Source organism: Garra rufa, chromosome 3 (assembly GCF_049309525.1).
Source record: "Garra rufa chromosome 3, GarRuf1.0, whole genome shotgun sequence".
In the NCBI taxonomy this organism is placed as follows: domain Eukaryota; kingdom Metazoa; phylum Chordata; class Actinopteri; order Cypriniformes; family Cyprinidae; genus Garra; species Garra rufa.
In genome coordinates, this window is record NC_133363.1 from 15,975,092 (window position 1) to 16,111,868 (window position 136,777).

Below are 136,777 nucleotides of genomic sequence, written 5' to 3' on the forward strand. Positions count from 1 at the left end.
AAGGCATCAATCTGGCCTCCTGATCTTCTATGGTCATGAGTTCCCCACCTTAATTTTAAATTTGACATCATTTATTGAGGAGGTAGCGCATTCTGCCGGCTATATTGAGCCTGTGAGGATGCGCTACCTCTTTGAAAAACTACTTTGCTGCTTCAGGTAGTTTCAGTCAGGCCAGCAGGAGGTGAAACCCCTTTCTCAATTATGAATTTAACCTCATTTATAGTGGTGGTAGAGCATTCTGCTGGCTATATTGAGCCTGTCAGGATGCGTTACCTCTTTGATAAACTAGTTTGCTGCTTGAGGTAGTTTCAGTCCGGCAAGCAGGGAGTGAAATCCCCTTCCTTAATTATAAACTTGACCTCATTTATAGAGGGGGTAGCGCATCCTCTCTATAAGATCAGCTTTGTTAAAGGAACCGTATGTAGGATTGTGGCCAAAACTGGTACTGCAATCACTTTCAAAATACTGTAGAACGATGTATCCCCTCCCCCTCCCCCCTGACTCGAGGTTGCCAGCTAAGCTGCAGGATCCAGCAGGAACGTAGGCTGCTACAAGGAGCTTCTAATGGCAAGTGACGAGTCCTACACAGTACATTTTTTTTCTTCTGTTAATTATGTTTATGCTTCACAAGAGATGTTTTGCGAAGTAATTATGTATCGCAAAAATTTACTAATGGCGATTAGCCAAATATTTCGTAAAGATGTACTGTAATACCACATTTCAGTCGGAACATAGATTGTTTTCATACCCTGCTAGTGGTGCGATATAAAGCTTTTTATGAACGCATTTAGCACGGGCGACCATGGAAAATCCACTGTTTACGGAAGCAAAGTTAGCCAAACATAGATGAATCTTACCTGTCCAGGAGAAAATTAGCAACGTTGGCATCTGTCTTCAAATTCTTCTCCGTTTTCAGTCGTCTCCATCTTTCAAAAGCATCTCCTATACAAATCCTTGTTTTATTTCAGACTTTGTCACGACGTATTTCGAATTCATAATGAGGTCTTTTAGGTTTCATAATGTTATACATGTTTTATCCGACACGTTCTTAGCTGCAGCTGTAACTAGAGCAGAGCTGGCCACTATTCTTATAAGACATACATATTCTGTAGGATCAGTCATAAAGGAATTTTTAATGGGATCTAATTGGATGCTTGTTAATGTCTTTAGTGAAAACTTTTATCTGAAGGTGCACTTTTCCACTGTTATTGTTTTGCTAACAAAAAGTAGGCTACTTTCAGTTTACTGTTGACATCACCCTGATGTAGACGTTGTTCATTGTATGTTGTTTATCAAAGAATCCTAAAGGATTCTGATAAGAAACTTGTTCTGGATTGTTATTGGAATAGGAATTGTCTTATAGGATTTTCTTATGGGAAAATACATAAATATTCTGTAGGATAATTTCTACAGGATTTTAATGGGATCCTGTTTTATTTTAAAGCATCTAAAAAAAGAATCCTAACACTATTCCTATCAAATTCTATAGGAACGGTTCCAAAATATGATAGAAATTCTAACTGAAATCCTGTAGAGCAGGGGTTTTCAAACCTGTCCTGGAGCCTCCCCTGCCCTGCACATTTTGTATGTCTCCCTTATTAGGCACACCCAATTCAGGTCTTGCAGTCTCTACTAATGAGCTGATGATTTGAATCAGGTGTATTAGATGAGAGAGACACGCAAAATGTGCAGGGCAGGGGAGGCTCCAGGACAGGTTTGAAAACCCCTGCTGTAGAGGATTCCTATTCGAATGTACATCGAGGTGAGTTAAAGTAAACTGCAAGACACTAAACTATTAGTTAGTGTTATAAAAAATAAAGAAGTGTAAGGTTAGGATTCTTCAAAATTCTTGAAAGATGCTTTAAAATAAAACCCATTAAAATCCTGTAGAAATTATGCTACAGGATTATTATGTCTTGTATAAGAAAATCCTATAAGACAATTCCTAATGGAATCCTTTAGGAACGGTTCCAAAATATGATAGAAATTCTAACTGGAATCCTGTAGAGAATTCCTATTGGAATCCTATAGGATTTTTTGACAAGGGTTACTATAGTATTACTACAATATAACCGTAGTAAAACCATGGTATCAGAACCATGTTTTTTTTTTTTTTTAAACGCACCAAAAAACCACAGCTACTACAGTCATGGTTAACTACAGTTTTACTATAGTTTTACTACAATTTAACTGTAGTAAAACCATGGTATCAGAACCATGGTTTTTTAAAACAAAAAAACCGCACCAAAAAAACACGGTTACTATGGTCATGGTAAACCACAGTTTTACTATAGTAAAACCATGGTTAATTTTCGTAAGGGATTTGCTTTGACAGTTTTAGTGTTTCTTTGTGTCTAGTGTTTGTGTGTGTGTGTGTGTGTGTGTGTGTGTGTGTGTGTGTGTGTGTGTGTGTGTGTGTGTGTGTGCCAGGACTCCATTATGGGAAATGGACTGCTGGGTGAAGTGGCAAGAGTCTGGAGTAGAATGCCCTCTAGCGTAGATCAGGGGCACTTCATTGTCTTGGAACTAAGGGGCAACACATTTTCTGCACTCTCCTTTACACAGGTGACACACTAGACTCAGCGATTGCTGCATTACAGACACACTTTAACCCTAAAATCAATGTTGTAGTGGAAAGACACACATTTCGCAAACGTACTCAAGCCCCCAGTGAATCAGTCCTACATTACATTGCAGCTTTAAGAGACTTGGTTTCTATGGAGTTATTTTTGTCTCTTTATTATTCAAACAAACATACTGTGTTTAAGAGTAAAACTAATTATTTTGTAATTAAAAAATCAAAGTTTGCAAAAAAAGTCTTCTTAAATCTCAAAAAAAAAAAAATTGATAAAATTATTTGCAGTGCGTGTAATTTTTTTTTACAATCTTTATTTTTCTTTCTGCACTTCAAACACTTTTCATCGCAAAACCACATGTTGCTCTCTTTTCTGCTGTCTTTTTTTCTTGAAAAGTTTTGCTTGCGAGTAAAGCTGTATCTCAGTGGGTGGTCTCTACCAAGCGTGCCGTAGGTGTCCTGAAAAGTGAAGCCAAAAGTTTTCGATCGCCCCCCGGTGGCTGGCTGCAGTATAGGTCATAAACCCCGCCCTCTCCATGTAATCTAATGGGACGTGAGCCAAACTAAATAATCGAATTACACGGCAAATAATTTTTCCATCGTGTGAGGTAGTTTTTATAATGCTGATTCATGCTCAGGTGTTCGTTTTTCTAATAAGTTTGCTTTTAAGTAGTTATTTGATGCTATAAAAACGGGGTGTGGTGTCATGATTGTGATCGTGCGATTGGGTCTGCGGGAGTTTGGGCGGGACTTTGACACCGCGGCTCCGCCTCACGACACTACTGCGCATGCTCTGGCACCAAACGAACCCCTACTGCGCATGCTCTGGCTCCAAATGACGTAACTTCCCCCAAGATGGTAGCGGCCATATTGAGCTGTTTTGGCTTCACTTTTCTATAGTGGAAAGAAGCGGAAACGCGTTGTCCATCTTTTTTACAGTCTATGGTCTCTACCTACAAGGATAAAAAGCCTTTTTCTATTGGTCACTCTCGATTGAAGTGACCGGTTGACCACGCCCACTACGTTTCCCCGCCACTGCCGCCGCCAGTCTGACTGAGGAGCGAGCGAGCGAGGTTCTATATCAGCCATGGCGAACAACAAAAGGTTGTTTACTGGGTAAGATAAGTACCCTGTTGAAAAAAAAACAGTGTATGCTGGTTAGGTATGTTTTGGTGCTGGGATGCTGGTTTTAGCTGGTTCATGCTGGTTTTTTTGCTGGTTAATGCTGGTCCTTAGCTGGTTTATGCTGGTCCTTAGCTGGTTTATGCTGGCCCTTTACTGGTTTATGCTGGTCCTTAGCTGGTCATGTTGCTGGTCAAGGCAGCAAAGGACCAGCATAAACCAGCTAAAACCAGCATCCCAGCATCAAAACATACCTAACCAGCATATGCTGTTTTTTTTCAACCATGGAATTTTTTTTTTCCATGGTTACGACTAAAGTATTGCAGACTGTACGCAAATCTTGAGCACTCTATGGAAGCGCTCGATTGTAAATAAATTTGATCTTATGATCATCTCTCAAATATGTGTACGTGTGATTCATATAATGAATGTACACAGAAAATGCAAATGATGTTGTACTTCAGCTCTCTGCCTTGTCAAGTCAAGTCAAGTCACCTTTATTTATATAGCGCTTTTAACAATACAGATTGTGTCAAAGCAACTGCACAGTATTTAAACAGCACCATAGTGTGTAAGTAACGCATTATTGTAAATAATCAATTTTCAGTTAAAGGCAGTTCATCAATGAATTCAGTGATATCATCGTCAGTTCAGTTCAAATAGTAGTGTTGGGTCGAGTCCACGTAAGTCGAGTCCGAGTCGAGTCCGAGTCTTTAACCAGTCGAGTCCGAGTCAAGTCCGAGTCCAAAATGGGGCGAGTCGGACTCAAGTCCGAGTCCAAATGGGTCGAGTCCGAGTCGAGTCCGACCGAGTCCAACTAAAAACGTACTCGGTTACTAACGTAACCTCGGTTCTCTCAGAGAGGGAACGAGTACTGCGTAAGCGTTAAGCTTACGCTTGGGGAAAATCCTTTCCGCGAGAGATATTGAAGCCAAAAAATTATCCTTAATTTTGTATTAATGTAAAACGCGTTGCCGCAGTGAGCAGACATAGGCGAGGCGTATTGCTTGCCTATTGGCTGCTCTGCAGCAACTGCAGCACCTATCGAGCGAGGCTTGGCGCGAAACCAGCTCCAATGAGAGCCTTTCGCGCCTAATACGTCATCTCCCGCCGAAAGTGGCGTGATCCAAGCCTATAAATATCGCTCGAAGGTAGCTACACTCTGGTTTTTTCATCATAAAAGCGCCCAGAGCACGCGCTTGCACGGCAAGGTACGCAGTACTCGTTCCCTCTCTGAGAGAACCGAGGTTACGTTAGTAACCGAGTACGTTCTCTTACGAGAGGTCTCTCGTACTGCGTAAGCGTTAAGCTTACGCTTGGGGACCCCATGTAAAACGCCGTGCATGCCAAGATCTGATGCCATAGACCCGAGGGCGAATAGCCCGGGGTTCATATAGTGTTTGAACGTGCTTGAACATATAAGGGGATTAGGACCCTAGAAACACTGGCTCCTGGTATATCCGGGCAGGTAAACGACCTGGATAAACTTGGAACATGGGTCTAGATATCTGTTAATATCTAGACCGATAGCAACTTGGCCTGTAGGGCGGGAACCTCCAAGTTGTAGAATCTTATGAATGTAGACGGAGAGGCCCAGCCTGCCGCCGTACAAATGTCTTGCAGGTTAATTCCACTCGACCAAGCCCACGACGAGGCCACGCCCCTCGTGGAATGTGCTCTGACACCCAGCGGGCATCGCATGCCCTTGGACTCGTACGCCAGTGCAATAGCATCCACTATCCATCTGGATAAAGTCTGTTTTGACGCAGCCATTCCTTTAGAATGCCCGTAAAACGAGACGAACAGCTGTTCTGTCTGTCTAAAAGCAGACGTGCGAGACACATAGACTCTTAGCGCTCTCACTGGACATAAGAGTCTCGCGTCAGCCTCTTCATTCCCAACCGGCAGAGCAGACAGTGCGATGACCTGTGCTCTAAACGGTGTGTTAATAGACTTTGGCACATATCCATGCTTGGGTTTGAGTATAACTTTAGAGTCGTTAGGTCCAAACTCCATGCATGTCGCGCCCACGGAGAGCGCGTGCAAATCTCCTACGCGCTTCACTGAAGCGAGCGCTAGGAGGAATATAGCCTTAAGAGACAGATATTTTAATTCAGCCGCCTGTAGTGGTTCGAATGGTCCGCCCTTCATAGCGTCCAGCACCACAGAAAGGTCCCAAGTTGGGACTGAAGGCGGTCTGGGTGGATTTAATCTCTTAGCTCCCCTAAGGAAGCGTATGATTAAATCATTCCTCCCTATTGACTGACCTAGCGTTGTCATCGAGAACGCTGCTATGGCCGCCACATAAACTTTGAGCGTGGACGGGGACCTGCCCTTGTCCAGCAGCTCTTGTAGGAAGGAAAGTACATCTGTCACTCCACAGTCTGTGGGTGAGGATCCGCGGGCTGTGCACCAGTCCGCAAATATCGACCACTTCGAGGCATAGAGCCGTCTAGTAGATGGCGCCCTAGCCTGTGTGATCGTTGATATCACTCCTGTGGGGAGTTCATCATATATTCCCTGGTGACCCATACATGAAGGGACCACAGCTCGGGGTGAGGGTGCCAAATCGCGCCGCCCGCCTGCGAGAGGAGGTCTCTCCTCACAGGTATTGGCCACGGTGCGATGCTCGTCATCTGCATCAGCGCTGGGAACCAAGGCTGGTTCCCCCAAAACGGCGCTATTAGCAGTATTGCACACCCTTCCTCCTTCACCCTCTCTATCACCTGAGGTAGGAGAGAGACTGGGGGAAAAGCATAAAGAGGACGGCGGGGCCGCGCATGGGCTAGCGCGTCCTTGGCTTTGGAAAAGAATTCTAGACAATGAGCGTTGTCCTGAGATGCAAATAGATCTATCTCCGCTCTGCCGAATGTTTTCCATAATAGTTGCACCGTCTGAGGGTGCAGCGACCATTCGCCCGCCGGAACATTGTTCCTGGACAGTCTGTCTGGTCCTACATTTAGGGTCCCCCGCACGTGCGCTGCCCTCAGCGAGCACAGGTTGCGATGAGCCCATACCAGAAGGCGTTCTGCAAGTGCATGTAGTTTTCTGGACCTGAGACCGCCCTGGCGATTTATGTAAGCCACTACCGATATGTTGTCGGAGCGGACTAATACATGACTTCCCTTCAATAAGGGAAGAAAATATGTCAGCGCATTCTCCACTGCCATCATTTCGAGGCAGTTGATATGCAGCGATTTCTCGCGTTCTGACCACTGGCCGAACGACGGTCTGCCGTCTAGCAGCGCTCCCCATCCCGAGGTGGACGCATCCGTGGACACTACTTTCACCTTCGAGGGTCTCTCTAGAGTGACACCTGTTTGGTACCAGCCGGCTGTTCTCCACGGCATCAGGGCTGTAACGCATCTCTGATTGATCGTGAGACGGAGTCGACCGGACGCCCACGCTCGGCGCGGCACTCGCGCTCTCAGCCAGAACTGCAGTGGGCGCATGCAGAGCATCCCTAACTGTAGAACCGATGATGCTGAGGCCATAAGACCTAACACTCTTTGAAAGGTCTTGAGCGGGGCAGACTTGCTGCGGCAGAGCGCGCTCACTGCGCTCTGAACGTTCAGCGCGCGCACTGACGAAAGCTTCGTCAGCTGTCATTGCCAGCGAGTCCACTTCTATGCCCAGGAAGGAGATATTCTGGCTGGGGTTCAGCGAGCTTTTCTCCCAATTGACTTTCAAACCCAAGTTCTCGAGGTGATCGAGTAACATGGTCGTGTGTTCCCTGAGCATTGAGTGAGATTGCGCTAAAATCAGCCAATCGTCCAAATAATTCAGTATTCGCACGCCTTTCTGTCTGAGCGGGGCGAGCGCTGCGTCCATGCACTTTGTAAATGTACGGGGTGCTAGGGACAAACCGAATGGCAGGACTGTGTACTGATAAGCTTGGCCCTCGAAGGCGAATCTCAAAAATCGCCTGTGACGCGACGCTATCTGTATTTGAAAATACGCGTCTTTCAGATCCACTGACACAAACCAGTCTCCTCGGCACACTTGTGCGAGGATTTTCTTGGTTGTGAGCATTCTGAACTTTCGCTTCACTAGCGCTTTGTTCAGTTGCCTTAGATCTAGTGGTCACTTCGGCTCGTAGCAGGTGTGCTGCATCTGCCTTTATCGTGGTCTCGACGCGCGCCGTGTAACGGCGAGGGCGTCGTCGAAACTGGAGCGAATAGCCTCTCTTTATAATGTCCAGCACCCATTTTGAGACCCCTGGGAGTTTTTCCCATGCATCTATCATGTAATGCGAGGGGTGGGTGCGAAGCGCGCTCCGATCTGTTACTAACGGAGCCGCTTCGGTGTCTGTGACATGCAAGGCTCGGGGTACGCTGACCGCGGGGACTGCTTTCTCTGTGTGTATATGTGGTTGCGTGATAACGGCACATTTAACACACTCGATGCAGCTTTAAGCCGCGTATACTGGGCGTCGTCCGGTTTACAGAAACCGTAAGACCTGCCTGATGTAATATGTGTGGGCACTCTGGGGTGGGCACATATACCACATGCGAAGTCGGTGAAACTGTAGCGAATAGCCTCCTTTAATAATGTCCAGCACCCATTGTGAAACCCCTGGGAGCTTTTCCCATGCGTTTACCTGTAACGCAAGGGGGTAGGTGCGAAGCGCGCTCCGATCTGTCAATAACGGAGTCGCTTCGGTGCGTTGTGACGCACGAGTGACTGTGACATTCGAGGCTCGGGGTACACTGACCGCGGGGACTGCTATCTTTGTGTGTATATGTGGTTGCGTAGTAACGGGCACATTCAACACACTCAGCGCAGCCTTTAGCCGTGTAAACGGGGCGTCGTCCGGTTCGTTTTTACAGAAACCGTAAGACCTGCCTGATGTGATATGTGTGGGCACTCTGGGGTGGGCACATTTATCACATGTGAAGCGCAGCCGATTCGGGTCGACTTTATGTGCGCGGGTTTTGTATGACAGGATGTGGTCATGTGTATGTGCATGCGAGCTACACACAAAACACCTTCGGCTATGGCCGGAACACCCGAAAATACACTCCTTTGAGGATTTAATTGGGTAGCCGTGAGAACAGCTCTTGAGTGCAGACAAGCAGGCTGCAGCGCCGGCTTGATGACTGCGGATAACGCTGGAACAGCCACATTTCTTGGAGCTGAGCGAGCGAATACTTTCGGTGGGAGTCTGGCAGCCGCGGGACTCGCGCACCGGCGTTCAACACTCCAAACAGCGTTCGCCTGCATAGAGCGAACGCACTCCTGGTTTCGTTTTTACAGAAACCGGTTGACGTGCATAATGAGGTGTCTGTGAGCACTGTGAAGCGGGCACATTTAACACTCCAAAACAACGTTCGCCTGCATAGAGCGGGATGCACTGTTGGTTTCGTTTTAACAGAAACCGGTTGACGTGCATAATGAGGTGTCTGTGAGCACTGTGAAGCGGGCACATTTAACATCCCAAAGCATAGTTAATGCACTGTTGGTTTCGTTTTTACAGAAACCAACAGTGCATAATGTGGTGTCTGTGGGCACTGTGAAGCGGGCACATTTACCACGTGTGACGCGCAATCGATCCGAGTCGATTTTATGTGCGCTGTGTTTGTGTGTAGAGATGAGCACTGGTTAGTGGGCATATTCATACGACACATGAAACACCATCGGCCGTGGCCGGGACACCAGATAATACACTTTATTGGGGGTTTATCTGTGTAGCCGTGGGAACGACTTTTGTGTGCAGGCAAACGGGCGACGGAGCCGGTTTGTTGGCTGCAGAAAACACTGGAACAGTCACATTTCCTGGAACTGGACGAGCGAATAACTTTGGTGGGGGTCCGGCAACCGCGGGACTCGTACACTGTCGTTTTCCCAGATGTGCTAGGACGATTTCGGAGGCTCAGGTTTCAACTCAATCCTGGGCCGCGGGCCGCGTCTGGCGGGGCGGCGGCCAGACGAGAAAAACGTCAGAAAGCGTTAACCACGGGTGCCTCTCAGCAACGGTGAGAGACCATGTTACGCAGCGCTGACGCGGCTAGGCGGCGGCGAGAGCGCGGCGAAGCAGGTTTGACGTCTGACGGCAAGCTTTAGAGGGGAGGGCCGACTTAGCACGCCGTCCAGCGGAGGGCAGACATAAGTGGGCTGCTATCGCCTCTTCTGAGCAGCATGCGCGTTCCCGCTTTGGCGGGAAACGGAAATCCTCTTCCTCCTTCATGGCCCCCCTCGTCAGCGGCGTCGATGGAAGCGGTGGCATACAGCGGCCGCTTTACGTCCGGAACAGAGGCTGACGAGGTCGATGAAGCAGGCGGGCGAACCGGCGAGCTTTGTCATCTGGAGGAAGGGTCCGGGGCCCGCTGGGCACAGCGCTTTTTACGGCGCGACACCGCGCGGGCGGGGGGAGCAGTCTCAGTGAAGAAGGCAAGGCAAGTCCTCAGAGTCGCCATTGGCATCTGCACGAGCCGTATGAAAGCATCTTTAAAAAGACACTTTGCTCTCTTAGAGAAACAGTGTGTATCGCAGCGGCGACACACACTGTAGATTATAAAGGATTATAAAGGATATAGGCGCCGGAAAGCGCAGCAGGAAGGCACGGAAGGCGGCGTGGCCAGCAGTTCCAATGGCTCGTCCCGCTGAGATGCTTGCAGTCGACGGCGGCTTCTTCTCCGGCTCCAGCGATGCGTGAGCTTCGCTTGAAGGATGAAAAAATCAGAGTGTAGCTACCTTCGAGCGATATTTATAGGCTTGGATCACGCCACTTTCGGCGGGAGATGACGTATTAGGCGCGAAAGGCTCTCATTGGAGCTGGTTTCGCGCCAAGCCTCGCTCGATAGGTGCTGCAGTTGCTGCAGAGCAGCCAATAGGCAAGCAATACGCCTCGCCTATGTCTGCTCACTGCGGCAACGCGTTTTACATTAATACAAAATTAAGGATAATTTTTTGGCTTCAATATCTCTCGCGGAAAGGATTTTCCCCAAGCGTAAGCTTAACGCTTACGCAGTACGAGAGACCTCTCGTAAGAGAACTACTGTTTGTCAGTATCTTAACCTTGTTTTAATTTGTACAACTACAATAAGGCAATGACAATTTAAATGTAACAAAAGGAAACCTCTGTTGCATATTGCCATTTTGATTTTTTTATTTCACACCATCTCATTAGTGTCTTGCTCAGCAAACTTAAAGTCATGTAACAGAAGTTATGACTGACTTGATATTATGACATATTTCAGAGTGAAACAGCTTTTAGAATGTGGGAAGGACAATGTGGGAATTATAAGGGAAGGACAGGACTGTACCTACGAGTAAAAGAATGAATCTGTGATAAAGGGAGGGGTAGGTGAAGAGATGGACAGCTAGTGACATATTTTTCTTAGATGAAAATGAGGCTGTGAGGGTTAATGACATGGAAGTCATGGAATAAAAGAATAAAATTCTGACTTTATTTTCTCAATTTCGAGATTATATCTCACAATTCTGATAAGAAAATACATTCTCCCTTTTCCTCTCAGCTAAAGTCATGAGTTTATTTTTTCCCTCAGAACTGACAAACTTGCTATTGCTGCGTTAAATTGAGTTCTAAAGTCTTAAATACAACATATAAACGACATAAAAAAATTCTGAATTCTGAGATAAAATAGGTAAATGTAAAATGTTATAGGTTTAAATAGTATTTTTTTACTGACATAACTGTAACGTCTACTCCAAATTGGTCTATTGACAACGGGCCATTGAATTATTAGAAAATAATGCACACCCAAGTAAGTAAGTAAAACATTCTCAAGCTTACTGAAGGAAAATAAACAGTCTAATAATTAATTACAAGCAAAAGCATAAATAAATATAATAATCAAAATACAAATGAAATAGTTTTATATGTTTTTCAGATTGATCTATATAGTAAAGTATACCACAGAAATAGTGTACTACAAACATTTAATGAAGTAATAAATGTAAAAAATAAAACTATCTACAGTCTTCACCGTATATAATAAATATAGATGATTCTTATTAAAATTGCTAAACTGCTTCAATCAAGAGCAGTGAGTGATTTTCTCTTTTTATTTTGTTGTTTGATTATGATGCAGTCTGTGGCAGGTTTACACTGCTGTCGCTTTAAGACCGGACGCACAGATCATATATTTTGACACATCTGTATTTCTAACTCAACACAAAACCGATAGCATTTACATGAATGCTCTCCAAGACGATGCATTTTGACATTACCTTTCGTGTAAGTGTGTAGCAATAGAGAAAGAGTTTAATTCAGCATTGTGCGCTGACTGAGAGGCAGGCTTTCAAGTACCGGCAAGACTTTAAAACACATGCCAATAATACTGAATGTCACTTTCGTAATAATGCATCGAGTCAGTAAAATTTCCATCAACTGTCCCTGGACTCGGCAATAATTCCCGAGTCCGAAAAGCTCGAGTCCGAGTCAAGTCCGAGTCAAAATGCATCCGAGTCCGTGACAAGTCCGAGTCCGCTAAAAATTGTACTCGAGACCGGACTCGAGTCCGAGTACAAGTCCGAGTACCCCAACTCTATCAAATAGTATACGATATCGCTGGAAATGACTCCTTATCATTAACATATAAAAGATCACCAGTCATCCTCCAAATCCTTTAATTTAGAACAGCTCACATTTCCTTTCGATTTAACCACATGCACACTCTAAGGTCAAATCTTGTGCATATGCACACTTTACAAATGAGGCCCTATGTGTGTACATTTGGGGGGTTACAGTTTTTTATGATTGCTTACATATTAAAAAAAAAAAAAAAAACAGTGAAACCTGACACCCAAGGAGCAAAACCTCAGCCCAGATCTACACAACTCTAGCACATTCTTAGCCTCACACTTTTTGCAAAACGCTACACACATTGTTTTGCGAGACACTAAACACACTTCTCTACATTAGACACAGAAATTTAACATGATATCACTTATTTGCCATTTTAAGGCACTGCTTTCCAAAATACTACACACATGAGCCAATTGATCAAACAGGGCCATCAGGTGTGCAGACACTTAGGTGCTTAACTGTAAACACAACAATCAAGGTGTAAGCACTATAAAAAGGCAACAGGTGAATTTCTGTTTTCAACAAAACTGAAAGGCAGTGTTGCAGTAAGAGGAATAGGAATAGGGAGAAACATCTTTTGCCACAAAGCTATTTTGAATGTCCCGGGCCAACGCTGTGGGAACATCACTATATATGCTGCAAACATGCAGAATGGCCTCCTCCACTGGCATGCCAAAATAGGTCCTTACAATACAGAGCACATAGTCATTTTTAGACAGACTAATTATTGGACAGACTAGGTATTGGACTAATGCAACCAGAAACTTGTTCCATTATTACAGTACCTCCCACAACACTCTCCCTTCTTTTCCTTTTTCCCTTACGCATGGCAGTGGAAGGTTTATGATCTCTGACCCTATGTTATACCCCTCATTCAAGCAATGGAGGAGGCCTGTGTGACCTAATAGAAGCCGAGTCTGGGCAAGGATGGAGTCGCCATTCGAGAATATAATTCCCTTGCCGTCTTGCGAGGGAGGACATTGGCTGTAATGTGGACAAAGTGCCCATATTCAGCTACAAGAAGAGGTGATGCTAAGGTGTTTTTCCCCCATAAACGTTTATGTACTATATTGTATTTAGAATATGCTCTGATTTTCAGTGCAAAATGCAGCCTAATTGCAATGATGTACTGAAGGATTTTACAACGTGGTGAGAAATAAATACTTTCATCAAGGTGCAATACTTGTCTCATGTGTTGTGTTTGGTCAATATATTCACGTTCTTTAACAATATCTCAAAAAAGAGAGAGAGAAAAAAATCAAACCCAGACTGTATTATGGCGTTATTTTTTAGTCAAAAGTTATGAGCGTGTAAGACATGCTCACGAGCACATTATGTTATTTCACACGCGCAAAAATGAACCTTCAGCTGGCATGATAAAAGTACTCGCGCACAAATTCAACAACCGAGAGGTGTACAGGCAGCTGCGCGCGAGCGCCTGGCATACTCTCATTGGTTAACTCTGCTTGTACAGTGGAATCCTGCTCGCGCGCAGCGGGCTTCTGCTCGCGGAGTGCTGTTTTGCTCGCGCAGTGGTTTTCTCCTCGCTCAGCTGATTTCTGCTCCCTCGAGTCTAGATGACTTTTGACAATTTGGGGACGGGAAACCAAGGAGGGCACTGACTGTTATGATTGGTCACTTTCATCATAATCACACCCACAGGGACATCCTTGTACCTTGATTGACAGCTCTCATTACAGGAAGCACGGAGTTGGGTTAAGTTACCACCGAAGAAGAGTGGGAATGAATTAGAATGAGTTTTCTAATATACATAAACTGTCTCTCCACGTATAAAATGCTGCGCAGATCATAGTTAAATCAATTACCATATTTTTGAGCAATAAGTAACGTAACTAGCTAGCCTATTCGTTCTGTAGCTAACGCCTTAGCCAACACTTGTGATGCTGATCGCCCGACGCTCATTTTAAAACTTTTAATCTTTAAAAACTGCATCTTAGACAACTAACATTAGGCTAACTGAATCATAACATAATTGTTTTCACATGTCATATTGACGCTGATTTAATGCATTTGATTTTGCAGGCTAACCTTGTCCCTTATTGTGTTTTTTTACTGCGTTCAAGCCAGCCGCACTTTTTTCCTTGCGCGTGTAATCGTGCACTTACGGTACGGGTACTGAGAGCAGGCAAAATGCATGTAAAGAAGCTGTCAAACCGGCGTTTCCTATATACTTTATATTCGTATGTTTATAAATACTTTACATTAGTCCATAAACGTTTGTATTGTATATTAATTATTCTAAATAATTTATTAATGTAAAAAAAAATACTATTAATGTGTTTTATTCCGTTTTTTTATTTTGATGTTTGTGTGTATGTGTGTGTGTGTGTGTAGGCTCTCTCTATGATCAATAGCTCATAAATCCTATTGATTCGACAGCTGACAAACTCCCTCCAATTTACATAATTTCTATTCATTCATAAATCCTTCTTTATTGTACTTTGCTGTTAAGATAAAACTCTTTAGCTGGTCCCTAATTAAAGAGTAAAAGTGTCATGTGACTCTCACACTCACCTTGATGTGTGAAAACCACTACACACGTCACAGCTGTCACAAGATTATATTACTTCCTTTTGTCAGTGTTATTTCATCTTTGTAATTCTACACATGTATGGTGTATAGATGTTGTAACGAGCACAGTGATATTATTGTGAATATCTGAGTTTGGATGGAATTCTACAATATTATAATAAAATAAAACTGAAGTAGTGACAGATGTTCTGTATTATAACAGAGTACCAAATTTTCAAAAACAAAGATCAGATCCTCTCAGCATGAAACAACTGAAACATTGTTGATCTCAGATGAACAGATAAAATAAAAAGATAAATTTACAGGTGATTATAATACTCAAACAGTTTGGTGCATCAGAGTTTTTTCTCTTTAATTTGACCATGCGACTCAAGCATCCAAGACTAACAATGACATTATATGCCTGTACAACTCCTATATTATCATAGTATGCTCAACTTTCTTTGTCTTGTTCCTCAGAAAAACACTTCTATATAGATATAGATTAACAGTACATTATGGGTTAAACTATTATTGATTTGTGTGCTCTGGTGTTTTGCAATTTGTAGGTTTTAAAATTTGAGAAAACAGTGATGAAGGAGTCCTGTTATGCATCACATACAATAACATTTCCTTGGTAATGATACAACAATTTCACATATACTTCATTTGCACCTGATTTGTTTCAGAAACAAAGGGATGATGTTTCTTTTACACCACCTGTCAAAAATACACAAATTCAATTAAATAAAGTAAGAATATAAATGAAAATTATAAATAAAGTCAGACCAATTTCACTCTAGCATGTTAATTTATTAGTAGTAAATTAATTGTATATTTTACAAATCCACAAGTCCTACCTTTACTTGATAACAAGGCACAAGAACTATTTTGATTTCTTCACTGATTCATTCGCTAATGGCAGTAACTGAAAGGTTTTTACATCCTTTGGAATCGAATGTACAATGCGACCAGAAAAAAAGATTTTAATAAATTGAACGGACACTAGTTTGCCATAACTGAAGTCATCTAGTAGATTAAAAAGCAAGTTTAAAACATATTTTTATATATTCTTGTTTGAGGTTCTATGGACGTTTTCCATTCTGTCTTAAAGAGTTGTTTTTGCACACACGTTATGAGATTACAAATGGTTAAATCAAAGCGTGTGTATTTGAAAAAAAAAAAAGTTATTTTACTTCATAAATCATCTCCTCCATACTGGAAGTATGTCACAATATTTTCCACAACACATCACATCCTACATTTAGGTTAAAAGTGTATTTTTAAGAAATGACAGTTTATCAGTATACCATCACTCGTATTGATTTCAGCCTGTTTAAGACATTAGAGATGTTTTCTGGAATGTTCTGGAATTCATCTGATTGTCCTCTCTCACAGTATATCACTTTAAGGTATGGTCTATCTCATGTACATGCGCATAAACACTCTCACGCAAACACAAACCTCTCACCTTGCACTGTGACACTCAAAGCCCACATTAACCTTAAAGGGCTCTGTGTTTAAGACTCCACAAAAATCTAGCCTAAGATCGCTCACGTTGAGAAAAGCAACAGTTCAAATATTCCAATATAGAAAAATATATATATATAAAAATACATGGCAACAATGGAGAATGATAAAGCAACCATTTCTAAAAGTGCACATCAAATAAGACCATTGTCAATGACACCTCTCCATATCCACAGAATCCTTCCACAGGTCAGCTGAAGAGATAAGCCAGAGTGAAGGCAGTGTAGAGAAACATCTTACAGTGAATAGATTTTTCAGTCTTACATTTACTTCCACTGCAGTTTAAAAAGGGCTCACACACAAGAGGCGGTACTCAACATCTGAAGACCGCCAATAAAATACAGTGTCTACCTGCTGTACGCTTGGTGCCATGACGCTAAGGAATTTCAGAACAAAGGAGCCAGTTTGTTTTTATTCTGGTGGATGATAAAAAGTACCATTTCAGGTGGTGCAAATTAATTAAATGACTGTACAATTCTCTCCCTGACTTTTACAGTCACTTTGGGTCAGATCAGATGAATGGGGCTCCAAAGGACTTGAGGCACCACTGCACGCTGTTGCTAGGTGGTCTGTCAATGGGGGATAGGACTTTCAGCTGTTCTGTGCTGAGCTCATTGTATGCAAGCCGGTATTCACGATTAAAGGCCTCTGTGGAGGAAAAATGAAGCAGAGAAAGTCAAAAAGTGAATCTCACAAGGAAATCTTAGGGTCCTACTTCCCCCCTAAATCATAATGCAGAAGATACATTATTATCTCTAATGAAACTCACACTGTTCAGACATGGTTTTTAATGATAAGCATCCCAAATTAAATTTAGCACAACAACTAATTAGTTATAATTACTTGCATTTCTATATGTATTTTCTAAAAAATATTTTTATCATTTCTATTTCTTTTTCGTACTACAATAATGAGAATTGCATTTTTGTCCATGCAATAAAAACAAATAACATCTCATCACCTTAGAAATATAAGGTTCTATCTGACATTTTTGTCAAAATTGAGTTGTTCACATATTCTTATTCTTTGACAACTTATTTACATTATTTGATGTTTCTTTTGTAAGCTGTGTACATTTTGGGCCTTTTTTTAGAAAACAAAAATGGTTCTATCTACAGAAGTCTATGGAATGCAAAATCTTTGAAGCTCAATATCTCGAAAGTGCTCAGAATGCAGATAGAACCTTATAATTCTAAGGTGACGATCTCAGTGCAAACAATCGTAATGGTCCTAAACATACACTTCATGTTATGTATGCTTTTTTTTGTTAACTTTTGATATGCTCTTGACAGGTTTTGTTAGATCCATCCTATAGGCACTTAATTCATGTTAACAGCAGTAATGAATGCACTTTCATGTAAAATTGGAGAACAGCATTCACTTACCAACATCAATGTTCTCCTTTCCTAGGGCAACAAGTGACAGAAACAAAATTTCCCTATAGATACTCCTGGACATGAAGAGAAGAGTCAAATGTTACATTTTGGAATGGAAATGAATATGACAATATCTTGGCAGACTAAATACAAGTTTAAACTTGTAAATTAAAGTCATATAATTAAATAAATTACTGGCATTATTATTTATATAACATTGTATAATATTTAGCATGTACAAATAATTAATTATAGAAATGCACAAGATTCCAGCTCTTTAACTACTCTTACAATGAAATGATGGCAGTGCTTTTATGCAAATACAATGTAAAGTGGGCAATATGACCACATCTTGCAAGTGCAATCTGCTTAAGTCCTCTGATTAGGTAATTGACAATATCGGTTAAAAAAAAAGATAAATGTTAAACCTAGAAAGCTGATTATTGTATTTAAAATAATCCAGTTATCATACATTTATATTTCAGCATTTTTGATACAACGCAGTTAGTTCAAGAAAACATTACTTGCATTACGGATAAGATGTGTCTATTTTCCAATTACTGCTATAAGAGCTGATTGCAACGTGTCAAAAGACTCCCATCTCATTTTCTTCTCCATCTTCAAAATCGTCCTACATCGCTGTTTTACTTTTTTTAAAAAGAGTGTTTGATCTTCTTTGCACGTCTACTTTGTAAACACTGGGTCGGTACTTCTGCAGCGATGTAGGAAAAGAAAAAAATGAGATGGGAGTTTTTCAAAATACCTACGTCTTGAACAGGAATACACGGAGAGCTAGACAAGATGAGCATTTGAGGTAAAGTACATATATTGTTAATTTGTTTAAAAATTGACTGATCGTTTTGCTAGATAAGACCCATCTTCCTCAGCTGGGATAGTTCAGAGTCCTTTGAAGCTGCATTTAAACTGCATTTTGGAAGTTCAAACTCGCAGGCATCATAGAAGTCCACTATATGGAGAGAAATCCTAAAATGTTTTCCTCAAAAAAACAATTTCTTATGACTGAAGAAAGAAAGACATGACCATCTTGGATGACAAGGGGGTGAGTAAATTATCTGTAAAATTTTGCTCTGGAAGTGAACTTCTCATTCAATCATCTTCAAACATCTTTCTCTTGATTAAACATCTTGATTTGATGTTGCTTTTATTTCGGAAAGTAATGTTGCATGTTAAAATGGGTATTCATTTTTGTCCTCTAGATGAAATAAACCTGCATTCTGTATACATTTGGAAACGGTAGTAATATCTCTATTTTTTTTTTTTAAATGTCAAGCTTCTTTCAATTTGATCTACAGTCTAATAAATAATAATTAAAAATAAATAATGGTACTTATTTAACTGCACCTATTTCCAAAAATTGTTTGATTAGTCTAGGTTATATAACAAATAAAAACCTTAAACGTGGTGCTTGTTAATAATATCATCAAAAAGTTATTATTTAAAATGAAAAAACCTATAAGCCTCTGGATCTGAATGAAAAATAACCTACCATTTTCGCATCAAACAAATCAAAAATAAATAAATAAATGAAAAGAATAATAATCAAATAAAAAACAATCCCATCTTTTAGACCAGCCTAGTCTTATAGTCTTATATACAAGATGTAGCATTCATGTCCAACCTCTGGCGTTTAACTTCAGGGCGTTTCTTGATCTCTCTGAGGAGCATGTTGATAGGGCCGTAAACATCATTCGTCTGAATGCTGCGTACAATGGTGTTCAGCAGAGTCCGAGTCTCCTGGTGGTCAGTGGGGGCTAAAGTGCCCTTTTTTTGCACTGCACGACAATGACACTCATATTTAGTGTCATACATGAAGTAGTCTATTGGAAATCAATTCTTTAGGTTTCTCTACACTATTTATTAAGTTTATAAAGATGTGCATTTTAATTTTCATAAAAACCTTGACGATGAACATTAATGTGTTGATGTTAATACTGAAAAAATAAATAATATCAAAGTGCCCCTGTGGTACTCACAGAAAGTCCTCCAAAGCTGATAGAGGGGCTCAGTGGGCTCCTGGTGTAAGTTGACATTGTCCCACAGCAGGTGCACATACACCTGCTTACTGTCCTGAGACAGAGATGCCTGTGGCAACTATGGGAGAAAAAACAGAGAGGGGAGCATTATCATGCCAGTTCAGTTCGACCAGCATTAAGCAAACAATTGAAATTACAGTACACACAGTGTGAGGTACAAAATAAATAGACAAATATGATGTATATTTTTATATAGAGCTGAAGGTAAAAGACATTTAAAAAGACTAATTCTAAACTAGTCAGCAAGAGCAATAACAGTGTGACTAATGTCAAGTACCTGTACTCCATTGTTGCAGTGTTCAGATGTGAGAATGAGGCCAGGGAGAATGCTGGGCAGGTCTAAACGGCGAAAATACCATACCAGGTTCCAGAAGATGATGGGGTGTTGACTGAGGAACTTATGAGTATAAATTACCTAAAAGATAATGGATATGGATGAATTACAGACCATACATACATAAAGCCAAGCACACAATACAAGGCAACAGGCTGATGCCCTGTTCACATTTGTAGACTTGATTTCTTGTAATTTGCCTTATTGATACACATTTAACACAAATAGAGGGTTTACAGTGTGAGCTCTTTGAATCAGACTTAACATGGGAAAGGGCAACAGGGAAATATTTGATAAATATAACATCACATATATTTACTGAAAGGTTGTAGTAAAATCAAGCTTGAATACCTGATCTCCCTCATTCTCTAAGAGCGATTCCAACTCTTTGCGAAGGACCAGTGGACTGAGATACGGCACAGAAACTGGTTTTGGGTTCGGCCACTTTTGACTCAAAGTGTCCTGGACCGTTAAAATACATAATGAATCAAATGTGAGCAATAGGTTTAATTCATAAAGCACACCGAATATTAAAACATGACGTTTCTCACTCACCGCCACCTCTTGTAGGCTGTTTGGCAGGCTGGTAGTAGATATGCCATGATTGGGTCTTTGGATCGAATCCAAACTCTGAAGTGGGCCTCCCACACTGTTGCTCCGAGTTAAAGTGTTGCGTTTCTCGGCTTGTTTCTCCATGAGACCCAGGGGGTCTGAATGTACTGGCTCGGGTACAAGGCTATGGTGCAAATTCAGAAATCATAATGTGATCTGAGATTTATGACACAACCATCATCAGTTAGCCAAAAACAGTTCCATTTGAACTACTAATTTGAAAAGAATAAATTCCAAATTCCTGCAACAAAACATTAAAACCTCTAATATTAGTCTTCTACTGAATTCAAAAATCAATTCTTCAATATTTACTTATAGACCACCCAAAAAAAAAAAAACACACACGTTATGCTACATTTCCAGAATGTGTTCACATACATCTTTGGGGTTCCAGGTTGAGTGACAGGCACTTCGACTGGACCCTTGCTGTCCTCAGGAGATTCTGGGGAGCTCATGAGGTCTGGAGGGTCACTAGAACATCCCACTTTCACTTCAGAGGAGCCAGAGGTGGTCGGATGTGTGCTGGAGCTGTTGATACTGTCTCCTGATGTGCTTGTCTTCAAGTAGAAGCTGTAAACCAAGAATACACAATAATAGTTTATCATTCTTATAATTATTACTCTCTATTAATCGAAATAACATCTGTCATTAAGCAAAACTGTCAAAGACATAAATCTAAAATGAAACTTTATTACAAAACTTGAAGTCCAGTAAAATGTTGTATATGTGGTTCAAAACACTGAACAAGACGTCTGTGTGACCTATGTGAAATTTGCCAACAAGCAGAGTTTAGTTTATTTTCTTAGTTGTGCATGCAAAGTGTCATTATAAAACTAATGGAGCAGCATTAGTTCTGGCAGGTCACGTTAGTCAAGCTCGCATGAGCTGATGCTCAGATGATCGACGTCTACCTATAGGAATATGACGCCAATCATAATTCCCTTTATAAGGTCCTTTCAATCATTATTCAGCAGCTATCGCTTTGCTCAGGAGCTAATCAACCAGCTCCTCCTATTGTCCACTAAGGACTTGGCTTGGACTTTCTTGTTGTGTCAGACCCCTGAATTTTGTTATATAAAATAATAACTTAAAATATTAATACTATTTGCTACATTAATCATTAATGTTGGTTCTGTTCTGTTTACCCTATAGGGGGGTTATTTATGCTCTCCCCGCTCTTATCCATGCTAGGCTGCATGGATGGGCAGGGAGTGTTTGCCCAGAACCCCCAACCTAAAATGTATGCTTATTGTAAGTTATTTGACAATAGTGGTCCTGACAGAAATATTAAAATATCAAAATATTTTCTCCACGGTAAAAGCAAGCAAATTGCACTGTATAATTAAAGCAAATAAAATGCACTTGCAGTGTGCATTTCAGCATCAAGTGGTTTAGTAACTCACCCTGGTGTTGAGCGCAGGTCGTGGAACTCAACATGGAGTAGAGGGAGAAAAGTGATTTGACAGAAAGGACAGGTGCAGTTGAGATTAGAGTCGTCAGCCGTCCAACCTGCCATAATCTCCTCGTCATACACCAGAGCTTCACAAGACCGACACTGAGAGCAGCTGGACATTAGAACCTGCCCAAAAGAAACAAAGTTCAACTGTACTACTTCATTCTGAAGAGATACTGTATTTAAGCATCAGCAGAGGGCGCTGCTCTCACCTCTAAAGCACAATTCTGGTAAATGCTGGAGGTGCTGGCATGATGAGAACTATGTTCAGACCTCTCTGAGTCTGCACCTCTCATTGAGCGACCTGGAGTCAAAGCTGTATTAAAGAAATGGCAAAAGAGAAATTTTCAAACAAAAGAATACTATGTACAAACGGTTAACCTTGCAATAACACCACATTATCTTCACATCTGAAACAAAATGACTGATGATATAAATCTTCTTTATGAAGCCTCATGCTGATAAATGTGTTTTGAAGTGGACATTCAACATGATGTATGAGTCTTACGTGTCGACAGCTGTGCACGACTGGTATCGCTGCTTCCACTGCTGCTGCCCAGGCTGGTGTTGCTGTGTGTGAGCCCGTTTGAGGCCAGGCTGGGCATCAGGCCTCTAGGTAAAGTGTTCTCTGTTGCTCCCTCTGCAAACAGCAACTGCTCTTCTAGTCTAGCTGGGAAACTATCTCTGGGCTGTGAGCTATCCTCCTGAATCACAGACAATCAAAATACAGGCCAGACTTAACATATGTCCAACATTTACAATGAGGAAATACTGGAATCCTTAGAGCTTAGCTCTAGTACTAAACACACAGAGTTTTGATACTGATGATACTTTACGAGATGAACTAGTGTAGTTAATTTTCTTAAACCAAATTGAGGGCAAGAGGATGCCAAGATGCATGCAAATTTAATAATAATAATAATAAAATCAGGGTATAAACTGGCCTTTTACTTCTAAAACTAATGTAAAATCCTGGATTATACGTGTGCCTCAGGAAGCATTTTAATATGTGGGGAAAAAATGAAATGACCCCTTTAATAGCTACTGCCCTCAACAAACAGGTATGTAGGTATTGATATATGTTAGGCTACTTTCTGTCTATCCCTGGCTTTCATTCATAACAATGAACACACTCAGAATGTATTGTTAACACAATCACAATCAAGGGTTCAACAAAAATGTTAGTAAAGTCGAAGCTGTTTTTTTGACCTAATTACTCCTGAGTGACTAGTATAACTCTTCGGTTGATCTCTGATAACGAAGATACTCAAGAAAACCTCTCTGGATGTCCTAATATCTATATTTTTTACAGTCTCTCACCTCATCATCTGAGTAGGAGTAGGCTGAGGCCACTGCATCCCACATTTTGCTGGCCACATTGGCTGCCTGCTTCATGCCTGACTTAAGCATATCTACTTTAGGCCCTAACAGCAGAGAGTCCATCTTGATGCCTGATATGGAGTTGATGACAGATCCAAGTGAACTGCTCTGTGATGACTTTACAAGTGCGGTCAGCGATGATGACCTTTGACCTGCAGAGCCTGGGGTCTTGGGGGACTTGACTGCAAATGTCTTAGAGCGTGTAACAGCAGGGCTACGCTTTGGAGTCTCCATTAAACTAGTAACTTTGACTGGTCCGATCGGAAGGCTCGATCTTCTTTCCAAAGACTGCTTTCTTTCCAAAGGAGAATCTGGACAGTTAACCGATTCGTGGGTTGTTCCCTGTTGAAATTCCATGCTGGAAGCTTTACCATTTAGAGGGCTCTTGAGGCTCATGTACATCTCAATCTCATCTGCAAGATTCCTTGAAACCATAGGTGGAAAGGGCCGTGTGGACTCCTGGCTTTGAATGGAGGTTGCATCCTCAGTTTCCGACGCAAGGAGTGAAAGAGGATCCGCCCCCACCTCAACATCCTCCCTCTCCACAGCTTTAGAGGAGGAGGAGCCACTGCTTATGGTTCGCTCAACAACTTCGCACCCCTGGGGCGTGTCTACTGAATCTGTCTGCCGTCTACTTTTTTCTACTTTCTTTTCTGCAGAACTGAATGTTTTGTGTTCTTTCTGTTTATCTTCATGTTCTTCATGGAGGGCAGGGCTCAGTGTAGCCTCCATCTTACATTCTTTGAAGGGAGTGGTAGTTGTAAATGGAGGAGGGGTCAGACTGCCAGAAAACACGGATGCAAGGATTTTTGCATCTGCACCCATGTGATCAGCGCTGAGCTCCAGACTGTCCTTCTTTTGTAGCATGCCAGCTTTGCTCTCTGCACTGAAACTGCAGCTGCGCTCCACAAAGGCTTTCACCCTCTGCTGCTGTCCAGCCTGTGACACCTGCAAAACTGGGATTACAAAATCATCCACCACAGGCAGGGTCACATCTTCACTCTTCTTATGGGGAATGAAGAGTTTAGCCGTGCAAACACCTGCTGAAAGAGAACAAAAGCAATATTACTTACTACATGAAACACTATATAAATACTAGATTTTGCATGTCCAGAAGGAAAAAAAAAACAGTGCAAGGCAACAAAAATAAGTAAGTTTAGGTTTTAGGTTTCTGTTCTGCGGAAATAAAATGCTGCAAGAAGAATTTGTACCTAGTCTTTTTGTTAATAATAAATTTCCAGTGACTGACCAGTTTCTCCCCTGTCTGCAGTGCTGTCAAAGTGGACAGGGATCTCAGCAGACAGTTTAACAATGCTGGCTACAGAAGGTGCTATCTCAGCAGGGCTAGGGGGCTCCGTCACAGCTACAACACTGTCCACAGAACTAGCAATATCATCTCCTTTAAAGATACAGAAGAAGGACACTGTCTTAGATAAATAATCCCGGCAGCAGTATATAATAGACAAAAAACACATTTATGTATGTGATTAAAGGTTAAATTTTGTACTATGTTAATGCATTTATTCTTTTTGACATAACTGTTTAATTCTGTTTAAGACTCAGCAAGAATAAAATATCACCCACAAAACAATTGCTGATTTATTTATTTATTGCAAATTTGTATTAACTTCAGTGCATTTTCTGTACATTTAAAAGCAGTCCAATGCAGTACCATTTGCTTTGCTACTGCTAGTGTGGTTGGTGGATAGAGGTGGAGAGGTTATAGGTCCATCAGTAAGGTCCTGGGGCAGCTCGTCCTTAGATCCATAACCCTGATCAGACTGACCAGCTTATGAAATCATAAATACAAAACATATTCAGTCAACATTACAAAACATAAAAATCTAAGTAAAATTATAAATAATGTCACATCTACAGTACCTGTACTATAGCGACTGTCAATAGCGTCCTCAACTATAAGGCTGTGAGGGAAGAGAATGCTTTTCTCTACAATAGGCTCATTTGAGCTGTCTATACTGCCATGACTCAGTCTGTCTCCATCAGCACCAGCTGCTGTACCTGCTGAAAGCTCTATATGAAAAACACACATTTCAAAACGTCATTTCATAATTTTAAGAACTGAAGGTCAAATTAAAAATAAGTAACTTTTTTTTTTAAGTTATTGAATCTTTCTATCAGACATCTCTAAATAAATCCGGTTTTACATTTATAATACCTGTTTTGTATTTTTCATTTGTACGTTGTATCTGCTAAATGCAAATTTACAGCCTGCTAGAGATTCTAATGTGCTCAAAGCCAGTATTTGCCAGACCACGGATGCACAAGTCTGCCAAAACACCTACTTGCCTGTGGCACAATTAAATGTATATTGCATATTCAATGTACAGTCGTGGCCAAAAGTTTTGAGAATTACACAAATATTGGAAATTGGAAAAGTTGCTGCTTAAGTTTTTATAATAGCAATTTGCATATACTCCAGAATGAAGAGTGATCAGATGAATTGCGCGTGCAAGAAACGCGTGCAGCCATCATTGCTTTGCATAAAAATGGCTTCACAGGCAAGGATATTGTGGCTACTAAGATTGCACCTAAATCAACAATTTATAGGATCATCAAGAACTTCAAGGAAAGAGGTTCAATTCTTGTTAAGAAGGCTTCAGGGCGTCCAAGAAAGTCCAGCAAGCGCCAGGATCGTCTACAAAAGAGGATTCAGCTGCATGATCGGAGTGCCACCAGTGCAGAGCTTGCTCAGGAATGGCAGCAGGCAGGTGTGAGCGCATCTGCACGCACAGTGAGGCCAAGACTTTTGGAAGATGGCCTGGTGTCAAGAAGGGCAGCAAAGAAGCCACTTCTCTCCAAAAAAAAAAAAACATCAGGGACAGATTGATCTTCTGCAAAAAGTATGGCGAATGGACTGCTGAGTACTGGGGCAAAGTCATATTCTCCGATGAAGCCTCTTTCCGATTGTTTGGGGCATCTGGAAAAAGGCTTGTCCGGAGAAGAAAAGGTGAGCGCTACCATCAGTCCTGTGTCATGCCAACAGTAAAGCATCCTGAGACCATTCATGTGTGGGGTTGCTTCTCATCCAAGGGAGTGGGCTCACTCACAATTTTGCCCAAAAACACAGCCATGAATAAAGAATGGTACCAAAACACCCTCCAACAGCAACTTCTTCCAACAATCCAACAACAGTTTGGTGAAGAACAATGCATTTTCCAGCACGATGGAGCACCGTGCCATAAGGCAAAAGTGATAACTAAGTGACTCGGGGACCAAAACGTTGAAATTCTCTTAATCCCATTGAGAACTTGTGGTCAATCCTCAAGAGGCGGGTGGACAAACAAAAACCCACTAATTCTGACAAACTCCAAGAAGTGATTATGAAAGAATGGGTTGCTATCAGTCAGGATTTGGCCCAGAAGTTGATTGAGAGCATGCCCAGTCGAATTGCAGAGGTCCTGAAAAAGAAGGGCCAACACTGCAAATACTGACTCTTTGCATAAATGTCATGTAATTGTCGATAAAAGCCTTTGAAACTATATTTCAGTACATCACAGAAACAACTGAAACAAAGATCTAAAAGCAGTTTAGCAGCAAACTTTGTGAAAACTAATATTTGTGTCATTCTCAAAACTTTTGGCCACGACTGTACGTAAGCAAACAATTTGTATTTCCATAGGAACTTTTTTAATTGAATGACATTTCAACATTTTGGCTGCTTTACAGTACAGCTTGTTGCAATTTTTAAAATTCTGAACAAGAATGAATCTGGACAAATTTCTAGTATCTTAATTCCATTTTAGTCCAGGATAAATTATAGTGTCCAGAGCTGGGTATTAACTGATTACATGTAATCTGGATTACATAATCAGATTACAAAATCATAATCATTATCATAATCAATGACCCCTATAAGTACCCCTGAGATTTCAAAATAAATATTTTTATAATTTAGTATTAAGTATGTCAAGGTTCTCTGACATTGGTTAATGGTCATATGGCATGCAGGTAAACATAAAATATTTCTTCTTTTTTCATAAGTGAATTATTTTGATTGCTATTTTAAAATGATTTCTTTTCATTTTTATGATTTAATTACTTGTTAGCCTTTCATTAAATTCACAAACCCCCTGCAGTTCCTTTATGAACCCCAGTTTGGAAAACCTTGATTTAATACAATGTTTAATGCACTCCATGTTGTTAATTACAATGAAAGGAATATATTTTCTCACTCTTTGTATTTTTACATTATTATGGTACAAGATTATCCTGTTTTCGTTATCGATGTGATAAACGATCAAAAGTAATCTGATTATATTACCTAAAATGTGTATTGTAATGGATTACGTTACTGACTACAATTTTTGTCATGCAATTTGGAATCAGTAACAGATTACAATTTGTAAGTAGTCTGCCCAGCTCTGGTAGTGTCTTGCATGTTTTTACTAGACTGCTTGCAACAGCAAATATAAAATGTGTAACAAGACCAAATTAAAATCTGTTTTGGTTTCATGAAAGAGTGGTTATAGTGCAGTAGATTCAGTTAAACTGCTGGTCTGCCATTTATGAACATTAGACCTAAAATGAATATTAATCTAGTTACTTACCATTCCTCTCAGAAGAATTTGTGATGCATATTTTCATATGCTGGAAGGAAAACTCTACTGTTAGAAATGGCAAATGCGGAGGTGGGGATATAGCGTCCGTGGCAGGAAAAATCCCCCCAACCACCAAACTGCACCCTGTCTCTAACCATACCTAAATACCTAAGTAAAGGGCCAATATATATAAAACATTTCAAAGGTATGAGCATAGGAAGGAAGGAACTCAAACCTGTGGTTATCAGAGAAGGTCCTCCTTTGAGAGCTGTCCCACGCAACGCCTTTTTAAACTGCACCACTCCTCGCACCAGGTTCCGCATTTTGGTCCACATAAAAAGTCCACTACGGTTACGACTTGGCCAAGGACTTTCAAGGACAGCCTAGACAAAGCACAGCCATTTCCAGGTCAGGAGTAACCATGACAACTTGTTTTATAATGGTAACATATTGACATTTGTAATGCTCCTGAATTTGTAATTCAATGGACATCAAATCAACTTCATTTTTATAGTGCTTTGAACAACAGATGATGTTTAAAAAAAGCCTCACAGTATTAAACAAAAGTAACAGAATCAGTGATGGTTCAGTTCAGTTCAATAAGTGTTCAAAGTTCATTCATTATAAAACAAGCTTAATAAGCAGCTCTACTGAAGACAGAAGTGTTGTTAATGAGCTCAAGTTGCAAATGATGTTGCAAAACTCATCAGTATTAAACAAATTCAATCTAGCTATAAAGTATAAGACAGTAGTAGTGACTGCTACTAAACTCTTAAGCAGAATAATCCGATCTGTCAATGAACAGCTTTGTTTTAAATACACCTTTGAAGTTTGTGGTCTGCAGATAAATTAAATGATCTTTTAATAAATATGTGACTATGATTGGCTATACTAATAAAAACTTAATAAATTTGAACTGTACTTAAAAAATATGTGAATTAATTTGACATGGATAATAAGATAAGAGAATAAGATACAAGGCCATATTTCTGCAACACTTTAGAGTATTCATACCAAAGCTGGTGTATGTTATGACAACCATAGTCTCAGCCTCAGACGTCACGCCCACGGAACGTTGGCTAAACGTCTGATGCATATGGTACACTTAACTGGAAACACTTCAGGAATGTCGAAGTCGTCATCTGATTAGTTGAATTTGACCGGATTTCCGGGAGACGTGAGTGTCACGTTTGCTTTCGGTCCTCCGGGAAACAAAGCGCAGACTGATTTACTCGCCGTTTTGCTAAAAGGTGCTTACGCAGATGCGATTGTTGTTATACACTTTTGCAACGTTCGCGAACAAATTACTGACGTACTGCTTGTTCTCCCTCTTCTTATTTAACTGGTTATTTCAATGACTGACTTGTTGGACGCCAGTCTGTTGTTGAGGCATTTCCATGCACCGAAACGTGACGCTGAACGAAACAAACTGTGATTGGCTGTTTGACATGTCGGTCAAACGGCCTTATGGACGGGCCTTGGCCAATTAAAGCTGCCATGAATTCCAGACCTTCAGCCGTCAGTCTGAAGGTCTGGCTACGCGAGACTATGACAAACATGACCCGAGGATACATGCTCATGACTTTCGAACAGTGAATTTTGCTCTTAAACACCAAAAATCATGAGACGACTTAGTTTCATTGCAGCATTTGAATTAAATGGAATCCAATTTTTCAATGATCCAAAATCATGTCAGCCATTTTGGGTACCTTCAGAAGGGCATGGTGGCGATGACACATACCGAGTTGCATAGTAATACACCAATGGATTCATTAAATATGCCATTTTAAGACAAAATTCAAAATAATGGTTGACATAGGACATGGAATCCAATTTTTCAAACTTCCAAAATCATGTCAGCCATTTTGGGAGTCTCAGAATATGCCATTTTAAGACAATTCAAAATGATGCCCAAAAAGGTCGACTTCTGATACTGTCAACTCAATATGTTGCACTAAATCTAAAGAGACTTCAAGTATAGCGATTTTGGCACAACAAATTTTTTTTTATATATATATCCTGACCACTAGGTAGTGCTGTTCCGAAATTGTGCCCATACCAAGACCATGCTGCTCTGCAATATCAATATATAAAGGTACAGTGTAGGGCTGCACGATTAACCTTTATCGCATCGATATTGAGGTTTTAACTCCCGCGATAACCTAACCTCAGGAGGCTGAGGTTTTTTCCCCGCCTCTGACATTTGAATGACAAACCTATTAGCCAATCAAAATGGTCGAATCTTGCGTTCCTGGCTTGCTGGCCAATCAGAAATGGCAATGGAAACAAGGTTGTATGCAATGCACCGGCTTTCTGTCAGCAGCAAAGCAGCTAATTCATAGTTTTACATTACATCATATCTGTCCCAAATCTTTGTAAATGTATTAAAAGTTAAGATAAAAATTATACAAAACGAAATTCGTTTAAGAAAGGATTTCCCACAAATAAAAACGTACGAAATTGTCAAAAAAGTGTGTCTGACCCTCCCCAATTCTCCCGGCGTATTGCCGTCCAATTCATACCACGTCCTTTATGACATTTAAAGTTACACAAACTTCTTTCGTAATAAACAAATTAAACTTAAACAAAACACAAACAAATAATATTTAAACAATGTAAAACAGAAAAAAAATCTTAAATGGCTACAACAATATATATCGCTCTTTCTCTTTTCGCTTGATCTGTTGATTAAACTAATCTTTGCTGCTTTTTTGATCATTCTTTAAGTAAACATTTGCCCGTTTGGTGATTAAATAAACTGTTTTAGACTTCCCCTTGAACTACACGCGACGCGTCCTGTGTGTGTGTGTGTGTGTGTGTGTGTGTGTGTGTGTGTGTGAGATACCTGCGAGTTGTCCGCGCAACGCAGCGCTGCACTTTTTCCCGGTTTCATTAAGGGTGGGTAAAAAATGGATTCTCCAATGCATTGCAATCCTCTTTTCAACGAGCTTGTGTTTTTTCCCCGCATATGGGACGTGTGTGTGCTAGAGACGCAGCGGGCTTCAATGCACAGAATTTTCACTATGCGACACGTGTGCATTGCTTGACAGTGTGTGCTTCCACCCGCAGTGTTTTACTTTAGATATGCCTTCATTTCTGCCGTTTGTAATGCAGTACTATTAGATGCACAAAACTCGCGCACTGACAGACTTTTACTTTCTCTTTGTTCGTCCTAAAAAGCTCGATTGCGGATGCGGTTAAATGCACTTTTTCGAATACTTTTATACAAAAACACAGCCAGTTATGTTTTCAGAGCAGGACAAAACATCTGATATATCGAAACAGACCGGTGCATTCATTGAAGCCTGTTAAAGCAGCCACTGTCATATGATACTGTCTATGGTTTTAAAAAGTAGCCTGCTTATATAAAAAAATTAAGTAAATTCTGCACGAAATTAATTTAATATAAAATCTAATTAAATTGAATCTTAATTTTAATATAAACAAAAAGTATCGAAACTGCAATTTTACATATTGTTAAAATGTAAAGATTCCCACCCCTTTACAATGAGCCCATTTGTAACATCAACTAAGATTTATGAAAGCTGTAGAATAGAAGTGTTGTTCCTTGTTAGAGTGTGTTAATTTCAACATTTACTGATATATTGTTAAATTTTGAAGTTTATTTTGTTAACATTAATGAACTATGAAATAACTTTAATGATCAATATATAATTAATATTTTTATTAATTTACAAAGTATGGTTTAATACTTTTTAAAAACTAGCACTATTTTAGTTGCCTTTCAGTATCCATTTTCAAAAACTATTGGTTAATTAATCGGTATCGGCCAGTGTGGTCCAACCTAGCTATCGGTATCGGTAAAAACCAATATTGGTCGACCTCTAGTTTATTTAACCCTCTGTTTCGTAAAAGTAACAACATATTTTATTCAGAATTTTAGTTTTATGCACTTAAAAGTATCGAACGCAAAAACCGAAAATCGCATCGCAATCGCAATATTTGTCAGAAAAACCGCAATTAGGTTTTTTCTCAAAATCGTACAGCCCTAGTACAGTGCATTGCTCTCTTGTGTAGTGCTATTGTGTATGTTATGTAAGGGAGTGTTCATCACCTTGTTGTAGTATCCGTAAGTAATAGCATTGGGTTCAACACCAGCCTTTTTCATCTCCATTAAGACACGCACAGCCATGACAGGCATCCCCCACAAACCACACAACTGCATCACCACACGGTAACACACCTGTTAAACACACAGATTGTGCTGTAGGGTCACACCAAGGTCACCAAGGTCATGAATTATACATATTATACATGTTATTTCTTGAATGAAGTGTGCAAGGAAAGAACTCAACTAATCACAGATATTATTTAATTTACTTCTCATTTGCTTAATTACAAATATTTTTGTTTCCTATATTTTATAGTGTAAGAGTAAAGTGAATTGGGACTAACTATAAATAAGAAATCTAAATCCATTGATAATATATTGTCAATATTAACTGAATAACTGCTGCAATAATAATAATAATAAATATGTAAAAAAAAACTTTATAGAAATATTTTTTGTAAAATATTTTAAATACACACCTCATCGAGCACTTCCACCTCAGAGCTTCTCATCTTGAGCAGAACATTAAAGGCCTGCTGCATGGTTCGGGGCTTGGATTGGGCTGTACGCATGTCGGCAGGAAGACAGATGAACCACAGACTGTAGCAGTGACTAAACAGACACTTTGCCCACTGGGGTGGATTGGAATAGAAACGCTTCGCCAGCTTGTAGGCCATTTTGATTTCCTGTGTGGAACAAAAAAGTAATGTTAAGGTTCAGAGACAACAAAGGGGTAATGAAGGGCATTCTCTGTTCAACTGCTTTCAGGTCCAAAAAACAATTGTGTCTGTATTATTAGATCAAACCTATGTACCCAGTTAGTGGAATTTTATTTTTCTTAAAATTTTCTAATACAAAAAATAAAAATCACTGTAGTCAATTTCAGTCCATTAAAAAAATAAAAATAAATTAATAAATAGGTAAATAAAATAAAAAATAGAAAAACAACACTTTTTTTTTAAATTGGAACTCAACAACTAGTCACCATTCACTCTTAATGTAGTGAACAGAACAGCCTGTACATTCTATAAAGAAGTTCCATTTGTATTTCTGTCAGGACTCAGGTTTGATCTCTCCTTGTGTTTTCTTTTCTTTTTGCATTTTTTTCTGTCTCTTATATGCTGTTATTGCTCACCTGTCTCTTGATTTCTCTGCAATATTTGCTATATAATCTGCTATACTTCCTTTCCCTCTGTTCTCTGCCAGTGTGTCCTAGATACTGGGCTTCCAGTATATAATTTACTAATTGTGTCAAGTTTATGAACTCAGTTTGTTTTGTTTAGCTTTTTGCAGAGACCAAATAATATGTTAAAACTCTTTTTTGCAGCTTTTGCACAATCTGTATAACTTAAGCACTACATAATAAAAAAATAAATAAAATTATATATATAACTCACTAGGGTATCTACAAAGAGCACTCAACCACAGAAACAGTTGTGTTTGGGGAAGTAATTCCATAACTAGTTAAGATCAGTAGATCTTTGTTTACATTTTAACTGCTGCATGCAGAGCACAGTCAGTACGAGCAAAGTGCTTCTCGACTCAGCGCGTTTCAGTGACTGATGTTATGAATAGCACAAAGCATGCCTGGAAGAAAAAACTCTGCTTACACAGAGACACTAATCTGGTGGCCAATTCATCTACTATAGACCCTACACTACCACTCAAACATTTGGGATCGGTTTAATGTCTCTGAATGTTTTTTGCTCATCAAGACTGCATTTTTTAGTGTCCAGTCTTGAGCGTCAATGATTATTTTAAAATGCTGATTTGCTGCTCAAGAAACACTGCATTATTAGCAATTTATTTATGGATTATTAATTGGATTATTAGCAATTTTTCCAATCTTTTGAATGGTAGTACATCACATTTTTAACAAAATTAACTGAGAAAAAAAAAACAGATCTGCATATGTTTACTTAGTTTAATTTTTTTTTTTCCCTATTGATTAATTGAGCACTATAAACACATGTATGTTTTACTAATATAGGAAGCCGGAGGGCGCAATTGTGCAGAAAATCGAAATATTCCTCAGAGAAGTAAAATAACTTGTGAGGATCCAGGAAATCACTGAAAAGCATCCAGCTAACACTATTACATATAAATGCTTTAATTTATCAAACATAAAGACAATAAACACACAACTATGACAATGTATGATTTACCCGTGTTCTTCAAGCAATCTATGCGACATAGCATTTATTACAGTATAGAATAAAATATTTTCTGCCTCATTTTTTGGTAAGAATCCACATCAGATCACAAAAGGAAGTTATTTCAAACACTTGACTGTATTTTGTTGGACAACAGGTTTATACTTCTCATTACACTGAAGTGCATGACCTTACTGTTGAAGAGCGCTGACAGTGTTTTACATGATATGTATTTGGCCAATCAATTTACACACTGCCACTGGTAGTTCCTACTGTGCTGGATACTTACATAAAAACTAGGGATGATGCAGGACTAATCCAACAAATGCTAATCAATTAGTGAGGTTGACAAGTTTATAAGAACTTGTTATAATATAATATGTTATAATATAACTAGTTATAAGAACTAGTTGTAATATTTTTTTAGCAGCTGTACTTTTAAAGGTTTTAATTTAGTCATTATGTCACATTTTTTAAAGACTCATTTGTAAATATAATGTGAATCTGTAATGCACAGTATTATCTGAAAACATCTGGGAATGACAGCATACCAGAATTTCTAGTAATCTGGTATAAAAAAAATTCCTTTAAGAGATTCTTCACCTGTTTGGTTCTCTTGGCCAACAGAGCAGGGCTGCTGGACACACTGGCCCCTGCAGCTCTTGTACTCAGCGCTGGTCTCAGCTCTTGTGGATGATCGAACAGCTCCAACCGTAAACTAGGGAAATTCTTATAACTGTAAAGAAAACAGATGACTCATAATTAGAGAAGCACAGAATTAAATACCATAAAACCCCAAAATCAGTCGAGTCTAATGGTCACGTCTAGCCAATACAGTACAAACATAAACACAATACAACAGACATTATACCTGCATTATTCCCTCTAAATTTTTTAACTTTTATTTACCTATTTCCTACCATTACAAACAGGGGCGGAGTGGGGCACTAAAATCCACCGGGAAAATTCTGACCGCACCGGCCCCATCCCCCCCAATTAGCCCAACATTTCCCAAATTATCTTAAATAGTACTAAATACTTTTTAGTATATTAAGTATAAAATTAGTGTGTGAAAACAGAGTATTATTTAAGTGCATTATGGAAGTGCACATTTTTCCATTTGGGGTAGTTGCTGTTACACTGTCTTTGGTTTTATGTTGATTACATTACTCGACCACCACTGCAGCACCTTCACTGCCATTTTGCATTTTTATAGAAATAAAAATAATTTACTGCAGTTGGAAAATGTAAGCTACAATTCTAAACTGAAAGCATCTGACAACAGGGTTACCAGGTCTGTATGACATAACTAGCCCAATGGCCAGTCAAGAACAACCTAAAATAGCGCACTGACCATTTCCCAAATATCAAAACTTATATACTTAATTTCCATATCTAAAATACACATTTTACAGTTGTGCACATTGATCATAAACACAGCTCAAAGGCTTCCTACCAGTAGCCTTCACAAAACCTAATATCCAGCATCGTTTTATCATAGGTAGAACGCAAAATATTTAAATACAGGCATTTTATTGAAATTTAATTTCTGCAATATTTAAAACCTTTAAATAACTGGGGGAATGCAACCCATGGCAACAGTTTAAAAGTAGACCAATTCCGTGAGGAAAAAATGCGGACTTGGCAACCCTGAATCCAACACGAGCTGCTGGAGTTAATGTCATTGCACACATCAGTACGAAATTTTCGTCCGAGATTTTTGTACGTTAAAAAAATAAATACAGGTGAGGTTATGTTAATCGAGTTTAGACACTGCCTCTGAAACTTTCGTCCGTCATAAAAAAATCGGATCATATTTGATTTTCTGCGTTTTTTCGCATCCATAATAAGCATTTTGATAGGAAAGGATGGCGAATATGAGAAAACTAAAAAAAAAAAAAAATGCATGCGTAAATCGAACTCAGTGTGCAATGACCTTTAGATTTAACTGATCATGGGTCGAAGTAAGGAGAGATGACTAAAAAATAGACCAGGCTGGAGGATTCGCTGCTCAATCTTGTGCTCACTGACAAATATTTATAATGTGCTGCTCCCTTTACACAGAGTGCGCGTTATCGCAAAATCGAAAGTAAAAGTAAACAGCGCGAGCACTGCATATTGAAAGTGCGAAAATTATTTACAATATTACAATGTTTGCGGGTGAGGCCAATAAAAAAAATATGGTGCTCAACTAAATATCGTACAAATTTTGTGATTGGTTATGTAGTGTGGGGCTCGGGTGGGCCAAGCTTCTGATTGAGTGGGCCAGGCCCACCCTGGTCCCCCCGTGGAACCGGGCCTGATTCGCGGAGAATTTAGTAACATCAATGATTCTAATAAGCTCAGGCCGGTCGCGTTCGCCTCGCACCCGCCCAATTTGTGATCCGCTGTGTAAATCCGCTGTCCCGATTGCCACTCCGCCCCTGATTACAATCATGTCAGCTAGCTGGGAGGGACTTTTCATGTATCCACTGGTCAAAGGTTTCTATTTACAAGGTTTACAAGGTTTCTATTTGCATGTTTTTGCAGTGTTAAGCCATGTAGCCAATCACAGACATTTCTGTTGATTTTTTTGAATGCAATAGCCAGTCAGAGGTCTTTCAAAAGTGTTTAGACAGAATCCACTCACCACTCAAAATGGCAGATTTTTGGTCAGTGCTAAGTTAGCATTCATTCAAATGATCTCGTTAAAACAAAAATGTAAACGCAACGTAAATAGATTAATTGTGCAGTATAGAGCTTCACAGATTACAACAGAACATTGTAAACTAAGATTGTGCTGAACTAAGATGAACTTTATAGTGATCTCAAGGGGAGTGCTCTTTGCGTGCTTTCTAGGCTAGATTTATTTCAGAATTTGAAATAAATGGTAACCATTTGTCCAATACCGCCACTTGCCTTTGCATAGTGTTTAATACTTCAGTTAACTGAGTGAAAGTGGTGCAAGTCCTAGGTGGCGTGATTGAAGGGAGGCGGGAACTAGTAAGCATATTCAAGAAACCGTGTGTACTAAATGAGGTAAAGGTAAGTTATATTCAAGCAATTTTAAGACAAAAAAGTTGTTTGTATTTTCATAGGAAAAAAATCACCTAAATGTCATTTTGATTATTAAATATAAGTTTAAAGGGATAAAAATTGTGACTGCATGGAGACTTTAAAAATTATTCTATAGTTCATGATCTTTTCGAGCATTATAACTAGACAAATCTTTACTGACCTTTGCTCTCATACACAATAAATATAGGAAAGCTTTGTACAAATATTAAAGGTAAAACTAAGTGAATAGGATCATTGTTGTGTGCATATAAGATACACTGAATGAAAGTATTTAGTCCACATGCAAAGTGGAGTAGAAAATAACTTTAATGACTATTTTTATTAGATAGATGATATGATGTGAGTAGTTGGGATGTTGTTGTATATCTGGGTTTTGCTGCTTGATATGTTTAGTGGGTGAAGGGACTTTGATATTTATAGGCATTTTTATTTACTTATAAAATTTATAAGATACTTACATATATTTACTTTTCCTTGCAACCTTACCATTTTAATGTTCAGTTTTTGTATTTAAATTCTGTAGATATTTCAACTCAAACCTGAAATATGTTTTCTTTCCTCACCTATAATAGCATCTCAACACAAAATACAACCTGAAAACAGCCTTGGGCTACAGAATGGTCTTCAATATTGTAAGAGACTTGGAAAAAAAAAACAGGTTGTAGGCTATATGGGGTATATTTTCGGGAGGGTGGGACTGGATGAATGACAAACAGAGAAGCAGAGAATAGAGAGAGAGAGAGGCCTATTATAGTGCAAACAGTGCCAGTTGTAAACAAAGTGCTCAGCCAGTCTCAAGGTTGGACTGTGAGTAACAGACAGGCACTCAAATAAGCTAACAAGAGCATGGAAATAGATTATTCTGGCCTTGTGCTAATAGATAAAGACGCTTTAGATATGAGTAGGGTTAGGGAGGGGTAGGGGCAAGAAAATGGCAGTCAGATAAAACGGGTGTGAACAGTAAAGTTCAATAAACAAGGTCGCTTTGAAAATGAATCATCACAGAGCTGCAAATTAAAGGTATTATTACAGTTATTTTAGTTTGTTTCAAGTGATTTATCTTCTACTCCTAATTCACTAGATTTACTAGTTCCTTAACAGGGCACAACTCCCCAGGTCTGAGATCTCAGTTGATGCAAATTTCAATGGTTAGTTCAAGTCTCCATTTGGAGAATGTTTATCTTTTTCTGAGTAATTAAAAAAAGTTTGCAAGGCGATAATATAGTCAGGTGCCCATAATTTGGAGTGCATTCCGTACACTCAGCACTGTGCATGTTTTTTTAAGTGAGGAATGCATTTTTTACATAAAGACTTATCTTTGGGCTTTTGATGGTTTGTATTGATCATCCCTGAATTGTCTGATTATGCATTTGACATAATGCATGCTTTACCTGATCAATAAACTCTGGATTTTCATTTATTTTCAAATTATCCATGGCATCATTATGACTAGCAAATTATTAAGAGTCTGGTGTTACTACAATTGTCTGACCAGGATAAGCACATTACTTAGGCTTGCTAATGAGAGAAGCTGTAGGCACATCTTATGAGACTGTCAGTCACTTGACTTTTTACACATCTTAGCAAGTTGTACAATCATAACTAAGCACGGCTATCATTCGTTTATGAGCAAGCAACAGGCCAAACCAAAAAAAAATAAATAATATTTTCGTAAACCCTGCAACTGCTGACTATGAATAATATGACTTGTGATACAGCATTGAATCATAAATCATACTGGGTTTGTTCATTTAAAATTGATCTTTAGTTGGCACAGATAACGTTGTGGGAAGCGCATTTAGCAAAACATAGCGCCGTCATGCTTTGAGCACCCCGAGTTTGAGTCCTGCCTTGCAGACATTTCCCGATTCTGCCCCCACTCTCTCTCTCTCTCTCTCTCTCTCTCCCACCTCGCTTCCTGTCTACACTATCCTATCACAATAGAGGCAAAAATAAATCTTACATTTTTTTTGACTGAATTTGTTTGTCAAATGAATTTTTTTTGTCAAATGAAATGTTCCCAATTTGCAGGGGTTTTAAAATTGCTAAAATTAACATAAAATGCACACCAAAAGGGAAAAACACAGATCCGTGAAGTACAAGTATATACATGTGTGTATACCTATATTTGGGTGGGGGGTCAGGGCCGTCTTCCGGGGGTGGTTCTGGAGGCATGACGAAGACTGTGTGCTCGCTCTTTTGTGACTCATCCAGTTCCATCAGCCTGGTGTCCTCAGATGACTCACCTTCAACCTGTGCAATGCAGCTACAGTCTTAATGGATGAACCTTCCGTAATTGTGTTTGATAAAATAGTATGTGCCAATTTACAGAGCTCACATGCTGACCAATATGGTCAACAGAATTTTTTTATTTATTTTTCTTGCTTTCCCTTTTAACAAAGCACTCTGGCTTGTAATATCAGCTTGCAGACAGTTCCTGGAACTTTCCATTACTCTCTCCACATTATGCCCATGCTAAGAGTTTTCAGATAAACGATATGCCAATGCACCCAACAGCAGATGGCAGAGTAAATTATTTACTCCACTAAACCAACTGCTCTGCTTATGAGGAGTAACAACCATCTGTTCCTATGTCTCCCTTAACTGCAGGTCTAAGACTAATGTACTTTATCATAGTACCACTGCAAAACAGATCTGAGGTCAGTAAAACGGGCTATGTTTTAGTATCTGCTCCATCTGCTGCAACCCACCCCCCCAGTTTTGTGTTATGATTTACTTTGCCTTGCATTGGGTGTAACACTAATATGACATCAAGCATGACACAGAAACACCTAACTAAAAGGAGTGGCTCACCTTTGTACCCTTTTCTGTTCCTTTGTCAGAAGGAAAAAGCTGAAAGAGAGACGTGGGAAACAAATTCAATACTAGGAAATACTGCATCCTCTGTTCTTTCCATTGGGAGATAAGCTTCCCATTAGTGCTACAGAAACTAAATTACTTCAACAAATGTTTCGTAGCTTTTTTTTTTCATTTTAAAAAGAAAATGTGAGCCGTGCTTCCCTCTGAAAAATTCACTGTATGATAGTGGATGTTCAGATTGATTGCCAAGTTTATTATTATGGGGTATTTTAAGAGGTTGTCAGCACTTTACTGTGTTGTTGCTAGAGTAGATAGGACATTGCTATATGGCTGTTTTGAATCATGGTTGCTCAGGTTCTTCCTTCAGTGTAAATCTTTGGTATTTCTTAGGCCAAAAATTGCAGCATAAGCAAGTATGAGCAATAGCATGCATCACTAATAATGAAGAATATTTCATTGTGTTCCATTAGAATAGGCTTCTGCGTCACCCGTCGTAAAACCTCTGCCAAATGGCTGTGTGGATAATTCCACTGTGGCGACCCCTAATGGGAGCAGCTGAAGGAAAAAGAGAGTACGTGCTTTGTTTTTTTAACTTACTTTTCCAACGCAGTCATCAAAGAAAGCCAGGCTGGTGTCCTTGTCGCTAACAAAAGTACATTCTTCAATGAAGCGGATGAAGATCTGAGTCTTGGTGAGCTGAGAGTAGAACTTCTGATGTGCACGATCTCTGCTCTTTAAGAATCCTAAAGAAAAGACATAAGCATTACTCAGTGGCAAATTAGCACAAGTAGCTCATTACTTTGGCAATAATTACACTTTATACAGAAATTTATAGAGACATGCCGTGCTATGAATTTTAGTCTATGCTTGTTAGCTTTGAGGCCAGCTGTATGCAAGTGTAGTCCTAAAAGCTTATAAACACATTTTAAATGTACAGTTCTTCTATTAAGTTAACTAATGGAGCAAAGAGACTGGACAAAATGGATGCAAGATGAGACATCCATTAAACACTCTCTAGACTAGAAATTGGAAGTAGCAAATCTGGTTCTTTTCCGTGATATAAACTAAAGGATACTTGCTATTGCAAAAAGGGGAGAAGCTCTTTAGTAAGCAATGGGACATTCTACAGTCTTGTAGACCTTGCACACAAAAACCAAGATCACATATCACTACACAGGGCCACTATTCTGCTAGAAGAGTTACCTTGCAAGTCATAGAGTGAGTCTGCAGCAGTAGCTTTCTCAGAAGGTGCTTGTGTGATGGGTTTGAGGTAGGTTCGGTAGCCCTTCAGTATGGAGGCCATAAAGCGCAGGAACGCCTCTTGAATCTCCATCTCCAGCTCTGTCTTTTTCTTATGCCAGGTGAAGTCCGCCTCGATAGGGGTCATCTCCACTGCCAAGCCTTCTAGTGCTGCACGCCGAACTGTTTTGAAAAAAATCCTTATATAAAATAGGTCTCATATACCCATAGTCACACCTTTTTTATTGCAAAAAATTTTAGAGATGCTGTACAATTTAAAGAAGCTGTAAAGGTGAAAAGAGATCTTACCAGTGGCAAGCTGGTGGTGAAGATTTCCTAAAGAGTTGATGAGACCTTTGCAGGGCTTCTTTGGGAGATTCTTCCAGTTGCTATTTCTTTTTTCATCAGACCTAAAACAAACACATTGCAAATATAAGTAATAGTCCATGCCTTAAAGAAATAACAAATAGAAATAAATTCACAAATGTTAAATATAAGAGTGCTCACAAGTATATAGTGTTGGTGTCCAAGTCCACACAGACCACATCAGGTGGTGGATCGTAGAGGTCAAAATATCTAGAGTCAACACCCACAATAAAGGGACATGGCGCGTTGAGAACCCCCGCCAGAGACAGAGGGCAAAGAGGGATATAAGGACACTGCCACTGGAATGGGAAGATCATCTAGAGGGAGATCATAATGATGATGGTGTCCTATTTATTAATATAACAAATTCTCAAACAGTTTTTATTCCCTTCTGAACAATTGGTTAAGATAAGAACTTTTACATTACTTTCAATTACCCTACTTTCAATTTACATTCGCAAACATTTCGTGCTAGACACAATTTGCAATGTGCAATTTCAATCTTGATTATAGAAGATGCAGCAGTCTTTCACAATCTGGCATACTTTATTAAGACTATACAGCATCAGTCCACCACTCTAATCATTGTATCTGATTTTAAATCTTTAGTACATTTTGTATGAACGAATAAGAATCTGTTTGCTGTAAAACACTATACAAAGTCGTAAACTCCACACCTTTGGACAACCCTTTTTTTCCCCAAACACTTACCGCCACAACGGCCTCAGCCACCCCAGTCAGTACAGCCGGTCTGAGGGAGTGCAACAGGATCTTACTTTCCAGCAGGACAAAGTGTAGCAATGTTGCACAATTTTCTGGGCCCAGATTCATCAGCAGTGTGCTGTAGTCTGCTCCACTGAAGAGCAGATAAGAGAAAGAGAGTAAATGTCTACATAATCAAAATATCAGAACACTCTATAAGGTTTAGATTGTCATTCTTCTGAAATGTAAGCATTTCTTAGCATTAATCAATCTATTATTATATATTCATTTATTATTTACTTCTCTTTTCTCTTCAGAGGGTTTAAAAACAGAAAAGTGTATTGGCTGTTCATCAGCTAGAGACAAAAAAAGTCAGTATAGTTGTGGTGTGGACTTATTCTCATGAAATCAGGGGTGGGCCGTCAGGCCCATGAAGAAATGAACGTGAAGTGTTACCAGTGTAATTTCTGTGTTTGGAATTAGCTCCTTTTAAACAGTCATCAAGCAATGTAATTTCTTGCCTCATAGATTTATGTAACACGAGTTATAAGGTACAAATTATGTACTATATAGAGCTTAAAAGGTGCCTATTATAGCACCTTCAGCTTAATATTAAAAATACAGTGTGATGTAATATGCAAAACTTCCAAAAAGTAAAACCAGTAACTACAGAGTGGAACTTGTGATCGAATTAAGAGAAGATGTCGATATGACAGGTCATGTATTTTTTTTTTGTCCATACAAACTGTTTGGTTATCAGCATTCTACTGTATGTTACATAGAAGAAGAAAGAATCATGAAAGTTTGGAACAACATGAGAGTGAGTAAATAATGAAGGAATTTTCATTGTTGGGTGAACTATCCACTTAACGGTGATCCTTCTCTGATCTTTTGCTCATAAAACAACTACCACTCCAATTTAAAGAAAAAGATGGAAACTTTGTCAAGGGGAGGAAAAATCCGAGATCCTTGACAAGCAAGCATTTCCTATGGAAAAAATGGTTGGTAAAAATGACCTGCTATTCTTGTCTGACCTAAAACTGCAGCTCTGCTGGCTAGAATTAGATCAAATGAGATTCTAAAATATAATTGAAAAAATGCACATATACATGTATTGTACATAAGTAAATGGGTATTACTCACTACTTCTGGATTCATGAAAAGCTATACAGTGGCTACAAAACATATATAATATAATTAAGTATATTACATAATTGGCAAGCAAAAACAACGCCAATTGCTAAATATTTTTTAAGCTAATTAAGTTCAGTCTACTTAAATATGTAAAACTGAAATGTATTTGTGCTTGGACTACATGAATATTTAGTGCATTAGTTTAAACTGCATGGGTGAATTTGAATTAAGAAAAGTTTATTGTGTTTAAACAGTTGACTTAAGAAATCTGTATAAAATCTGTATAAATGTATATATATTACACTTTTAAAAATAACAGTGTGATCTGTGACACTGCTTTGGCAAAGCATCTGTCAATCAAACTAAAATCTGTCAGTTAAAACCCAAAGTCTCACTAAATCTTGTTAGAAGCACTTAAGTTTCACTAACATTTGACAACCAGAAACTGTCCAAACAAAAAGGAATATAAAATTATATGGCACTAGTTTCATGTTTAATTACCTAAAACAACAGTATCTTGACCTATGTCCATACCTTAATCAAACAGAAATCATTTACCTTAGTGGTAAAGGTGTGCAAACAGGTTGGGCCAGGATTAAGGTGTCATGTGCCGACAGCTTATTGGGGAAAAAAAAGAATAATAATAACATTAAATATATAACTCATATAACTTTATGCAACTCTATAAAAGAACATACACAGATGAGCCAAAATACTATGACCACCTCCCTAATATGCTGCTGGTCCTCTGTATGACTGCCAATACAGCGACAACTCGTTGAGGCATGGACTCTACAAGACTCTTGAAGGTCTACTATGGTATCTGGCACCAAGACGTTAGCAGCAGATCCTTCAAATCCTGTAGGTTTGAGAGGCAGAGGCAACACGAATCGAACGTGCTGGTCCAGCACATCTACAGATACTCAGTTTGACTGAGATCTGGGGAATTCGAAGGCCAGGGCAACACCTTAAACTCTGCATTATGTTTCTTTAAACCATTCCTGGCAGTGTGCATTATTCTGCTGAAAGAGGCCATTTCCACCAGGAACACAATTATCATGGAGGGTGCAGTTGTCATGAAACATTGTGAAGGGCATCACTTTTTTCCATCGCACTCCACCATCTTGTCATTGTCCCACAGTGCATCCTGGTGCCATAACTTCCCTAAACAGTACCAGAAGCGAACTTCTTCCGCTTCTCGAATGTCTAGTTCCTGCATGCCCGTTGTAGGTGCTTTCGATGGTGGACAGGGGTCATCATAGTCTCTAAGACAGACGCTAAGATTGGTTGCAGCCCACAGATTTTCCTGCACATCTCTCCTGCATCCAACGCATTCATTACGAGAACTGATTGTCTGCTTATCATCTAATCAAACCAGACCTTAATATTTAATTGTTTAATGATCAACAATATTTACTTCACCTGTGAATGGTCATAATGTTTTGGCTCGTCAGTGTATGGTTACATGTATAAAATGTACAATGTTAGAATCCAGAATATCTATAAAAAAAAAAAAAACTATTCTCCTCACCTGGACCAGTATTCTTGGTCTCTGAGGAGAAGGGAAGGAGACATTGTGCATGAAGTGGGATATGTGTCTAAAAAAGCAAAAGAAATCAATCATATTAACCCAACTTGTAGACTGATATCACAATCAAACATAAAAATATAAATACAAATATAAAAATAACCTTTTTTGTCAAACACATGGCTAGGTGATTTACTTCTATTTCAAATATACTTTTAACAGTCTATAGCCACTTTTCCACCGAAATTACCCAAAACAATTTGTCCCAGGAACTTTTTTCCCCAAGAAAATTTTTTCCCCCAGATTTGTTAATGTCTGCGTTTCCATCGCGGTCTAAAGTACCGTGAAGATTAGGCAAACAGTCTGCTGACATAGGACTGCACGCGACTTTCGGGAGTGTGAACTCCTAGGAACGCACCAACACAAGTCTGGTAATCTACAAATGTAACAGCGTACTTGATAACATCAGTCAGTTCCTCTTGGCTACTGCTATTTTCCTCACTGTATTTAAAATAAGACAAAATATGATTTCAAACACCACTGCCTCTTAATATATATATAACCAATATACATAAATTTCTATATAATATATAAAGTTATGAAAACCAGCTGTAACAATTATGACTTGGAACAAATAATAGATTTACTCAAAACTAATTTTATCTCATGTTTAACCACTACAGAGACATCAGAGCAAGCGGTAAATGTCAGAAGGTCTAGACGAAGTGAGGTGCTCTCGGTGGGATACATGAGCACTGAGAATTCACCTGGAACTTACTCTGAACTCGGCAAAGCTCATTTGCAAATAGGCTTTTTCTTTATAAATAAAACGCAAATTTGAGTTTTAAACAACTACATTCTCACCTGAAATACTCTTAAAACTACATTTCATGAAACAAAAAACAAAAGCGGTAATATTTTGAATATTTTGTGAATAAATGGTGATTGAAATACCATCGCCCAAGTCCCACCCACTAAATTTCTTACTGCAGGGGCAAATTTCTACCCGGAACTTTATTTAGATCCTTGTTCCTGTGTTGGAAACACACCGAGTACCGCCCAAAAGTCCCTAGTTCCTGGGGAAAGTTCCTGCGGTGGAAACAGGCTTTATGTAGAGCTTTCCAAATCAGCCACTTATGAGGTTGCATGATGATTACTATGCAGCCTTGGAAGGGAGCTGCCTATGTAGATAGTTCATTACGTTTTGGAACAGATTCATATTGTGCAAAATTCTGTTATAAAAATAGAGACAACATTACTGCAATAAAAAGCATTGTTAAAAAAAAACGTAGTTGAAGTAAGAATCTGTTTGTACTTCTCAATGGGCAGAGGGTTGACTCCATTGGCCGACAGCTTGTAAAGGAACATGAGGAACTTCCTGAAAGACTCAAAGAAAGGCCAGCGGGATAGCAGGCAGATGCACTTGTTGGTGTTGACTGTGCGGTTGGGTATGACCTTCTTGTCCACAGTGGAAACCAGACCTAGCTGGATCTTTTGTTTCTCGCTGAGACCGTCCACGGGATGTGGCTCATAGAACTGTATTCCAGCTCCATACACCTGCAGAAAGGGAAAAAAATAGGACTTTTTTTTTAGAGTGAAACGCACAGTTTTTATACAAATTCTTTGCAACTCGAGCTTATACCATCAATTAAACCTGAACAGATTCAGTTAGAATTATTTATCTTTCAGTTAACTAAGATGACTCCACAATTAAAAGAATAAAATACCCAACTTTTACAATTTCACACCACACATATAGCTGAATGACAGTAAGATAATAGTGACATCAAGAGATTTTAGTTTACCTTTTCTCCATTAGAGTTGGTGAGGACAAATGTGGAGAAAACAGGTAAAGGGTAGCGTGTGTTAGGAGCCCAGCACTCAATCTTGGCCCCCATAGGGAGGCAAAAGAGAGGTACAGACTCAGAGAGGGGAAATGATTCATAGTCCTCCTCAGGATAGCGAAAGATCAGACCTGCCAATAGAAAGATTTGTTAGAACCACTGTGAATGTGTGCCATGTTTCTATGATTAGATATCATTGGTGTCCTGTCTTACGGTTCAGCATTTAAATAATGCTATTTGAAAAAAAACAACAACACATCTTCTTGAAAGTGATGGGACAGGAAGTTTTTTTTTTAGTGATTAACACAATGTCATGTGACAGGAAGTGATACAACATGGAGATAAAAAAAAACTAACTGTCTGCTGACAGAGATTGAACTATGATAAACTAGTATGAAAGGTCATGACCACCATACTAAAACATCAAAGCATTCAGCCTTTAAACTAACCCATCAAACAGACATTATTTATGAGCACAGCAATGTGCTGAACATATAAACAGAGAACATATAATCAGACACTGTTTTACAGAGCCCAGGGACTTTTTAGGGATTTCTGCATTAGCAAGACATGTTAACAGACTGCTCTTTAAAAATAAAACCACTGCACAAACATCAATCAGTTTGCAGAGTTAGTGATTATTTTCAGGAAATCTCAGCAGAGAGGAAATGCTATTTACTGTGAAATAAGTGCTGAAATAAGCTGTTTACAGTGAAATAGGTGCTGACATTTACAAGTCTCTGAGAACACTGTTAAAAAGTTTCTAACCGACAAAATCAATCACAAGAGATCAGAAAAATGAATAAAAAGCAAAATAACGGATGGAAAGAAAGATGGATAGACAGAATAGGAAACTGGTGGCAGAGACTTACCAGCTTTATAAGCAATGGAGTTGGAGGCAGACACTGACTTCTTGTAGCACAAAAACACACTCGATCCCCACTGAGCGTGGAAAAGAAAAATAAGAAGAAACAAATGAAATTAATTACTGAATTATATCTTGTTCGTAAAAAAGGCTTTAACAGCGAATAGCACACCATCACTACTAAACATCACTATTATGAAATACTTCTTATTAGTAGTAGTAGGGCTGTTAAGTGATTTACCCCCGGTTTCACAGACAAGGCTTTAGCCTAGTCCCAGACTAAACTGCAAGTCTGAGCTGTTTCAACTGAAAGAAACTTGCACTAACTGATCCTAAAAATATCTGTGCCTTTGTTTTATTTCAAGATGCACACCAATAATGTTTTATTCTAACTCACATTTATAAAAATTACTTCAATTTCTTAATTGAACTATGACTTAATCCTGGCTTAGTCTAAGCCCTGTATGTGAAACCAGGCCTTTATGTTTTAATCTAATTAATTACATGATCGCAAAGTAACTGCACATAAATTCTGGTCATTATTTTGTTAGATGATAAAAGCAATAATTCAATTTAACATCAAATTTTTTTTACACAAAAACTCTCAAATCTTTTTTTTTCAGAAGTTGCATCTAAAGTGGCATTTAAGTATATTTACACAGACCGTTTAATGCTATTAAATTAGAATTGCATAAATGATCATAATAAATGGGTATTATTTAATCTATAAAGCAGCTTTAAAACCAGCTTTAAAAAAATAATAAATAAAGTCAACTGGTTGTTGTTTTAAATTAAATATTAGGCCATTTTGAGCGTTTTTCATGTTAAGTGTTTTAGAATGTTCCAGTGTTCTGGTTTTTATCTTCATGCCAGTCATGTGACTGACAGCTATAGATTGTATAACAGTGTTTCTTTTTACATTATTTTGACTTCCATGCTGAACTCACCAAGCCACAGTTAAGGTTCTTGTCCACTTTGCAGAAAGTGTGAGGAGGAGTCTCGCCCTTGTTTGTGATGATGACGCAGATGTCAGTCACAGCCAGTGAGTTCTGGGGCTGGACGGGGGGTGCACGGCGGTATGTAATGAATATGCGCTGGGATGTGGCAGAACTGTTGTTGACATTTGCACAGCGGCCAAACGGTGTGGCTTCGATGACCTCACAACCCTGAATGAGACGCTCTTTACCCTCATATAGGACCCTACAACAAAGAACAAACACTGATCAGCAACTAAACCAGCAGAAGGAGACAGAAAATGAAAAAGTATCCATTAAGTACTTTTTCCCCTAGGCTCTTCTTATGATGGTATTACATTACATTAGCAAGTCAGCAAGGTCTGTGGAAATGTGTCCAATCACGGTACAACAGGATTTGTATCCAAGGCAGTGAAAAGGAAATGTGGGAGACAGTTTAGCTCAATGTAAGTGCATTGCACAATGTTTGTATGTAAATAAAAACCTAAATTAAAACTATTCATCACCTAAAGTTATTATGGCTCTTTACTAGACTTGGATTAAGTCCCGTATGCTGCCTTTATTTGACAAAAAAAAAAAAAAAAAGCAAAAAAAAAAAGTAATACTGCCAACAGCAATACTGTGAAGTATAAGAACAATAAATGACAATACAAATATTTTACATGTAAAACAACTTAAAAAGCGAGACAATGTGACAGCAAAACTGAATTTTTAGTAGCCATTACTCCAGTTTTAGTCACATTCATTCATTCATATCATTGATTCTTGAGATAAGAGACAAAACAAGTCCCACACAAACAAGCCCTCTTTATGTTAAAAATGAAGGAATTCATCAAAATAAAAATACTTAAAATGTTGCTTTTAAAGAAAATGTGTATTCATTGCTTTTTAAATAATTTATTTAGTATTTTTTTATAAACATGCTATATACTTGAAATACATGTTATTTGACCTATCCTCATCACAAGGTCACTGTGTTTAGGAATGCAGAAAAAAATGATGCCATCTGTAAAATATCAAAAAATACAAAAAGTAAATAATAATAAAAAAAAATAATAATAATACAACACTATTAAAGTTGTGTCTTTTCTCTGCATCAACTCCATCAGGATTTTTTTTATCATTCTTTATAAATCAGGCCAGCGGCATCTCTAACTCTGAGGAGCTCTTACCTATTTCCTGCTAACTGCGGAGCTTAAAAGTAAGACACATAGTACTAGAAGTTTTATATTTCTTCATAGTTTTTACAAACAATGTTGACGTCTTTGCAAACTCCATCATTCCAGTGTAATAGCCTTTGTAAATAGCTGTGGAATAAATCTTAGCATTTTTGTTGTTTATTAATGCAGGTACAGCTGAGGGGGAAAAAAACTGCTCCACTGTACTACACGTGGTAAATGTGGAAACGTGTCAGGTTTTATCTCTGTTGTTTCATGATTTTATTTACATACATATTTGGCCTGATGTACGTGTCTTATTATTTTTACTATTATTATTTATTTTAATTGTTATTATTTACTAGTACTTATGTGTATTTAAATGTCTGAAACCTAAAATAAGCGTTATGTGGTTAAAAGCACTGCATAGTTGTGATTGTATGACAAGTGCAGAGCTCGTCCGTCTCTGGCTCAGCGCCAGCCATCGCGCCAAAGCGCAGTTTGAATTTGTCAGTTGCGTGACGTCACCGAACGTTCTAAATCCCATATGTGGGACCGTACTCCCAGGGGCACAGAAATTAGAATCCCATATGTGGGACCGTACTGCTCAAAGGGTTAACCAGAGCTGCACAGGTTGTTGCTGGGATCCTCTTCCACTTCTTCAAAATGACATCACAAAGCTGCTGGATGTTAGACACATGGTGCTTCTTCACCTTCCATCTGAGGATGCCCCACAGGTACTCAATAGGGTTCAGGTCTGGAGACATACTTGGCCACTCCATCACCTTCACCTCTGTAAGGCAGCTTGGTGGTGTGTTTGGGAAAACTCCTGTTGGAAAAACTGCCATTCGGCCCAGTTTCTGAAGGGAAGGCATCATGTTCTGCTTCAGAATGTACAGTACATGTTGTACCAGCAAAACTCACTCTCAACAGAGAGTAAGGGTAAGCAGAATCAAATTTTCATTTTTGGGTGAACTATCCCTTTAAAAGTGTTATATAGCCTACTGTATACAGTGGTACAAGAGGAATACCAAATCATTGTTTTAAGTGTGAAAACATAGCAGAAGTAACACAGACATTCAAAAACTGTGGACTTGTGACGAGGCTACTGAAATAATCAGGCCTTCACTTGTAAGCAAGCAAGAGAAATACAATGCAAGTGTCTTAGAGCTGGCAAAAGCTATGAAAAGAGTGACTGTTTATCTCACAGAGTATGATGCAGCCTTCAGAAGTGACACTGTCACCACTGGAACTACTTACTGTAACCAAAGCACAATAAACTCATTTAACCTCTTCCAAGGCACATATGTACAAAAAATAGACTTAGAGGAATCCATATTCTGGTCTCAAGAGAAGTCAATCATTTCAGATCCAAAAGCATCCAAAATGTTATGGTGTTGCTAGAGGGGAAGTGCCTGGTTCCCACAGTGATGTTTAGTGGTAGTAAAGCTCTTATATTGTGATGTATGAGAGCTGAAGGTGTGAGGGAATTGTGCTTTATCAACGCTGTCATGAATTCATACACCACTGTGTGATGTAATACAAAAACTTGAAACAGAAGATGCTACCCTCTCCTCATTCCCTGACCATTTTTTCAACATGACAATAATGATATGCATTTTTCTAATGTGAAAATCCTTCAGTGGACATGTATTTCACCTAATCTTAACATTCTTGAGCACTTATGGGGGATTCTGTAGAGACGAGCTGAGCAACACTACCCATTAAAGACCAAGGCATTTAAGGAAGTCGTCCTCCAGAAGTTAAACAGGACAGATGTGACAATTTGTCATAAACAGTCATTGCTCAATGCCAAGAAGGGTCAGAGCAGTATATTTAATGTTCTGGAGAACATAAGTACTAGAATATTATACATTTGCGTAAATCTAGGGTGTACTCATTTCTGCAATTCTTTCACTTAAACAAAATTGGCTATTTTTTTTATTTTACAGAAAGTATTGGCAATTTTTTTTTATTATTATTTTTTATTAAGTATATCTATAAAACATTTTAATTTTGCCATCTTTCCATGAATTATATTAGTGATCATTAATAAAATACATCTTTTATATTTATACAGAGGGCCTGTGCTCATTTATGCTGTACACTGTATATATTTCTTTCAAAAATGAACAGAAACCTTTATCTAACAGTGTGACAAAAACTGATGGATTTGACTAAAAAAAGGTTCAGCCGAGGTTAAAGCAACTGATTGACAAGACAACAAATTAAGACAACGAACTAATTTTTAGACTAACATTTAATTTAATACAACAGTCCTTTAAGTGGACGTCATATTCTGGGTCTCCAGTAGCTCACAAAATAAAAAGAAGCTTATGTTTAGTCTAATGGTAATCATTATTATGTGATGCCCTGTAGCAGGAACATAAATGTTTCTAATAGAAATCCAAAGGATTTGTAGCCCGTCTTTACGCTGTATTATTCACATACATTTTATTTGTGCTTGACTTGCATGACTTAAGCAGTGTTTATGTTATGTTCGCTCTCTATGAAGTCCATTACATCAGGGTTTGCTATTGCTGTGATCTCATGTGAGTGAGAAAATAAATAAATAAATAATAACATATATGTTGAGTTATATTTAGGGGACAGTAAATATAAACTGCTATACAAGCTGCACATTGACTAGTCTAAAATACATCCAAGTTTCATTTCTATAGTATTGTCCCTTGAGAAGATATACTAAATTGTTGCTGAAGCATATTTGAAGTCTAAACAACTAGATTCTTGCCTAAAAACTCTTAAAATTACATTCTGTGACTCAACAACAGTAGTACTTCTAAAATTATAGTGGGCTTGGGTGTCTGTCATCACATTCGCTGTGAGAAATGCTGCAAGCAGAGTAATTCAAATGGTGAAAAGGTTCCCATAACGATATTGGGGAATGTCTCGCATGGTTGGAAAGACCTTTCAGCCAATCAGATTTGAGGACAAAAACAAACTGTTGTATATATTTTAATTAATGACAAAAAAAACTAAAGTAATGAGTCCTTTTTATCATGTGACTGTATTCCTTAAAAAGATATGGTAACACCATTGTAGCACCATAGTCCTATATAATAGGTGGTGTGCCTTTCAGACACCCAATTATGCAGATAAACTCTCTCTCTCACTGGACTCCAGAGAGCCCAAATGGGATGTGTAGTAGAGCTTTAAAAGCTTTACACACACTAAGTGCCATCAAATGCCTTACCAGCAAGTACATTGCATCAGCTTGATATTTAATATTGTGGCATTGTGAGTGAAGACAAAATGTGGATGTTATGTCAGGCCTTTAAAGGTTTATTTTAAATCACAATGAACATATATTAAAAAGGGAAATAATAGTAAATACTAGTGAAATAAGGGTGTGGTGTCCTTGCTGTGATTTTGGCAATAGGGGAGGGTTAGGAAAGGCATAGAGAAGTTTGTACCAGGCAGGGATCCAGATGGTGGTGACGCAGTGACGGTCTTGAGATGAACTATAAAACTCATAGTCAGCTGATGCTGAATGGAGACCACAAATAGATTTTGAATGACATGCATATATGCAAGGTGCAATTTGTTACAACCAGAGGGTGGATATTTGAATCAGAATGTCAGTAATTTTTTTATAAAGAAATGTAGACAATTTAAATATATTAAAAATCAAATTAAAAGAATTGTTTAAACTGAATTATCTACATTTTTAACAATTAACTATTCATATTAACTATACTGTACTATACTGTGAATTCAGGTCAAGTGTACCATCAGGTAAAGTGTACTGTGTGTACTGTATACAGGTTTTACAAAAAGTGTCCCACTTTAACCGGGTTTACCCTAAATAATATATAGGCACCATGATGATTAAAAAAAGCTGTCAAATATTTTGAACACATTTCTGTGGAGTTCAATTCAGCAGGCCAAAGCCTACTAAATGAATGGATGAATTAATAAATAATGGGGGGGGGGGGGTAATAAATGACTTGATAAACAAATACAATTATTTTGGATTAAATTTAGTCATAAACTACTTTTGGTATTATTATTTTTTTCCTTTATTACTTTTTAAGCTTTACTTTTATTGTTTTTAATTTTAGTTTCTTCTTTCATCGTTTATTTATTTGTGTATTTATTATTTAGGCCTTAATTTTTAGATTAAAGGTGTGGTCTACTGGCTTTTTTTGAAGGCTTGCTTGTGTTTATCAGATGCACTGTACATGCTCATGCTTCGTTTAAAAAAAATCTTTCCTCCCTCAAAAATCTGCAATGGGCTCAGATTAATTAGCTGGCCCAGTGTGTTTTGATTCGCTAACCGCCTAGTGCACGTTGTCTAGAAATGTCACGCCTCTTACCATAATGCATAGTTGCATTCGCTCCCGGTGTACTGTAAACAATGGCATCAGTATTGCCTTATTAATTTTAGCCCGAGTCAGACCCAGAGAACATTAAAGAGGATCGAGCAGAACCTATGCAAGCATGACTCTTTTCTTATAGTTGTCTCATATTTTTTAGTCTGTTTTTTGTAAATGCTACTGCTGTTTATGTTGTCTTTTGATATATGTTTTTATCCATACTACAGCATAAAATTAACAATAGAAACTATTAATGGAAAACACATCAACAAAGAATAAAACATACTTACAGGTTGTGGCCCAGAAACGATAGCTTCTGCTTTTATAGTTTGAACTGCTCTATCTTTGAGGACAAGCTTTTGGGCGAATCCAGCATTGAACTTGTGTAGATTGAGGATGCTGTCCTCTGTAAAAGGTCCAGCACAGAGAGCTATATTTGGACTATAATTTTCAGGAACCCCACCCTCTCTGTTGTGTGTTCCAGAGGGCAGGGTTTATGTAAATTTCAGGGTTTGTGATGTCACTAACCCAGGAAGTAGCTCGTCCCCTACCATCCGTTTGTTGTAGGCCTTAAAAAGCGAATTCTGTAAAAGACCATTTTCTCCCTTTGCATTGAACTTTGAGCAATGTAACTTTGCAGATGTTTATGCTGTGTGATTTTGGCCACGAGTTGGCCGTATAAGACAAATTTTAAAAATCCTAGAAGATTCCTGTAATCCTAGGCTAAAATCCATAATCTTTGATCGTTAGTTTGACATGTTCACTGACAGCCGATTAATGGCTGTTGCGATCAAGACGAAATTCTGGCAATGTCATAAACACCGGTTGTGCCGCGGTTTTCATGTGGGTGTGTATTGCTGCTTAAACTATTCTTCTTAAATACGCCGCTATTGCCGCCGTTTATATACTTTTTATATAATAACCAACATTTCAGCCCTGCGTGTAATACAGCTTGCAGCCACTGAATGTTTATAGGTTGATAATGTAAAACTACGGACACGTTATCTTGCGCGCACCCGTTTTTAACACGCCTTGACTGTCGTAAAGTCTGACATTAATAACAACTGAGATCCCACAGTGTGACATGATAAGCATGTTCGTAAAGTCTGATAAGTACAATCCTAAAGGACTTTTAAAAAAGAAAATCACACAGTGTGCGCCCGGCTTAATACCAGTAGTGATGGGATATTTGCTAAAAAAAAAAAAAAAAAGAAAATTAGACATTGCCTGTGTGATAGAAATTGGACATAAAAAAAAGAAAAAAAAGACTGTGACAAGTAGCACTGTCCAAATTTCTACTGGATGTTGCAGATCAACCTAAAAGTTCTTGAAACTTGAAGGTTTTGCTTTTTACAAAAAAAGAAATTTGTCATGTTGGTGGTCATGGGCAACATTTAACTCTTGAGTTGGGGGGGTTAAGTGTCAGTTTTTATAATCACCTTTTCACTTTTTGTCATTCATTTTAAAAAAGCATTACATAGAGCTGTATAACTATAAAAAGAATTTTTTAACCAGATTGAAAAGTCTTAATTCAGACAGATCATGCTGACATTCCCAAAACGAGAATTAGTGTTATGGCATCCACAGTAAACAAAGTTGTAAAATCTGTGACTCATCATGTTTGACTTCTGGTTGCATAATAAATATCTGTTCCAGGGTACAGCTACACAGAGGAATATCCATTCACCCTACAAACTCACCCGATGTCAATGAGTGGGGGTTTCCCACGAGCCCTCTTGTAACACAGGAAGAGTTCTGGGCTCTTGAGGCTGCCATGGTTGAGATTGGCCGGCTGGCCACTGTAGGTACTCTCAATGCATGTGAAACCTTCAGGCACGGTCTCTCCTGCAGACTTGTTGATGATGGCAAGGTCTGTGATGGATGCCTTGGGCCCACTGGACTTGGCTTCAGACAGATCCTGCTCTAGTGGTGTGGATTTGTCAGTCAGGCCAGCCACTACAAAGTAGTCTGTTACACGGTGACCCTTATCCTCAATCATGGCTGGACGGACCTGTTTGGAAAGAAGGAACTATTAAAGCATGTATTAAATATATAAGTCATACAGATAAAACTAATAAAATATAAGATTTTTACTCTTCTTCTATACACATTCATACTAAAGTGTACTATCAACTATGGTCATAATGACCAAATGGTGCAGAATGGGGACCACTGACAGCTGAAAAGGCCAGGAAGAGAATCTTGAAGTGAACTACAAAAATGAATGTGCATACTAAGTTTTTTTTTTACATGATTTGGATATGTTCACTTTGATGAGAAAACTTCTGGTGCAAACTTCTGGTGGTTCAGTTTTTGCAATACTGCCACCAAAGGCATTGAAAAACTGAAAACACTGAGCTGAAGAAGGACACGGAATGTACCAAAGTGCCTCCACAAGCATTAATCAATAGATTACCCCCATTGTAAAGTAATGCTCTCGTATTTTTAGAAACCGAACCAGCCAACAGGAGAACATGAGGATTAATGTGGTTCTGTTCTAATTTTGTCTTGCCATTAGGGCTAGGTGACATGGCAAAAAAAAAAATAAAAAAAAAATAAAAAAAAAATAAAAGAAGTGAAACACCTATCTCATTGCTTTTACCTCCCATTCTACTGCCCATGTCACATCTTTGTTAACACAACACAAAAAGCAATGTGGTACAACACTCAGAACAAACATTGCATTTAAATCACCAAAAAAAAAAAAAAAATCAGTGTTGTTTATAATGAAAATGTTTTTATTTTGTAACCATTTAAAAATGTAAATATGAGTGTGTGAAATTCTTACCCCGAAAAGATAAGATACTACACAATTTTAAAAGTTTAGCAAGCACTGCTCTAGGGGTTTACCAAATCTATCATCTCTAATCCAAGAGCAACTTTAGGCCACCTCACTAATGAGATGTCACTTGGTTACCTGCCATGTAGCAGTAGCTTACTGGGCATTAATTACAATTTTAGCCTACCCTGATCTTCCTTAGGTTAAATACATTGCTTCATGATACAACTATTATAGAACAATATTATAAAGCTCCTATTTTGCTCCTATCCTATATATATATATATATATATATATATATATATATATATATATATATATATATATATATATATATATATACACACAATTTTGTGACAAACATGTAAGTTTCATGTAAGCATTTAACATTTATCCCAAGAACTGTGGAACAGCGGCTAGTTGAATATCAAAGACAGCTTATCATTTTAAACATTGTGGTTTAAAAAACTTTTCAGGGACATTAAGAAGCGGAGCAGAATTCATTTTGGCAAATGTACGCGTTAAGACAGTTTCAGCCTGATACGCTGACATGCACCTGCTCATACAGCACCTGACTAAACTTGAGGCCAGACCATATAATATTTGACTAAACAACATAAAATGCACTTCAGCCCACAGTGTTACATTAAAACTTCACAAAACAAGTTTTAAAACCCCCTTTTATCTCATTCCTAAAAACTGTAATTCAATGCTGTGTAAATTGTAAATTCACAAGTTTCTCAGAGACTCAGACCAGTTGGTCAGGTGAAGGCAGCTTTGTTAGATTTAGTAGTAAATACTCAGAAGAAAAACCTGTTGCTCTACCATATAAATCTACGCATTTCTGTTCACTCAGACTCTTAAGGTGATGAATGAAAATAAATCATCCATTCAAGACTGAAATGAGGTTTACATATCAACAGTCACTGCTAATACATTTCAAAATCATATGCACTTGTTTAAACACTTGTTTTATTCTGAAATTCAGCTAGAGAGTTCATCATCTGAACTGTAACAGCCAACTACCACTGTACGCTGAGGTAAAGGTAAGCAAAATGTTTTTTGTTTTTTTTACATTTAATGTTGAATGTGCACACCAGACCAACAGATAAGGTCAAGACATTCTCTAAAGAGCAAATACGTTTTTGTTATGTATAAGTGAGTAAATAAATAAATAAATAAACTAACTAACTAACTTGTGAAACCTTACTTCGGTTTATGATACAAGCAAAAAATAATATTGTAACAATAATACATAACAAAATGTCCCAGCTTTTTTCTGGCTGGGATGTTCACATTGGCAGGTGAAAAATCTGAAGCTTGTTCACCCTTATTTGTTTCACACTGCCTAATCTTTTCTTCCCTTTCATATGCAGTAGATAGCCAAGCCCCCTTTGGTCTCTAAGAAAAACAAAGGTCATATTTCCTGGTAATGACACCAGCCACAACTTGATTCAAGAACTTTTGTACAAATCCAATAGCCTCCAAGCAAATGACAGAGGTAAAAAAATAGACTTCATTTCAAATCCAGTACTACTTTACAGTTTCTGGCATACAATCTTTTGTTTGTTTAGCTCCACCTCTAAGTCTAGCTCCCTCTTAAAAATCTTACATTTAAACAAGATTTATCAAGTAATGTCAGCAACTCCGGTGTTAAAAAGCCTGAACAGAATCTTTTCAATAAAGACAAAACTAATAAAACTTCTGTCATCAACAGTGTTCCTGCGGTGCATACCAAATTTCTTACGGTACCAACGTATGGAAGATACTACCATTTAAAAAATGCAATGGCACCGCAGGTATTTTTAAGCTTTAGTATTACCGTAGTACCAGTATATCATGCAACCCTACCACAGTGTCCTCCACTAATATTGGCACCCTTGGTAAATATAAGCACAGGTGGCTGTGAAAATAAATCTGCATCATATATCCTTTTGATCTTTCATTCAAAAAATTTACAAAATTCTAACCTTTCATTGAAGTAAAACAACTGAAAAAGTGGGGAGAAATTCTTATTATGAAATAAATTTTCTCTAGTTGACGTTGGCCACAATTATTGGCAACTAATTATTGCAACTCCTTTTCCAAAAATTTTTTTCCTATTTCCTAAAAGAGTTTTTCCTATAATGCCTGATGAGTTCAGAGAACACTTGACAAGAGATCAGAGACCATTCCTTTATAGAGAATCTCTCCAGATCCTTCAGATTCTCAGCTTCATATTGGTGTTTCTTCAGGTCAGGGAACTGGGACGGCCATGGCAGAAACGTCATTTTGCATCATTGTCCTGATGGAAGATCCAACTACGGCCAAGATTTTTAACAGAGGCAGTCAGGTTTTAATTTTTTATCTGTTGGTATTTCATAGAATCCATGATGCCGTGTATCTAAACAAGATGTTCAGGACCTCCAGCAGAAAACTAGTCCCACAACATTAAAGATTCAGCAGTATATTTAACCATGGGCATGGGGTACTTGTTGTTATCCCTGTTTGCACCAAATCCATCTGGTGGGCTTGCTGCCAAAAAGATCTTTTTTTTTTTTTTGTTTCATGTGACCATAGAAGCCAGCCCTGTTTGAAGTAGCAGTTGCAATTTCATAACGTGAGTTTACCCCCACTTTCAATTGTTTTACTTCAATGAAATGTTAGAATTTTGGAAAAAATTTAAATTAAAGATCAAAAAGAAAAATTATGCAGATTTATTTTCACCAACGCCTTTGCTCATATTTACCAAGGGTGCCAATATGGAGGGCACTGTATCAACCCTGTTACAGGTCCCTGTGATCACCCCCACAGTAACTCCTCCCAGCACAAAAGGACCGAACGCTTTGTGCTGAAGAGCCGCTTCTCTGGCTGCAGGACAGAGGCGGAGGGGTGGACAGAAGCCTGGTAGCTTTGTGTCATGCACAGCCTTTCACTTGCCTGAGAATTCACTTGCCAAGAATAGGCCCCAGAATAAAACAGCTCGATTCAGAATGGCTAGGCCTAAAGGGAATGGTACAAAAAACAACGCACAATGCACCAGCACTACAACCATTAGCAGCAGTAATGAGGATGTGTCATAGACTGAATGTACAAACTTGTCTGAAAAGAAAACAAAAGAAATCACAAGACACAGAGACATTTGGAAAAGTGCTGCAATAAATTAAGTGTCCTATGAAACTGAGATGAGCCAAAAAGCATTATAATAATAATAATAATAATAATAATAATAATAATAATAATAAATACACAAATATAAAAAACATAAAAAACAAACATTTACAATATTTGTTATTGCTCATGGTTTGTAAAATATTACTATGTAATGTTCAAAAAGAAAGAAAGAAAGAAAGAAAGATCTTTAAACACATTACACACAGATAACACTGTAAATTTCAGTACCGCAGGGTAAAATAAATGTAGTTATTAGCATGGTGCTTGAACCCCTAAATATCACACATAGCATATAATCAGTTATAATCACAATTGCCTCAATTATTTAAATTGTTTGATATTTATTCTTGTGACAGAAATACATAAATGAAGAAGAAACCCAAAATACTAAATGTCATGGTTTTATATTTAATAATCCACTATTTTGTAGTGAGGAGTCAAAATGTCAATTTTCACCTGAGATTTGACCTGCGTGGCAATCATTTTCCAAAATGTCATTTGTGTGGAAATATGAAGTCGGTAAATGGCCGTTAACAGAGGCCTGGGATACGGACGGACGCAAAGAGAAAAATACTGTAGCAGGCAGAGTGGCAGAGCAAACTCACTGCTCATGATGCATGAAATATTTCTGCAAAAAAAGTCCTAAATATTGATTTGAGGGTCTATATGAATGTGTTTCTGAGGGGAACTGGCTTAGATGGTATTTTCTTTTCATCATCACTTCCTAATGCTTAGTAAAGCAGTGTTTAAGCGCAGTGTTGTTTTGTTTACAGTGGTAACCAAGGAAACGCTATATTGCCGCTGTGGTATTTTTGCTGAAGGTTATCATACCAACCCTTGCCTATTCTTAACAAACGTTTCATTTGGTACAATGCTCAATGCCGTTAAAAGGAACAGTACTGCAGATTGCAGTAACTGCAATCATAATTGCATTTCACTTCCACATTTAATACTTATTTCATATGCAAAGATCTTACCCAATCATAGTAGTGGATGTTTACACTAAAGTCTTAAAGAAGGTGTGCCCCTTTAAAATGACTGTTAAAATCAGAGGGTCAAAATAATGGGGTAGAAAATGATAGCTATTAACATTAATTAACAAAATAATAACTATTAACATTTAATAGTTATTTTGAAACTATTAAATGTTAAAAACTAATTTCTTAGTTAGAGATGGCAAACAGCAGGCAGCTCTAAATTGGCAGGTACATCTGAAATAATTGCCCCCCAAAATTAAGAGAAAATAAGCATGCCAAGCTGTAAGAGAGCAGCGAGCATTCTACTTATGATTGCAGGTGTTGCTTAACATAGCTATGCTAAATTTCTGAGAGATTCACTTTATGCATATTAGACAATCTGACAGGGAAAACATGAGAAACACTGTGCCATAAACAATCCAGTTATGCTTTTCAGCCTAAAAATCACCAACATTTTCCATGGATCTACTACAGTAACACTAACTATAACCATGATATTCTTGCAGAAATTTGGTATATTCATATTGAATGTTATTATATTAATTAGAGCCCGACCGATATATCAGTGTGCCGATATTATCGGCCGATATTAGGCATTTTCCAAACTATTCGGTATCGGCATTTATAATGGCCGATAAATGAATATTTCAAAAAAAAAAAAAAAAAAAAACCGGACGAAACAGCCTTTAACCATGTCATGAGTGTTGGCGTTGTATAGTTTGTCCACCAGAGGGCACTCTACACCGTCCCTGTTGGCAACACTCGTGTATAACGCACCACACATCCTGCAACCCGCTGATCCAGCCAGAGTCGGGCAGAGAGAGACAGTTATCCGCGAGTGAGATCATCGTTGAAGTGTGTTCATGGTAGGGTTGGGAATCGGATACTTGTTATAAAATAAAAATTTCGATTCCTCTTATCGATTCCTGGGTGCATTTTTTCATCTAGTGATCTGCCAGGACCTTCCACACGTGCAATCTGCCAGGACCTTGTGTGGTAATGTAAACATCAGTCTAGTACAAGATGGATCGCGTGAAGTGCTCAAAAGTGGGGCTACGCTTTGTAAAAACTGAAGACAAAGCTATCGCTGCACGCAAACTTCATCTTAGAGATCTGCAAGGGACGTATGTTTTAGTCCCGCGCCCGCCTGCTCCAAAAGGAATATATGTTATTTCGTCCCGCAAAAGCCTACATAAAAGTAGTCTGACGGCTGAAGGTCTGGAACTCATGGCAGCTTTCATTGGCCAAGTCCCGCCCATAAGACTGTTTGATCGACATGTCAAACAACCAATCACAGTTCGTTTCATTCAGCGTCACGTTTTTGTGCGTGGAAATGCCCCCACAACAACAGACTGGCGTGCAACAAGTCAGTCATTGAAATAACCAGCATTGAAAGATAACGAAGAAGAGGGAGAACAAGCAGTAAGTCAGTAATTTGTTCGCGAACGTCGCATATGTACATAACAACAATGGCGTCTGCATAAGCACATTTTAGCAAAACGCCGAGTAAATCAGTCTGCGCTTTGTTTCCCGGCGGACTGAAAATAAACGCGACACTCACGTTTTCCGGAAATCCGGTCAAATCAACTAATCAGATGACGACTTCTGCTGCATCTGAAATCGCATAATGCTTCAGTAGGTACTACATTTAAATTCAAACGTACTTCATGACCGTTAAAACAGTACGTTCTATATAGTATGAATATGGGTAGTATGAATGGAATTCGGACGTACTACATCCGCCGCGTCTCCACTTTCCGCCATTTTTCGAATAACGACTCCTCTCCTGAAGTGTCCATGGTATGCGTACTGCAGAATTCGGGCGGAAGCAGTAGGTCATCCGGGTACTTCTCGCCTACTGTATTTCGAATACTATGAATTCGGACATACTACTCGCCTCACATACTGTTTTTCGCGTTCTATATAGTAGGGAAGTATGCGATTTCGGATGCAGCATTCGACATTCCTGAAGTGTTTCCAGTTAAGCGTACCATATGCATCAGACGTTTAGCCAACGTTCCGTGGGCGTGACGCCTGAGGCTGAGACTACTTATACCCCTGTGGGAAGACAGGTATCTACTTCATCTCTTGGCTGCATGAAACAAACCCTCCCTTTAATGTTAAGGCAAAGATGATCAGAGTAATAGTAACGAACTCGCGCATGCCCAATGTGTTCATTCTTGTAAATCGGACTCGTACATTAGGCACGCATAAGTCCTCTGTTGATTCACAAACTATTCATGATTTCGGGGCTCTGATCCATTTTTGCGTGAAATTTCAAAATATTTGCATAGTTTTCAAAATGAATGTCCTGTGAGTGTTTTATAATGAATGCTTACCCATAGAGGTGGATCTTGTAAGGGTCAGTGGTGTTTATGCACATATGAGCACCAGCATAAACAGATTTAGTATCAAACGTAGCTTGTGCATAAAAGTTTGCTTTTCTTTTACACGTGTGTGAAATCCAATGACCCCAAGAGTGCGTTGCAGACTGTCGTTCAGCCGGAGCATTAAAGAGTAATATAATGGATACATAATGGATTTAGATCGCTAAATAGTAGGTTTTAGAAGGCAGGCAGCAACTGTTGATTGAAAATGGTTTGATGTAGCTTGGTGGAAAGAATTTAAAATGTGCAGGTAAAGGGATAAGCAAGCTGACATTGTAATTATAAGGTAGCTTATTTTATACATTTTATTTATCAGAACTTTAGTATATTTTGATGTTCCTCTGTTCTGTTGTGACAATAAAAGAAACAAGTTTCTTTTTAAAATGCATTATCATATTATGTTAGTTAAAACTCATAAATAACTACAAATAACTAATGTTAGGGAAGTCTGTTTTGTTGCGCGTTTCTGAAAAAAAAAAAATCGGCCAATATATCGGAATATCGGATTTTAAATATTTGTATCGGTATCTGCCTTCAAAATCCTTTATCGGTCGGGCTCTAATATTAATACAGACGTGTATAATCAGGGGCGTTTCCTAAAAGAAAGCAAGGGAGGAATAGATTTCTCAAAAAAAAAAACTGGATGAGAAAATTAATCAGAGAACAAAAATAAAACTGTGCAAACATGCCAAAATATGACCTTAAAAAAAAAATGTATGAATCCAATGTTTTACTAAAATGACACCGAGTACGTTTACATGGACAATAATATTCCGATTTTAACGCGATTAAGACAATACTCTGATTAAGAAGCAACCATGTAAACTGAGATTTTTGATTAATTTAATCCGACTAAAGTCATAATCGAAGTAAACACAAATCGAATTAAGACAGGTGGAGTATTCCTATTTTAGTCGCATTATGGAAGACATGTACACACCTTAATCACACTATTCCCGTAGTGTAGGACTTTTCGCCACATTTTGCAACAGGATACACACTAATGCTGCGTTCCAGGCAGGTTTTTGAGCTCGTAAATCACGTCTTCAAACCACAACTCAGGACTTTGTAGCGTTCCAGGCAAGTCAAAAAAGAATGTATTATTTTTATATTATTAATAGTGGTGGGCCGTTATCGGCGTTAACGTGCTGCGTTAACGTGAGACTCTTATCGGGCGATAAAAAAAATATCGCCGTTAATCTATTCTCAAAGTTGGGTTGGGAGCTGGGTCCAAACTACGTAAGCTATGATGACTTTCACTTTGATATTTTAGCGCGGATGACGTATACCTAGTCGAATTGCACTGTAGGGGGCGAGAACGAGTCTTCAACTTCTGTGAAATTACCACATCAAATGAGACGTGCAAACATGAAGTTATGAAGCCGCTTCAGGGCAGGTGCGTGCGTTGTTAGACCCTTTTTTACTGGGGCACGTGCCCCAGTGGAAATCTGCTGTGCCCCAGTAAAATCTCAAGTTTGAGTTATAATTTACTTTGATAATCCCGAAATAAAGACATTAAACTATATGCAACAACTGAATTGACGCTTCTAAAAGCAACGCAGTTTAATCGAAGCACGGAGAAATCCATGCCCGGGCCGTGCGCGTCTGTGTATTTACCGGCAACGCGCACGTCGCACAGCCTTTTGCGCAGAAGTACTTGGTTACACAAGTTTGTATAGGTAATTATGTTGTAAATGCAATTGTCAAGCAGTTTGTGATGCATTTTGGAAACAGGAGATGAGCGCCTGATCTAATGCGCCACCTGGCCCGTTCTCGAAGACTTACTTTTGTCTTTATTTGGGTAGCACACATATTCTGAAAATGCCTTCAGCAGAATTCAAATTAGCCATTTTAATCTAGATTAATCTAGATTAATTCCAAGATTTAATCTAGATTAATCTAGATTTAAAAAATTAATCTATGCCCACCCCTAATTATTAATAATTTGATTGCAACGTTATATTGTCCTAAACTCTATTTTTCCACCGTGTGCCACTTGCATAAGAGGCTTTATTGTTGTTTCGCGGGATATGTCACGTCAGAACTCGGAACTGGGAGTACGTCGATCTAGTACGAGTTCACGGGTGACTGCTTTTCCAGTGCACTTTCACGGGTAGAAGTTTTGGAAAAACTGGGGTAAAGGGTTGCCTGGAACGGTCGCACGTGCATGCTTTGGTTTCATTTTTATTTATTTATGTTTTGCTACAACATGGAATTAATCAATGCTCATTGCTGATAAATAGTTTGTCTGTTATCATAATTTATAGTTTTATGGAAATGTATTTAACATTCAACCCGTTCTTTTTCATTAGTATTATTTGTGATTTTAATTTTGTGAACAGGATTTCCGCTATTGGAATGTTTTAGGATGCTTTTCACTTTTACTTTCGAATTCATGATCTTGGTTTTGCTTACATATATAGGCTACACCTATCAATTTTAAGATTAAAACAAATTCTTAAAAGATGGATTTGTTATTTTTAATTAAACAGCATAACAACAATAAAATAAAACTAGCTTATATAGCATTTATTAACAAAAACTAATAAGACGAGGCATGGACTCCATCACATGCTGTGTTATATGCCGACTAAACAATTTATTACAGGGCGCGCAAACACTGAGCAGTGAGCAATCAAATTATTAATAAAAAAATAATAAAAGAAAGCCTCCAAAGCGTAATGTGAGGTAAACGGCAAAGATAACAGGGTTTTCAAAATGAAAACAAACAAAAAAAGTAAAACTAAACTGTCTTTCGGTGACTGTGCTTGCGTTTGTTTGTTTTTTTTCCTAAAAACTGACTGGCTCTGAAACGCTCGCTGTATGGAGCAGACGCTTTGGAGCAGAACAGCATGCACTCGCACAAATGCAACCACAGCAAATTTTAACTCGCACATTCTAAAAAAGTGTTGCATATGTCCAGAGCCACTTCAAGCTCTTGTAAAATTAAAACCGAAACATAAGTCTATAACGAAGATGAACTGATAGCGTCGCGTGTGGATGTAATGATGCGTGTCATTAATCGATCTATGTACTATAACATGTAAAACGGGAACATGAAAGGAATATACTAAAAGCAACTCATGTAAACACCTTAATCATATTATTGTCTTATTCAGAATAAGGTCATTAATAAGATTACTGGTGTCCATGTAAACGTAGTCATTGTTCAACAGCAACAGCAGGGGGTAGCTACAACCGGCTTCTACGTCTCTTGTGCCTCAATGAAAAGATGGCTGCTCAAAAAGTCGCAGACGTTGCATGTGAAATTATTGCAATATAAAAGAAAACTGTAATGTTAGGTAGGATTAATCATGATTAATTTTTAGGAAAAAGTGTCATTAATTCGTTTTTGTTTTGTTTTTTTAAATCAATTGACACTACTAGATTATTGGAAATGTACAGAAAGTCCACTGATGACTGATGAGTTACTAGCGTAAGCCTGTGGGACCGGGACAGCCCAGGCCTAATTTAACACCTGAATGTAATAAAACAACAGTATCATAACTTATGGGCGTTACGTATTATATCAAATAGCAGCAAATAGCGGCCTGACGATTGTTTTTACACTTTACACTGTGATCTAATCCTTATTTAATGTTGACTAAACAACAATTAATTCAAATGTCCACTTAATTTTTTATATTTAGCCACTTATATATGATATGAATGCTACAGCCACAAGAACATGTGAACATCAAAATATGCAAACTCAATAATGATGTATTCTCCTGTGTTGGCCTAGTTTCATAAATGATTTACCTTATAAATCTGATAGAATGGTGCATATTTGCTCCCAGATTAACTTTGTTAGCAACCCAGACCAGCATATGCTGAGATGGAGTTTGAGACAGTCTGCACATGTAAATGATAACTGTGTGGAACAGCATTAAACCGAACCGCGTTGAGATGCCCGTAACCTACACACATATAAATAAAGCGCATATTAAATGTATTTAATTGAATCATAGCATTTGTGAATTCACATTAGTACATGCTTTATGATTTTTAAACGGTTGTAGTATTTTGTGCAGCCTTATAAAATGGTCTAATAATGCTTTTCATGGATCCGTGAAATGCATTACTTCCGGTATTTTGCGACACGGGCAATTTGGATTTTATTTGGACACGGGCAAAATGCAATCAAGGATTTTTTTTTTGTATTCAATTACTCAAATTTAATACCCTGGAAATCCAGAGGTCTCGCGAGAGCACAATTTGAATTGTCTCTGCAAGACACTCTGGCATCGAGCAATGATGCAGGTTACTGCATTACGTAAGCAGTTGTGGGAACCAATCAAATCGATGTATCTGATGTAGGCGGGCCAGAGGCGAGCTAAGCTGATGACGACAGCGCTGCGATGTCGAATCATGTACTAAACTTTGAAAGATCGCTGTCGCTACAGATGAACACCAGTTGTTTGAAACCTCTTTGGCCGCTACAATGAACGAGTTAGACTTGGCTTTTCATATAAAAGAGGAACAGAAAACCGAAAACTCGAATCGTTCCTTTGCAAGAAGGACGTTTTTGCTGTTTTGCCGACTGGATACGGCAAGAGTTTAATCTATCAGTTCACGAGTTCATGCGTACATATAATTAGCCGGAGAATAGTAGTGCATGTTTGGCGTGCTGTCCGGTGAAGGGCTCCGAGCTCGGGAGTGGCCCGAACCCAGAGTACCCCCCAATAGGAGTAGTGAGAACTCGGAGTGATGAGATGGGGTGGTGGAGGGTTACTGATAAACCATCGAGTGAATTGAGGTGAGTCAGCTGTATTTAAACCTATTGCACTGATTGACTTGAGTGGGCTCCTCTTGTGACGTTTACGCTAAGTATCTGACGCGCTTCTCCCAAACTTTGTTAATGAAACATCATTTAGCTCTGGTGGTAGCTAAGCATGTATTGTTGTGATTGGTCGTGGCGTTATCCAATTGCGTGCAGTGAGAGTTTCAAATGCATGCTTGGTGCCGCCCCTCGAGTTAGGCAGTTTTCATTACTCGATCCCAGACCCTTAATCTTAATAGATTAGGGTCTGGATTTTTCCAGGCTACAATTTTAATCTAGCAATCATGAGAGCCCTGCTAACAACAACAACAATAATAATAATAATAATAATAATAATAATAATAATAATAATAATGCAAAAGAAAAAAAACAGTATGTTGGCCTTTTAATACCTAAAGAGTAATAAACAGAAAGCAAGCAAAATAAGCAAGCTTAAATAGTAGATCAGTATGTTGGCTTTTCAAGCCAACCTAAATACTAGACTTAATACATTACTAAACATGATATGCTTATTATACATTATACTGTATCCAAAGATTTTACATATTATGTACTATATATTCCACAACATCTAACACAATAATATTTAACTTGCATGCATTTTAAATGCAAATTAAAATGCAAGTTCATTTTAAATGTTCTGATATTTAGCACCTTCTATCTTGACTATTACCTCAGTTTGAGCTGAAGAGCCCTGTAGCATGATTCTTGCAAAACCTAGCATTTTTATGGACATGGTGTTGTTTGGGTGATGAGCAGTCTTGCTTTTGTGTCATATCTTTTAAAATTATAGCCATAAACTTCAGACCATAAAATATTTTGCCAAATAGCTTTGGTAAAATTTAGGCATGCTTAGATGTTTTTTTTTTTCCTTCTTTCTTTCTTTTTCCATGAGTAATGGTTTCCATCTGGCCACTCTAACCCATAGCCCAGACATATGAAGAATACAGGATACTGTTGTCACACACAGCAAATGGCCAGACTTTCATGAAACTTCTTTAAAATGTCATGAAATTTTAAAAGATCATGTTCTGTATACTATATTATTCATAATGCAATGCTGTGATTGGAAGTAGAGAGTCTTTTCTCATGTACCATGGAATACTGTAAGGGCGATAATAAACTTTTAATGTTTTGGAAATACTTTTGTACCCTTCTTCTGATGGGTAGATCTGCTAATACACTACACTTATGTCACTTAAACCTTTCTTTTTCGAAGGGCTACACACTGTGACTTGATGTTGCTTCAAACACATCATTCTGTGCACAAGATGTGCATAAACAATTTGTGTCACTGTTTTGGAGCCTTTCATATTATAACACTTGTGCCCAATGAAAGATTATTCATAGTCTATCTCGTTCTGTCCTGTCATATCATATGTTGTTGCCTCATTAAAAAGCTGCACTATACATTTAAAAGAAATATGACCCTGGACCACAAAACCAGTCTTAAGCAGAACAGGTATATTTGTAGCAATAGCCAAAAATACATTGTACGGGTCAAAATTATCAAATTTATAATTTGTATTTTTTTATGCCAAAAATTTGTATATTAGTAAGTAAAGATCATGTTCCATGAAGATATTTTATAGACTTCCTAACATAAATAAATCAAAACTTAATTTTTGATTAGTAATATGCATTGCTAAGAACTTTATCTGGACAACTTTAAAGGCAATTTTCACAATATTTAGATTTTTTTGCACCCTCTGATTCCAGATTTTCAAGTAGTTATATCTTAAGAAAATATTGTCATATCCTAACAAGTCATACATCAATGAAAAGCTTATTTATTCAGATGATGTATAAATCTCAATTTCAAAAAAAAAAAAAAAAAACTCTTATGACTGGTTTTGTGGTCCAGGGTCACAAATGTCTTTTGATTTTATGTTTAGATTTTCCTAAAATGATTGTACACTCATGATTTTCTAGAATAACGTTTGCTGCTGAATGATCAACTAACCACGTTTATTATATTTGTCATATATTTGATATTTTGATGATATTGTGTGTATGTGTATACTCTTAATCGTAATTTTTGTTATTAGGCTGGCATAGTCTGTATGTCTTCTTTATTTAACACACCTAATTCAGATCACCAGCTCAATAAGCGTCAGCTCTGTAAACTGATAAGAGAGACATACAAAATGTGCAGAGCAGTGGATCCCCAGGACCAGGACTGAAAACCACTGATTTAAAGTGTTATAAAATAAGGGGAGAGGGTCTAGATCTAATTTAAAGTCCAAGTGGTCATAGCCGACTCATTAAAAACACACATTAAACCAGGTGTTGGGCTGACTGCTTGTGATAAGGTCACTAAAAATGCAACTTAATACCAGTTGGAAACAGGGCCAATGAGATCCTAATTATTTGCAAGCTATTCACAGGCCAAGGTTTCAGCAATAAGATACTATGATGACGCAAAAGAAATCATAAAGAAAAATATGGGTCATTCGGTGTCAAACCAACCAAAACTCAAAAACTTTCCCGGCTCAAATTTTTAAATAATATTCAATATTTTTTCTGAAGAAAGACAGACATGTAATGAAAGCCAAAATATTAAATGTCATGAAATAATATTTACTGCGTAATCCACTATTTTAGAGGGGTTTCAAAATTACAGAGCCAAATTACAAGGGAGTAAAAATGACTTCAGAAAGCTGGCAGCATCATTTAGACAGAGATTGGTAGGTCTGTTAGTAAAATCTGTTGACTTTTTAATAAATAATAATAAATTATTATTTTATCTTTGTTCAAAAATCGGGAAATAACACATTCCAAGTTTTTCTCCAAACTTTGCATGCCTGTAAAAAGAAGTATTAAAGATAGATGCATCGATGGCAATTTTCTTGACCGATTCCAAATGTTTTTGTATGTGTGACCTGCCGATACCGATTTTTGCAGATTTTGATTTTGTTTCTAAGAACTACAATTGACAGCACAAACAAAAATCTATACTATTTTTCAATGCACAAAAAAATCTTTACATAATAAAAGAACTTAAATATAGCTGCAAGCAGCGATGGCGGGCCCTCGCCCTCTATGCAATCGCCATCCCAGCAGCATCAGGAAAACGGTGCCCAGTGGGCACACGCATTCACAGTAACCCTCTGGCCTAAGCCTAACCTTCTCTCCTCCTCTCTGACTCTCTCTCTCTTACCCCCCCCCCCCACACACACACACACATAGAGTACAGAGCAGAGTGAGATCAGATTTGTTTTTTAATTTTCTTTAATTCATAGAGTTTTGTATAATTATGAAATGAACAGTGTTTGATCAGAATGACTAGTTCTCTGTATGAAAAAAGTTTCAAAGACTTTGGATGCTGCACTTTAAAGATATAAAATTACTGAAAATGGAAAATGAAATTCTAAACATGTTATCTGCCTCAAAAACACAGGAAACAAATATTTTAATGTATGTTTTTTAAATGTGCCATGGCAATAGTATTTGATGCATCAGGCAGGGACACCTTTACAGAATCTCATCGGCCGTGTTTTGACATTATTCTGACGACGTTTGAAGAAAATCGAGTAAAAGTTTTTTGTTCATTGTTAGTTCATGTTTGTTAATGCATTAACTAATATTAACAAAAGAGATCCTATTTTAAATAGTTACCAACATGTTTTATGATCTACAACCATTTTAAAATATTATTTTAATGATCTATAAGCATCTGTGAAATAATTATAAACAAATATATTAAAAATAAATACATATTAACTTACTTGATGTATTTGTTTCTTCTTCTAATTAAATGAACTGAGTAGTAAAGTGTCATACTTATAAGATTTTTTATCATATCATTGAGAGTGTGTATATGTATATAATTTTTCCTTTAAAGATTAAAAAAGATTTTAATGCTCTTTAAGCATTTATATAAAATAATTATGTAAAAGTACACTGACAGTACAGTACATATCAACTGATTCTATGCATTATTGTCATTCTTATACACTGAGAATGAGCTAAATAGCATTAGAGGTCAAACGATTCCTTATCTTATGAGGACCTCTAGTGTTCATACCTGGTATTAGAGCCTTAATATGACAAACATATATGACACTTTTATAATGTTTTTGGGGCCTTTGAGCATGATAACATTTTGAAACTACTCAGATTTCCTAAGAATGTCTTGTTCTTTATATGTAAAAAGTTTTGATGAGTTAGAATAATGCAATTTAAAAATATATGAAAATTACTCTTAATCTTTTTTACTGTTATTTTCATAAATCACCACATCAACACCATTCAAGATATCCCAAATCCGTTCACAATTTAGCATCTTCAGTATCTTGGCATCATGTTGACAAAGTTTGGTGTGAACGGTCTGATTCTGCTATGAGTGATATGAATTTATTCACAGCTATATTTTTCCAAAACTCCATATTCAAATCAAAATAGCTGACTTCCTGTTGATCGTAGCTAATAAGTGTAATTTAGAAAGTTGTCCGGCTTGATGAGAACAATGTACGTACCGAGCTTGGTGTCTGTAGCTACAACTAACCCTCCAACTTTTGTCAAAAGGTGGCGCTATGGAGCGCCCGCTCCACGCCCATTTATGGGCTTTCATCAGTGTTTAACTGTCATTAATACAGATGTGTGTGTTGAGTTTCATGAAATTCTAAGCATTTTAAGTGGCTCAAAAACACAAAAAATTAAAGTTAAAGTTTGCCACGTTGCCATGGCAACATGATAAAAGTTATCGATAACGCCCTACACAGATTCTCATCGGTCGTGCTTTGACATTATTGTGATGAAGTTTGAAGCAAATTGAGTAAAATTAAGAGGCTGAGTTTAAGGCATTTCGATACAGTCACGCTTTCTGCTGCCAGTTGGTGGCGCTATAACTTTGACTCGTAATAGTCACATCTCTGTGATTGGCATCAGACAACGAACAAACTGCTGAAGTTTGGTCAAAATCAAAGTATGTCAAAGTTATTAGGCACTTCCTGTTTCTCATTTCTCGCCATAACTTTGTCGACCCGCCACGGCCAAACCGTTTGAGATATCAAAAATCCCCTGGCAATTTTGTATCCACAATGTCTTGAGATTATGCTGACCGAGTTTGGTGGCCATTGGTGGAAAGGCCTAGTAGGAGTATTTCAAATTCCATTGCATGCGCTTTTTAGACATCCCTGAATAGCCGACTTCCTGTTTGGAGAAGCACGGACTGTGAGCACGAAAGTTGTTCAGCCCGATGAGGTCTATATGTGTATGAATTTTGATAGCTGTATATCATCCAGTGTGCGCTCCAGAGTAGAGGATGACACGGGAGTGGATTTTCACTCCTGTCCCGTCCCACTCCCATATAAAGAAATCTTGTCCCGTCCCACTCCCAGACCAAAGTTTAAAAAAAATTCCCGTCCCATCCCGCTCCCGGTAAAATGACTCCCACTCCCATCCCGCTCCCGTTTAAAATGACTCCCGCTCCCATATATTTTTTTCTTCATTTAGTGTTTAGGTAATACATATGATTTTACCTGCTTCCCATCCTGTTTTAGACCAGCTGCTGAGCCCCTGTTTCTAGATTTTCTGGAGAAAATCTAGAAACCGGAGACAGCAAATAAAAGAAAACAGTAGTTCACACACCATGTCTACAATAGTTTAATAAACCCAAACAACATATAAAGCTGCATTTTACAAATTTTTTGTTGAGTAAACAATACATTTATAGTTTACATTTATAAACATTTATATGCTGCGTCCCAATTTGCATACTATCTGTCCTAAATAGTGTTCGAAAATAGAATTAGTATGTCACAAATCGTAGTATGTTTTAAAAAAGTATTCCAAAGTTTCCCGGATGGTCTACTTAACTTCAGAATTTGAAGTGCAGATCAATGCGCACTCTAATGGCTAATATTGCCCACAACACATTGTGAGGTGAACGAGAATTTGATTAGAACTACAAACACGCATAAAAAGTGTTAAAAAACTACAAATATGGCAGATATGCTCGACCAACGGACAAGTAGAGAAAGGGGTTTAAGTGATAAATAATCAATGTGTAACCTAATAAAAAATATTTATTTAATGTTATCCGTGTTATATTTCATGTGCAGCAACATTATGAAATTTTATAATGATAGGTTTGGTCATTAACTTTTTAAATTCATCATTATGCAAACACGAGCAGAGTTCTCGGCATGAAAGACTCCCGAAAGAAAATGCCTCTTCATTTCTCTCTACTATGGTAGGAAATCAAATTTAACGAAATGTAGATGATGTTAACTAACAGGGCAGTTTAAACAGTGAAAGACGAAGTAGTATGTCCCAAAATCTGCCTACTATTCTGCTACATTTCCTTTTTTCTTTTTTTGTCGTCTTTCCTATTGGTTGATTCCCGCTCCCGTCTGCTCCCGTTAATATTTTATCCTGTACCGTCCCAATCCCGTGATTAATAGCAAAGATGACTCCCATCCCGCGGGAATCCCACGGGAATCCCGTGACCCGTGGGATTCCCGAAAAAATGTCAGCCTCTACTCCAGAGCCCCTCAAAAGTCACAATTTTTAACGCTGTGCCACTGTGTGCAAAGTTTCAAGAGTTTTCGTGTATGTTAAGGGCCCCAAAATCACCAAAAACATTGATGAAATAATAAGGTAACACTTTACAATAAGGTTCATTAGTTAACATCAGTTAACCACATTAGTTAACATGAACTAATAATGAACTGCACTTATACAGCATTTATTAATCTTTGTTAATGTTAATTTCAACATTTACTAATACATTATTAAAATCTTGTTAACATTAGTTAATGCAGTGTGAACTAACATGAACAAACAATGAACAACTGTATTTCCGTTAACTAACGTTAATGAAGATTAGTAAATACAGTAACTAATGTATTGCTCATGGTTAGTTCATGTTAGTTAATACATTAACTAATGTTTAACTAATGAACCTTATTGTAAAGTGTTACCAATAATAATAATAATAAAAATAATAATCCTTAGAAGAACAAAAGGGCCTTCGCCCATTCTGGGCTCGGGCCCTAATAAACATTACAATTCACCAATCTGGACTAAGTTACAGATGTGTCTCACTTAAACAACTCTCAAAATAAAGTGCTCTATACAGAGTTGCTGTATATACCAAAACATACAGTATGTAATTCCCCACTATGTTTATAAATGGCCATTTTTCCCCTAACCATATTAAATATGTAATCTTTAACATCAAATTTTTACATTGTTTCTAGGGATGCTCATATTGACCGTTTAACTGTTAACCGACAGTAAGAATTCTAACCGATTATTACTATCAAACGTTTTAAAAGTTTTTTTTTTCAGTTTTTTTTTTATGTTTGCTGCATGGTGAAAGTAAAAATAATGCTTATCTGTTATCTGTTTACTCACAAGCGCATCGACACGTGCGGTGTGGCTGTACAGACATATTTCACTGAGCAAGCACCTGCTTCTCCTTCACTTAGTTAACTGATGTAGTATATGCCACACAATGGCAAGTGGCGATAATGGGCAATCAGAGAGTGAATCCGTAAGTGAATGTATTCAAATTCTTTAATTCCTGTTACAATCACTGGAAAGCTGTCACTCATCTTACTGTAGTTCATCGCAATCTCACAAAGTTAATAAAAAGTAATAAAATAAACTTTACACTGCACAATTAATCTCCGTTTAAATCATGTCTACACTTTCTTTGTTTTAATGAGATGTAATGAGTTCACAAACATGTAGAAATTAGCGGAACTGAAAATCGGCACTTTGGGTGGTAAGTGGATTGTAACTTAGCCGCCTCCGATTGGCCACTGCGATCATGAAATCAACAGATATGTCTGTGATTGGCTATTGCTGAACGCTGTGAAAACATGCTTTCAAGTCCCGAATCGCAAATTGGAAGGATTTTTGTGATGGCGTTTTTGTCGCGGATCTAACAGTTAACAGGCAGCGTTCCAGTCTATCCGTACAGCATGTCGACATGTTAAAAACTAGGTACACTGAGGTTTAGGCTGGCCTGCTAAATATTTTTATGTCCGATGGGAATAACAAGACTGGTAATCTTCTTCAAAGTGCATAGAAGGATTCAGTGTGTTTTAGTTTTGTCATCTTAATTAGATAGTTAATTTATATATATATATATATATATATATTTAGTGTAGGCTTATTTATTTTATTCTTTTTTTATTTTATTCTGATTTTCTCTGTTCTCAGAAGCGCTGCTGATGCGTGATAATTTGAGGATATGTGAATACAGTTTTTGTTGTTGCTTTGTTGCTCTGTATGCTGCTGTTTGCATGTTAAAATAAAACATTTGCTTGTATTTTTTGTATCATCACAGATACTCGTGCATTCTATTTTTATTTTAAACTAATTTATTATTCTAATTTTATCAGTTAACGGTTAATGTTCGGATAACGAGCAGCGGTTGTCGGTCCGGAAACGGAAAATAAATGTCATGGATGAATATTTACTGAGTAATCAACTATTTTGTAGGGATGTCAAATGGCAATTTTCACCTTAGATTCAGAGTCAAGTTACAGGGGGGTAAAAATGACTTCAAAAAAATGTCAGCATCATTATCTTATTTTTACACAGAGATTGGTAGCTCTATTAGTAAAATCTGTTGACTTTAGAAATCCTTGTTGCATTATGTGCCAGTGGTGATCATTAGAAAATGGGGAAACAGCACTTTTCTCCAAAGTTTGCATGCCTGTAACTCATGAAGTATTAAAGATATTTGAATGCCCTTTTAGAATATGGGTCTTAACAAACTTTCCTTTTCACATCTTTATTTTTAATGCCCTATGAGATTTGGTTCCAAAAATATTGGAATTTCAATACGGCTCCAGAAGTAAATCACTAAAATGTACACATTTTAAGTGGTCAAAAACCAAATGTGGGTCAGTTTACAAAAATATTATACCTCTTTTGTTTTAAAGGGGAATGTCTGAAGAACAAATAATATTAAAACTAGAGATTTTCTGTCAGACAACTGCATTAAACATACCTGTCTGAGTGCCATAAATATTATTTAAGTATTAAAGATATTACAATATGATTTTAGATTCTAGTTCTTCATAATGTTTTAGAATCTTACTTTTCAAGGTTCTACATCGTTCAGTCCCAGAGATACGGGGATCTTAATAAAGCTCCATGTCCAGATTGTTGAATATTACCCATTTTCAGTGGTCGAAAACCAAATGTTGGTTTGTGTACAGCTGATACTTATTTTATTTAAAAAACTATGTCTGAAGAAGAAGAGATGTTGAAATAGAACTGTATCTTGTTTCCCTCTATCAAAAAAATTGCATAGAACATACCTGTTTAAGTCTCATAAATATTTTTTTTTTCTTCTGAAATTTGGGTGCCTGTAACTCAAGCAGTATTAAAGTTAACTTAATATGATTTTAGATTCTGGATCATTAGAAACTTTTCTTTTGGAATCTTCAAATGTAATTTTAGGTTTATCTAGTCATTACTGTTAACAATGCCAATATGCAAATAATAACAGTAACCCAAGGATTAGGATTGTACAGTGTGACAGAATTCATTGTTAACTCTAGGTATAAATTTTTTAAAGATTACCCAGGATTCCATTTTCCTGTGGTTAAGAATTACCCCGTGTTATTTATTTCAAGTGTGAGAGACATTAAATAGTACCTCAAAATAGTAGCCTACCTCAAAAAGTTTGAGGTACTATTAGTGATTCTGCCAAATATGCCCTTTAGCAGTAGATACTACTTGATCTATGACTATGTTTCATATTTTATAACAATAATAAAAACTAAATTCCAATAATTAATCTAGATGAGGCAAATTTTGGTTTGTTGATGTGAAAGCAATGTGTGGCGAAAGCAACCACACTTCGCTATGAGGTGTGGGATTTGTTTAAAACATTTTACAATCCTGCATGCTTAAACTCTTGATAGCTTTAGAAGATATTAAAATGAACAAAATCCCTTCTTTCAAATTTACCTGAAGCTGATGAAAATATTGAATCTTATGAATAGACTACAGTAAGCAAGGTAATGTGCCTCAACTTGACATTTCAGTGCATGTTTAGCACTCAGCTATGTTCTATGCAATTGTTTTGATAGAGGGGAAACAACATACAATTCTAATTTCAACATTATTTCTTCTTCAGACATTGTTCTTTAAATAAATTAAGTATCAGCTGTATACAAAGTTACCAACATTTGGTTTTCAACCACTGAAAATGGGTAACATTCAACAATCTGGACATAGAGCCTCACTGAGATCCCCATATCTCTGAGACTGAATTATGTAGGGCCTTGAAAAGATTCCAAAAGTAAAGTTTATTAACAACTAGAATCAAAAAAAATTTGTGTTATTATGTTTAATATTTCTTGAGGTATAGGTACGCAAACCTTGGAAAAAGAATATTTATGGCACTCAGACTTGTATGCTCAATGCAGTTGTCTTGACAGAAAGAAACAAGATACATCTCCAGTTTTAACATTATTTGTTCTTCAGACATTACTCTTTAAAACAAAACAAGCACATATTTTTTCAAACTGACCCATTTATGGTTTTTGACCACTCAATGTGTGTATATTTTAATGTTTTACTCCTGGAGCCATATTACAATTCCAATATCTCTGGAACCTAATCTCATAGGGCATTACAAATAAAGATGCCAAAAGGAAAGTTTGTCAAGACCCAATATCTAAAGCATTAAGATGTCTTTAATACTTCTTGAGTTACAGGCATTCAAACTTTGGAGAAAAACTGCTGTTTTCTCATGTTTTAATGATCACCATTGGCACATAATGCATAGTTTGCTAAAGTCAACAGATTTTACCAATCTCTGTGTAAAATATAATGATGCTGTCATCTTTCTGAAGTCATTTTTACCCCCCTGTAACTTGACTCTGAATCTAATGTGAAAATTGCCATTTGACCTCCCTCTACAAAATAGTGGATTAGTAAGTTATTATTCATCAGACAGTACATATACATGGACAGCAATATTTTTTTTGATTCCCTTAAAGGAGAACTCCGGTGTGATATTGACCTAAAGTGTATTGAATCATGATACCGAGTGTGAACGTACCTTGCATATTTCATCTCGGTTTGTGTCCAGCTGTCCGAAATCTGGGGTCAGTTAGCCGATGCTCACAACAGGTTGTCAATGAAAGTCAATCGGGCATCGAAGGAGCCATGTAAATAAATCACTGTTTTACGCCATTTACGAGGCACAAAGTAGCTCCGCACTTCATCGGTAGACTTCCTAGGGCCCTGACATTTAAAACGAGACATTGAGAACTCAGAAAAAGCACCGGTAGTTTATTTACAAGAAGATTTATACAGACAGTACCTGGGAAAGAAAATCCAGTAGCCGCCATCCTGAACTTAGTCACGATAAATCGAGTGTCGAGCACCAATGAATTTATCAGGTTATCAACGTATCAGGTAGTAGTTTCCTTCGTGCTCGACACTCGACTTATCGTGACTACATTTAAGATGGCGGCGACTGCTCTGTTCCTGGTGGAAGATGTCTGTATAAATCTTCTTGTAAATAAACTACCGGTGCTTTTTCTGAGTTCTCAATGTCTCGTTTTAAATGTCAGGGCCCTAGGAAGTCTACCGATGAAGTGTGGAGCTACTTTGTGCCTCGTAAATGGCGTAAAACAGTGATTTATTTACATGGCTTTTCCGATGCCCTGTTCACTCTCATAGACAGCCTGTTGTGAGCATCGGCTAACTGACCCCAGATTTCGGACAGCTGGACACAAACCGAGATGAAATATGCAATGTACGTTCACACTCGGTATCATGATTCAATACACTTTAGGTCAATATCACACCGGAGTTCTCCTTTAATCCAATGATGAAATATATAGGGAAAAACTTCTGTTTTGATCGCTACTGTAGATATTTGATTGTAGATAAGTGTTTATACCCATACTATAAACTTTTATCCTAGTAATAATATCATTTAATAAAGCAACAACATATAATAGATAGGACAAAACAAATACAATGTGGCACGAAGCGCTTACAATATGCGCATCTAGTGTGCAGAATTAACAACACAGAGTCATAGCCGTCTATGGTCACAGCACGCAGTGCTATGCATTAAAAGGTATTGAGCCAGGAACCTCAATTTGAGTTGACACGGAATAACCCAAATGCAAAAATAAGTGTATAAGATATATTTTAAATATATATTTTTTAACATACAAATAAGAAATGTTTGGAAAAACGCAATGATACTTTTAAATATGAAACCAAACCACCAGTAGGTGGCAACAAATGACTGATTTAATGAGTAAGTATTTAGTCATTCATTCAACTGATTTGTTCCAACTGCTGATTCAGAAACGAGGCAAACAACCATTTTCATAAATGGGTTACCAAATCATTGATTCGATTTGTTCAAAAACGTGGATTCATTCGATAAGAAAAACACTTCTGTGTTGCTATGAGAGTCAATGGTTCTGCTGTGGCTTTGATTGGAATGATTTTCATCAGCGAAACTGAGCAAAAACACTCAATATTAAGTCACTTAATATTAAATTTATGTTTATTGAACTACTATTGTATAAAATCAATGCCACATTGCAATCTTGTTGATATTCGGAGAAACATCTTGGTTGTATAATATTGTTTACCTAAATCATATATTATAAATATCTATTTATTACTTTTTGTTTTTTTAATAGATGCAGTATGCATCTACAACTTTCTGTGTGTGCTGTTGCTCTCATTTCTTTAGATTTCTGCATGAGTCTCTCTCACAGTCAGACCGTGCAAGCCTTATCTGTCATAACATCAATTCATAATCAGGCTCCATTTACACTGAATGCAGTAAAATCAGAATCATTCTCATGCTATAAGTTTTGGTGGCCAAGTTTCTTTGCTTCCCTAGTTTTTTTTTTTGTTTTTTTTTTGTTACTGATGTTTTAATGAGGCTTCTTGTCCGGTCGGGCAAGGGCAAGGGCAAGTACAATTCTTTCTCACTCGCCCCTTTAAAAAAATCTACTTGTCCCAGACAAGCGTATTTGGCCCTGTGGTTTCACCATGGTTTACTTTGGTCCTACACATATTACAAATTGTGAACTTTGTGTCTTCATTCACAGTAAAGAACTTCCATGCCGACGGCATGTATACATGTGGATGTGAGCGTAAGTGTGACTCAAAACGGACCAGCTCGGAATCAGCAGACTGAGGTCACCGGTCCGGGCTGATTATGTGGAAAATCGGCTAATTTTGGTCCCTAGCCGGTTGATCGGTGCTTCTCTACAAGATATCTTAATACCATTTTAGATACTTTTCTTTTGGCATCTTCATTTTTAAGGCCCTATTAGGGGTGTGAATCGGCACTGGTTTCATGATTCATTTCGATTACCATTATCATATCAACGATTTAATTCAATATTTGTATTCTGAAAACAAAACTGATTGCGTTTACACCATAGACTGTAAAAAAAAAGATGGACGACGTGTCTCCGCTTCATTCCACTATACAAAAGTGAAGCCAAAGCATCTCAATATGGCCGCTGCCATCTTGGGGGAAATGACGTCATTTGGAGCCAGAGTCTGCGCAGTAGAAATTCGTTTGGAGCAAGCCAGAGTCTGCGCAGTAGTGTCGTGAGGTGGAGCCGTGGTATCAAAGTCCTGCCCAAACTCCCGCAGACCCAATCGCAAGATCAAAATTATGACACCACACCCAGTTTTTATAGCATCAAATAACTACCTAAAAGCGAACTTATTAGAAAAACGAACACTTGAATGTGAATCAGCATTATAAGAACTGATTCAAATATAGAATCTTATGAACAGACTACAGAGAGCAAGGTAATGTGCCTCAACTTCACCATTTCAGTGCATTTTTAGCACGCACACAGGTATGTTCAATGCATATTGTTTTGATAGAGAGAAACAAGTCAATACAACTCTAATTTCAACATTATTTATTCTTCAGACATCGTTCTTTAAATAAAATTAGTATCACTCACAGAAAATGGGTAATATTCAACAATCTAGACATGGAGCCTCACTGAGATTGCCATACCTCTGGAACTAAATGTAGGGCCTTTAAAATGAAGATTCCAAAAGAAAAGTTTATTAAGAACTAGAATTTAAAATCATATTGTGATATCTTTAATACTTATTGAGTTATAGGCACACCGACTTTGAAAATAGAATATTTATGACACTCAGACAGGTATGTTCAATGCAGCTGGTTTGACAGAAAGAAACGAGATACATTTATAGTTTCAACAATATTTGTTCTTCAGTATCATATTTTTGCAAAGTGACCCACATTTGGTTTTTGACCACTGAAAATGTGCACAATTTAGCGATTTACTGCTTGTGCCATATTGAAAATCCCAATATCTTTGGAACCATATAGGGCCTTAAAAATGAAGATGCCAATAGGAAAGTTTGATAAAACCCAAAATCTAAAAAGGCATTAAGATATATTTAATACTTTTAGAGTTACAGGCATGCAGACTTTGGAGAAAAACTTGAAAAGTGCAATTTCCCTAATTTGAATGGCTTTTTGAAGTAATTTTTAACCCCCCACCCTTGTGTTGGTTTCAGTATTACATTAAAGGTGGAACAAAGGTGTGTGGCTTTTAATACCCTCTGTATGTGCATTAGGACAAGACCATTTTACGTGTAAATTGTAAATCATTATTACAGTAAAGATAATTTATTGTGAATTGTCCTTTATTGTCATGACAATAATGTCACACAACGTAATATTAAATTGCAGGCTTATTATTATTATCATATTACAGGTTTTGTTACCTTCATGAAGAGTACAATTTGGATTGGAATATGATCCAGACATTTATTTTTAAAATTCACCCAATAAATGTTGTTTGTTTGTTTAAATTTAAGAGAAAAAAAAAAAAAAAAAAAACTCAGCCACATGACTATTGATTCCATTTCTTAAACACTACATAAACGTTTTTAAGCTAGAGGCAGAGTGAGCACAGCAGCAGTATTATCATGTGGTTTTGGGTTTCCCTTTCACTTGAGCAGCCCTGCCCTCTTGCCACATGGCCTGCCTTTTGTCATACCCACAATGCCTCACGGTTACCTTTAAGCCACTCCTAAGTACGGCTCCTTTTATGATCGCATAGTCACCTGACGCAACCTTGAAGTGCAGCAGAGTGAATGTAATAAGGCACAAGGTCAGCGCACATGCACACAAACAGAGACACACACAAAACCTTCAACCTTAGTGATCATAATTCAGTATAATACACAGAGGCCAACTGCACAGAAACAAGGTAAATCTAGACAACGTCAAGGTCACTAGAGCTATTGATCAAGCACCTAAATGTTAACCGGTCAGTGACATCTGGCCTTCATAAGTTTTTATACAAGCATGTCCCTCTCTCTAACCACAATAAAAGAATCATAACAACAAACTGATATCTTTGAAATAGCATATGGTCTATTGACAAACAACATGGACATTTTCTTTAAACCAGTTTAAAAACGGTTCAAATACATGTATATATGTATATAGAAGACTGGTCACCATTTCTGCACTGCATGTATTATTTACACTGTCACACTGGTTGACATGTCAAGTACCCATATGCATGGCATATAAATATGAAAAGGGTTCTGACACTTAAATCTGTAAACATACCCATTTTAAAGGGTAAAAATGGGTATGTTGCTATGCACATGCTATTGAAACTGCATTCTGTGGCAAATCATATGAGAGCACCTATAAACAAACCAATACCAACAAAGTCAACAAAAAGTCAGTACACCGTAACTAGGACAAATCTGACACTGAAAGCGTTACAAATGCCCCACGTAATTGATCATATATGTTAAATAATATTGTACATATTTTATTAGGTTGTTTTAGTCACTGTAATGACCTGTAGTTTGCACCCCTCTCCCTATTTAAATACACACATGTGAACAGTAAATTATGTAACTTTAAACAGGCTCGTTGTCATCTGTAACTTCAAACAGGCGGATGTCTCATATTAGTGAGATTTACCTGCACGCAGACACACCCTACAGCACCTACAAGCTTTATTTCAGATACCGTAGCTATTTTAAAAACTAGCGAACAAAATTGTAGACTTCATATGCGCGTACTTCTATCCCAAAATGTTGTCTAGGTATTAGCACACCACATTTTAACACAGAGCCAGTATCTCTCCTAACGTGGCCTGTGAACGAGCTTTGTTGCATCTGTTGCATCTTCACGAGATCGAGCAACTTCACACAACTAAACCACAGCACACTTACTTTCAGTGGCAACAAAAAGCAAACGACAATTCGCGTTTTAAGAACAAATGTCGACCGGCTCGTGGCAATAAATGCGCCTTTAAGAGAATATCACATTACAAGTCGTTCCGAGACGACCAGCCCTAAAATGCAACAACTCAAAACGTTTGTCTACATTAAGCAACTTCAAACGCAGCAATACATACCAGCTGTTCAAAGCGCTGTAAGAAAACACGTTGACATGTAGGCCAGTTGCAACTTTCAACCCGTCACTCTCAAAAAAAAGAATAAACGTCCACTTAGTGCAAGCGCGTTTGGTTTATTCCTGGAAACTTTGTTTCCGTCCAGCGCTAGTCTGTATGGCAATAAGTAGGCGCCATGTTTGTGTTTTGTTACTTTGGTACGCTCTCGGGTTTCTCTGACTGACTGCTAGAGGCGGATGGACCCGCCCATGAATGACTCGATGCTTCACATTTCCTCTCTGCTCATCATAGAACGCCCCATATCTACAGACTAGTGCGCACCACGATTAACAGGTGGTTGGTATACTTTTTCCCCAACCCACACACAATTATATTTTTTTCCTCATTATAGCAATGTAATTTGTAGTTCTTGATTGTATTTTGCATAAATAAAAAAAAAAATATATATATATAAATGAGAGTTTGCAAATAAAATACTTTATTACAAAACATGAACACAAACAACATTTCTGGCCAATATTTACCCATAACAATTAGTTTGTACATACTAAAGCTTAGTAGAGACGTCATAAGAAATCACATAGTTCAGACACAATGGGTGGCATTAAAATGGTTTAAAGTTAATTAGGCTGATCAATAGCACATCAAGCTGCAAGAGAAATTCATTTGGCAGACACATTTTGCATGGGGGGGAAAAAAAAAAAATTGTTTAAGCCATGTTAGTATTCATCAAGAGTCAAATTCACCAAACTGGGCAGGGTGAGTTTCTCTGTAGGAGGAGAAGGGGAAAAACTCTCGAGCTTGTCCAAATCAAGAGAGAAAAGCCTCTCATCAGTAGTCCACTGTCTCAAACCTTGGCTCTTCCTTGAATGTACAGAAGACTTTTCAATACTGGAGTCGTTGACAGGACATTTATCTGAAGAGGCTTCAAAGCACACCTGTGCTGTCAGTAAGGACGTTTCTCCATCAAGAGAATATGATTCAGCAGGTGACAGCATTTGTTCTTCCTCTCGTTCCTTGTTACTATGAATCTCTGCTGAGCCGTCACTGTTAAATGACAAGTCATCCTGAAAAAGGTCTGGGAGCTCTTCCTGAGCAATGCTGAATTTAATAATGTCACTTGAGTTTTGGCTGTTAAGAGCCTCCAGTTGTGAGGAGTCCCATGACACAGTTGAGTGGAGGGATGACCCCTGTTGGACAGAAGGAGGAGTGCAATGGGCAAGAGTAGCTGAAAATAATAGGGAAGGCTCTGGACTTGGTCTGGTGCAAGGGCTGTTCACCTCAGCCATGGGAGTCTTGAGCCAAGAAAGACTATCTTGCCGATTCCAAGTAGCTTGTTTCTTCTCAGCCATGCCTTCCTCCACAGCTTTTCTCCATGAACTTCTCACATCCTTGACTAGGGAGAGTTTACAATCATTTAAAAACATGTTTGAGATCTAAAGACAACTGACTTAAACATTTATAATTCAAATACTAATGTGTAGATGTCATCAAAAGACTATACTTAGACTCTCAGGGGTGCGGCACAGCTGTTTCCTTGTTGAAAAGGGATCAGATATGACACCTAATAACTGTCCCAGGTCCACATCACTCCTTCCATGGACTGGACTCATGATCACTGCCTCTGCAAACTGAAAACCAAATTAACCTTTTAACATTGTATATGCGTTTGCAAAACCTCCAACAGCAAATTGTCTGCCCCGTATCTGTCCGTGACGATTTCTCTCAATTCGCACCGGTCATCAAAGAGCAGTTTTAATATAGGGAAAACTTGTGATGGGTAGAGCACTGCTCAGGACTGCCCATGTATCAGTTTCCCAGAGCAAATTGTACTAGACACTAAAACCACAGCAAGCTTAATCTGTGGTACACACACGATAAATAATTAAACTATAAATAATAATAATAATAATAATAAATAATAATAATAATAATAATAATAATCCACATACTTGATTTGCCAAGTTGTCGCACTCTAAATCTAAAATTTCAGCCTTGTTCTTTAGGACAGAGGCCTTTGTCTTTGAGTGCAGATTTCTACTGTGGAAAGCCTGTAAAGAGAGAAAGGAGAAAATAATAATAATAAAGATGAAAAGCATACCTTCATTATTTGCATGAACTTCAGGGTTTATTCCAGAAAACCTGGGTTAATGCAACATCGCAAACCCCCAAAACACAACTTCAGACAGCTCAGGGTATGTTCACAGTAAACACATTTCCAACAGGGTGGCGAATCCAGTAATTACCATTGAAACAGAGGCTAATAAGCACCTCATACTACTACTTGTTAAACAGTGATTTATAACTATGCTCAAAGCCTCATGAATAGGGCATGTACCCACCAAATACCTCTGAAGTAAACTAACCCTGAAACACATGCTGCAGTTTTGGAATCAAATTTAGGTTATTAGTTCTCCTACCTGGATGTTGCATAACCTGCTTTCTGGAATAGCCCATGATGTTGCTACCCATTAACACACAATTATTTCCCCTCTAAGATGAAGTGTTTGTGCCTAATATATGAAGAGGTACAAGCAGAAAAGTATAAAGCTTAGCAATACAAAACTACCTGTACTGGACTGGGTGTCACAGACTTAATTTTAACTGGGTAAGTCAAGGGAGTTTCACATGGTGGTGGATCACAAGTCACTGGTTTTGGAGAAAAGCAGCTGTCAGAAGACAGCAAGATTCCTTTATATTCATCCACCTCCGAAATGCTGTTGAGATATTGAAAGGTTACATCCTTTTATTTATTAACATCCATGAAAATGGAACAAATGTCATCTTCCCAGATTTTCACTATTTAGAAACACTCAAATTGTGCTGTACATTTTCATTTCTGGCTCCAGGTGGAGTTCTGGTTCCAAATGGATGTCTGCCTCCATCTCTGGTTTTCTTTGCGATGGCTGCTCTAGCAGTTCTAAAAAGTGAAGGAAAATAAATGACAGTATCTACGGAAGAAAAGTATTACATAATGCAACCATCTAGTTGCTAACTTACCAGGTAGTTTATATGGATATTGTAAAATGATACTAGCCTCAAAGCTAGCCTTAGAAGCTGGCTCAAATGAGAGAGGAGCCATTGGGGAGACAAGGTCAAAAACCTGTTAAAATGTTACAGAGAGCAGATCAATACAGACAAACAAAATCAGAACATGATCAAAGATGCACTAAACTAAATGTGTAACTTCTATATGGATACTACTTTGTATATAACCTGGACACTGCAATGTTTTAGAATAGAGAAAACAAAGTGACCTGTATGGCCATATAAGCCTAAATAACCTTGATAGCTAAATAAGTAGTAGCCTGAAGCCTGTATAAAATGTCTTTCAACTGACAGTAGCCATTGACTTGTCACATTTGTGAATCAATGACTACCATCAACTGTTTGGTTACACACATTCTATAAAACATCTTCTACGTTCACTTAAGCAAAATGAAGACTAACACAGGTTTGGAACAACTTCAGAGTGAGTGAATGATGGCAAAATCATTCATTTATCCTTTTAATATCAACAAAAAAGCAGTTATGACTCCACTTACAGGCTCCTCTTTAGGATAAGAGATCAGGGGTGTTTTTTTCAAAGACTCTGCCCACTTGTTCTCCCAGTCCTCCTCCAGCCTCCTAATAGAGACCTTCATCTCTACCGCATTCTCTTTGACTAGTTTCCGCCTTGAAAAAAATAAATAAATAAAAATTACAAATGTCTTTTGAACACTGTTTTTTAATATTAAACTAAAACAAATGGTAAACAACCAATATTACTCCCCACATTAATTATGTCCCTTCACTGCTTTGCATGCTTTTATACTTCAGGTGACTGTGAACCGAGAGGGTGTGGTCACAGATTTAAATTGCCAACACATGAATTAAATCAGTTGCTGATCAATCAAGTCTCAACTCACAAATGACAGAGCCTGCTTCTATGTGATACTAGTCATTTTCAATAGTATTTAGGGAAGATAGGGTGGATAGTAGACATAGTGGGATGCAAGGAAAGATTTTTAAATCTCCAATTAGTTTTTATGATGAAATAACCAGAGGCCCATTTCAGAAAGGTTAAGTGAAAATTCTGAATATGTTAACCATGAAATGGGGAAAAATCTAGGTGTTGTGTTTCAGAATGGGAGGTAGGTTAAACCTGAGAAAGCAGGGTAAGTCTAGCCTGTTTCTGAAAGAGAGGTAACTTATACTTAGAGTCGGTTACCAGGGCAACTTACTCTGTGATCCTAACCTGGTCGGGAGCAGGTTTTCTTTAGTAAATCCAGAGTTTCTTTTAGTTTTCTCCCCGCCTTTTTAAAGCTGAGGCGATGTTGAAATACCTCATTCATTCACGCTGTGAAAAGCTTTTCTTACTGTCTTATTTCAAGTACAAATATCTTAAAAGTATCGAAGCAAGATACATTTCTATAAAAAAAGACATGTCTTGTTTCCTGGCAAAACAGCATTTTACCAAGTAAAATGATCTGCCAATAGGGTAGGAAAAATAATCCTGATGCAAACAGAAAACATTTTTCTTACCCCATTGGCAGACAATTTGCAAAATAAAAAAAATGCATGTAAAATGATGATTATTATTATTTTCCTCAGGAAACAAGACTAAATACCTTATGTCATTTTTCTTATGTAGAAAAATCCATCTTGATTTAAAGAATCTTGATATATTTTGATGGAAACAACAAAACAAAAATACCAAGTAAAAAAAGCATTTTTTGCAGTACAGGTACATTCATTTATCCAGTCATTGCACATCTTTACATCATGCAGATACCATCAAAGTGAAGTGGCATGTCCATACACAGTATCCTAGATGAGGAGGCTGTATTCGTCCATAGGGAGTTTTTTTCCCCCACATGCATATTTGTTTGAGATGGACCATTTTTAAACGGTAGTTATCTTTATAACATCAGGGGTGCAGAGCACATTAGTAAGACTGTATGTAGAGCGGTAAGGAAAGTGTGCCTTACTCTCACACCCTTTCTCAGAATTTGTGTGTTGTTTCCTGGGCACAAATCTGTCAAAGAGGAGTTTCACAGGACTGCAGGTCAGTGGTGTAGAAATCGGTTTAAACAAGGCTAATCTGATAAATGACTTTTAATTGATAACACCTTGCTGCGACCTCTAGAAGTGACCTAATAATTGGAATAACCCTCAGGATTTCCTGATGTGGCTGGATGCACCAATAACGTGCATATTCCCATCATCGCACCTTCCAAAAATGAAGTTGATTATTGTATATCAGAAGGTATCTCTAGATTTAGCTATATACTTTTAATCTCTCAGTGATGCTGCTGCAGGTCCTTAATCAATTTTGCAAACCTGCTGTTGGCTGAGTAGAAGTTAAATGTTAATTTTATTACCCTAATTAGGAAATGTAACAGGTTGGATTAGAGAATGTTTAATTATGTGAAAAGAACATTAGACTATTTGGGGGAAAAAAGCTGCTGCACACTTAAATAGACACTGAATGACATGTATTTAATGTGTCAAATTTTGTAAAGTCATGTATCCTACAACCATAAATTTATGCTTAAAGCTTTACCTGGTTGAATTATGTTTTTATAATTTTTTTTTTAGCTGCTTCCACTTTTTGTGCCTGTGGGATACCATGAAAATAAGTTATCTCGCCATTCTGCCAGTGCTGTTGCCATGGTGAATCGTAATTTCGGAGCTCCATTTTTAATAGTCTTGGTGCACACACTTAACTCACATTCAGCATACTCAGAGCTGAACTCAATTCAACTGTTCTGAAACCAACAACTAAGTACAAGTTTAATTTAGACTTGGTTAAACCTCCTTATTGAAATGGGCCCCAGAAGTTTTTTCCTGTTTGTTTGTTGTCCATTTAGTCTTGTAATGTAATATTTAACAAACAATTTTATTTGATGTCACTTGTCCCCTTAAAAATTGTAAATGTAAAAAACACAATTTAATGTTTAAGATCACATTTGTGGTACCTTATAAGCTTGAGGTTTTCTTTTGAGCGACTGAAAAGCAAGGCATGCTCTTGGAGGTCTTGGAGTTGAAGCTGTACACTTGGACCAACCAATTTCTCTCTCTTCTCACTTAGGATGTGCAATCCTTCATTTAAAAGCTCCAGCAAACGGACAAGGACAGTCTGCCTTCCCTCATACAAGTTACCAACACTGGACTATGGACACAGACAGAACTCACTGTCAGAAGTTTCAATTCCAAAATAGCACATTGCCCTATTAAATATTATTAATCCTTAAAAAAAAAAAAAAAAAACATACCTTTTCTATGTTAAAAAGATTTTTAACCCTTTCTTGCTTATAGCTCTTACCTGGTGGGACAGCCGCTCCATCCTCTCATGCAGAACTGCAGGTATCTTCACGCTCAAGTCTTGCCCACCTAAGATGTACTGGTCTACCTGTCTGTGGATCACACTCTCCACCACTTTTTGATCTACTTCAAGGGTGGATAAGACTTTGTCTGTCTCAGTCCAAAGGCCTCGCACCTGAGAGCGTAAATTACCAAAAAAATGTAACAAGTAGGCATGATTAAAAGGACAAATTATAGAAAAACTGAAAAGTGAACATGGTGCAAACCTTTTGGTTTTTTGCAAGAATGTCTTTCTTCAAATCTGTGTTACTGTCATGTTCTCTACAAAAAAGAAACAATGTTTTAAGTGAAATGAAATTGATATCAATAATCAATTTACTTTAACAGAGTTGTCAAATAAAATATCTCAGATATTTACTTAAGCAAGTGATCATATTTGGCATCCTCTGCATCAAGGCCCCTCAAAGACGCCTCCAAACCTCTATTAAAAAAAAAAAAAATATATATATATATATATATATATATATATATATATATATATAAAACAAAAATGCAGTTATGTAACTCTCTCTAGAATCCTGAGTAGAGAATGATACACTGCAATAGTAACTGATATAACAGGAACACCCCCAAGTGTGACAATTGTAAAGACCATATAGAAAAAGCAAAATCAACTCCCTTAAGGTGTTGTGTCACTGGTTATATATAAATACCATCAATCCTAAGACTTTGATGAGAAACTGCATCCCTTACCCTGCATGATATGGAATATGCAAAACTTATACTATGGTTACCAGCACTGAAATCAGCATTTAAGCTGTTGTTGCTTTTTGCTTATTTTGTTTTAAGGATAAATATAACAATTCATTTTCATCAGTTACTTGAGGGCTAATATATGTTCTGCCCTTTCTAAATCATATACACAGAGTAGCATAGTAAGATTACATGTATTTGAATGTGTATTTGAATTAGTGAGAGAGATTGTGTGTGTTTGAAAAACTTGTTTATGTAGTGTCCTTCTACTATAGTAAAGTTGTTGGTTTTAGTTATTTCAGAAAATGGAAAAAAAAATAATAATGCTGAGAAATATAATGTAAAATTTCACTAACATTGTTGCCTACATTGCAGACAGTAGCCGCACCTAACATGCAGATCGCAATCACAGAAAAAGTCAGGAGCATAAACTTGTCAATGCTGTCCTGTGATTTATCAATTAATATTCATTTTATTTTTTTATTAACTGTACAGCTCATGCTGCTTCACCATATGAAACGTTTATAACAACAATGACCATGTCATTGAAAAGCCCCAATAGAGCGACAAAAATAGCTTGCTGAACAGTAAGAAACTTGAAGTCTGATGGCAAGATGCCTTGAGAGGTGGCATCAGACAATTGCCACACATGGGGGTGTTCCTATATTTTCAGCTATGTGGTATTGAGTGAATCTATGAAAGGGAACCAAATAAATAAATAGTGTAAATATTAGATGCAAATAATACTTTCTGTATAATAATGCAATGATTCAAAAAGATTTACAGTGCCTCTGAAACAGTAAAAAGGAATGATTGCAGCCACTCACTTAGCTCTTTTCTGGTAGTCTTGGATGAGAAAGTCCTGCTCTACAGTCACTCTCTGGAAATGTCTCTTCACCAGGTGAAATCTTTTAGTCTCCAGCTCTTTTGAACTTGCTGGCATCACAGCAGCCTCAGGGGCCCAAGTGTCATCTAATTGTTAATGTGATAAATATAAAACAGTTATATCAATTAGAATCCCCTCAACATGACAATTTCATCCCTAAAAAATAAAAAAAGGCTGCATATTCTATGTGAGCACGGCCGTAGCCAGCTATGAGGTCCGGACCGAAAAATAAAATGTCAAGCTCTTTGAATGATTATTTAGCCGTTTAATCCACCTCATATCACATGATTATTTGCAATTCATGTTGCTGCGAGAAGCTAGCGCAGTAAACGGGGCTTGAGAACGCGTTGAGTGAGAGCGCGGGTGCAGCCTCCGTTTGTTGCCAGATCCACCTGTTATAAGTGATTTTTGACTCGTTTGTCCAATTTAGTGTGACACTTTGGGACGTTTATAAAGTGGAAAGTTGAACGTCAGTGTTAGTGATATATTAATCTTATTTACAAAACACAAGCTTTGAACTTATTTCGGATATCGTTTTCTTTCTTTTTGTAATTGCTTGTTTTTCGTAGCAATGTCTGGCAACATTGTACATTCATAAAAAAAGCTTATAGACAATCTGTAATTTAATTGCTGACAGGAAGATACCACAATCGGTAAGACAAACGCAGTGATCATCGTTAATATCTGAAAGAAATGTATAACACTATCAAAACCAATAGCATAATACAAATCTGTTTGTTACAGATGAAATGGGCTACTATGCCAAATAATGTTAACGTTACTGGCCAGCAGGAAGACGTCTCATGCTCTTTAGTTAACCTTAAGTCATCAAAAAACAATAATTAAAGCAGTGTTTCTCAACTGGTGGGTCGCTAAAACGTTTTGAGTGGGTCGCGGAGTGTGCAGTCAAAGAAACAACAAACGTAATTCTGTTTTTTTCTGACGCTAGACTATTATTTTGAAAGACGTGCGTGAAAGCGGTTGACTCTTCTATCAGTAGCTGAGAAAAACGCTTTTTCCTCATTCAGTATCTACGGTCAAATCAGATGTTATCAAGTTTTATGTCAGTGTCATTATTCTAACGTTATTTTTATAACTTGTTATAAAATAAAAATTCCCTCAGAAAAAAAAAACAAAAAACGAACTTTCCATGTAAAACATTACACTGAATAAAAAATCTTTCACAATCATCTACATGTCTGTCTATTTTGAAGTTTAGGCTATATGTAGTGCATTTGTGGGTGTTATTATAGCACAATTCTTAACACCTTACTTCGGACCTCACTAATTTTCAAACCCTGGTTACGGCCTTGTATGTGAGCCCCTTTTTTAAAACTGTTGCCCCTCCCCACATTTATAAAGATGACCTCCCACAGCAATCTGTAAAAGTAAGATGGCAGAGTGCAGTATGGAGCTTTCTGCTGAAGGCAAACTTACACAGAAAAAAAAAGCCCTTTGACAAAGAGATATAAAACCATAACAAATACTTCCCTGTTTTTTTTTTTTTTTTGGAAATGGAGAGCTGGAAAATGTGCTGAAGGACAAGACAGAGCAGGCAGCTTGAGTGGTTAAATGGTTAAATGTACTTGCACCTCAGCTTTTATGACGCAAGATTAATGTAAACACACCCCACTGTGAACACTTTAGTAATTCGTGTCAACCTTTTGGGCTTTATGAATGTTTATTTTAAGTTGAAGTGATGTGTGTGTAAAAAAACTGGAAGCAAGCAGAGTACAGCCATTTCTAAAGCAGGCAGTGTCATCTGTTTTAAACACTAAGCTCAGATTCAATTGAGTTTTGCTACAGTATCGCAAGTCATTAAGACAGGAAGGTTGGGATATCTTAAGAATAGGAACAATGACGTTTTTGAAGCAATTGGGAATTACTGACTGATTGGTAATGTTTGTTATGCTTTTTAGAAGTCCTTTATGCTTATCAAAAATACAGCAAAAACAGTAATATTATAAAACATTATAAATTTACAACTGTTTTTTGACCTTATTTACCAAAGAATCCTGGGGAAAAAAGTATCACAGGTACTAAAAAATACATTGTTGTCTTCAACACTGATAATAAATCAGCATATTATAATTATTTCTATTATTAATATTATTTATAGTAGAATGTATATGCAGTGACCTCCTTTTTTTGGACCACAAGGGTGACTAGTGGCGCTTTTCCACTACACAGTACCAGCTCGACTCGGCTCGCCTCGGCTCTGTTTGGTTTTCCACTGTGTAAAAGTTGTACCTGTACCTCCACAATAGTACCTGGTTGTCATAGCGACGCTGCAAGAAACTGCCGTGATGTAATCTTCTACGCGACACACACCCGCTGTCTGCACCTCCTCGTTTGACCACGGCGTATTCTTCCGAGTTGCCATAATATGTAATGGATTGGATATGTCACGCAATCTCTGGCCAAACTTTTTAATAATGGCGGGGTTATTCTGGATACTATTGCTGGCGCGTGCAATGATGACGCAGTGAATAGTGACGATTCTCTCTGACCAATCAGCAGTCTGCTGTGTTTTCACGTCACATTTTAGTATCGCCTTAGCTCGCCTCAGCTCGCTTGGAACCTCGCCGGAGGTGGTACGAAAAAAAGTACCTGGAAGCCGGTACAGGTACAACTTTTACACAGTGGAAAACCAAACAGAGCCGAGTCGAGTCGAGCCGAGGCGAGCTGGTACTGTGTAGTGGAAAAGCGCCATAGGAGCATGAAAGTGTTCAGCCATGACTTCCTATTCCACAGGATTATAAATAAAGGTCAAATTCCCTCAATCATCCATCACAAGGAGTAAAACCAAAGAATATAGTTCTGATGTGCAAAACAATATTGTTGAGCGAAAGTGAAAGTGGCTGTAAGAAAATAGCTAAATCATTGAAAATCCCCATTTTCACCATCAGGGCAATAATTAGGAGGTTCCAATCCACCAAAGATGTTACAAATCTGCCTGGAAGAAGGACACGTCTATATTGTTCTACTGTACAGTGAGGAGGAGAGTTTTAGTGGCCAAAGACTCTCCAAGGATCCCGTCACCCCCTCTCTCTACCACTTTGTTTCCTGTCTCACTACTGTCTGAACTGATTGTCCATTATTTTAAAACTGACATTGATGAGCAGCGCAGCGCGTAAAAGTTTGCAAAATGCTGCAAAAGATGCGAGCGCAATGGTCATGCACTTCCATAGCACCGACTACATACACGGAGGTATATTTTTAATGGGAAAGTATTAACAGAATTTAAAAAAACGATATTACCAACATGGGAAAATTTTGGTTCTGAATTTCGGTTTCGATTACTTTTCGGTTAATCATCCAGCCCTACTATTAACAGTTCCTAGAACTCATCTGAAATCTAGTGGCTGTACTGTGAAGATGTGGAATAACCTGTCTGTTGATGTCAGAACTATTTCAACTGTACATTGCAAGTAAAAGTTGGAAAGTTATCTTTTTTTAAATTTTTTTTATTTAGCTTTTAATCATTATTATTGGCTTCTTTGTTGTTTGTGGTTTAGTTTTGTCATGTTGTATGTTATTTTATAGTTATTGTTTTGTACAGCACCTTGGTCAACACGTCTTGATTTTAAATTGTGCTTTTAAATAAAAATAATATTGTCATTGTTTTTTAACAAGCAACACTTCCACACAGTATACACGTGTATCCTCGCTTATAGATATAGCTGCTCTAATACTCGTTCCTCACCTCCATAATGGTGCAATTAGAGAATTGAAATGTCCTTCAAGATGACTAACTTTGATATCTGGGTCAATGGCTGGAGGAGGGAGGTGCGAGGAAACAAGGAAGCATCAATTTTTGAGAAGCACCCTAGCTGTACAGTGTTTAGTTTGTGAATTTTTTTCTTTTTTGAGGAATGTTTAGGAAAACAATAGCATACCTGTGGCAAATGTCTTCAGTGTTTTCAGCATGACGTGTTTAGATAAGTGGAGCATCAAGTTGATAAATCTTGGTCCAAAAGCAGAGAGTAAATGTGATGCAGCCACCTTAGGAAAAGCATTACCTTCTTCGTTCTAAATATATATAAAAAAACAAACAAACAAAAAAAACATAAAATACACTTTTTGCTTACCTAAATATTCTCTAGCAATGCAACAGGCACAGCACTAAAAGGAAATCATACATTAAACACCAAATGCACATACCGCTATCTCTTGAAGCCAGGCAAAAGCCACCTTTCGAAACTCAGCATCACCTTTATGATCCCAAATTGGCCAGCAATGTCTATGAAAACAAGATTTTCAAATCCATAATTCAAATCACAACAGATGAGGACAGCAAAATAAATATATATATATATATATATATATAATATAATCAATAAAATAATAAATAATATATAATAAGTTTATATATTATAAATAAAGGACAGTATTACCTGAAGACGTCTTGGGCACGAGTGGGACTCAGTTTATTAAATAAAAAGTGGATGACAATGTAGAATGCCTCTTTGTTAGGCTTATCAAACATGTTCCTATAAAAAAAAGCAATCAATCAATCAATATGACGATAATAATTATTATTAATATTATAATATTATTCTCTCTCTGCAATTAAATCAATTGACTGAAATACTATATTAAGAATAATATTAATAATAATGCAATAGTTTTAAATTAAAAAAAATATTTATCAACATGCAATTTGAAGGCGATGAAAACAAATTGAGTAAATGTATCTATGAAGGCTTTGCAGGGGTGTAAAAAGAACACAAAAACTATACTTGGGTAAAAGATCAGATATTGATTGAAAGTTTTATTCAATTAAAGGTACAGGTATCTGGCCATATAGTACTTTCACTCAATGTGAAATGTATAAGTATTTTTTTAAAAAAGGCCCTGTATACTTGCATTATATGGACTAAAAACCTTTGTTTAAGTTCATCTTAAGAAAGAAAATCAATATACATTGAATACATTGCTTTTATTATTATTGGCACACAAATTATTGCATACACCTTTTTTAAAATAGCTGTTCTTTAATAGATTAGCCCTGAGTAGGTGCAAGTAGATGCAAGTAATATGTTAAAATTTTCTTTAGTTATTAACAAAAGCCTGCAACTCCATTGTCCTATATAATTTAATTTCTATATAAATTATATAGCAGTCTAAATAAAATAACATAATAATAATAATTATTATTACTATTATTATTATTATTGTAGCTAATGAGAAAAGAGTTGGCACAGTTGTATAAAAAGGCTGATCAGGACACACACTCAGAAATGTAAAATTGTTGAAAGCAATAAAAATTGCAGCTGGATCAGTGAAATTAAGAGATACATTATAATATTAACTGTTATAAGTATGTCATATACTTACGTAAGCTACATTTAAGTTACTTACTACACTATAAATGTCCTTGTAAAGGCTAGACGAATGCAAACTAATGATGAAACTATTCAGTTAGGAGGTATAATATGGATTATACTTACATTCCTAGATTCAGATGTTTGATGTTTTTGGTAACTGTATCCGGTCTGAATTCGAGGCACAACAGACACCACCATAAGTATTTACCGTTTGTTTTCTGTAATTTAGACATCTCGCATAATAGAGCAGCAGGCGCTTCAGGATAATGCGACAAATTCAACTAAACGATTTACTTCACAAACAATTTGCAAGCTAATAATAATAACCCAAAGACACCATACCATTCGTTTTTACGCTTGGTCTAGCTGCGACAGACTCAAAAACACACTGGAAAAATGTTTACTTGTATTTTAACACAGCAACTTCCTTCTAACCGCCAAATTGTTTGAGCGAGTTGACGGAGTCTGTGCAGTGGCTAAGTCGCAAAGCTTTGTCAGGGCACTCTCGTGCCTTTGTCTACTCTGATTTATATCTACAGTTGATAGGCTAAAGCAAAATGGCGAAGGCGTCCTACAGATTGACGAATGTCTATTCCGTGTGTTTATATATCTGCATTCAAGTGCACCAAAAAACGAGGGCTCGGGAGTGTTGCATGTATTGGCACACAACCATTAGAACTGGGCGGGACCTCACGCGATTACGTTATTGTCCCTACTACGGCAAGCCAAAAAGACCAAATACGTCAATGACAAAATAGGACGCGTTCTTTGTTTCTTGGAGTCTAGTCTCAGCCTCAGACGTCACGCCCACTATGGCAAGCCGTTTTAGCATTGCCATGCTAGTCATAATTCTGTTTTGACTAGTCATAATTCCAATTCCAGATATCTATCCTGCAATTTTGACTCGTCATAATTGCAATCAAGATATCTACAATGTTATTGTGACTAGTCATAATATGCATTGAAGATATCTACAATGTTAATTTGACTAGTCGTAATATCCATTAGAGATATCTATAATGCTTTTATGACTAGTCATATTGTTCCATTAACTTCCATTGGAAAATATTTTCAGATATCTACAAATGAGTTTTGACTAGTAGAAATTGTAATTAAAGATATCTATAAATGAATTTTCACTAGGCAGAACTGTAATTAGAGATATCTCTAATTACATTTTTACTAGTGACAATGAAATTAGAGATATCTCTAATTGAGTTGCCACTAGTACAAATTATAATTCAAGATATCTCTAACTGTTTTTTTACTAGTCGTAATCCAATTGGAGATATCTTTAATTCGTCATTTTTAAAGATATCCACAAATACATTTGTAGATATCTGTAAATAATTTACTACTAGTCGAATTACAGTTGTAGATATCTTGAATTGGATTTTTGACTAGGCAAAACTTGATTAGAGATATCTTGAATTGGAATTCTTCCTAGTCAAAACTTATTTAAAGATATCTGCAATTTAATTCTGGATATCTCAATCAGATTTTCGACTAGGAGGATCTTTCTTTGGAGATATCCGCATTCAGCTTTGTGACTAGGAAGAATTTGAATGTAGATATCTAGAATTAACATTCTGACTAGTCAAAATTATTTTATAGTTATCTTAATTGTGTACTCAAACCACCCCTTTGCTAAGCCCCGCCTTAATCTTTAAGCAGTGTTGCCAGATCGGGTTGACGATTTCCAGCCTACGGTGACGCATTGCTGCCACACACTTATTTTTTTTCCCACTCAGCTATGTCGTTATAACGAGATCTTTTCTCGTAAAAACGACATCTTTTCTCGTTAAAACGACATCTTTTCTCGTAAAAACGACATCTTTTCTCGTTAAAACGACATCTTTTCTCGTTAAAACGACATCATTTTCTCATTAAAACGACATAATTTTCTCGTTAAAACGACATATTTTTCTCGTAATAACGACATATTATGTCATACGATCTGATGTTCCTGTTATAGACATGTGAGGGAGCTAAGCGTTTGTCCACGCTGCCTTCGCCAGTCCCAGGTCTGGTTCCAGAACTTAATCACTGAGGGTGCTTCCTAAATCAATGAGGGTGCTCTAAACTTATACCCACAGGCGACATTAGGGGGTAGGAGGGGGGATGGCGCGATAAATACAAGACTCATTGTGTAGTTTAGAAAGCTTTATTGATTATTATAACGGAATTTTGTGAGATCTCTATAAATTCAGTGCTTTTAGTGATGATAATAAAGGGACCGCGTATTGTAGCCTACACTTTCCAGACTACAGTCCATTCAGAATTTGTATGAAACTACATTACATCTGAATATTTATGTTGGATTCATTCTCGAAATAGCAGTGACTAACACAGTGATATCAAAGTAATGTACGGGGCAAAAATATAAATGTGAAAGCAGCCTCAGGGATTTAATTCTCGAGCCGGTCTACTGATGTTGCGCGTCCTGAGCCAGATTTTAAAATCAAAATACTTAAGTTTGGTATGTAATGGCAAATTGATTATAATTAGTTTCGTTTTATTTTTAATTAAGTTAATTTAGAAAAAACGTTTTCACCGTTTTCAGGTAAGTTTAGTTCCTAAATTCACACAAATATTACATAAAACCGCTCCTGACACTTTTCTTACCTTTAACTGACATGTTTCTGTTGAATATTTACTTTATAGAAATAGTTTAGTGACTTCGAAAAAGTCCGTTAGCATATCAACTCAGACCAGGTAGGCCAACTCTGTATATTGAGCTCTTATTTATTAAAGTTTTGACTTTTATTCACACATTTATGTAGATGGCAGGTTTTAAAAGCTTTGTAAAGGTTTTGCCGGCAATTTGTCAGTGGATATTGGAGTGGGGCCTTTTTTTTTAGCTTAAATATGTGCGCTAAACTGAGCGCAAAATAACTGAATATAGTTAACTTCAAAGTTCAAACGTGATTAAATCTTTCATGGTGACAATATTATTGATAAAAATTGTTTTGTGATTTCAGGGGTAAATCCAAGACAGATGAGAAGCTCAAAGATATCTGAATTTCTGAAGGGAGCTGCTGAAAGAGATGTAGGAAACATGGGTAAGCTAAGAAAGCACAGTAAGTTATTTAGAGAAGATTTTGACATCCAACACATGAATGACTGATGTTAAAATGTATCTATCTGTGATCAAATCTGAATTTTTAGCATCATTAGGCCAGTCTTAAGTGTCACATTATTATTCAGAAATATCTAATTTGCAGCTCAAGAAAGATTTCTTATTCATGTTTTGTGTTTGTTTTTCTCAAAATTTGTTGATGAATACAGAGTTAAAAAAGAAGTGTTTATTTGAAACACAAATCTTTGCTCTCACTTCTCATCAATTGAATGCATTCTTGCATTTACCAATGAATCCTGAACATTTATAGTAATCAGAAATGTTTCTTGAGCAGCAAATGAACATTTCTGATAATGTTTGGGGCTCAGGCACACTGTCTCTGTTTAAATCTAGATTAAAAATGCATGCCAAGCATTCAAATAACACATCTCATAACATTACTCCAGTGATGAAATAGTAATAAATGCACATGGTCATCTTCTGCCTGAAATAATATGAACAGCATCTGTGTTAATACTTCTTCTGTTATCCTGTTTCTATCTTTCAGGTTGCCATCCCAGTGTTACTACAGTTTGGATCCAGCCTCACTTGTGGTGACTTCAGATTTTGGCAACACTCATTAAGACTCCAGATGATACCAGCTATAGATGGACATACAAACATACATACTGACAAATAATATGTATTGTATTCATCCAAGTTGGGTGATTTTTAACCTGCTTTGTATTGTTACTATAATGTTAATATGTGAACAAACAATGTTTAATCTTTCTTTAAGTTCCATGAGATATCCCTATTTATTTGTCAGCCAAGTAATGTTTTGCATCATCTGAATATTGTTCATTTACATATTACAGATTTTGTGACAATACAAAGTGGATTTAAATTCACCAGACTTACCCTTTAATGTTTGTCTGTTTAACTGAGCATGACTTTGAACACATAACTTGAGTTATCTCTTATAGTTATTAAAACCAGTCTTAAAGAAATTATATTTTTTGATGAAAACATTTCAGGAATTATCTCTAAGTGTGAACTTCCAAAATGCAGTTTAATGCAGCTTGCTCTGTCTGAACTGTTTATTCTGGTTCATAACAGTTAGGGCATGTCAAAAAACTCCAAAAAATCTCATTTTCTTTTCCAACTTCAAAATCATCCTAAATAACTGTTTTATCATCTTTTTTATCATCTTTGTATGTTCACTTTGTAAACACTGGGTTGGTACTTCTACCGTGATGCAGGACGATTTTGATATTGGAGGAGAAAATGAGATGGGACCAGAAAAAATCAGGCAGACCTAGACAAGACAAGCATTTGAGGTTAAAAAGTATATCAATTGCACAGAAATTAACCGATCATTTCGCTAGATAAAAACCTTATTCGGGGTCGTTTAGAGCCCTTTGAAGCTGCATACTGCATTTTGGAAGTTCAAACCCCACCATTGAAGTCCACTAGTTGGATAAAATCTTGAGAAGTTTTCCTCAATAAACATAATTTCTTTACGACTGAAGAAAGACATGAACATCTTGGATGACAAGGGGGTGACTACATTATCTGTACATTTTTTGTTCTAGAAGTGAACTAATCCTTTAAGTAGCACAGGTATATTTGTAGCAGTGACAAAACATACATTGTATGGGTCAAAATTATATATTTTTTATTTTATGCCAAAAATCAATTAGGATATTCAGTTAAGTTCATGTTTCATGAAGATATTTTGTAAATTTTTTACTGAAAATATGTCTATGTATGTGTATATATTTCAAATATGTATATTGTTAATAACTCCAAGATGTGTTACACAGTTTGTTTTATAATACTAAATTTTGTAATCTTATTTTGTAATTTGTAAATATTTATATTTATCATAATATGTGTACCTTAATTTATTCAAAAAGTTATGTTTAGTTTATTTAAATTAATTAATTTTTATATTTATTTTTAGTTTATTTTTCTTTTATATATTTATTTTTATAATATACACTTAAACCTAATTTACAATTTATTGATAAATTTTTTCAATGTATGTGGTCAATATTTCAACATATTCTTAAGATTTGTGTTTTTAAATGTATGTTAGTATTATTAATAAACTTACAATGGTTATTAAGAGTTGTGTACTTGATTCATTATTGTATATAATTATATAAAGTTATAATTATTATAATTATAACTATCCAAGTATATTAGATTAAAGATTAATACGACCCGTGGACCGACCGTGGGCCGCCAGCGGACACTTATTATAAACCAGCGGCCCGATAGCGGACCACCGTCGGAAAAGCGGCGGCTGCCGCTGGTGGTCCGCTGGAATAATGATGAGCAAAACGCCGGTACACCACCGTAATTATGTACACCAATTTTTCGACATACCCTAACTGTTTTGACCCGGAGTACACATGCGCATTACAGAGATGATACAAGACCCGAATTTGTATTAAAAAAAAGAATAGAAATTGTAATTTTTTTTAGAATATAACTGATAGTTTTACTAGATAAGCAACTGGAGTCGTTCAGAGCCAGGGTTCCTACACTTTTTCCATTTCAAAATTCCATACTTTTCCAGACATTTCTAAACCTCTCAATAGATTTTCAGACCATACATAACATAAATGGTTAATTACATTCAGATTTATATTTGGTATATTGTAGAGTCATCTGTAGATATTTTTCTCAGTTTTTTAAATTATTTTCTCAAAATGACAACACATAGATGCCCTAAAATAAATAAATATTACATGCACACAAGAATAACATTTTTGGCCCTTGAGAAACTATTCACATGCGCATGGTCATTTTTGGCATGCTTAAACATTAGTTTCTAGTTTTATATAACCAGTTTCCTTTGCGCATCACTGCCATGTTACTATGAGTAAAATGAAAGCATGGATTAACTTGAATTAAGAGATATACTTGCTTAAAATGGCTCTCATATCAAGGTCTAATGTCTAATTTAACACATCCTCTGTGTTGGTGGAGAAACCATGACAGGGCTGATAGCATAAAATTTGCCAAATTTAAGGGTCTAACATAAACAGAGGTACTGAAAATAAATTAATAAATAAAAGTGTTCAGAATTTGTCTTCCATTAGGGCAGTATGTCATATTCCGAGGTCAGGTTCCTTTAACCCATACTTTCTGAAGGCCAAGAAACCCCTCCGTATAATAGATCGCTCAGTGTGCTTTGTCCTATATGCTAAGTTTACTGGTTTCTTGTGTGCACATAAAAGTCTGTTTATTTTCGCAAAGGTCCTCAATGGAATATGGTGCTAAGAATAAGCTGAGAAAAAAGTGCTTATAACTTGCATTTTGCATGATGAAAAGGTGCACTTTGAATTCACTGAGTCTGTTAGACAATCACTAAAGAATCAGAAAAAACAGCTGCCAAGAAAGCTCACTTTTTTTGTACAATAAATTTACTTTCATTAAATTCTTAATTTTACTAAATACGGACAAAAGTCTGGAAATGCCATTTTTTCCATACTTTTCCAGACTTGGAAAATACTTAAATCAAATTCCACATTTTTCCAAACCTCGTAGGAACCCTGTAGAGATCTTTGAAGCTGCATTTAAACTGAATTTCAGAAGTTCAAACTCGCGGACACCATAGAAGTCCACTATATGGAAAAAATCTGTAATCTGAAATGTTTTCCTCAAAAAACAATGTCTTTACAACTGAAGAAAGAAAGACATGAACATCTTGGATGACAAGGGGGTGAGAACATATCTGTAAATGTTTGTTCTGCAAGTGAACTTCTACTTTAAGATACTGCATGGAAAATCCATATCCATCAACTTCACTAATTCCAAACAGATAAAGACCTTTCACAGCATATTCAGTTGTCATTATGTGGCACAGTTGATCAAGAAGAAAACACTGTGGTGGGGTATGGTTGAAATGTGAATGGTTGTAATATCACCAAAAACGGCTGAAGACATCAGGGGCCGTATGTATAAAGCTGCTCAGAGTCAAATTTTAGTCTTAAGTGTTTCAAAATTCTAAGAGTGACGTAATTTTACTCTTATTTCTAGACTTAAGATAAAGAGTGATTCATAAAGGTTCCTAAGTGTTAAGACTAGGTCTCAGCTGCTAAATTATTTAAGAGAGTTGGAGAGGTCTCCTAACCTAGTTAGGAGTAACACAATGGCAGCAAAAAGGAGGAAACACACACTTTACAATCACCAAATGACATATTGGAGTTATATGATGATATGGAGTTGATAAAATGATACAATCTTGATCATCAAGCATTTTTTAATGTATTTATGTTTGTAATTGACCAAGTAATAAACGTAATAACTTAATCCACTCTACAAATCAGTGCTCTAGCTGCAAAAATACGTTTGTAAGAATCAGTCTCAAACTTTATTGAAAGTTGCTTTTAGATTCTTTATAAATCTTCTACTCTTAAAAAAGTCTTAACTTCTTACTAAGAATTTTTTGACACTTAAGTCAAAGTTTAAGACTACTCTTAAGAGCATTTTTTAGAAGTTTTATACATACGGCCCCAGGGCCAATATTCACAAAGCATCTTAAGGCAAAAAGTAGCTCATAACTTGCCGATTTAGGAGAAAATCTTAAAAATATTGGGCGTGTCAATCCTTAATTTATAGGGCTGGGTATTGTGACCAATTCGGCGATTCGATTCGATTCTTATTTTTATGGTTTCGATTCAATTCGATTCCGATTTCGATTCGATTCGATTCGATATCGATTAGCTATCAATATTTCATTTAAAATGTTAGTTTTGCAGACATGGGATCTATATTTTGATAGAAATGCTGGTAACTGAAACTCTCCTACTTAAGTTTATTACTGAAATACACATCTACATTAATAATAGGGTGCACACAGTTGTTTATTTTAAACAACTTTTATTTTAAATGAACACTGTAACAAGAAGTCATAAATATGTGCATCCATTGTACACCATGTAAACAAACTGCAAAATGCACATTACTGTAAAAAAAAAAGACTGTAAATGTGCAACATTGAAATCTATTAAGAACTTCAAACATGTTTAAGAAATAAAACATTTTTCTAAATTCAAAACGTTCAAAACAGGCCCATTATAAAGCCCTTGTCTGCGTATACAAAGCATTCTAACTGTCCATAAAACTAACAGTTCTTAACTACAGCCTTATCATTTTTGATAACCAGATTTTTCTGCAAAAAAAAGCAGCTGATCAACATGTTCTGATCTGATCTAAGGCAGCTCCTTTGCGCTGTGATTAGATCACCAGCAGTTGAGAAAACTCTCTCAGCAGGAACACTAGTGACACCTTCAGGACGAGAGGGGAATATTCATATCCTCTTACGTGAAGCACGTGCATTAAGAATCGATTCGGGGATTTCCCGAATCGATATCGTTGCGTTAAACTGAAGATCGATTAAAATCGGAGAATCGATATTTTTTACCCAGCCCTATTAATTTAGGACTCCTAAATTTTTGCTCTAAGAGTATTTCCCAAAGCATTTTAGAGCTAAAACTAGCTCCTAAATCTGGGAAACATTAGGAGTAGTGAAGAGGACTCTTAAGTCATCAAGACCAAATCACAAACTAGGGCTATCCTCTCTGCTGAAAAAGAAAAACAATAATTACAGAAATTCTAATTGTTTCCACTACAAAAACCATTACAAATATTACAAAACATCAAATTTGAACCATTAAAAATTATTAATAAATGGTTTCCTGTAGTTTTTTGGGACATATTCCATTAGGATTTAGTGGTTTTAACAAGCCACCAATAGAAGGCGGCCAATTATTAGTAGAGATTAACGGGCACCATTACAGTTACAATTTCTATTATAACCAGTAATAACATTTAATTTTTTTAATTTTTTTTTTAGCATGGCTAAAATGGCTGTTGCCAGCAATCTGTCTCAGAACGTAATACATTATACTCCAAATTTTCCTTTGATTATTATTGATTATCAGGTTGGGTAAGAAACTGTTCTTGAGTCCAGTTCGTGTTTTTTTTACGTTTACATCTTACTATCAGCCATGATTATTCTAGTCGGTCAATTAAAATATTGTTTATATGCATATCTGCTAATAGTTTACAAGAAGCACACATGTAAGAGGCTGACAATTAGCCGAACACATACTTGTTTAATTAGTGACACTTTATTTTTAAACCATATTATTTGAATATGGCAGCATAATATTGCCCTATACAATATTTTATGAATAAATCTCTGACAGAGACTCCTCCCTTATCAGCCAATCACTATGTGCATAGTTAATAAGCAGGCTGACATCATCCATAGCAACAAGGTCAACCCCGCCCTTACTTTTAGCTTAAGACTTCTCTCTATTCCTTAGTAAAAGCAAAGAACATATACTGACAAGAAGTGAAAGTCAATAGAACGTTCCATTGCAACAGCGCCGCCCAGTAGCAGCCCTACGCTTCCGCCATTTTGGAGTGAAAGCCACTCGGCAGTCCACTACCTCCATGCTGTCGCTATGGCAAATATCAGCTGCTTTGTTTAAAAAAAAAGTAGCCTACTTTAAAGCTAAAATACACAACCTGAACGATGACAACATTTTTAAATATATATTTTTTTACTCCTTTCCGTTTATTTCTTAAGAATTTTTGTATTATATTAGGCTACTTCTGTTAATTATTAAACCATAACTCGTTTGTTATTAAAAGGATTTTTTTTATGTTTTGTACGTATCCTAACCTTTGTTATTAATGCAATTAAAAAATATGACAACACAAAATAACGTATATTATCAAAAACAGACTTTGTCTTGCATTTATTTTTCGCAAAATCTTTGCTCTAGCATTATAAACGCTGAACTTATACCAAAATATATAATTAAATTAAGGAATGCATCAAAAAATTGGGAATTTTAGACAATAAATATACGACAGGAATATAACAGCTTAACAGTAAACTGTTTTTGCAGTATTATCTTATATTAATGTCCGTTAAAGCATGAAAATTATTTAATTATTTAGTTATGAAAGACACAGCAATAAATCATGTTCTGTAAGATCATCGATATTTGTAGTGTGATCCATGGGTTTAACACGTACAATATAATGTATAAATACAATATATATTTCAGACCTATAATAGTAAATAATAATAGTAATAGTAAATGCATTAAGTGGCATAAAATAAAAATACAGCAGGCTGCCTCAAATGTAATGTTGGATTCCACAATTGATAACATAAAACATATATAATAATACAATACAACTTTTACTGTAGTCATAACATTTACTGATGACTTAATTTGAGAAATTGTCTATTGCACTTCTGAACTGGCTGTGAAAATTTTGGGTGCGTAAGATATGACGAATTCTAATCCGTAAAATAAATCCAACAGCGTAGAGTGACTTTTTAAGGTCACACACTACCTCCCTGCAGTCATTGCGTTCTTTTATTTCCACTTTGACTTCTTTTTCGTTGTCATTCTGTCTGCTTCTGTGCCGTTGTCCAGTTGGAATTTTCACTCCAGAATGGCGGCCGCGCTACCGAAGCGACACCTAGTGGCTGTTACCAAAACAGCAACAGAGTTTCGCCTCTTGGTATTCTATACTCTTTGGTAAAAGTTTGTCTCAGCAGCTTTGTGAATAGGTTTTAGGAGAAAACTCTTGGCTTAAAACTTTTACTGCCATTTAGGAGAACTCTTAGTGCTAAGATAAAATGTTTTGTGAATACGGGCCCAAAATTTGACAAAATCCCTCATGATAAGATTTTTACATCTGTTGCTGTTGTTCACTCTGGACTATTATAAGTCAAGCATATGTTACAGATTTTCAACTGTGCTAACTAGAATTTAGAATAATGTGCAACTAAAACAATGAGAGACAAACTGAAGTAATCATTTCATGTTTTGTTAGGACTTGCTTCTATCTCAGTCACAATTACTAATTCCTCTATTCTTTTATTCAGCATCTTCGCAAAACCCACGGAGGAAGTGGTCTAAGGAGGAGATCCAAGCCGTAGAAAAAACGTTGCTAACCTGCATCAAGTCTGGAACGGTTCCCGGGAAAGCAAAGTGCGAAGAATGCATCAAATCCTCCCCTGCTGCGCTTCAAAGTAGAAGCTGGCAAGCAGTCAATTTTTATGTTAAAAATCGAATAGACTCAATGAAACGAAAATTGTAAATGAAATTAAATAGCCTTTAACAAGGTTCAGTTACGATGTTGTTAAAGGTAAGAAATTCATATCGCTCTGTTAAGCGAAAAAAATAAAAGGTGAAACGGCCTTCGGCTAGATGTTTTTTATTTAATTTTTTTGTTGTTGTTGAAGGCAACAATCAAAATATGTTTGCTTAATGTCAGTAAGTTAGTAAAACTTACAGTTTAACACACTGACAAGTTAAATAAGGGTATGTGCCAAAAAATTAGAATATCGAGGGAAACGCAGCGTCTCGATCCCTGTTCTCAGGGAACTATGGTTACATACGTAAGCTGAGACGTTTTTTTTGTACAGGAAAATGTGCTGACTATTTTCTCAAGTAGGCTAGACATTGAAAAACTAAACTGTTATTTATTAGATTTGTGGCACATGCAATAGATATTGTCATTTCATCAGTCTTAAATTTCAGCCTATAATTAGTAAGCACTATAACCATTTTTTTAATAACTCAATTAAACGTTCAAATATGAATAAATATAAAAATATTTGATCAAACTTAAATGAAAATATGAAAATAATTAAATTAATTAACAAATGTATTACTTGAACGTGAACTATTTTAATGTGTTTTACTTAAATTCTGAAATGAGCATTAACATACTTTTTATGGAAAGTAATGCGTTACGTTACTTTTGTGTTACTTTTTAAATCTGGGCGGGTCTTGCTTGTTTGTTTTTAATATAAAAAGTTATATTTTTGTCAAATGTAAAAGCCTTTTCACACCAAAAACAAAGTCTTAGAGAAAAGTAAATCTCCGTCTGTAGACCGCAGAAGAAAAAAATGTCAACTCTATAGCAAAAAAAAAAAAAAAAAGGAACACAAATGTTGGATGATCTTGAGTCATTTTCGCTTATTAGTATGGATGAATTGGATCATCGAAGGTCGGCAGCAAAGACATCGGTTAATAAAATGGGATTAAATACATAAAGGATATTTGTATTATTGAACATATTTAATTATTGCAGGTTTGCGTTGAATTTCAGTGTTTTTATTCATTTTGAAGAACACTGTATCTGTTTTTAGTGAGTGAGATGAATTAATGCATGTTCACATTTATTCTAGAACTAAAGTAATATCTTACAATTTCTCTCAACATGGAGACAGGAGAGCTTTTAATCAATAAATGAGGGGAAAAGTAGCTGGCGTTACTTATTTGAAAAAGTAACTCAGATATTTTCTTGTCAATTAAAAAGTAATGCGTTACTTTACTAATTACTTGGAAAAAATAATATTATTACATAACTTGCGTTACTTGTAATGCGTCACCCCTAAATCAGTGCTGTGATCGTTTCGCCATCGAGTCAATTTTTGCTGCGCTGCTTATGCTGGATTAAAGCTACAGTGCATTGTTCTTCATCAAAATTGACCTGATTGACATGAAAATTATCAATTTCACCATAAAATCATGTTGCATGAATCATAATCACAGCTTAAAAGACTCACTAGAACAAAATAATGTTTTTGTGCGGTTCTATAAATAATGTCAGTTATACTTGTTCCAAACAATCACGTTAGCAATCTTTGTACAATTTTCTGATTATTTTAATAAATACAAGAATCAAAAAATAAATAAATATAGGCAACTGTCATTAAAATGTTAATATAAAACATTTTGAAATACAGAAAGAAAATCATTTTCTTTTCAGAATCACAAGTGACGTATGATATTTACCATCTGAATCTAACCATGTCATGTCAACAAATTGAAAAGACAGTCATCTATTAATTAATTAATGAATTAAATTATCTTGTAATTTATTGTGCCTTTAGCCCCAACAGCAGGAGCGACTTTTACCCCAAATACCATACTTTTACATATTCTTTTCGTTCTTGAAAATCTGTTGCTTTAGTGATCTTAAACCAAACTGGGAATCATTAGGATGACCTTTTGTCTTAAAATGTATTAAATAATTTAACATTTCTCATTTGCTAAATCTAAATCGCATCTCAGCGTGCTGCCCATATCATAAATCAAAGCACATGACAGACAATTGTTGGAGAACACCTGAAACGCTCAACTGAATGAACGATCCATGTATTTGCAGTACATCGGCCGCTGTTCAGCTGCGCGCTCTGCATACACGCTATAATAGATTCAAATAGAACAGAATAGAAAATAGAATAGATTAAAAATAATAGATTTTATTCATTATTTATTAATATGATTGCCAGGCATGGGGTGTTTAAATTCAGAGTGGATTCCAGTATGCATAGATCATTATTTAGCAAAGACCATAATACACATGGTGTCAGTGTCACTTGAACATTTCTTGCTTGTAATAAAACATGACGGTCTTAATTATCAAAAATTGGAGCTTTTTGGAATTTGCAGTCCATCGTGGGATATGCAAAGGTCATCCGATTTCCCCCTTTCTGCTTTTATTAGTTGCTGAACTACTCTATTCAAATTTTAAACAAAGCATTTTTGGATTAAAAATATTTCATAGATTAGTCAATTTCTCAATTGGCAGATGACACTGCATTATTTTTGAAAGATAAAAGTCAAGTAAAAACAGCCCTGGGTTGTATTTCCAAATTTACTAAATCTTCTGGCCTAAAGCTTAATCTTCATAAATGTGAAATTATAGTATACCAGTAAAAGACTGTTAAATCTTAATACGCACTTATTCACATAAAAGTAAAATGATTGAGAAATTTCTCTATATGGTATTAGTTTAAGTTTCTGTTCTTCCCCCTCTTATTACAGATAAACGGTTTAAGATTAAAGATGTGTATCTGAATTTCAATATTTTTGTAATGTGTTAAATTTATATTGTCTATTCAAATACAAGAGTTTATGGGAAATGGTGAAATGCAAGATACAAATATAAATGACAATACTCCTAATTGTATTAAAAAAAAAAAAACTCAACAGGTAATTCATAGTGACACCTGGTGGTAGTTCGTGGTATAACACAATTGTAATGTCCCCACCAGAATAGAAAAACGAAGTTTTCTAAACTTGAGAATTTTGAATAATAAATGTATTTATTTTGTATCAATAGTTCCTCTTGACACATCTGACTTAAAATTATGGCTTTACTGCATTTAGAAAGTGCTGTCCCCACATGTAACCTTCTACCCAGTAGTCCCCACGATGTAACAAAAACATGTGTGTGTGTGTGTGTGTGTGTGTAGCTCAGTGTGTCCAACTGTGTTCTGAACAAGTATGCATCAACTACTAGTTGTCACACACACGGATGGAGACAGAGGAAAGTGTATATAAGATTGAGGTAAGTTTATTAAAACAGCAGGTGAGTATCAAACATTCGTAATGATGGTTGTAAAGTTGAATAGTCTTATCTGAACAGTCCTTTTGTGATGGTAATGGAATAAGCCGGCACTGAGAAGGGAAACAGTCCAAACAGGATCCAGAGGAGCAGCATAGCATGGAGTGTGATCTGTAGACCAGATGGTGAGTGACTGAATGCAGTGGGCATTTATAGGGTGTGGTAAGTGAAGTCAGGTGATTGTAATCAGTAGTCAGGTGATCCGGAACAAGTGGGAGGTTCTTCAGAGGGTGTGTTCCTAGTGTGTGGAGGTGGTGACATCCTGACATTACCCCCTCCTCCAGGGGCGGCTCCCGACGCCCTTCTCCGACGTCGAGGGCGACCATGACCGCGAGGGGCCGGACGATCTGGGTGGTTGCGATGGAAATCAGCCAGGAGTTGAGGGTCGAGTACGCGTCTCTGACCACCCAGGAACGTTCTTCAGGTCCGTACCCCTCCCAGTCGATGAGATATTCCAAGTGTCCTCCTCGACGTCGGGAATCCAGGATCTCTCGCACGGTGTAGATAGACGGTTGATCCAAGATCTCTGGAGGAGGAGGTCCAGCTTCAGCTCCGGTGGACTCTGTGGCAGAGGGAAAGAATGGTTTAAGGAGTGATACGTGGAAGGTGGGGTGAATTCTGTACCTGGGTGGGAGCTGAAGCTGGTATGTCACTTCATTGATCTGCCTCAGGATTTTGAACGGACCGATATAGCGGGGACTCAGCTTGCGACAGGGTAATCTTAGTCAGATGTCTCTGGTGGAGAGCCATACTTTATCTCCTGGATGGTATGATGGAGTAGCTCTCCTGAGAGCATCGGCAAAGTCCTTGTGTCGACGGATGGCTCTCTGGATGTGACAATGAGCTGAGTCCCACACTCTCACTCTCTCGAAACCAGTAGTCTACAGCTGGAATATGAGTGGGTTCCTCCGTCCAGGGAAACAGCGGAGGCTGAAAACCGAGTATGCACTGGAAGGGTGTCAGACCGGTGGTATCCTGGCGTAGAGAGTTCTGTGCGTACTCGGCCCACGGGAGGAACCTGCTCCAGCTGTGTTGGTCATCCGAACAGTAGGCCCGGAGGTAACGTCCCAGCTCTTGGATCTTTCTCTCAGTCTGGCTGTTGGTCTGCGGGTGGTATCCTGAGGAAAGATTGACAGACACACCTAGTGACTTGAAAAAGGCCTTCCATACGTGAGAGATGAATTGTGGACCCCGGTCCGATACTATTTCCTCGGGGAGACCAAAGTGACGGAAGACGTGCTGGAAGAGGACCTCGGCGGTTTCCATGGCCGTGGGGAGACCTCGTAGGGGGACCAGTTTACACGCCTTGGAGAATCTGTCCACGATAACTAGCACACAAGTGTTACCTTCTGAGTTGGGAAGGTCCGTCACGAAGTCAACCCCGAGGTGGGACCAGGGTCGTTCTGGAACGGGGAGAGGCACCAGTTTTCCTGCGGGCAAATGACGAGAGGTGTTAGTTGTGGCACAGACTGAGCAGCTCTGGACGTACCTGATGACATCCCGGGCCATACTGGACCACCAGTAACGAGGTTGGAGCAGCGAGAGGGTCCTTCTGCTACCTGGGTGTCCAGAGCCCGGAGACTGGTGTACGGTGTCCAGAAGGTGTTGACGTTGGGAGCTAGGGACGTAGATCTTGCCTTCTGGACACTCGGGCGGACCAGGCTCTTGGAGAGTGGCGTTCTGGATCCAGGTGTCGATGTCCCACTGAATGGGGCTAACAATGATTTCTGGAGGGATGATGTAGTCTGGTTCAATGGATGCATCATTGGAGAACTGCCGGGATAGAGCATCGGCGGGTATGTTCTTTGATCCGGGACGGTAGGTAATCTTGAGCTGGAATCGAGTGAAGAATAAGGCCCATCTTGCTTGTCTGGGGTTGAGTCGTTAAGCTTCACGGAGATATTGGAGATTCTTATGGTCGGTGATGATCGTGACAGGATGTTTAGCCCCTTCCAGCCAACGACGCCACTCTTCCAAGGCAAGCTTGATGGCTAATAGCTCTATGTTGCCTACGTCATAGTTCTGCTCCGCCGAGGACAGCTTCTTAGAGAAGTAGGCACAGGGATGGAGGAGTGAAGAGTCACCAGCCGCTTGGGACAGCACTGCTCCGACGCCGATGGTAGATGCGTCGACCTCAACCACGAAGGGACGCTCCGGATCCGGGGAGGTGCAGGAGGGGAGCAGTGCTGAAAATCTTCTTTAGCTGTTGGAAGGCTTCGTGGGCAGGAGTATTCCAACTGAGATGTTTTGGTTGGCCACGAAGGAGGGAGGTCAGAGGTGCGGTGATGGAACTGTAATTCTTGATAAACCGGCGGTAGAAATTGGAGAATCCCAGAAATCTTTGAAGTTCCTTGATGGTGTGAGGTTGAGGCCAATCTTGAATGGCTTGCACCTTTTCTTGGTCCATTTGCACACCCTCGGAGCTGATGTTGTAGCCCAGGAACTGTACCGCTGTCTTGTGAAACTCGCACTTCTCCAGCTTCAGAAATAGGTGGTGTTGACGTAGGACTTGGAGGAGCTGGCGGACGTGCTGGCGATGTTCGGCCTGGTTCCGGGAGTAAATCAAGATATCAATATAGACTACTACAAACTGGTGTAGAAACTCCCAGAACACCTCGTTCATAAACGTTTGGAAGACTGAGGGACTGATGGACAAACCGTAGGGCATAACAAGATATTCGTAGTGGCCAGTTGGTGTTATAAAGGCAGTCTTCCACTCGTCTCCCTCCCGAATACGAACGAGGTTATAAGCACTCCGCAGGTCCAGCTTGGAAAAGATGCGAGCTCCGGAGTTCCTCGAGGGTGGCAGGAACGAGTGGTAGTGGATACGGCTGTTGAATTATTTGAGAATTGAGCTGACGATAATCAATGCAAGGACGGAGACCCCCATCCTTCTTACCCACGAAGAAGCTGGAAGCGGCCGGTGAGGTAGATGTGCGAATGAATCCCTGTGTAAGAGCCTCCTGAATGTACTCCTCCATCGCCTGGCACTCCGGGTTGGACAGTGGATATACCCGTCCCTTGGGTAGTTGAGCCCCAGGTAGCAGATCGATGGCGCAGTCCCATGGCCTGTGTGGAGGAAGATGGGTGGCAGCTTGCTAAATACATCCTCGTAGTCCATGTACTCCGCTGGGATTTCTACCGCGAAGTTGGTGTCAGGACTTTCGATGTTCGTAGAAGCTATGGATAGAGAGCCAGAAACAGGTAGTCGTGAAGACATACAATTCTTGAGACAATGCTTACTCCAGCTGATGATGTCACAGGGATCCCAGCAGAGTTCCGGATGGTGGATGTGGAGCCATGGACGGCCGAGGATGATGTCAACGGTGGAATGCTCCAGTACCAGAAATTTAATCCTTCCCTGATGAAATAGTTCTATTTGAAGAGTGACAGTTGGTGATGAATGTCGAATCCGCCCACGTCCTAGTGGTTTTCCTTGAATAGTTCGTACAGAATACTCTGGGTAATGTCGTTGTCAGCGTAACTGCAGATGATCTAAGCATTCTTGGGAGATGAAGTTACCCGATGCACCTGAATCAATCAGAGCAGAGAAACAGAAATGGCGTTCGGCAGTATGAATCATTACAGGAATGAAGGTAAGTTGAGCAGTCGGTATTTCAGATTGAATAGTACTCACCACTGGACGTGGGGGTCTGACAGGACAGTTGTGGAGGAAATGACCGGGGTTGCCACAATACAGGCAGAGTCCAGAGGTGATACGGCGTTGACGTTCAGTCCGGGAGAGTCTAGTGGAATCGATGATCATGGGTTCTGGTACTGGAGGACAAGCTGCCACCGTAGCGGGCTGAGGAGCGGTTTGTGAGGGCTGGCAGGCGGCTAGTCGCTGGGAGACTCGAGTGGTCCGTTGTAGAAAAGTCTCTAGACCGATGGAATCGTCGTACAGCGCCATAGCTGCTCAGATGTCTGGATGAAGGCCTTGTCGGTAAGCTCCCAGCAGTGCGATCTCGTTCCAGCCGCTAGCCGCTGCCAGCGTGCGGAAGTGAAGAGTGTATTCGTGCACCGAAGAAGATCCTTGTTGTAGCCGGAAGAGTTGGTCTGATACGGTGAGCATACTGGTAGTAGTGCTAAATACTTTGGAGAAATGACTGGTAAACTGCTCAAAAGAATGAATAATGGGGTTATCCGCATTCCAGATGGCCTTGGCCCATTGTAATGCTTTGCCGGTTAACAGAGAGATGAGAAAAGCTACCTTGGAATCTTCCGTGGCAAATTGTTGTGGTTGCATCCGGATGTATAATTCAACCTCACTCAGCCGCTTCTCCAGCGAACGTTGTAGGAATGGCCATGGGACTTCCTGAGGCAGATGGCGGCTGTGGAGATGGTGTGAGAGCCGCCTTGAAAGCGTTGATGAGTTCGGTGAAGGGGTTCGGTGCAGTGGCCTCTTCGGTATTCATTTCTGTAAGATCTGGTCTTCTGTCACACACACGGATGGAGACAGAGGTAAGTGTATATAAGATTGAGGGAAGTTTATTAAAACAGCAGGTGAGTATCAAACATTCATAATGATGGTTGTAAAGTTAAATAGTCTTATCTGAACAGTCCTTTTGTGATGGTAATGGAATAAGCCGGCACTGAAAAGGGAAACAGAGTCCACACAGGATCCAGAGGAGCAGCATAGCATGGAGTGTGATCTGTAGACCAGATGGTGAGTGACTGAATGCAGTGGGTATTTATAGGGTGTGGTAAGTGAAGTCAGGTGATTGTAAACAGTAGTCAGGTGATCCGGAACGGGTGGGAGGTTCTTCAGAGGGTGTGTTCCTAGTGTGTGGAGGTGGTGACATCCTGACACTAGTATGCATCAGTGCCAAGTTGAATGTATAATGGCTTAATGTATTCTATGAATTTTTCATCGTTATAATGAATACACTATATATAAAAGTACATATTTATCATTAAGTATGAAAAGAAGCCATATATTCATAGAATGCATTACAAAGGAATGGACAAAGCACAGTAAAATGGAGTAAAATCAAACACTGAGCAATAGATTTTTTTCATTTGTCATGTATTGTTATTTTACATTTTGTATACAAATGTGTGATTTATGTTTGTGTAAGCAATATGTTTATTATAATTTATTTTGGTGCCATGAATATATGTACTGTGGTAAAGTGAGTGATATCAAGTGAACTCATAATGAAGTGATTGTTGTCATAATGCATGAACGCTATATTGAAAATATGTATGTGAACACTTGCTTCATGAAATAAGCCTTGATGTGGTATAAATGAATAATGATGCTGATAGTAATCAAATATAATTGTGCTTCTCATTAATTATGCCTACTCATTAGTAGTAAGTTGCTAAGTCAGACAACAAAGGGTGGGAGGGTGGGGGGGGGGGGGCATTTCAAAATATAAACAAAGTAGAAAAAAATTGATATAATTACTTGCAAACCAATGATTTTAATATTAATTATTTTGGTAAAAGTAATATAGTTAGCACATAATACAATTAATATATATATTTTTTAAATATAGCATAATATTTTGCATGCATCAAGATGTCTGAGGATATCTTTTAGGGACTAATTAGCTGTCTTAAAATGTTTAACTGCAGAGAGTATTGGAGCCTTCACAAAGAAAGCATCAATTATCGTTTAACGACTAGTTTCCCAGGTGAACAATATTTGATGTAATTAGTCATTTGCTCTAATTGGACTGGTGAAGGCCTATAAAAAAACACTTACTCCCAGCTACATGTATGCTTGGATTTGTAGATTCTCTGTGGTGGTTTGAGTATCTGAACATTGGGGTTTTGGAGCACTTTTGGATTTTTGTCATGGATCAAGGGTGGAAAAGGTGAGTTCATTCATTCAATCTGTGTTTATAAGTGACTTTACAAACACTTGCTAATGTGTTTTTAAAACTTGTAGGTTACCCTTGCTAGTGATCTTCTTGCTTTTTTGGAGAAGTGCTGATGGATTTAATGGTGAGTTGTATTTTCTTTTCTTGATTTGCAAGGAAGCTTGTTTATTGGGGCTTGTATTAAAAGTTGTGTGTGGTGTGTTTTTTTTTTTTTTTTTTTTTTTTGTAGGTGGATCTTATTTCAATGCCCATAATCGATGGGATCTGCCTTCTGACACATTCTCACCTCGTGCCGCCCAGTCTTCTATGTCAGAGGCCCGTGTAACTGGGACTTGGCCTGTTGAAGAAGTGGGCTCCAGTTTCTCTAACAGACCCCTGAGAAGAGGATCAAAGCTGAATCTGTACCAGTCTGTCAAAGGTGGTCACAGTATCTCCCAGTCGGCATCCCCTGCCCAAACTGCTCCAAGCAGCTCTGTCTCTGCTTCCTTGCCTTTGCCTGTAGTTGCTCAACCTTCAAGCAGTTTGACTGCCTCTGGATCAACCCTTCAAGGTGCTGCTAGTTTGCAACCCCAGTATACTGCAAGTGGTTCTGGACCTGTCGTTTCTACCCAAGGAGAGAGTAGTAGCTACCCTGCCAAGCTTGTTGTTTCTGGCCAGTCCACAAGTGGTCAAAGTTCACCTAGTGTGTCTGTGTCAAGCACTCAATTAGCATCTAGTAGTTATGTCCCTGTACAAGGAGGTAGTAGCTCTCCTAGTTTATCTCAGGGTACTCTCAGTGCTCCTATGTCTGCACCCCAAGCTATTTATAGCCAGTCCTCAGGTAGTGGGTCTTCTAGAGCAGTTTCAAGGTTTGGTTCTCGCTCTCAAACCGGAGCTTCTGGTCAGTTTACATCTCAGGGAGGGACCCGTTACGTAAAGCCCATTTCCTCACCCCAAAGCACTTCCGGTCAGGCCACTAGTGTCTTGAGTTCGCGTAAGACACTTCCCTCTTCCTCCCAGGGTAGCTCTGGGGCTCAGTTTGGGGCCTCTTCTGGTTTGGCCTCACAGGGAATAAGCAGCTCCTACAGTGGTTCTGCCCAGTCTCAAGGTACTGCAAGTCAGTTTGCCCCTGGATATGCAAGTGGAGCAGTGTCCTCACCCCAAGCTGTTGCTGGTCCAACTACTATTCAGAGTTCCCAGAAGCAGTTTACCTCTGCCTCACAGGGCAGTTCTGGGGCTCAGTTTGGCGCCTCTACAGGTTTTGCCTCACAAGGAATGAGTAGCTTCTACAGTGGTTCTGCCCAGTCTCAAGGTACTGCAAGTCAGTTTGCCCCTGGATATGCAAGTGGATCTCTGTCCTCACCCCAAGCTGGTCCATCCACTTCTGTCCTGGGTTCTTGGAAACGGCCTACTTCTACCTACATGGGCAGCTCTGGCACCCAGTCAGGATCCTCTGCTCTCTTTACCCTGCAGGGAGGCACTGCTTATGGTGGATCAATTCAGCCTCAACGTACTGCAAGTCAATTTGTCCCTGGATATGCAGGTGTATCACTGTCTTCACCCCAAGCTGTTGCTGGTCCTACTACTGTTCAGAGTTCACGGAAGCAGCTTACTTCTACCTTTACAGGCAGCTCTGGGGCTCAGTTTGGGACCTCTACTGGACTTGCATCAGAAGGAGTGAGTAGCCATTACAGTGGCTCTGTCCAGTCTCAAGGTACCGCAAGTCAGTTTGCCCCTGGATATGCAAGTGTGTCACTGTCCTCACCCCAAGCTGGCCCATCTACTACTGTTCAGAGTTCACGGAAGCAGTTTACCTCTGCCTCCCAGGGCATCTCTGGGGCTCAGTTTGGGGCCTCTTCTGGTTTGGCCTCACAGGGAATAAGCAGCTCCTACAGTGGTTCTGCCCAGTCTCAAGGTACTGCAAGTCAGTTTTCCCCTGGATATGCAAGTGGATCTCTGTCCTCACCCCAAGCTGGTCCATCCACTTCTGTCCTGGGTTCTTGGAAACGGCCTACTTCTACCTACATGGGCAGCTCTGGCACCCAGTCAGGATCCTCTGCTCTCTTTACCCTGCAGGGAGGCACTGCTTATGGTGGATCAATTCAGCCTCAACGTACTGCAAGTCAGTTTGCCCCTGGATATGCAGGTGTATCACTGTCTTCACCCCAAGCTGTTGCTGGTCCTACTACTGTTCAGAGTTCACGGAAGCAGCTTACTTCTACGTTTACAGGCAGCTCTGGAGCTCAGTTTGGGGCCTCTACTGGTTTTGCATCAGAAGGTGTGAGTAGCCGTTACAGTGGTTCTGTCCAGTCTCAAGGTACTGCAAGTCAGTTTGCCCCTGGATATGCAGGTGTATCACTGTCTTCACCCAAAGCTGGTCCATCTACTATGGTTCAAGCTTCTCAGAAGCAGCCTACCTCTACCTACATGGGGAGCTTTGGCACCCAGGCAGGATCCTCTGCTCTCTTTACCCTGCAGGGAGGCACTGCTTATGGTGGATCAATTCAGCCTCAACGTACTGCAAGTCAGTTTGCCCCTGGATATGCAAGTGGATCTCTGTCCTCACCCCAAGCTGGCCCATCTACTACTGTTCAGAGTTCACGGAAGCAGCTTACTTCTACGTTTACAGGCAGCTCTGGAGCTCAGTTTGGGGCCTCTACTGGTTTTGCATCAGAAGGTGTGAGTAGCCGTTACAGTGGTTCTGTCCAGTCTCAAGGTACTGCAAGTCAGTTTGCCCCTGGATATGCAAGTGGAGCAGTGTCCTCACCCCAAGCTGTTGCTGGTCCAACTACTATTCAGAGTTCCCAGAAGCAGTTTACCTCTGCCTCACAGGGCAGCTCTGGGGCTCAGTTTGGGACCTCTACTGGACCTGCATCAGAAGGCGTGAGTAGCCGTTACAGTGGCTCTGTCCAGTCTCAAGGTACCGCAAGTCAGTTTGCCCCTGGATATGCAAGTGTGTCACTGTCCTCACCCCAAGCTGGCCCTTCTACTACTGTTCAGAGTTCACGGAAGCAGTTTGTCTCCACCTTCACAGGCAGCTCTGGCACCCAGGCAGGATCCTCTTCCCCATATGCAAGTGTGTCATTGTCCTCACCCCAAGGTGTTGCTAGTCAGCCCAGCCAAGGATATCAAGGCTATTCTGTGTCCCAAAGCCAGAAGTCTCAAAGATGGCAGCCTTCAGCTGCTCGTTGGGCACAAGGTATTCAGACCTCAGATGCTGCTACATCACAGGGTAGCTCTTCATCTCAAAGCTCTCCGATGGAGTTCTCTTCCCTGTCATCTGCAGGTGGCTCCTCTTCAGGAGTTTCTGGCCCATTTGTTTCTGCACAAGGTGGCGGTGCCAGTTATGGTGGCTCTTTCCGATCTCAAAGCCTGTCTACCAAGTATACCCCTGGCTCCCAGCTCAATGATCCAAGTGTTGCCAGTCAAGGTACATCCAGTGCTTCAACTTCTGAGGTCTTAAGTAGCTACAGTTCAATCTACACCCAGAATGCTCCTCAACCATCCCGCAGCTCATCTTCAAGCCGCTTTTACTCCCCTAAAGTATTCTAGAATTGAAACCCTAATAAATGTTTGAATCAAAGCAAATTCTTTTGTATGTCTCATATTTGTTTTTCAAAACATTTAAAGCCTAGAACTCTTGCTAATTTAGTTGCTGTAGTTGTCAGGGTTAAGGTCCTCTTCATGGTTTAAATGACTCTTGATCGAAAGGTTTGGTTTAATATGCCTTAAATTACTGTGGCTCTTTGTTTCCTTTAAACTTTAAGAAAGAACATCTTCAAGTATCTTGATACAATGGAAAAAATTGAGCTGACATTTAAATTAAGGTTTATTTTATTACATTAAAATGTACCAGTAGCTTTTACATGTTATCTATGTGATAACTAATGTTTAGGCAGACTATGATTGTGCAGCAGTGTGTCATCCAGTAGAAAATGTTATTTATACCACAGGACGAAATCATGTGCAGCCACAGGTCTGCATATCAGTTATTATAGGATAGTTTCTTAAGCAACTTATTCAATCAGAATTTAAGTCTGAACTTATGACTTTTTTTTTTTTTTTTTAAATCCAGTGCTTCATGTTTAAAGAGCTTGTACATGATATTGAGAATCCCACTACAGAGTGGTGCTGTGGTCATTAAAACCAAATGTTAACCTCAGTACCGCCTCTCCCTATACGCAGTCTCCGTAGGGCATCAACTCCCAGGGGGGCACCATCCCAGCTGCTCCAAAAAAATCGTTTTTATATATTATAATAAATTAATACTAATAATATACATATACAGATAAATAAAAATATAAACGTATATATTGCATTTTACGGTAAACGCAGAGTAGGCTAGTAAGCACACGTGATGACGCGCCCTCACCTCTGTTTACGGCTGGCTATTTGGCCAAAAATTATAATAATTGATGAACAATATGCCTGCGGTCCTGGAAAGACATCCACAGTCCGGCGCCGAGAAACGAATGAAAAAAAAAAGCCCAAGATGAAGTACATCACTTTCAGGAACGTTCATAATAGGTACTGTGAAACTTTATTTTATTCTGTCGACGTTAATGTGTTTTAATGTCGGTAATAATTTCACGACTAACGCATCTTTCTTAATATGAATACAAGCAGATAAACAAAATGACTTTAAAATGCATTATATTAAAACACAGATGCAATTATGATTATTGATTAATAATGACCATATGGTGTCATTAAATAACAGTGTTAAAATACATAATCTAATACAAAATTAACAGTTTACATTACAATTTTAATAGAAATGCCTGAAAAGGGCACCAAAGGCCTGGTTAATGCAGTTGTTACACTTACATGATCATCAAATTCCTTGTTTGACCAAACATTTAATTAAAATATCCACATAATCTTTCCTATCATTTCCTCAACAAAAATATGTGGACATCATAACCCTTGTCTGCTTTATTGTCAAAACTGCCACATGTACAGTGCATTAAGAGTTTTGAAGTTTCGTTTCTCTCACATCCTTGGTGCAAACAGGTAAAACCACAGAATGAAAATATATTTAAAAAAAAATACAGACAAAATACAAATATTATATATTCTTTAAAACAATTTACAAGCATGGATATGATAGAAAGATAGATAAAAAGGCAGATAACCATGGTTCTGAGACTATTAAATCAATCAGACAACTGTATTAATAAAATCATAGCCATTGGAGGTAACTCTTTGTTGTTGATAAAACTGTTTTATTACACCGATCTTGCTATTTCGCTCTTTATTTACCTTTTTGACCAAAAATAACTGTTTATTTAAAAGTGCGCTCAGTAATTCTTCAGATAATATCTTCTGCTTCATTTAATGCAGGGTCAATATTGAAATTTGTTAGGAAAGAGGATGAAGTGGTACCATCAAGCATTGATCCAGAGGGACTTAGCAGCTACACTTTTTATTTAAAGTGTCATTTTAGTTTGTATTTTTTGCTGTAGAGCTACAATTGTAATTTATAAATGAGACAATTTATTTATGTATTTACTTTTATTTGAATAAAGTTCTATTTTGGCCCCTAGTAGGTGTTTTTTTTATTATTTTATTTTTATTTCCGTAATATTTGGGGGAGGGGGCACAAAAGTAAATTTATGCTTAGGGCACCCATTTGGCTAGCAGCGGCCCTGGTTAACCTTAACGCCTACTGTCACAAATATGCGACAAACCGTTTGACTCAATCAACCAGCCGATATAGCGTCTGCATTCCCCCAATGCCGGTTAGTGCATAATCGCTACAGACCTAGGAACCTTTGACAAGCACTTGTTTCTAGTGGGACCGTAAAGTGACATGAGTCGGAAAAGTTTGATCTTTATGGCCTACTGTCGCTAATATGCTACAAAGCTAAATATTACAGTAACTTCAAAAATACTTGTCAAACATATTTCACCTAATTACGTCGAGTGTATAAGCACACAATAAGCAGGTTAATATTTGTATCTTAGCACAACTTACCTTATAAATAAGTAAAAAAAGGGTGAATATATAAAACATTGTTTTTTGTCATTATGCCTGTTATCGCAAATTTGCAACACACCAAAATTTCTATTTATTTGTTGTGCAAAAGTGAAATTGATAATCTCAACATTATTTACCATCTACTTAAAGGCAAAAACACACATAAAACATTTTTTTATATACAGCTATATAAATTCAGGCGTTAAGGGGTTAAAAAGAATCCATTTCTCATTGGGCTGTCTTGCCCTTTGAGACCGTTTCTGAGACGTATTAGTGGGCAACAGTGTGGATAAACATGGCATTGTATGTATGAAATTATGCAGCTCTGGTATTGATTTGATAAAATAAACATGACAATGTTAACGCCTGACGATATTGTGATAACTGTACAATGAACAGAGAGAACATGAGATGAATTTAAAAGCTGAATCCTAAATAATGCTGTGTATTTACTAGTGATTTGACTTGTGATCTGGTTCAGCCCTGTTTTCTCATATTCATGTCATGCTCTTCTGTCAAAATACTGTTTTACAGGACATGCAGTGTACTGTATGTTTTCCTTTCTGTCCAGCTGTGTGTATGAAATTGCTGGTGACTGAAATGTGTGGGTTCAATGTTTGAGGCACTTTCCTGGTAGTAATGGAATATTATTTCCACAAGTTTGTATCTAAATGATACATCAATGAAATGGTATGTCATAATGCACAATGCCATTTTCAGCATAACCCTAAAATGTATTACAAAAAAGCACCAACTTGATGATCAAGCATGTTGGTGGAGGGTGATGATTTAGGCTTGTTTTGCAGCCACAGGATCTGGACTGCTTCCAGTCATTGAGTCCACGATGAGCTCCTTTGTATACTAAAGTATTCTAGGGACAAATTTGAGACCATCTGTCCAACATCTACAGCTTGGCTGAAATTGGTATACAACAGCAGGGTTTCCGCGGGGTCTTAAAAAGACTAAAATTTAAAAATCAAAATTTTAAGCCTTAAAAAGTCTTAAATTCGCTGTTCTAGGTCTTAATTTCACACAGGTCTTATTTTTCCGATGTCCATGTAACGCTACCTCTAAAGCTCATTTAAATTCTTTTTGTTGTTTCCGTGGTGTTGTAGTTCTTTATTTCACTATTCCAAATATAATTTGCTGTATTTAAACTACAAATGAGACCAACATGCAATAGACCTTTTTCACAGAAACCGGAAATACGCAATCGCAGGGTGTGCAGACTTCCTGTGTAATGTCAACACAGCAGAAAGCCGGGTAATTTAAAATTAAAATGTAGAGAGTCTACACAACTTCCCTCACTGGTTCGCCAAAGATAACTTTTGCCGACCTGATAAGAGTCGTGGAGGAAAACTCCATCACAAAAAGGAACAAATTGGATAAAGGATATAAATAGGGTGACCAGACGTCCCGAAATCTAAGCTGCTGTCCCGAAACCCGGTCTAATTGTCCCGAAAATTAAACTGGTCCGCAGCGAAATCAAAGTAAAAATGAATTTAATGACTTGTGCAGAGTTCCATAAATACATCCTGGGAAAGACGGGAGTGCTGGCAGCAGTGAAAAGCTCTGCAAAATATGTCGAGCCTCCACAACCTCGGTAGGCTATATAGCTCAAGTGTGAATTTAAAGTTATATTGTTTCTATTAATTTATCTAATTCATCTAGGCTATATGCACAAAGTCAGACCGGTTGAGGGCGAGGCACAGTGTTCAAAATAATACTTCTAGCCTACGTATTAGGCTATCTCAATTTAGATGCATATGTAAATGTTAAAAATATGATTGGTTCATTAACTTCAGTTTGAAGTATAAAAACGCCTAACGTTAATTCTATATTATATGTAGGCTACTTCTATTAATAAAAACATGAAATTCATCATCTTTATTCATGACACCCCCCCTCCGTCCCGAATGTCAACCAATCTCATCTGGTCACCCTAACTGAACCAGATCTTAAGGGAAGGGTGTCTAGAAGACCTTTTGAGAACACAAATTTTGTGAACCAAAACAGGCCCAATGGTTGATGCACCAAATGACTGAAGGTAGATTTGGAATCACAATTGATCTTAACATAGCAAATAAACGAGCAACTTTAGGTAGCTTGGCATGAAACTCTGAGACAGTGTAAGGTTCTACATGGTTTATTAAAAGACAACTCAATCATACAACCAATCTCACTTCTCCACTAGAAACAGTTTGTCCAATAGTGGAGGTCCTCACAGCAACATCTCTTCCTAAAAAGGAGAAAAAAGTAGTGAGAAAGGCCACAAATCAAGTGGAAATAGTTACTGCGTGCACTTACTCTTCCTGCCACAGCTTTGCTCACAGGAGCCAGAAGAGGGATGGCACACCGCTGTACTGCAATGGATGAAGATCTGAAAGAGAAAAGGGTTAAGCCACAGAATCCATTAAGAGTAATATTAGGGGTTCAGGAAGAGCTGAGAGCATACGGTTTCCTGCAGAGGAGCCAGTGATGCTGGATCAACAAACGTGAACATCTTGACAACGAAGCGCTTGTAGTGGGTTGGGAACTGAAGACCAGACGCTCTAGTCACTGGAACCAGTGCGGTCAGGTAACGGTCATCATAGTAAGGGCATCTGAAGAGGAAAGAGGCAGTTAGAGAGTTCCTCACAGCAGACTAGCTGGATAAAGACTGTCGGTAGACTCACCCATCAATCAGAAGATCCCACTGGGGTAGACTGAGTGGACTGGGGGTTGATGTCGCCCAACAACGTCCCAGCATCAGGACAAGGTTGGGGTCAGTCCTCTCCAGAATGCGCACCTCAACATACACAGGCTCTCGCAGGACTTTCGTGACGGGATAATCAGCAGCACCGTAGTAGGACGTGTAGGCCTCATCCCCTGAGGAACACTGGGGTTTAACCACAGTCCACTGCAACCTGGACTTTAAGACTGAAGACAAGTCTTACCTTCTGCGCAACCTTTGGTGACACATTGGCCATTCGCCAGTCTAAGCTCCACTCTGAGAGGTCCAGGAGCAGCTACTGGTGGAGGTGCAGGAACACTGTTGACCTCCACAACCAGAGCTTCCACAGCAGTACCAGAGTACCTACACTGGAAGAGAAGCCTGGACAACAAACGGTCAACTTGTAGAGTTTGTCAGAGATGGTACTTAAGATAAAGGGTATGAGTCACCTACTCAAAATGGCTGTCTCTTGTGATGGAACCAAACGGACCAACGCCTACTTCATACGAGGAGGTCATTCTGTTTTCATACACCACATATCCACTGTCCTCCTGCAAATATGAACACTGTTGGCATCCAGCCCATCATAAGCCATGCAGAATAAAGCCAGAAGCATCTCCTCACCATCATGCTCGTGCCACATGCGGTGACAGGGAACTGGTATATAGCAAAGAAAGGTGTAGAGTCCACAGGAGCGCAAGGTGGTTCACTTCCACCCACTAGACGGACCGAATCCAGACTCAGTCGAGGCAGCGTAACATCTCTAGCCACCACTACCACAAACTGACCATCTCTAATACACTGGACAGTCACTGGAATGACATACAAGAGTAGATTAATGTGGGTAACAAACATTAACCAAATTTCATCAGATTCCAAACTCTCACCTGCTTTCCCATAGTAACACTGTTGTCCGTTAAAGCAGCAGTTGATAGCCTCACACTCAGCACCACTGATACCAGGTTGTCCACATTGGATCTGCTCATAATCAGCTACAGCACATTTGTCAACAGGCTCAGCCTTCACTGGCTGCTGAAGCTGAAACTTCTGAGGAACCTGCTGAGCAGATTGTTGTTGAGCTGACTGTTTAAACTGATGGTCAGACGGCTGGAACATCAGAGCTTGAGGATTCTGAGCTGGAAAACCCATTTGAGGAAGAGCACTGCAAAAAGAACAAGCCAAAACACACAGTGTTTGGAAATAACATAAATGCCACTTTCCTGCCATTACTAAACAACTGAGCATAGTTTCAGGAGGCCTTGGACTGCTATTTATACTCTGCAAATGAATAGTCGTTATCAACCACACCCCCTTTAATCAAGAACAATTACAGCTGCTCTGACTAATTAACTTTATCTTCACATTTGATTGGATGTTCTTGAACAACAGTGGCTGCATCTTACTTGGTATTTTTGTCTTGATTCTAGTGAAAATTTCTACAAATTCCTAAGTTAAGATGCATTTAAAATGCATCTTGATTTAAAAATATTTTACTTACCCCATTGCCAGATAATTTTAACTGTTTCCAGGGAGAAAAAACTAAATTAAGTGCATTTTGCAAAAAACAAGATTAAATATCTTAAATACATCTTACGGGCAAAAACGCTGTTTTTTCATGCAGCTGTGAAGTTTGAGATTTAGGCCTTTGTGTTTTTTCAGAAAACAGCCAAACTTCACTGATAAGTGTTTCTTTTATAGCACTTTATCTATTTGTATCAATAGATTTCAATTACAATACATATTTTTAAGGCCAAGAGTTTTTTTCTCCTACACTGAGCCATAAATCTCCACTTCAGCAGCACTTACACACACCACACTTTACATTTGTATTCTGTCTATATCCTGAAGGTTTTTACAGAGGGATTTGTTCATATTAGCTTGATTTTATACAACATTTTCTCCCCAAAATGGTAAGAAATACATGTTTTTTGTCTGTTCAAAGTTTTTTCCTGAATTATGGAGTGATGAAATGATATACCCCAAATTCCCTCTGTAAAAGCATTTGACACTGTCAAAAAATTAAACAAGAATTTTGAAACTGACTTCATCCAGTGTTTAGATTTCTGGACTAGAAATGTATGCAAATAAACACATATTTCATATTATCAATGTAATCGATCAACTGGGTCAGTAAGGCGATAACTATTAGTTGTCTTTTTTACCCTATTCACTGGCAGTGTCTCGCCTTAATCGCCTTTTTTTTCTTTTTTAAAAGATAGCCATCTCATGGGGGGTGGTGCAGATATAGGCCCCGTTTACACGAAGGGAAAACGCAGATATTTCCCTGCGGTTTGGCCTCTCATTTACACGAAAACCCCGTTTTTATCACAGAAAACGATTATTTCTAAAAACTCCGGCCAAAGTGGATAAATTTGAAAACACCGTTTTCAAGTTGTAGTGTGGACTGTGAAAACGGAGGCTTTTGAAAACGATGACGCATATTTAGTCATGTGACGCATATTGTACCAATAGATATCTATGTTTACAGCAGTAATTGTGCCTGTGCTTTTCACTGTCACACTGCTGCTAAAGAGATTTACCTTTTACCCTCTTCAAATTGCAGTCCTAAAATGACAGAAAATTTACTTTTGCTGTCCTGAAAAAACATGACGACAACTGCTTTTCAGATAAAATATGAATGAGCGTGAAATAGACACGTCAGTGGAGGATGAGATATTTCCGTAAATTATCCCGCCAGAAGAATTGCGTGAAAACTTATTACGTCTGTATACTTTTGGAGGCTTTACGCATGCGCAGTAAGGCGAATTTGATGTTTTCCTACGTTTCAGTGTGGATGAGAAACTTTTGGAAAATGCTTGGAAACGCTGGTGTGGATGGAGAGCGTTTTAAAATGAAAACTCCGTTTTCAAATGTATCCGGATTAATGTAAACGTAGCAGTAGCCTACATACCACTGCAATTTCCAACAGAAATGAACACTAGAGGCAGTAAAACAGCACTTGTAATCGTTTTCATACACATGTATGATTACTACGGAGCCCCTTACTACGGAGCCCCTTACGTCACCTGTAGAAGAAAAATAATTAATCCGTGGGGACGGTTTTGCAATTCGTTCCCTCAGTTTATAAACCGTACTCACGAATTCTTAAACCGTTCCCTCGGTTTAACAAACCGTGCCCACGAATTTCCAATCCGTGCGCTCAGATTTTGTAAACCGTACCCTCGGATTTTGAATCCGTACCCACAAATTCATAATCCGTGCGCACACTTTCGCAGTCCGTTCCCACAGTTTGTAAACTGCTCTCACGGATTTGTGGCCCCGCCCCCAAATTCAACCAGGACACCTGTTTAGGTGCCGGATGCATTGTATTGTACGGAGCCCCTTACGTCACCTGTAGAAGAAAAATAATTAATCTGTGGGGACGGTTTTGCAATTCGTTCCCTCAGTTTATAAACCGTTCTCACGAATTCTTAAATTGTTCCCTCAGTTTAACAATTCGTGCCCACGGATTAACAAACCGTGCCCACGAATTTTGTTCCTGACGCGGAGACGGCTGCGCTCTCTGTTCCTGACGCGGAGGCGGCTGCGCTGTCTGTTCCTGACGAGGAGGCGACCGCGCTCTCTGTTCCTGACGCGGAGGCGACCGCGCTCTCTGTTCCTGACGCGGAGGCGATCGCGCCCTCTGTTCCTGACGCGGCTGTGAACGCGCTCTCTGTTCAGGACGCGGCCATGACCGCTATCTCTACGCCTGACGCGGAGGCGACTGCGCTCCCTGTTCCGGACGCGGAGACAACCGCGCCCTCTGTTCCTGACGCGGCTGTGAATGCGCTCTCTGTTCCGGACGCGGCCATGACCGCTATCTCTGCGCCTGACGCGGCGGTGACTTTGGGAACGTCTGGGAGCCGTTCCGTAGGGAGGGGGTACTTTCATGATCGGGGCTGTGGGTCTCCCCTCAGCCTCCTGAGGTCGCTGTTCACACTGCACTTTCTGATTGCATTCACCTGTCCTTGTCATTAACACTGATTCACTCACATCTGTTCACTATTATCTGGTCTTTAAAAACTCTCACCTTTCACTCCTGCTTCATGGTTGCATTGTCTTTTGTCCTGGATGTTATTTTGTGTGTTCCTGATTCCTAGCCTTGACCGTGTTCCCTGTTTTGTTTATTTTAGTATTCAGTTTATGTTTAGTTGTGCCGTGTTGGCCTTTTGTTTGTTTAGTTTTGTTATTATCATTAAAAAATCACTTACCTGCACCTGGACCCAGACCTCCTTTCTCGAACGTGACACAACGCCCTTCAGCCATGATTTATTCACGATACAGCACGGCCTCTCGTACCTTATTGCTTAAATATATTTGGGACTAGTCGAAACGGAATTAGATATCTATATATGACGCGTCTTTTAAAGATATCTATAACATCATTACAGATATCTTAAATTGAGTTTTGACTAGTCAAAATATGTTTACAGATATCTTAAATCCGATTTCTTACTAGTGCAATTATATTTGCAGATATCTCTAATTGTCATTCTGACTAGTCAAATTATAATTATCACTCGTCAAATTCTTCCTATCTTTAAATATACTTATGGATAGTCTGAACAAAGGTTTAAATGCTAAAACGGCTTGCGATACGCCCACGGAACGTTGGCTAAACGTCTGATGCATATGGTACACTTAACTGGAAACACTTCAGGAATGTCGAAGTCGTCATCTGATTAGTTGAATTTGACCGGATTTCCGGGAGACGCGAGGGTCCTCCGGGCGCAGACAATATGTGCGTTTTTCTTAAATAAATTCCTGTATGGAATCAATCTTTATATCGAATATCTAATATTCAAACAAAACATTATTGATGAAAATGAAGATTAGGCGATATGGTAAATATATATTCTTATTGTATAAGAGTAAAGTTTGGGGGGGAAAAAACTGGTCAACCAGAGGCCGTTTTTTTAATGGATGCTGTGAGAGGCTTCACTACACTGAATAAACTGCTTATATTTGTAAAAAATGTCCTATAGCTAACTACAAAACCAAGATGCAAATAATAAACGTCATATTGCATTACATTAAAGTAACTCACATACTTGATATGATCAACAAAAAAAGCAAAACGATTGTAGCCTATAGAATAAATGATAGGGTAATTTTTTTTCTTTTATTTATTTATCTTATGTAGTTTCATTTCTTCTTTTTCTTTATTCCTTTTTCTGTGTATGTTTCCGACTTGACTGCCGTCTCTTTACTCCTCCCCCGACTGCAAGCGGCTGCTCTCGCCAGCCGGCGGCAGGCTAGTGTAGTGTTTGTTCATGCAATAATACATAAATTATCTCATGTATATGCTTGTTTAAAACGAGGGATTAAAAACAAATTCCAAGTAAAAACTCTATTTTTTCTTTACATTTCCAGACAGCGAAACGAACGAAATTAAACATTACTTAATAAATTCAAGGCACTATAATTTCCTTATTCATTTGATACAACTAGTATAGCTATAGACTATTAATATATATATAAAATAATAATATTTTGTCATATTCGTGATTCCTGAATTTATATATGAAAACTTCGTTTTGAAGTGCATTCGTTATGTTTGTATAAGAAAATTCGTTAACCTAGACTATTAAGTTGATTTAATATTCTTGATAGTTTTTATAAGAAGTTAAATGTTAAGTAATTAGCTTGTAGTGTATATATATTAAGGGCTAATCTTTTCCTTAACTTTTATTACACTGTAGATCGACATAAAATAATTCTTGATTATATTTAACATCGGAGAATCACTGACATAATTTAGAGTAGGCTACTTCGGGTCAGGAAGCGGGTCGGGGTCAAATATTTTCTTTTTTATTTATTTATTTATTTGCGGTCCGAGTTGCGGGCGGGTTAGTTGAAAACTTCGGTCGGGTTCAGGTTGTTTATACATTGACCCGCGCATCACTGATAGCCATTAAAGAAGGAACTATACCAGTCAAAATATCATTAAGCACACTCTTTGTCAGAACCATGTCTATGTCTTGTCCTGTTCTGTTCTGTTTCCCTAGTGTTTTTTCCCCTATGTTTCTAGCTATATTGGTTTAGTCCTTGTCTCCCCCTTTTGATTATGTTTAGTTAGTTCATTCATGCCCATATTTGTATTTCCCCCTTGTTATCTTGTTATCTTGTTAGTGACCACGCCCCCGTTTCAGTGTATTTAAGAGTCTGTGTGTGCACTCCCCATTTGTCCGTCAATGCATTCTGTTACCTCTGTTTGCTTGTGTTCATGTGCTCATCTTTTACTCCCGGTTTTTGTTTGTTTGTATTAGTTACAGTGTTTTATTTAATAAACTATTTACGTTTTCATTTACTCCGGTTCTCCTCATCATTCTCCACTCCTCAACCCCGCCTGGATCGTGACACTCTTTTCTTTCTTTTTTTGACATCTGACAAGATTTTATTTTATTTATTTTTTATTGGTGTTATTATTTTTCCATTTTCACTTGAATGTGTACTGGTATTTCAAGTATTTTACATACCTTATTGTATTGTAACTTTAGGATTAAAATGACATAGAGACATATTTTTAAAATGACACAAATGATATATTTTTGCTTCCACTCAACAATAAATATGACCTGAATAAAATGGCTTCATTTGTATATACACTCACTGAAAATAATACTTGACAAAGATATTATGCTTTTAATCCATTCAATTTGTTAAAACGCTCTAAAGTTATGCAATTTAAAACTTTAAAATTTTAACATTTTGCATGTGTGTAGAGAGCATCACATCACAACTTAAGCATCACATTTGTGTAAATTATTATTTATCAATTTTTAATTATTAATATTCATCACTACTAGTACACAGGTTAGAATATCATCACAATACAATATTGTCCCTTTAAACCAGTGCATGCGTATTATATTCAGAGATCGCTACTGGCCATGTGTCTATGACATCGGCAAAACAAACCACTGCGCACACGCCTAACAACGTCCAGTATCAAAAAAGATACAATTAAAGAATATTTTATCATTATCCTACTATTACTGCTTGCAAAATTTCATATTCACTGCTGCAAATTCACTCAACAAAATCCTTTATTATTTTTAAAACAGTATATCCAAACTATTTCATTATCCAAAAATCTTAAACTGTCAATTTGTTTAATCTTTTTAATTTATATTGTTAAAGGTTTTGTTTTGTATTTATTTTATTATTTTGAAATTGTATTATATGCATGTATAATGCTGACATTTTTGTACTTTTGTGCTTTGTACCTTGGCAAAAAAACAAAACAAAACAAAAAAAACGTCCAGTACATATTGCATAGATATATATATATATACGACGTATTGGACCTGATCCAGCTACGTCATCGCGCTGCAACCTGCAGCGAGGACCTCTTGGCCGAATTTGAGCAACTGCAGCGCCTGACGGTCACCGTGATTTTGCCAAGTAGGATGTGATCCTGGATTAACATGCTTTGTTGATCCTGGATCAACATTTTAATCATTATGGTGGATTGAAGAAGCCAGCCCGAGAGAAGCTCTTATCTGTTCTGACTCTGCAGCAGCCCTGGAAACTTTAAGAGCAGGAAAATCTGAAGCTCGCCCTGATATTGTAAATGACATATTAAGTGTTTTCTTTAGAGTTGGGTTTGCTTGCAATATCAGTTTCTGTTGGGTGCCTGGGCATGCTGGGGTGTTAGGGAATGAGCAAGCAGACTACATAGCAAAAGACAGCCTAGGAAGAGAAATAGATATTCATATACCCTTGGGGAGGGTGGAACTGAGGGAAAGGGTTAAAGAATGCCTAATAAAAGAATGGCAGAAAGGATGGGAAAGGAAATCAAGGGTAGACACTATTTTTCTATTCAACCAAAAGTTAGGTAAACATGTTTTTGTACCTTTGCGTCACGTAGGGACTCAGTTAAATTGTGCAGATTGAGGGTGGGACATTGTGGGTTAAATCATTTTTTGCATATAATAGGAAAGCACATTTCTGGTCTATGTGAATGTGGGAATATGGAAACAATAGGCCATGTTTTTTTTAGAATGCAGGAAGTATAATGTAGAAAGGAGAACACTTTTTTGTAAATTGGCAGAACTTGGACTGTTACTTCTTTATTTGGACACAGTGACAAGCATAAACAGATCTCTGATGCAGTCATCCAGTTCTTGCATGATACTGGACTGTATATAAGAATTTAGTTTAAGTTGACCTGTGGAGGGCAGTAATACGCCTAGTAGCGTCTACACCATAGACATAAGGTGCGTTCGAGATGCACTACACTAGCCTGCCGCCGGCTGGCGGGAGCAGCCGCTTGCAGTCGGGGGAGGAGTAAAGAGGCGGCCGTCAGGTCGGACACTTACAGAGGATGAAACTGTATTCCAAACATACAAAAAAAAAAGGAATAAAGAAAAAGAATAAATGAAACTACATTAGATAAAAAAAGAAAAGAAAAAAGTTTCCCTATCGTTTATTCTATACAATCGTTTTGCTTTTTTATTGATCATATCAATGTGAGTTACTTTTATGTAATGCAATATGACGTTTATTATTTGTATCTTGGTATTGTAGTTAGCTATAGGACATTTTTCAAATATAAGCAGTTTATTCAGTGTAGTGAAGCCTCTCACAACATCCATTAAAAAAACGGCCTCTGGTTGACCAGTTTTTTTTCCAAACTTTAACTCTTATACAATAAGAATATATATTTCCCATATCGTCTAATCTTCATTTTCATCATTATTGTTTTGTTTGAATATCAGATATTCGATATAAAGATTGATTACATACAGGAAGTTTTTTAAGAAAAAACACGCAGCACACGTCGTGCTTGTCGTCACATAATCTGACCAATGAGAATAAAGTGTGTCGTCATCAAGTAGGGATGGGCGATACCACTTATTTTGTTTTCGATACGATACCGATATTTTTAAGGCCAGTATCATCGATATCGATACCGATACGATACTTCTAAACTTAATTTTTTAATTATTACATTTATTAAATAAGAGTAAAATATGTAACTATGCCCTTTTTTATAACCTTTTACACTTTATATTTGAAATGCATTTTAACATTTAGTATGCAACTAATTAAATTTTATTTTCTACACGTGGTTAAAATGTGTTTACTTTAGTGGTAACTACAAAACCTACAGTTGAAAATACTTGGTTTCATAAGGGGCTGCCAGTGACAGGCTGTTGCACACATAAAATACAACATTTTTATTCTGCCAGTGTATAATTTATATTAACATTACTACAAAACATGATCAATGAACTTTAAGTGTTAATTTAAAGAAATGTAATTGCACTTGTGAAATGCAAATTATGTAAGCTTCAATTTCAGTTTGTTTATTGAGAAATAGCTCAAACATGTTTTTATTTTCTGTCCTCTGATAAGCATTGTACAGGGCTGTCGTTCCCAAAAGCATCAATGATTTCTTATGATACTTTTAGGAAACAGCCCTGTTTGAATGCACTGTCTAAAGGGAGTGAATGCTCTCTGTGATTGATTGGTTCTGTCTTGCATCATTTGCGTGCGTTCAGATGAGTAGGAAAAGTGTTCTATCGTGAACAGTTATTCTCTAACATTATGCATCCAATTCAATGCACATTGTACTCCGGGCTTTTTGTTAAATAAACAAAATCACTGGTAAATAAAACACACCTTAGTATCGATATTTTCAATTAGAGTATCGATA

The 136,777-nt window shown here is 37.9% G+C and overlaps 3 protein-coding genes and 1 non-coding gene across 5 annotated transcripts; all 4 read right to left on the reverse strand.

Moving 5' to 3' along the window:
* Positions 1-15,127: 15,127 nt before the first annotated feature.
* On the reverse strand, positions 15,128-85,011 carry dennd4c (DENN/MADD domain containing 4C). 2 transcript variants are annotated; one of them, XM_073835770.1, is made up of 34 exons: positions 84,812-85,011; positions 56,027-56,337; positions 48,806-49,058; positions 47,866-47,935; positions 46,955-47,124; positions 46,465-46,706; positions 45,153-45,219; positions 44,180-44,238; positions 42,497-42,641; positions 41,927-42,102; positions 41,729-41,829; positions 41,384-41,602; positions 40,778-40,923; positions 40,175-40,213; positions 39,483-39,613; positions 34,907-35,039; positions 32,630-32,836; positions 32,154-32,282; positions 28,314-28,461; positions 25,401-25,550; positions 25,192-25,308; positions 24,769-24,918; positions 23,460-24,559; positions 22,648-22,843; positions 22,352-22,455; positions 22,090-22,265; positions 21,065-21,256; positions 20,630-20,810; positions 20,426-20,536; positions 20,018-20,155; positions 19,681-19,798; positions 19,326-19,479; positions 17,696-17,760; positions 15,128-16,958 (listed from the first exon to the last, which is right to left on the reverse strand). In XM_073835770.1, exons 2-34 carry the CDS (start codon positions 56,323-56,325, stop codon positions 16,822-16,824), a joined length of 5,823 nt encoding a protein of 1,940 aa, XP_073691871.1. In that variant the 5' UTR covers positions 56,326-56,337; positions 84,812-85,011; the 3' UTR covers positions 15,128-16,821. The 2 variants fall into 2 exon arrangements, with proteins under 2 accessions (XP_073691871.1, XP_073691869.1); XM_073835768.1 differs by having other exon boundaries at positions 23,460-24,562.
* A 301-nt stretch (positions 85,012-85,312) lies between these two features.
* On the reverse strand, positions 85,313-98,532 carry haus6 (HAUS augmin-like complex, subunit 6). The gene is made up of 16 exons (XM_073836946.1): positions 98,207-98,532; positions 97,151-97,246; positions 96,918-96,996; positions 96,653-96,785; positions 92,695-92,839; positions 91,533-91,595; positions 91,381-91,435; positions 91,116-91,289; positions 90,769-90,962; positions 88,354-88,483; positions 87,809-87,911; positions 87,638-87,728; positions 87,378-87,525; positions 86,761-86,859; positions 86,313-86,439; positions 85,313-86,204 (listed from the first exon to the last, which is right to left on the reverse strand). Exons 1-16 carry the CDS (start codon positions 98,314-98,316, stop codon positions 85,528-85,530), a joined length of 2,424 nt encoding a protein of 807 aa, XP_073693047.1. The 5' UTR covers positions 98,317-98,532; the 3' UTR covers positions 85,313-85,527.
* LOC141332568 (small Cajal body-specific RNA 8) lies at positions 86,498-86,628 on the reverse strand. The gene has a single exon (XR_012355345.1).
* A 28,033-nt stretch (positions 98,533-126,565) lies between the features above and the next one.
* Positions 126,566-128,243, reverse strand: LOC141331509 (zona pellucida sperm-binding protein 4-like). Its single transcript, XM_073836568.1, has 8 exons — positions 128,001-128,243; positions 127,738-127,925; positions 127,567-127,664; positions 127,337-127,494; positions 127,076-127,268; positions 126,856-127,003; positions 126,708-126,780; positions 126,566-126,639 (listed from the first exon to the last, which is right to left on the reverse strand). Exons 1-8 carry the CDS (start codon positions 128,227-128,229, stop codon positions 126,566-126,568), a joined length of 1,161 nt encoding a protein of 386 aa, XP_073692669.1. The 5' UTR covers positions 128,230-128,243.
* Positions 128,244-136,777: the final 8,534 nt, after the last annotated feature.

Excerpts from the sequence above, each read along its gene's own strand:
- dennd4c (XM_073835768.1), bottom strand. The coding sequence starts at position 56,325 with ATGATTGAGGATAAGGGTCACCGTGTAACAGACTACTTTGTAGTGGCT. Across the intron at positions 41,830-41,926 it reads GACACCAACACTATATACTT|GTCTGATGAAAAAAGAAATA; the intron begins GTGAGCACTCTT and ends TGTTTGTTTTAG. Across the intron at positions 22,844-23,459 it reads ACTCCTACTCAGATGATGAG|GAGGATAGCTCACAGCCCAG; the intron begins GTGAGAGACTGT and ends TCTGTGATTCAG.
- LOC141331509 (XM_073836568.1), bottom strand. The coding sequence starts at position 128,229 with ATGTTCCAGCCGTCTGACCATCAGTTTAAACAGTCAGCTCAACAACAA. Across the intron at positions 127,665-127,737 it reads CATGTGGCACGAGCATGATG|GAGGACAGTGGATATGTGGT; the intron begins GTGAGGAGATGC and ends TCATATTTGCAG. Across the intron at positions 126,781-126,855 it reads TGGCTCCTCTGCAGGAAACC|ATCTTCATCCATTGCAGTAC; the intron begins GTATGCTCTCAG and ends TTTCTCTTTCAG.
- haus6 (XM_073836946.1), bottom strand. The coding sequence starts at position 98,316 with ATGTCTAAATTACAGAAAACAAACGGTAAATACTTATGGTGGTGTCTG. Across the intron at positions 96,997-97,150 it reads CGTGCCCAAGACGTCTTCAG|ACATTGCTGGCCAATTTGGG; the intron begins GTAATACTGTCC and ends TTGTTTTCATAG. Across the intron at positions 91,596-92,694 it reads GACTACCAGAAAAGAGCTAA|AGGTTTGGAGGCGTCTTTGA; the intron begins GTGAGTGGCTGC and ends TTTTTTTAATAG.